We start from the raw sequence: 144,179 nt of genomic DNA on the forward strand, positions 1-144,179 counted from the left end.
ATTCCAGATTTGGCTGGTAACAGCCTTTTCAAATGGTTTCTGAGTCTGTTTAATGAGTCTCTATCATTTTTGGGACATGTTCTAGGATCATCTTGTTCTTTCCCTGTTCAAGTCTAAGAATTAGCCACTTTTCCCAAGCACTTTGGTTCTACTTAGTGGAGAGTGATATTTAGAAGTCCAAAATCTGGCTGATAGGTGTGCTTATTGCTCCCCAAATATTGTTGTTCTCACATCCTTTCCGTGGACAGCATTAGAAAAAATATATATATACACACACATCTCTATCTTATTTATTTCTATCTATATTGCAAAACATGAGTTCACACTCATGTCTCCCATTCCAGATCAACACCACAAGGTATATTCCTTCTTTCTGTATTTATACCTTTCTTCTCTGGCACTGAGAAATATTGCTACCATTATCCTCATCATACTTACTTACTTTTTCAATCTCTCTGAGTACCGCTTTCTTGACCTCACTAGGCTGCAGCCCCATTTGGCCACCCTCTTTGTGTGGGCCCTGAGACACCCTCCTCACTCAGACATCCTTCTTGTATGACTCTTATTTCTGGTGGGCTGCTTTCTTGTCCTCTGGGACCCTCATGTGGGCTCTGGCCACATCTTGGCTGCCATCAGGGAGAGAAGGAAAAAAGAAAAAAGAAAAGAAGAAAGAAAGGGAGAAATCTGAAGAAATATCCAGTGTTAATGATATAAAGGAAAGCCATTTATATAGTCCTTGTCTTTTTGGAAACTCAAGTTATAGATTGTGTTGTTTTATAGCCATTATGGAAATGTTGCATTGAGGCCTAAAAGAAAAGTTAAAGAGTTTCTAATCAAATTCTCTCATTTAATACATATGAAATAGATATCCTGAGAGCATAAATTACTTGGAAAGGTCACATAACTAATTAGAGGCCTTAGTCTAAACAAGAAGTCAAGATATCTGAGTCCCTGGAAGGTTTTGTCTTTGCTAGATTATCCCAAGGCATTAGAAAATGGTTTTTTTTTTTTTAAGTATCAAAGACGGTTTCCTTATTACAATGGATATTTGTTGTTTTTGCTTTCTTGGTATACCATTTTTTCCTTTGGGAGATGTCTCATTGCCACTGTTAGTTCGCTCTCAGCCATCACCAAGTGTGGGGCTAACTCCACTCTCTGGCTCCAGGAGTGGGCATGGCCTCAGGCCTGTCTAATGAGAGTCACGAGGGGCCTTTGTGGAGCCCTCATGAGGGAGGTCTTCTCTACTGGGATTGTTAAATTGGTAGGAGGTAAATCTGGCACTGTGTGGAAAAATAGAGCCCAAAGATGGACTTGATTACAATTTAGGAAAAGGTTGACTATTAATGTAGCCAAGTGATGAAGAAAGCTTCCGATGACATCCTTAATCTCTGGAGCAGTTTGTACTTACAGTTGTGTAATCCAGTAAATTCTTTTGTTTGCTTAAGGCGATCTGAATTGGGCTTCTGTTACTTGAAATGTAAAGAGTAATATGCTCCCAGTTAACATCTCTGTCTCTAAAAGTGGGAAGTAGTAAAACAGAGCTGAGTTTATCTTCTGTTAACTTGATGTCAAAGAGTTCTTCCTTAATATTTTGATACAGGATAGGAGGAGGCAATGAGAAGTATTTGTTGAGTGCCTGGTCTATCAGGAAGAAAGCCAGATGCTTTTGCTTAATTATATAACCGCAGTTTCACCCATGTGAAGTTTCTAAGTGGTGAAGATTATTACTTCACAAAATAAATCTTTAGTGGTAAACCACATCATCTTTCAGCAAACAGAGGACTTTATCTTTGTTTTTAGTAATTAGCCTCCCTTAAGAGATGATTCCTACTGTGGAGCAATGGCGGTTTACTTACCTCAGCTTAAAAATAGAAACGTATATACATCAGATTGGTTTTGTTTTCTCTGAAGAACACTAATATAATAGCACACACTTTTCTTCTCATAAAACTCTTACGAGACTTCCTAAAATTAAGTGATTAATGTTTCTGCTTCTTTGTGTCCTCCTGAACCTCAGGAAAGACTTGCCCAATATACAGAGGAAGAGAAGTCGAGTCAAAGGTGCTCAAGAAATCCAGCTATTTAAAAGTCAGCTGCTAAATAATTGAGATGTTAGTAGTCGTACATTTCTGAATATCTGAGCAAAATGAAATCACAGTACCTACGTCGTCCACCTCACTTCATCTCATCATGTAGGCATTTTATCTTCTCACATTTTCACAAGAAAAAGATGGGTGAGTACCGTACACTAAGATATTTTGAGAGAGAGAGACCACAATCGCATAACTTTTATTACAGTGTACTGTTATAATGGCTCTATTTTATTACTAGTTATTGTTAATCTGTTACTGTGTCTAATTTTTTTTTAAAGATTTTATTTATTTATTTGACAGCGAGAGACACAGTGAAAGAGGGAACACAAGAGGGGGGAGTGGGAGAGGGAGAAGCAGGCTTCCTGCAGAGCAAGGAGTCCGATGCGGGGCTCGATCCCAGGACCCTGGGATCATGACCTGAGCCGAAGGCAGATGCTTAACAACTGAGTCACCCAGGCGCCCCAGTTACTGTGTCTCATTTATAAATAAACGTTGTCATAGGTAGGTATGAATAGGAAAAAACAGTATGTATAGGGTTGGTAGAATCCGTAGTTTCAGATATCCACTGGCGGCCTTGGAACATATCCCATGTGAGTAAGGGGGGAGACTACTGTACCAGCACTTAAATATTTCTACAAAAATGATGAGACTTAGGCCATGCTGCCTGATCAAATGTAAAGGATCTAATACAGTGATCTCTTGGAATTTTGTTGGAAAAATGCTGCCAAAACACACCCAAATTCAAATAGTACTTTGGCTCATATTTTTTACTTGTTTTTCCTCCTCTTTTGTTTGATTGCAAGTGGAAAAGATTAACTTAATAATACTTTTTTGGCTAATACATTGTATGTTAAAAAAAAAGAAGATAGTACAAAGGGAAAAATGAAGGGGTGGAAATCGGAGGGGGAGATGAACCATGAAAGACTATGGACTCTGACAAACTGAGGGTTTTAGAGGGGAGGGGGGTGGGGGTTAGCCTGGTGATGGGTATTAAGGAGGGCACATATTTCATGGAGCATTGGATGTTATATGCAAACAATGAATCATGGAACACTACATCAAAAACTAATGATGTAATGTATGGTGACTAACATAACATAATAAAATAAAATTAATAAAAAAATAATACTTTTTTGGCTCATGACATACCATTATTATTATTCTATTAAGTCCCTCTCTTGTTCTGTCAGTTATCTATCTATCTATCTATCTATCTATCTATCTATCTATCATCACCTATCCATCTCTCATCTATCTCATCTATTCTGTTTTTACCCCATTTCCTAATTCTGTTCAGCAGCCTCCCATATGAACTCTAACATATTTATTGTGTATCCAAGTAATGTCATCCTTTGACACTTGGCTCTTGGCTTTTAGACTTCACTTTAGAAGGACATGAATATCACAAAAACAAATTTATTTAGGAGCACCCAGGAGCCTCTATCACTCAGAGTCCGGTGTCCAGAGATACAGAATAACCTGTCTCTCTCAGCATTCACACTCCTGACTAACACCACTTACTACTCTGGGGAGAACTTCTGTGTCTTTTGCCTGTATCCTTTGTGGGCAAATACACAGAAAGTTTGTGCATTGTGCTTTTGCCAGCATCAGGACAGACAATGTCTGCAGGGCGGGAAGGGTTTGAGCAGTGCAAACACTTAGGTCAGAGAAAAGACAAATTACTTTGTCAAATCCTTGCTCTCAGATAGTATGAATGTCACAGATTATGGATCAATGAAATATCATTTTAAGTGTTAAGTATTTTCTTGACTTCTCTTTGGGTCCATTTCTTGCTTCTCCTTGTTTCAAGTTGTGTGGTTGAAGAAGGATTTGTGAATTAGTGTGTTATTTGCAACAGTTACACATGGCAGCCAAGGAATAGTCTGTAATTCAATAATTACTCAGCCAAACATTGTTGTACCATAACAGAACACCCAGCCATGTGCAATGAGTTCAATCTCATCGCTGATATTTTGTCAAATTTTATATATATATATCTTTTTCATATATGTGTACATATATATATATATATATATTTGTAAAGGTATCTTTACATATGCTTTTAAATTTTATCATTAGGAAGGTGTATTTGCTAAAGTAAAAGGATCAAACATTTTAACAATACATCAGCTTGATTTATAACTCTTAAATCTTTACATATATGCAGGCATTTATTTGCATTCTTGTTCCAGGCCCTGCAAATTTTATATGTGGACTTGATCCATTTGTTTGTTAGTTTTTGCTAAACCTGTATGGCTGTTTTATGTGTATTTTTAAAGAAACACTATAGAAATGCTCTTGTCTTGTAGACTTCATCTCATTCTTTCTTTCTTTCTTTTTTTTTGAACTTGGCTTCTTGAGGTAAGATCTATCTGTGTAACTGTGTAAATAGCACAGTCTTTCAAATATTGTGTAATATTCTTAGTAGTATCCATCTTATTTATCCAATTTATTGTGTTTTAGTTCAATTATAATATTTCTTCAACCTCTATGACTTCTTTTCTGGGTTCTTATTACTATTATGCTCTTGTGTGTCATTAAGGGTAATTATTATGCTTACTTTAAATTCTTCTTTAAGTGGTAGATTCTTTTCATTTTGATTTCTTTCTTTTATATTGGTAGTAATCCTTACATGATTAGTTATGTAGGCAGTTCCTAGTATTTCCATGGAGATACCGGCTACCTGTCTGGAAACACATATTTAGAAGAACTCTGACCTTAGGCAATTCCAAATGAATAAACCATTTCAGTGAAGGTAAGTGGTATGTGAACAATAAATCAGGCCAGTGTGATGGAATGGATGTGGGAATGTTAGGTATGTTAGCATTGACTGTTTGGTAAGGGAAGGTCTTTTTGAGGTTATAGCTGAGCTGGGAGTGGCCTGGGAAAGAACAGCAATGAGCAGGTCTGGGACATGAGCATTCCAGGTAGACACATATGTACACTTTGAGGACAAATAAACTTGGTATATACTTGAAGAACAGACAGGAGATCAAAGTCATTGGAGCAGAATGACACCATGATTGAGTGATATTGGATGAAAACAGAGAGCTCTCTTTGGCCTAGATTATACAGGGCAGTGCAGGCCATGCATCAGGAGTTGTGTTTTATTCCAAATGAGATGAGGAGCTTCCTTAGGTTCTAAATAAGGAATGAAATGATCTCATTTGCTCCCCTTGCCCAACATCTTATTATGATAATTTTAAACATATAGCAAAGTTGAAAGAATTTTACATTGAATACCTGGATGTCCATAGATTCTACTACTAACATTTTTCCAAACTTGTTTTATCACATACGCATTTACTTGTCCATCCATTAATCTATCAGATTTTTAAATGTATTTTATAATAATTTACAGACCCCAGTATATTACCTCTAATTAATTTGGTGCGTTTATCATTACTTAGAATATTGGTTCTTTTTATTTTAATGAAAAATTTACATAAAATGAAATGCACAAATTGCTGACTTCTTAAAAAATTTAAATTCAAGTTAGTTAACATTTAGTGTATTCTTAGTTCCAGGGTAGAATTTAGGGATTCATCAGTTGCATATAACACTCAGTGTTCATTACATCAAGTGCCCTCATTAATGTGTATCGCCCAGTTACCTCATCCCCCACCCACCTCTCCTCCAACAACCCTGATTTTGTTCCCTATAGTTAAGAGTCTCTTATGGTTTGCCTCCCTCTCTGTTTTTATCTTATTTTATTTTTCCTTCCCTTCCCCTATGTTCATCTGTTTTGTTTCTTAAATTCCACATCTGAGTGAAATCATGGTATTTGTCTTTCTCTGATTGATTTATTTGATTCAGCATAATACCCTCTAGTTCTATCCACATTGTTGCAAGTGGCAAGATTTCATTCTTTTTGATGACTGAGTAATATTCCATCATATATATATTCCATATATATATATATGTATTCCATATGTGTATAATGAATTCCATCATTATATATGTATATGTATATACATTATATACATGTATATATATCCCCACATCTTCATTATCCCCTTTCTCCACATCCTCCCCAACTTCTGTTATTTCCTGAGTTGTTAATTTTAGCCATTCTGACTGGTGTGAGGTGGTATGTCATTGAGGTTTAATTTGTATTTCTCTGATGCTGAGTGATATTGAGCATCTTTTCATGTGTCTGTGGGACATTTGTATGTCTTCTTTGAAGAAATGTCTGTTCCAGTCTTCTGCCCATTTCTTTTTTTTTTTTTTAAGATTTTATTTATTTATTTGACAGAGAGAGACACAGTGAGAGAGGGAACACAAGCAGGGGGAGTGAGAGAGGGAGAAGCAGGCTTCCCGCCGAGCAGGGAGCCCGATGTGGGGCTCGATCCCAGGACCCTGGGATCATGACCTGAGCTGAAGGCAGACGCTTAATGACTGAGCCACCCAGGTGCCCCTTCTGCCCATTTCTTGACTAGATTTTTTGTTTTTTGGGTGTTGAGTTTGATAAGTTTTTTATAGATTTTGGATACTAGCCCTTTACCTGATATGTCATTGCAAATATCTTTACCCATTCTGTAGGTTGGCTTTTGGTTTTGTTCATTGTTTCCTTTGCTGTACATAAACTTTTTATCCTGATGAAGTCCCAATAGTTCATTTTTGCGACAAATTGCTGACTTTTGACAAATACTACCACCAGTGCAACTCAAACCCTTATTGAGATACAGACCATTATCATCATACCAAAAACCTTGTGCTGTTTTCCAGTTAATGTTCATACCCTCTGCTCCAGAGGCAGCTACTGTGCTCATTTTTCCCCACCATAGATTAATGAAGCCCGTTGTAGAACTTCCTATAAATATATTCATAGAGTATGTGCTCTTTTGTGTAAAATGTCTTTCAGTCAACATGTTTTCTTTGAAATTCATCCATGTTGTTGTATGTATGAGTAACTTGTTTCTTTTTATTGTGGAGTAGTAGTCCATCATATAAATATTCAGCATTTGGGCTGTCTCTGGTGCTTGGCAATTATGGACATTTGGGCTGTCTCTGGTGCTTGGCAATTATGAATAAAGCTGTGAAAAGATTCTTGTACAAAATCTTTCTATAAACATGTATTTTCATTTCTCTTGAGCAAATCCCTGGGAGTGCAATTGATGGGTCATAGAATAGGTCTGTTTCATTTTACAAGAAATGAGCAGACCTTTTTTGAATTGCTCATGTCTTTCTCATTGAGTTTTAAAAATGATCATTTGATTACGGTGTGGGGAGGATCGGAAGGAAATGGAATAGAAACTGGGAAGCCAGTATTTGTCCTAGCCTAAAGCCAAAATGTATGTGTAGGTTTCCACCCAGAATTTTTGTAAAATATTTGTATGATTTTTAATTGCTAGTAAAGCTGGTATTTAACTCAGAAAATGATAACTAACCATTTGGCCAGTTTCAACTGTGTACTTTGGAGATATGAAAGGAATTTAAAACTCCATTTCTACCTAGAGGAAAGAACTCTTCATTTGAGAGAAGGCAATACTTGTAAATCACAAGGGAAAATATTTCCATGAGCCTGTTTGGTGTTGTCCATGTGAGTGATGAGGTGTCAAATAAAGCTGTATTAGTTTTTTTTTTTTAATCACAAGGCTTTTTTTTTCCTTTTTTTTTTTTTTTTTTTTTTTTAAAGATTTTATTTATTTATTTGAGAGAGAGAGAATGAGAGAGAGCACATGAGAGGGGGGAGGGCCAGAGGGAGAAGCAGACTCCCCGCCGAGCAGGGAGCCCGATGCGGGACTCGATCCAGGGACTCCAGGATCATGACCTGAGCCGAAGGCAGTCGCTTAACCAACTGAGCCACCCAGGCGCCCTTTCCTTTTTTATTGTAAAATAAAATACAAATCCAGAAAAACCACACGAAAGAATTGTATGGCTTCAAATTATTATAAGCTGAACACTCTTTTAACTACCACTATGCCAAAATGTAAAACTTTGCCAACCATTCCAGAAGCCCATCCAGGTGATCTGTTCCAAATACACCCACCCCTTTCTCCAAAGGTGATCACTATCTTGGCTTTTACAGTAATCACTTCCTTCCTTAGAATTTATCACGTGAGTATGCTTTTTTAGATACTATAGTTGATTTTGCCTATCTAAAAAAATCTGGCATGTAAAAGACATACCAAATATTTCTTTTATTCTACAGGCTTAGCCTCCATCACATTCTTTGCCTTACAGCTTATCTGTTGAAGAGTGTAGGCCATCTAACATAAAGCATCTTACACCCTGGACTTTTCTTATTGCATCCTGATGGTGAAGTTCAGCATCTTTTATCTTTTGTGTTTCCTAAACATTGGCAGCTGGATCCAGGAGCTAGATCAGTCTCAGATTTTATTCCATTGACCCATATGTCTGGCTCCTTTATTTTATCTGATGTGAGCCGACATTAACACTCATTGTCTCAAATTTTTCATTCTTTGAGGGTTGTAAAGGGTAATACTCTAATTCTATCATGGTTTGCATTTATTAGCTAAAATGCTTTTATGAAGAGATGCTTCCTTCACTTACTACTGGGTTATCTCCTAGTACAATGTATATAGGAAAGGCAGGATAAACTTTTGATCCATGCCCTGTTTTTAAGTAAAGAATTGGAATTGGTTCCATATCATCCTCTGTAGGTGAATAATTAGTTTTATATATGTATAGGAAGAAGGAATTTGAAAAAGGTTTTGAAAAAATCTCTTACCTACAATGCTAGCGATTGTGCTAGTATTAAAAAAAAATTGGCTGTTTTGGGCGCCTGGGTGGCTCAGTTAGTTAAGCGACTGCCTTCGGCTCAGGTCATGATCCTGGAGTCCCGGGATGGAGTCCCACATCGGGCTCCTTGCTTGGCAGGGAGTCTGCTTCTCCCTCTGACCCTCCTCCCTCTCATGCTCTCTGTCTCTCATTCTCTCTCTCGCAAATAAATACAATCTAAAAAAAAAAAAATTGGCTGTTTTGCCAAGATATACATCATGACTGTGTGTGTCACAGGAGAAACAAACTAGCACAATAAGAATGTTGATGAATTATGGTACTTTGGCTAATATAACTAGCGCCCCTCACTTTCCACATAGTAATTTTTCTGTAAAGCAAGACAAATTACCACTGTTTGTCTGCTCTATGGCATACTACATTGTATTAAATCACTATCCTTATGGATGTTTCTGTCCTTAGGTTTATATAAGAAATTTTAAGGAACCATTTTCCTTACTTCATAAATTCCTTGGCAGTAAAATATTGCAAGAGAAAGGAAAGTTAGAAATTATAGCTACCTCATTAAGAGTTAATATGTGAGGATCTCAAGTTGACCAGACTCTCATAATCTCACTTTATTTCTTTCATCCAGGAAGTAGAATAACTTCATCTCCAAAAAATTAAAAAGAGGAGATGTACTTCCATGGAAGGCTGTGCTGGCGGCCAGACATTTTGGGGCATGCGATCATAGCCATAACCTGGACACAGTGGTTGTGGATCCCACTCAGGCTGGGTAACTGCTCTGCACCAGCACGTCCTTGCACCACTTCATTAAAGAGGAGCAGCCATAAGAAAGTTTTGTTCACTCTCCTGTGGTGAAAAGGGGATCAAGTAAGCACTGCGTATTTTTTCAAGCCCTAGACAGAATTGGGAACATTCCTAAGTCTAAAAAATCTTGGCTTCAGGAGTCTTTCAGCTAATATCTTCTCCTTAGGTGGGGTTTGTTGAAATTTAAAAATTTATAATTTCTATGCAATAATAAAGGGGTACAGATATCCATCACTTTCCAAAAGTTTGCATTACCCCACCTTGCTTTTTTTAATTTAATTTATTTATTTGGGAGACAGCGTGCACAGGAAGAGGGGCAGAGGGAGAGGAAGGGAGAGAATCCTTAAAAGCAGACTCCCTGCTGAGTGTGGAGCCCCACTTGAGGCTTGACCTCACGTCCCTGAAATCATGACCTGAGCCGAGATCAAGAATTGGTCACTTAAAAGACTGAGCCATCCAGGCACCGCATACCCCACTTTACTTTTATGAGAGATCTGCCTCAGTTCCTGATTTTGCTAAAAGAAATCCAAAGAGGATTTTCATTTTTAGAAAAAACTCCATTACTGTGCTAGTGTAGATCTTTCATAAAAGGGAAATAGACTAACATGAATTTTTTGGAAATTTTGGAAATTGGGTGATACTCTTCATTTTTGGCCACTTTGGCTTACAAACGTTTTCACAGGAACCCTCTGTTTTCAGATAGCGGGGGATACCTGTATTATGAAATCTGCTTGGCACTCTAGCCCAGTCCCAGATTCCATTTCTCAAACACCTCTCATTCTCTTGATTATGAAGACTTCTAGGAGCCACTTCCATAATTGCTAGCATTTCAAGTTCTCCTCCCCCTTAAAAAAAAAAACAACTAAGGCTATTCTCAGCAATGTTAGGAATCACTTTCTGTAAATAATATATGAATTGTGTATGAAAGTTCAATGCTGATGTTCTTTGTCACTTGAGAGCTAAAATGGTTCTGTCTCTATTTTCGGCTTTGTTTTGATTATGTAACTTATCTCCTAAAGATGTCACCCTACTTAATGAAATTAAGGTATAAACTTATGAAATGAGAAAAAAATAATTACCATTTAATGCAGAATAATTAGTGCTGCCATTGTGAACCATGACTTTGTAGCTACTGATTCTTGTTGGGCTGATTTTAGCCAGTTTCTATTGCCTGAGTTTGAATCTAAGTCTTTTCACTGGTTGTTTGAATTATTTATCACCGAAGCTGCTATCTCTAGCAGTTTGATTGATCCAATTTAACTAGCAATCAATCTGTGCTACCTGAGGAGATACAAAGGTGGATAAAACATGCCCCCATCCTCGAGGAATATACATCCTAAAGCAGCACTATCCAAAGTGTGGGTCATGGACCAGTGCCAGTCCGCCCAGTTTTTTGCCCTGTATGAAATAATTACAGGGATTGAAAGTAATGTCTAAGAAATACTATAGCAATTTAACAGAGTCATTTATGTGTGTTGATTTTATCCTGCTAGCCATTTACTTTTATTGTATTTTTTAAAAGCATTGGTCTGAGACAGACTGAAAAAAAAAAATTTATCCTACTCTGCTGATGGTTTGAGAGGCACCTGTTAAAAGTATGTGAGTCAGGGGCACCTGAGTGGCTCAGTCAGTTAAGCGTCTGCCTTTGGGTCAGGTCATGATCTCGGGGTCCTCCTCCTGCTTCTCCCTCTCCCTCTGTTCCTCCCCACTGTTCATGCTCTCTCTCTTTCAAATAAGTAAATAAAATCTTAAAAAAAAAGTATGTCAGACATGTAAACAAATAGCTATAGGTAATCAAGAGGTAATCAAGAACTACAAATAACCGATAACTAGGTTTCCTGTCATCAAATTAATCTCTGATTTCAGTATTTTCTTCATATCATAATAAGCCTTGGCAAACACTAATCTACTCTCTGTATGTATGGATTTGCCTATTCTGGGCATTTCCTATAAATAGCATCCTATAATACATGACCTTTGTGTCTTGCTTCTTTCACTTAATGTAATGCTTTCAAGGTTCATCCATATTTTGGTAGATATCAGTAATTCATTCCTCTTTATGGCTGAACAATATTCTAATGTACAGATATGTCACATATTGTTTATCCATTCATCCATTGATGAATGTTTGAGTTGTTTCCACTTTTTGGCTGTTTTAAATAATGCTATTATGAACATTCATGTGCAAGTTTTTCTGAAAAATATGTTTTCAGTTCTCTTGGGTACATATGTAGGAATTGCTGGATCATACAGTAGCTATGTTTAATTTTTTGAGGAGCTGTCAAACAGTTTTCCGAAGTGTCTGCAGTATTTTACACTCCCACCAGCAACATATGAAGGTTCCAATTTCTTCACATTCTTGCCAACATTTGTTATTATTCATCTTTTTATTATAGCCATCCTAGTGGGTATGAAGTATCTCATTTTAGTTTTGGTTCACATTTCCCTAATGACTAATGATGTTGAACACCTTTTCATGTACTTGTTGGCCATTTGTATGTCTTCTTGGATAAATGTATATTCAAATTCATTGCCATTTTTTAATTGAATTCTTTGTCTTTTTATTATTGAATCATAAGAGTTCTTTATATAGTCTGGATTCTAGACTCTTATCAGATACATGATTTGCAACTATATTTTCTCATTCTATGGGTCGTCTTTTCATTTTCTGGACAGTGTTTTTAAAACACAAATTTTTTAATTTTGAAATTCAAATTTGTCTATTTTTCTTTTCATTACCTGTGCTTCAGTAGTCAAATCTGAAAGAACAATTGTCTAATCCATTGTCACAAAGATTTGCACTTATGTTTTTCTAAGCATTTTATAATCTTAGCTCTAGCATTTAGGCCTTTGATCCATTTAGAGTTAATTTTTGTATATGGTGTGAGTTAGGGGTCCAACTCCATTCTCTTGCATGTGGCTAACCAGTTGTCATGGCATCATTTGTTGAAAAGTCTATTCATTCCTAATTGAGTTGCCATGTACCTTCGTAGAAAATCAATTGCCCATGTTTGTATGGGTTTATTTTTGGACTTTTAAGCTATTCCATTGATCCATATGTTTATCTTAATGCCAGTACCACACAGTTTGATTACTGTAACTTTGTAGTAAGTATTGAAGTTGGGAAGTGTGAGTCATGCAAGCTTGTTCTTCATTTTCATGACTGTTTTGGCTAGTTTGTGTTTCTTGGATTCCATATGAATTATGGGATCAGCTTGTCAATTAAAAAAAATAAGTCTGCTGAGATTTTGGTAGAGCTTCAGTGAATCTATAGGTCATTTTGGAGAGTACTGTCACTTTAATAATATTAAATTTTCTGACCAATAGATATGGATGTCTTTCTGTTTATTTAGTTCTTTATTTCAATGATGTTTTGTAGTTTTTAGTGCACAAGTCTTGCACCTCTTTTAATTTATTCCTAAGTATTTTATTCATTTTGATGCTATTTTAAGTGAAATGGTTTTCTTAGGGGCACCTGACTGGCTCAGTTGGAAGAGCATGTGACTCTTGATCTCAGGGTCATGAGTTTGAGCCCCATGTTGGATGTAGAGATTACTTAAATAAATAAAACTTAAAAAAAAAGAAATGGTTTTCTTAATTTTGTTATCAGATTTTTCATTGCTAGTTACAGGAAAGCAACTGAGTTTTGCATATTGATTTTGAATCCTATAACTATGTTGAACTCATTTATTTGTTCTATTATTTGTATGTGTGTATTTCTCAAAGTTTTCTATATACAAGATCGTGCCATCTATGAGTGGTTTTACTTCTTCCTTTTCAATCTGGATATTTTAAATTCTTTTTCATGTTTAATTGCATTAGCAGAACCTCCAAAGCAATGTTGAATAGAACTTGTGTGAGCAGACATCCCTGTCTTGTTACTAATCTTATTGGTGACCCTTCTATTTCAATCAGAGATATATAAAATGTGGGCTGTATTTTCACTGTGTTTTCAGCCCAATCCCTCCTGTGAGCGTTCACTTTATCATTTTTTTAAGCTATTCATAATCTTAACACTTGAAGATTTTAAAGATTAATCCTTCATTTTGTGTAAAGTATAAATAAATCTAGACTAGGATATTAAAAATTATAGTATACACAATAATCTTTTAAAAATCCAGAAGATAATATATAGAATGCTAGACTAAAGAGCTAGTTCTCTTATAATTTATCATTCACTCTAAGTTTTATTATTGTTACTGTAATGAACCACTGTGATCTGAATAAATTTCAGGACATATTTCAGAGGTGAAGTGGGAGGGAGGGAAAAGGTAGTTCTTGGTTGTTCAGGACTTGCTTATTGAGAAAGTAGAATTTAGAATCATGGGATTTCAAGGTTTGAATTGCAAGTCCACAAAGTTCAACCATCTTCCAATGCTTTCTTTCTTTCTTTCTTTTTTTTTTTTTTAAAGATTTTATTTATTTATTTGACAGAGAGAGACACAGGGAGAGAGGGAACACAAGCAGGGGAAGTGGGAGAGGGAGAAGCAGGCTTCCTATGGAGCAGGGAGCCCAATGCAGGGCTCCATCCCAGGACCCTGGGATCATGCCCTGAGCCGAAGGCAGAGGCTTAACCTACTGAGCCACCAGGCGCCCCTACCCTTAGTTTTTTTAAGTATGTATGTAACCTGTGGTTCAAACCCTCTGGTGAGAAGAAACTATCACCCATTCCACCTTGAGCACTTCAGAACATTTATTGTTTCAATGACCTAAATTTTTTTCTCATTAAAACCTTCTGCAGGGGCGCCTGCAGTCATTAAGCATCTGCCTTCGGCTCAGGTCATGATCCCAGGGTACTGGGATCGAGCCCTGCATCGGACTCCCTGCTCCGCGGAAAGCCTGCTTCTCCCTCTCCCACTCCCCTTGCTTGTGTTCCCTCTCTCGCTGTGTCTCTCTCTGTCAAATAAATAAATAAAATGAAAAAAAAAAAACTTTCTGCAGAGAGTGGTAAAGCAAGCTAAATGAGACAAGATTATTATTATCAGTAATAGTACAGTTAGCTAGAAAGTTAAAATGAATTTCTCCCATGTAATTTAAGAATAATAAATATTAATTTCTTTTTACTTAGAAAATGAAATTCGATGGAGAGTCAAATATCAAAAATAAACCGAATAGTATTTCTTTAAATTTATAGACAAATTTTCGACTATTAGGTCATAGTGATCGTCATGTGTATAATAGGAGAAATCCATCAATTGAACATGTTTATTGAGGACCTCTGTTGTAGGTTCTGTGGATGATGAACAAAACCTTGAGATTCTGCCTTTTAATGGGCTTATAATCTCTTTGAACAAGTAAGATAAAAATAGAAAAAATAACTGAAAATATGAGGACAATGACAATACGGCCAATGAATGGTTAAAAATAATACAATGTAGGGCTTCCCAGGAAGGTGAGGTACTGAGAGGTCAGTGGGAAGCACTATGGAGGTTGGAGGGTCTGGGGACTGATGGAGGACAGGACTTACCTATGGAGGATAGGGGGCGGGGGACTGAGGTATACCTCCAAAGCTGCTGTGATTCATAGGACTGAGGATGAGGATGAGGATGAGGATGAGGAGGCCATTTCAGGCTGAAGGGTGTGAGCACAGCCACAGAGACAGGACAGAAGAATGCCTGCAGGGAAGTCTGAGAGCTGCTGAAGAAAAGGTTGACAAGGTGAAAATGGGGCAGGTGGTGGAGGGCCAGGCTAAGGAATGCAGGCTTTTGTCTTGCAAATGTTTGAGAATTAAAAAATGAGTTTGGTTAGGGCCGTGCTCTGCTTCCGAAACTCCAAAAACCCAGAAGAACAAAGGAGACTGCAGTTATGTAGACTTTGTGATTATTTCAGAACTGAAAGTCCAGACTGCACTGATACTGGTGGGAATAGGAGAGCAGGGCTGGATGTTAGTGAAGTGATACAAGAAAAATCAGAAGAATTTAGCAATTTCAAGTCAAGGGGCAAATAACTCTCAAACTTTTTGATAATGATTATTCTAAGGCAGGCATTTATATTTTTCACATATAAATACGTATACGAATAATACATTATATGTAAGACAGAAACAGAAATGCAAATTCTAAGAGACAGTATTTACCTTTACTTTAAAGTGATTCTTGCCTTGACATTTCTATTTCGTTAATAAATAACTTAGTGTTAACCCACTCAATCGGTTGTTATCCCCAATTTGGATACTATGTCCCAAGGGGTAAGATTTAAAGGATACCACAAAGGTATCTTCCCCTAAGACCTTTTACTGATGTTGCATTTCTTTTTTTTTTTTAAAGATTTTATTTATTTATTTGAGAGTGAGAATGAGAGAGCATGAGAGGGAGGAGGGTCAGAGGGAGAAGCAGACTCCCCGCCGAGCAGGGAGCCCGATGCGGGACTCGATCCCGGGACTCCAGGATCATGACCTGAGCTGAAGGCAGTCGCTTAACCAACTGAGCCACCCAGGCGCCCCTGATGTTGCATTTCTAACATTAGAAATGAGATTTTGGTTCTCTGTTAAAGGAAACATCTTTTGAAAGGGGCTAATTTTTGCCAATCTTGTACTCGAGAGTGAATGATTTATTAATTTTTCTGGAAAGCAAGTTGTGTGAGAGGTAAGAGTAGAGAAAAACTGGAAGCTTGAAATGTGTGCCTGAAAGGGACAAAAGGTGAGAGATTCTGAGAAAAATGTCACCTTTACCATTTTACCTAGAGGTTACTGCAATATGTACAAAATAAAAGTAATATTTCTTGCTAAGTCGGAACCTTAATAGTTCATTCCCTGAATGAGGAAGAAAGAATCTGGGAAGAAGGTTAAACCAGGATTGGCAAACAGGACAGTAACACGTCATTTCTTAACTGTGCAGATAAAGTATTAACCAGTACAGCTGGAAGATGCAAGACAGGAAAGGGAGTGGTCTGGAATTACCAGAAGAGGAAAGGAGAGAAAATGTAGGGTTTACCTTATTTATTTATTTATTTGAGAGAGCGAGACAGAGAGAGAGCAAGTGTGTGCCAGGGGGAGGGGGAAGGGAGGGGTGGGGCAGAGGGGGAGAGGAAAGGTGGGGGAGGGGGAGGGGAGGGAGAGAGAAGCAGCTTCCTGCTGAGCAGGGAATGGAATGTGGGGCTAGATCCCAGGACCCTGAGATCATGACCTGAGCCAAAGGGAGATGACCCAGGGCTTACCTCTTTTAAGCAAGATGTGTCAATGGGCCCTAATAAAAGTGACTCTGGTTTTCAGGTTTAGGCAAGTTGCCCAATCTCTTTTGTTACCAAGACTCAACCCCAGCAGAGTAATCTGTCCAAACAAATCAACAGCTGGAGAATTAGGAAAATTGGTTCAGAGGTCATCAATCGTTTTGTCAGGAGGACAGAAGAGTCAGGCTGCTTGTATTCTCCTAGTGGTTCTACAGATTGAAAAAAAAAAACCATACTGGAAAAGGGGCTTCGAGCATATGTCTAAATTTGTGTGTCTAGGGAAGGACTCTTGCTTCCAAGCTTGAATTTTGCCATGTTGGTATGTTCTGCACTTCCATGATTTTGTCTGGGCTGAGGGGTCACTTATTAACAATGCAGGGTTATTTTTTCAGGCCACTTTGTCAGTATGTAGAACTTGGCAGTTTCACCCTCAAAACTGAGGTGTTAATTTGTTACAAATAGCAGTCAGTGAGTGAAGCCAGATAATTTAAATGGAGCACAATGGATGCGTTAAATATTATCACAGTCTCTGTGATCAGTTGCGTGAGACTACTTTTCTCTGGAAGGACCAATACCTGCAGAAGAAGGATCAATTTTCTCTTATTTAATAAATAGAGGCATTATATATTATGTTGCAATTCAATCCTCAAGATTTCTAGCTAAAAGTTTCTCTTTAAATTGGGAGTCATTTCTGTGGAACTGGAATAACCGGATGAGTTCATCTGTTTTCTCTTTATCAATTTACAGAGGAATCAGATAAAAGGATATGGCCACATTACTTTCATCCCAGAATAACAATCACTCAAGTGCCTGAGAAGCCCAGCACAGAGTTCAAAGTCTTTATTTCTAGTCTCTGGTGAGAGTGTGAGAGGAAGAATGTGGGCCTGTTCTTACCTGCCTGAGATTGAAGAGGAAGGGAAGGGTGTGTGTGACCACCCCCGCCCCCCTTCAGTGACTTTGCCCTTAAAGCCTTGCAGTCTGCACTGAGTCCCCACTTGCCCTAGACTGGTAGCGAGAGAATTTAGCTGGATGGTGAGATCCGGAATCCCCCTGAATGTTGTGGCCTGAACAAGCTTTGCAATTTCTAGTAATTGTGTAAAACAACATACAACTAACAATTGGCTGTGACTCCAGCTCCTCAACTCAAGTGCCCCCCACCCTCTAGTCCCTCTTGGAGAGGTAAATCCCATCTGAGCCACACTTGGGATGCTGCCAGCCTGGGCCAGAGACGAGAGTCTACAGAAGAACCAGTGGACCACGGCACTGGGTCTGGAAGTTCTGAGTCTCTCGTTGAGAAGCAGGGAGTACCTGTTTGAGATCTTCAGTGAGGCACAGCACCTGTGTCCCCTGGCAGTCCTCCTTCATCACTTCATTGAGTCTGCAGTGGACCATACTCTAAAGGGTTTGCCAGGGGATCCGGTCTGTGAACATTCACTCCTAGTTCTGTTTCACAAGAACAGGTGTGAGAACTTCAAGGTCATAAACAAATCCAATGACCAGCCTGGAAGACCAATTCACTGTCTACAGGAGGATAGCATTTGCACATTTGATATGACTTCACAACCATGATAAATGACTAAGAACAGCATGAAACATGCAATGAGCCAACTGCTCAAGAATGGCTTGGGGAGATTGCCTCTCCATCCTCTGAAAGACAAGGCTGAAGAGTCCTGATTTTTGTAACACATCCCTCTCCTCTTCTGAGTTGCAGTTGGATAAAACACTGGGCTGTATACCAGTGATTCCCAACCCATGTGGTACAGTTATTCACAAAGGCAGGGTGAAATGAGAAAAGTCACAAAATGGAGTGGGTTGTTCATAAGGCCAAGTTTATTGCATTGACAGAATTTCTCTCACTTTAAGATTATGCTTTTACATTTAGGTGATAAAATATCCTTCCTTCTAAAGGAATATTATGTAGAGTGAGTGTGGATATACTGGTATGTGTATGTGTGCATGCATGTGTGTATTTAATGTACTTACTTGGCAAAGGAAAGTGAAAAAAATCTGTCTCTTTCTGAGAAATTTTACTGGTCTCCGAACTTCCAAGAGCTGGGAGCTGTTGTTTTGTACAGTGTTTTATAGACTGGAAGGTAAAAGAGAGAGTTCATCTTAGCCTATTTCTTTAAAAAAATTAATTGATTTATTTTAGAGCAGTTTTAAGTGTACAGAAAAATGAGTGAAAAGTACAGAGTTTTCATAAGCCCCCTTCCGTTCCCTCAGTTTTCTCTTAAAAATACATAATGTGCTGGCGCCTGGGTGGCTCAGTCGTTAAGCGTCTGCCTTCGGCTCAGGTCATGGTCCCGGGGTCCTGGGATCGAGCCCCGCATTGGGCTCCCTGCTCCGCAGGAAGCCTGCTTCTCCCTCTCCCACTTCCCCTGCTTGTGTTCCCTCTCTTGCTGTCTCTCTCTCTGTCAAATAAATAAAATCCTTAGAAAAATACATAATTTAGTATTCATTTGCTATTAATAAAAGGATATTCATCATGAAATTTCAAAAAATACAAGAAATATAAAAAAGAAAATAAATGTAAAAAAAATGTTATTGGTCATCTCACTCCAAAGATAGCACTAGTAACTCTTAGTGTATATCTATACTCTCTTTTTTCCTTAAATCTATATCTAGCTATATTTGGAAGCTATATCTATGTCTACATTTGCCTCAATTAATTTTTTTATAAGCTTGGGACTCATATATAGAGAGAGCTATACCCACTTAACATGGAAACATTATGTGTACATATTTTCAAATCTTTAAATTTCATTCTTTGGGAGACGATATTTAAAACTACACAGTGACTCATTGTATGATAAGTGATTTTTAAAATGAACTGTATGTTATTTCACTCTACTCCTACTAAAATATGAACTCTAAGAAAGCAAGGATTTTGGTCTGCTTTGTTCATCAAAGATCCTTTAGTACCTAGAAGAGTGCCTGGCAGACCCATAACAGGCACTCCGAAAACATTTGTTGAATAAATGGAAGAATCGTATTTTGGAAATTTGTATGGATTCATTAGCTAACACCTTAGAGTCACCCAAGAACTGATAGTAAAAGTTATTGCCTGCTAAATTGGGAGTCAAAATAATTGTGCAGTCTCCAATCGAGCATTTTTAAAGAACTGAGTATTGTAGTGGCTCTCTCATATGGTTAGTGATGACAATATGTCTACAATTTGGGGTACTTCAGTAAAGGGGTAGTATGGTTCCTGCCCCACCCCTTCTCTTGAGAACAATGGCACCGTGTTGCTAAGAGGCTGAGCAACACTGTCTGGATTATGCTGGAAACAACTCCTACATGGTAGCAGCGATGCCCTGATGACAGAGTCTCAGCTAGGAAGTGCTTCTCAGGTCTTCCTGGGATGGGAATCATTTACCTAGGGTGATTGGTAAGATGCCACAGATTCCTCGTAGAATGCCCAGAAAACCAACCTCCCCATCTTAGCTCACCCCGAATTCCCACTCATGCACTCAAGTGCTGTCATTTGTTTGTATCCAACAAAGTGGAGAGGCAGGGAATGGCAGTGACGACACATTATTTAGATGGTGGATAGCTGGGAAGGGCGGTTTACCAGGACATCCCGTAAATCTCGGATTCACCAAGGGGAAGGGAGGGTGGTGGGCAGACAAAGGAGGCTTCTGATTTTAGAGCACGGAGCTGAGGTGGAAGCAGTGAGAGGATAAAGAGCACTATCAGAGGGAGAAATCATAGAGTCAAGGCCTAGAAGTAGTTTTACTTACTTGTCAGTCTTACTGAGAGGGTAGTCCTGGTTAGCACTGTACTGTTCCATTGAGTGAGGTCATAAATTAGAACCATCTCATTAAAAAGTCATTTCAAAATTCATTAGGGTATGCGACTGACTTAATTTTCCACTGGAAATGCTGGTTTTGTATTACAAGCTTTTAAAATTGCTTGCTAAGTAATAGATTTAAAAAGTTTGAGTAGGCATGTATCCATGGTTACAGCAGTAATGGTATCAAAGAATTCTGAAGATAGCATTTTTGTCCTAGATTTTTATAGAGTTTCTATTTATTAATTTTCCTTCTGTTTTGCTTTATCCTTTCTATATGATTTGAAAACTTGTTTGCCAGGTTTTCTGTTGTAAAAATGTTGGGTAACATTATTCAACAATTTGTCTTTCATTTATTAATTCATTTATTTTACCAATATTTGTTGAATATCTGTGCAGTACTTGAGAAATGATAGGAAATAGAAACCCTCAAAAATTATAATCAAATGTATGATATAAACAAATAAACAGGCAATTAAGACATAGCATAATATGTCTTGAGAGGAAATAGAAGAGGCACCTAATAAGTCAAAATCAGAGGTTTTTAAGAGTAAGTGCCAACTAAACTAGGAATGGCAAAGCTGAGTGGTAGTGGTGATGAAGAGTGGAAAAAAGCATTTCAAGAGGAGGAAGCAGCAGGTACAAAGGCCCTGAGGCGAGATATTGCATGGCTGGTCAGAGACCTAAAAATAGCTTAATAGATCCAGTCTACCAGGTGATAAATGAAGGATGAAACTGGGGAGGAAAACTAAAAGACCTTGCAAATTATGTAAAGGACATCATGCTAAAGACAATTGGGAATATTTAAAAGTTTTTATGAGTGAGTTAGTAGGATCAGACAGTCTATTTAGAAAGCACACACTGACTTCCCTCGGTAGAACAATTTGGTGAGGGGCAATTCACAAGGCAAAGAAAATTAGTGAGAAGATTGTAGTATTATCCAATTAAGAGTAGATGGTGGCCTGAACCCAGGGTAAAGGCAGTGGGCTTGGAGAGAGTAAACTAATTTGAAATCCATGGTAGAATCACCAGAATTTAATAATAGATGGCCAGATAAAATGGGTAAAGGAGAAAGCTAAGAGAATGACATTGACTGTCTTCATGTGGGTTTCCCCTCAAAACAAGTCTGAGATTAGGACAGGGGTTCAGGAGGTTTATTTTAGAGGTGATCTCAGGAAGTAAGAGTGGGGGAATGGAGAGAGTGAGTCAGAAAAGGAGAAAAGCCAATTTAGGAAGGAGGAAAACCAAGAAAGTGTACATTACTGAGCTGTTTATTGCTGCAAAAGCTGGAGCACAATCTTGAAGGGAATCTTCTGTGTAACTGTGTTGAATGCTCCTCAGAAGTGTCCCTCTGGACCACTGGAGATGGCCTTTATACTGGACTCTCCTCCCTTTGGTTTGTGAGTACCTCCAGGGATAACTCCTTTGCTCTTGAGAACTGCTGAGCAAGTTCTTAGAATTTTGGAGAAAACCCCAAGGCAGAAAATCTGAGAGAATTTTTTGAGGTGAAACTGGAGTTTGAGGTGGGCGAAGGGGTTTGACATGGGGCACAAGTAACATCTACTACAGTGACCATGTTTCTGGCTCAGGCAACCAGACGCCCCAACATACGGTGAATTCTTGAAATATTTTTGAGACATCCATGTGGTGAGGTTCAGCAGAATTGGGATATGACCTGGTGATGAGAGATGGCACCACAGTAAGGAGTTTAGGAGCCACAGCCTAATCAAGGGTCACATATGAATTTGCTGGGGTTGCCAAGCAAATTCCACACACTGAGTGGCCAAAACAACAGAAATGTACTTTCTCACAGTCTTGGAGACCAGTATGTCTAGAGGGATGATTGCTTGTGAGGACTCTCTCTTTGGTCATCTCCTGTGTCTTCAGATCATCTTTTGTCTGGGTCTACTTGTGCCTAAATCTCTTCTTCTTATAAGAGCATCATTTATATTGGATGAAGGTCACTCACATGATCTCATTTTAATTCAATTACTTCTTTAAAGACCATTTGTAGTCACATTCTGAGGTACTGGGCTTTAGGACTTCAACATACGAATTTTGAGGGGACATAATTCAGCCCTAACAGGTATAACTGATAGAAAGGGAATAAACAAGCTTGTTCAAGAAAAGAGGATCTAGAACAAGGTTTATTTTTTAAAAATTATTATTATTTTTTAAAGCTTTTCTTTTCTTTTAAAGCTTTTTATTTATTTAAGCAATCTCCACATCTAACATGGGGCTCGAACTCACGACCCTGAGATCAAGAGGTGGCATGCTCTTCCAACTGAGTCAGCCATGTGTCCCAGAACAGGCTTTAGAGGGACACCAGCATTGAATAGGAGTAACACGAACGCTAGCAGGACTCATATTTAGCATTAACAAAACAGACTGATAAGGAGTATAGAAAAGTTGAAGAAAAACAAGGTGAGTGTGGCTTCAGGAAAGACAAGGCAGGGTTGTTTCAAGGAGAGAGTGGTCAGCCAATGCCAAAAGCTGCTGAGAGACCTAGCAAAGGAGGGATACCCTGAGATTGTTGAGCCTGTGGGTTGATAATTGAAAAGAAGGTACAAACTTTGCTGGGAGAAGAAGAGTGAAATAGTGTATTGGCTCCGGCGGAGCATGGAGTAGGTAGACAGGTATGAGTGCTACTGGGAAGAAACCAAGGGCCAGGAAAAGGATGAAGGTATGGGAGAGAGAGGAGACAATTGGTGAGCAGGGCTTCAGGTGCAGGGAGAGAAGAGGTTTTGTAGTTCAGGTACGGGACTGTCTTCAGAGAAGTGTAGAGATTCCTCTTCCATTTGTCTAGGTTGGAAGGAGAAAATGATGGGAAATCTGATTGGAAAGTAAGGAAGGGTGGTTAAGAGGCAGGGTTTTGGGGGAGAGAGAAGATAGTTGAGTTAAACCAAGGGTTGAAGTAAGATTTCATAAAATAGAATGCAAATGTATTTTTAGAAATAGTTTTTGTCTTGTTAAATCCAATATCACTTGTCCTTAAAATTTCTGGAATTAACTTTCTTCATGAAATTAGTGAGTTAACGTAATTTTTAAAAAGGTGAGTTTAGTGGAAATATGAAACACAGTATTCATAAAAGTATTGTTATTGTATATATACATGGGTGATTGAAATACTATTGTTATATTACTCTCATTTCCAAAAAATAGCTTGAAAAAAATTCATAGTATTCTTTTTCTATGGAGGCCTCCATAGGCAGTGTAACAATGTATCCCTGATATCTTCTTTAGCAAAGATTCCGTATCTTTAATTTGCTGCCTTATCTTGCTGTTACTGATAGAGAGGGCAATGAGAAAATGGGAAGACAAGTTTATGTGGATATAGATGGTTGATCACTGTGAACTATCACAGCATAGACTAATGTGACCAGAGTCTTATTCACATTGCAGATAATGCGCTTTATGAATATGTTTAACAGTGCTTCTCAATTTTCTCTTTTTACTCAGTTCATTGTGCTAAATGTCTGCCGCTCCTCAGAGCCCTGACCTGAGCAAGAAATCTTCATTTATGCATTTGTTTGCATAATATATCTGATTTCATATTTCTCATCTATAAATTGCCATAATATCGAGGAAGAAGTTATTTTTTCTCATTTAGTATAATCAAGATAATAATCTTAAATGTCAACAAAATTATAAGGTAGGGTTGATGGTGGGTGATTTTAGTGGAAATTAAACTGATTTGATCAGTTTCTATTTTCTCATTTATGCACTTAGATGTTACAAGAAGGCCCCTTTGCTCGTAAGTCCCGTAGTTTCCAAATCTGTAAGATACAAGTTAAAAAAAAGACTGCCTTTCCCCAATACATAGGAGAATGTGAAGATTAATATCTGCTCATAGCTTGGGAAGGTGTATTATAAAATAAAGACGTCACAGTTTACCTTAGGGTGAAAAATGAGTGATAATATATGCTTGCAATGCATAAATCACTTTTTTTTTAAGATTTTATTTATTTATTTGAGACACAGAGAATGAGATACAGAGAGCATGAGAGGGAGGAGGGTCAGAGGGAGAAGCAGACTCCCTGCTGAGCAGGGAGCCCGATGCGGGACTCGATCCCAGGACTCCAGGATCATGACCTGAGCCGAAGGCAGTCGCTTAACCAACTGAGCCACCCAGGCGCCCCATAAATCACTTTTTATTAGTAGTCTTCAAACTCCTGAAAACTGCAACAAATTCCTTCCAAATTTCTAGTATCCATAATTAAAGAATATTTAAATCCCAGTGGAAGCTTTATGTATCACATGTAATTAATACTCTAAAAGTAAATGCATTGCCTCATTCAACAAAATTTCACTAAGGACCTACTGAGCGCCAGGACCTGGAGGGGGCCAGTGAAAACATACACCAATTCCCTGTCATTGTGGAGCTTAGATTCTGGTGAGAGAGATAGACGATAGCTAAATTAAGAAATAAACATATAATGTTATTTGTTTTGAAGAAAAACAAAGTACAGTAAGTTATCTTGACAAAAATGGCAGCTGAGGAGTGGAGAGAAGAGTGAGTTTCTTGACCAGAATGAGTGCATCAGAGGATGGGAGGAGAGTAAGTAATGGCACTACTTAGAAGGGACTCTCTAAAGACATTTCCTATAAAAAGGAAGCACAGGATTAGGATGCTAGCTTAAGGAAGATTTAGGGTCAAGGGAATTTTTCAGTGATAAAAGATAATGTTTTCTGCTCATGGGAATAATGTAATACAGAGTGGAAATGGTCTATTTGTTTCCCAGGGCTGCTGTAACAAAGTACCACACATTGGGTGGCTTAGAACAGCAGAAATTTATTGCCTCACGCGGTTCTGGAAGCTAGAAGTCTGAAATCAGATTGTTGGCATAAGCATACTCCCTCTGAAACCTCTAGGGGAAACTCTCCTTGCTTCTTCCTAGCTGCTGGTGGTTTACCAGCAATCTTTGGCATTCCTTGACTTGCAGCTGCACAACTCCAATCTCTGTCTTCATCGTCACATGGTGTTCCCCCCCACCATGTGTGTCTCCCTGTTTCCACATGCCCATTTTCTTACAAGACACCAGTTCTATTCGATCAGGACCCACCCTACTCCAGGATGACCTCCTCCTAACCAACTCCATCTGCAATGACCTTATTTCCAAACAAGGTCATGTTTTGAGTTACTGAGGGTTAGGACTTCACTCTGTCTTCTTTTGAGGGAAACAATTCAACTTATAACAAATAGAGTGATAGCTTGAGACATTTATGAGGTGAAAGGAACTTGTAAGAGGTAAGAGATAATGTTTTCTCTTGGGAATGATCGAGTACTGAGGGGAAAACCGATGATATGGTTGGGGAAAGAAGGTATAATGTGGGGACAAAGACCTTGAGTAAGCAAGAGAGAATATGATCTGTTGTTCCAGTGGAGGGCTGGGCTTGGAAAAAAGCTTGGAAAGTTCATATGCTCTACCAGGGAAGAAGGTAGTTTAAGAATTCAGATAAGGGTGGGCTACAGAGTTGATGTAGGAAAATAATGTTCTCTTCTGAGGGTTTATATTTTCTCAGTGAAAACAGATATTTCTGATTTGGAATTCAGATCAATGTCATAATCACAATTAGTATTATTTTAGGGAACTGGGGCACATAAGAAAGTATAGCACAGTGCTTGAGGCACATACACACATCCCTATGCCTTTATGCTAGATCCTCTACATATATGGCCTACTCTAATTCTCACAATATTTGAAAAAGGCATCTCCTGGCTAAAGATCCTCTTTTTCTATATACCACAAAGGTTTGGGCTAAGTGTTAAATATGTTCACATAGTAGTCTAGAGGTTTACTAATAGCACGTTGTCTTATCAATAGGTTCTGTGAAGGTTGTAATGGAATCAGTGCAAAGCTGAGAAGAACAGGGTTTAACATTTTTTAAAAGAAGTATTTAGGATATAGATTAAAGATCAATTAGTGAATATTTACCAAAGAAAACTACTTTATGAAAACTGGTGTTTATCAATAATCAACCATGTGCTATAAGTGACAGGATCAAGTGGTCCCAAACCAACCAAAGCAAAAAGTCCTTCTTTTGTCTTTTAAAATGTTTAAGGAACTCCATATTATTATTATTTTTTGTCATATATTTTAGATAATAATTAGCTGTCAGAAGAATCTAGGCCAAGAAAAGAAATGAAACAAAACAAAACACCAAAAAAAAAATAAAAATAAAACCAAAAAACCAAAATGAAACAAAAGGGAATCCTTTCTAACAGTTATAAAAGACTTGCAGGGAGAAAAATACCATGAATGAGCACACTTGGGTTCGTTGTAACCCACTTCACCAACTGATCAAACACTGCAGCCTCTATGTACTTTGACCCGACTTCTTGGCAAGAAGCCTAGTGACGAGACATTGTCTCTTTTTGTTTTTGTTTCTCAAATGCAGATCAGTTAGTTAGCAGGTAGTGCTCTTTACCACCCTTATCAATATTTATATCAAAAGAAGACTACAAATTTGAAATATATACTGCATATGATGTTAATGCTGGTCTTTGCTTTAAATGAGTCAACATTTAAAAAACCAGTTTACCTTTCTGTATCTGGCCTATCTTTGATTTATTTTTATTTTTATTTTTTTTAAGATTTTATTTATTCATCTGAGAGAGAGAGAGAAAGAGAAAGAGAGAGAGAGATATCACAAGCAGGGGGAGGGACAGAGGAAGAAGCAGGTTCCCTGCTGAGCACGGAGCCTGATGCGGAGCTCTGTCCCAGGACCCTGGGACCAAAGACCTGAGTTGAGGGTAGACACTTAAGAACTGAGCCACCCAGGCGCCCCCTATCTTTGATTTAAATGGACTCCTAAAATAGTTAAGAATGTAAACTATATGTGAAGAGTTCTGGTGAAGGCAATGAATTAACTTCCCAAATATTGACACACTAGAATTGAAATGCCAGGTAGTCGTTCAAGCACAGATTATATGACCAGAATAACATCCATAAGGAAAAGATGGCATTTGGCCAACTACACACGAATGGGGATGATGCAGTGAAAATGCTGTTATCTTCATTGTAGGCTTCCATCAGACGGGCCCCCCAGACCAGCCTGCCTCAGAGAGATTATGTCTTCGTAGTAACTTTGGATTCGAGAGAGCAGATTACAGATACGATTTTTGGCGATGGCGCTGGATCTGCGGCCATCAGTGTTGAGTTCTATAGTGTCAGTGGGGAGATAGCTGAGTAAAACATGACAGTGATACAAATGTTCTCTAATTATCTTAAATCCCAGGCATCTCTGAACCTGCTTTAGAAATGGTTTTTGATATGATCTGGTCTGTGATGGTACCCAACCCCGTTCTTTGGTTCTGTATCTACAGATCCCAGGGGCAGTGTATGCAGATGGGGAAGCTCTGGCATACCTCTTCCTTTTCTAATCCCAGCCATTTTGCTAGTCTTGTTCTCCAGAGTTGGCCAAATGGAGCATTACAAATCTCTTTTGATATAAAAGAGCAGAAAAGACACTGAGTTTTATCAGCTTCACTTCCTGTCTGAGCTCTCTAGATGACACCTTTATTTTGGCTCCAAGTTTGTTCCAAGATTTTTCTGAGTCTTCTTTGAAAATTCAAAACCTAGAATCACACAATGATGAAGAATAAGGTAGGCAGAGACCTAATAGAAATAATTTTGCATTATTAAGATTAAAGACTTGAACATAATATTGGTAAAATCCTTTTTATATTAACCTTCAGTGGAATAAGTAGGAAGAAACAACTTGGACTTTGATTTATTCAAAGTAACTTCTCCAAGTAGAGGATTCTACTAGCCCAGACACTAGCCCACAACCCCTTCTTAATAAAGAACAGAATTTTAGATATTTTGGATGAAATGCTTTAGATTATTTTAAGTTGTTAGTTTTATTTAGATTTTAGTTAGATTTATTAGTTTTATTTAGTTTTTAGATATTTGATATTTTAGATTAAAACTCTCTAAAGTAATTATTTTTCCTATGTAATATTTTATTTTATTATTATTTTTTAAGAATTTAGTGATTCATCACTTCCATATAACACCCAGTGCTCATCACAAGTGCCTTATGTATTCCTATGTAATATTTTAGATAAAAACTTGCAAAATGGTAACTGCTTAGAATTTTGGGGGCCATTTATTATATCTTAATCATTTAGAATTTATGCTTTTAGTCTACCTTTTTCCTTTGCATGTAGGAGGGAACGATTACAGTTGGAAAGTCTTATGAAGCATAAAAATTCTGGCCTTTGGGGATTTTCCCCTGCTACATATTGAGTTTGCTAACTCAGTTTTTATTCTTAATGTGAGTCTATTATTAGCCCTATAAATAAGGAGAAAGAAGAGTTCTTTCCTCAAATTAAGGGAAATCCCACAGACATGAAATCCACAATGGGAAAACTTCACCCCACCTTAACATTGGCTTTTCTTTTTTTTTTAAATAAAGATTTTATTCATTTGTCAGCGAGAGAGAGATAGTGAGAGAGAGAACAGAAGCAAGGGGAGTGGGAGAGGGAGAAGCAGGCTTCCTGCTTAGCAGGGAGCCTGATGTGGGACTCAATCCCAGGACCCTAGTATCATGACCTGAGCCGAAGGCTGTCGCTTAACCGACTGAGCCACCGAGGCACCCAACATTGGCTTTTCAATAAAAAGCTGTGCATATCCTCATTCTACTTAACTCTCTAACTTTTCATTTTGTTGTTGCTGTCTTAAAATTAATATTAAACGTTTAATTGTGAAATAGTTTTTTCAGAAGATTTAGAAAATATAAAAAATCATGAAGAAAGAACTTCACATTCCTACCATCTAGAGATGATCAGGGTTGATAAATTTATGCATGCAAGTCTTTTCTCTGTGCACATTTATCAACTTATTTTTTTACGAAAATGAATTCAAGCTCATTTAAAAAAATTAAGGCGATCTCAGCAACAATTTTCCATGACATTTAAAATAATGAAAACTGCAATTAAAGAGCAATAGTAGCAGGGTGAGAGCTCAAATACATAATAAACCCTCAGGCTATTTTTAAAATATAAAAGAGTTTAGAAATCACTGTTTGGGGATTAGACTCCATTTTTAATAATAAAACTAATTGGGAAGTGTCAGAGGAAATAAGAACTTAATTCAGTATATGCAACTCATTTTATCAAACTTATATCATTATAGAATATCTCCCTCTACTGTCCTTCTTTTCTCCTCCCCTCAAATTCGCAAGTGAAGATAATCAATGATGGAGAAGAAATCCATCTAAACTCTCTGTTTTCCTGGAATGAACACCATGATAGCAATTCTTTCTTCTTCTTTAAGAGAAAAACCTAGGCAGTAGTTATAGGACTTTGGAATAAAGTACCTACTTATTCCTGCTTGTAATAAGCTTAAGGACTCATGGTGCTTTTGTGTGAGTAAATATTTAGGCTTCTTTCAACGTGAGTTTTTCTCATATCTAATTGAGCTACCAAACTTCAATGGAAAATATATTTTTCTGTTACGAAAAAGAGCAAACATGGTTTGGATAGCTTGAATTAAGAAATAAGCTGCGGAGATCCTAGAAGACACCCAAGGGCCATCAGTCGTCCATCGGTTGTCTGTCCGTGCCTTCCTCCAGACAAGGCAGTCTAGAGACTGTGCCTGCAACATAAAAAAACCTTGGACATTAGTAAACCCATAAGTCTCTCAGTGGCACCAGATTTTATGTCTGGAGAATATTTCTTCTATCGCAAATATAAGTTGAAAACTACTCTACAGTCCTTCAGCCATTAGGATATGTTATTTTTGGACAGGACGTTTTCTGTGTATTGTAACTGTTATCTTTCCCTGTAATAGCTATCCTGCTTTTATTCTATTTTTGTGTAAATCATACTTTATTCCGAGTACATTTATCTACATTAAGACTTTCACCTAAGAATGGATCATATTTAAGTGTAAAGCCACAGGTATCAAAGCTTGGTTTTTCATTTGTGTGTGCCAAGAATAATGTTCCTCCTTCTGAAGCGTACCAAACAAAGGCATCAAAACAAGAAATAGAACTAGAAAACATTAAAGTTTCTTTGATAAAGTGACAAACTCCATCCAAGTTATATAAAAAAAAAAGCAAACTGGGTATTCTAGAGTGAGCTCTCTGGACCATGCTCTGGTCCTACAGAGAAGTACTTTTCTCTCTGGAGAAGGTGAGCTACCTGGCTTGTTTGAGGTTGTTGTGTGCCTCAGAGAGACATTGTGTCACAATGCTGTAAACTGTGCTGAAAATGACATCTCAATCTGGTTTGGCTCGTTTGGAATTTTTTAGTTTTCCTTGGCTTTGTGGTTTATGAAATGCTTTAATTTGTATTCTCTCAAGGAACTCTTGTAAAGACCCCTGGGATACCTGGAAGAACTAAGGAATGCCAACTACAGAGATGACAAAACTGTTCACATGTTTCAGTTAGAAGGAGAACTCAAGTCTTCTGATTCTTATTTCACTTTTTCTTCCTCAATACCTTGCTGCCAGGAGACCTGGGGTGGGAGTAGTCCCCGTGCACGTTGCTTGGAAATCACGGAACTCTCTCAAACAGGGTTTTACCGCCTTATCAGGAGTCCTAGATGAACGTGCAGTAACAGTGAGAGCACTTCTGTTCAGCAAAATGTGTGAATGAGTTCCTGGAAAAGACTAGAAGTGAAACTGGTCAAGAGGATTCTACTAGCCCAGACACTGAGCAGACGACACATAGTATTTTGTTTTCTTACTTCCAGTAGTCTCACTTAAATTCTTTTTTAAAAAGATTTTATTTATTTATTTGACAGAGAGGACACAGCGAGAGAGGGAACACAAGCAGGGGAAGTGGGGGAGGGAGAAGCAGGCTTCCCGTGGAGGGAAGGACCCTGGGATCATGACCTGAGCCGAAGGCAGACGCTCAAGGACTGAGCCCCCCAGGCGCCCCTCTCATTTAAATTCTTAAGTTGAAAATGTTTTGTGAACTAGAAAAACCAGTGATACCATTGGCACACACACACACACACACACAAAAAGCAAATAGTCAATTATCATTTTTTAATTTGTAATTTTTTATATTTTAAAGGGAACAGGAGATCCTGGGATTAGAACTTGTGGAGGAAGGGAAGGCAAAGCAGAGGGTGTGGGTCCCAGTATTAAGGGGTTGAGAACCCAGAGGAGAAAGAGCTCCTTGTTATAGTTTCATTCTATAATTTTGCCTACGGCTAAGCTTTGTACTAAGTTTTTATCTTGAAAACAAAATTCTTTATTGTTCTTACATGATTATATCTCCCAGCAGCTCAATTTCAGTCAAGCTTTGGGATTCTGAGCCTCAAATTTTGGGAGGGTTGAGATAGGGGTAGAACCTCTCCTGTGGAGACTTATTCATGCCCGCTGTTGAGCTTACTCCATTCCCCATCAAAGACCTGGGGCTATTCTGGGTTCATAGAGTAAGGGGTTGGGTGCCTTTTGGGGCTCTTTTTTTTTTTATAAATCTGTGCTCTTTTTGCAAGCTTTCTGTGATAAAAAGAAGCATGCCAGCCACACAGCATGGGATCTTTGCATCTGCTGCTCAAGATGGTCCCCATTGGGCACCTGGAGACGCATTGACGGATTCTAACTCCCCATTTTAGAGGCCACCCAGACTTCTGCCACTATCTATAGTTTGATAATTTTTTGCTCCTTTAATTATAAAAGATATACCTTTTAAAAAATTCTAACACCATAAAAGTATATGAAGAAAAAGGTATGTTTTCCTTATTCTTCTTTCTAGAGAAAGATACTATTCTTCCCTTTGAATCCCCTGCTCACCAAACCTGCTCCTTAGGTGGAAAACATTGTAAACAGCTTGGTGCATATTCCCCCAGACTTTTGTTAACTTAAGTGCAAACACACACACACACACACTGCTGTTTATATTGTTTTACAACATATTCTGTTCTTGCTGTTTTCATTATTTTTTTCAACACCTTTCCATGTTAGTACATATACATTTTCCCAGAATTTTAAGAATATGATAAAAATTGTATAGAATTACGAAACACAAAAGCCACGATGAGGTCCTGCTGGGTGAGCTGAGCTGAATGGGAGCAAAAGGCTTTGGGCTATTGGTCCATTAGAAAAGAACTCAAGAAAAAGAAGGAAGAAGAGCTAAGTAAAACAAAGGCTAATATAATTTTGTTTAATTAACTCAAAGTCACACAAATATTATTTTTAAAACATTGGTAGTTTTTTATTTTTTAAGATTTTATTTATTTGTCAGAGAGAGAGAGAGAAAGCATAGCAGGGGAAGTGGCAGGCAGAGAGAGAAGCAAGCTCCCCACTGAGCAGGGAGCCCGATGTGGACTTGATCCCAGGACCCTGGGATCATGACCTGAGTCGAAGGCAGACAAGTAACCGAGTGAGCCACCCAGGCGCTCCAGTCTAACTGTCTAAATGTGTTACTTTACTATTTCATTTGACTCTCTTGACCTTTCTTTTCCTTACTCAAAAAACCACCAGATTAGACTTGCTGGTGTCCATGGTTCTTTCTATTTTTGATTAGTGCTTTAATTTCCTGGAGAGAAAAAAAAACACCTCAAGAATTTTGTTAGCTATAAAGCAGTCTTTTGTTCCAGGGTATTCTTGGTTGTTCTTGTCCATTTCTCAATGGCACCTCACTGGGCTGATTACAAAGGTCACATTAGCCTACCATGTTGGCTTATAATAATACTGACATTCTGTTTTATAGTTTATAAAGAGTTTTCACACACCTTATCACATCTGATTTTCCCAGTTATTCAGTGACATAGATTGCGCAGATATTATTTTAACCCCCATTTTATAGATTACGAATAATTCACAGAGGACTTGCAGAAATCGGATTCCTACCTACATTATCTGTAGCATTGATGGCTGGAGAGATATATAGACACATATGATATGGACAGAGTCATTACCTTGCCCTTACTTGAGAATTTTATGTGTGGCATGTTTGTAGTAATGAGGAATGGATATTATTTGGTGCTTATAATATAGGAAAAAGGAGGCTTAAATTCACTGAGGAGATTTTTTACCACAGATGACCACAAAGAATCTTTTGGAGCATCAGCAGATGAAGACATCTTTGACCCAGTGGAACTTGGAGAGTTTTTTGGGTTCTGTTAGATGCTGCTTTATGCTCCAGACTCTCCAGTTCCAAAGTCCTCCTTGTGGTTCTCCTTGCTCTTTCAGGTCTCTCAGCGTTTTTTAATTTTCTTTTTATTTTTTATTTTCAGGTCTCTCAGCATTTCTTCATCTTGCAATGTGCTTCTACTCCTTGTTTTTCTCTCAAACTTTACTTATCCTTCAAGCTCAAGGGTTACCTGCTCTGTCAATTATTTGCTCAGCATCTTCTGCAAATATAGGTGCTTTTAACTTTCTCTACTGCAACCTTTATAATCTCCACTATAGCAATCATCTTACTACTGTCTAAACTGAACTACAAGCTTCTTAAAGGTAAGATAAAATGCATCCTTTCATTCTTGTATTCCCAGACAGTACGGACTGTGATACAGATGTTAAAAATATGTAAGAAATGAGTAAATCAATTTCACTGAATACTATAAGGTTGGAATTTTAGCAAAACTTTCAGATTTGATTTCTATGTAATTTGTTGTGGGAACTTTCTTCTTATCTTCAATACTCAATGTTTTATTTTTTAAATTTTGAAGCAATTACAAACTTACAGAAAAGATGTAAGCAAAGACCTTATCTCACTGAACCATTTGAGTGTAAGTTGCTGATCTAATGCTCCACTATTTTGGAATACTTTAATATGTATTTTCTACATTCGTTGACCACTTCCTTGTTTTCAGGCACAATGAGAGATTTGAGGGTTAGCTTGTGCTTTGTCTGCCTTGTCCTGGAATCAAACTTTTCTCTAAGGAGCCCTCCTATTAGTGGAGAATAGTTTCTATTTTGTTTTTAATTTTTTTAAAGTTTTATTTTTACTTAAATAATCTCTACCCCCAACATGGGTCTCAAACTCCCGACCCCGAGATCAGGAGTCCCATGCTCTTTCCAACTGAGCCAGCCAGCCAGCCACCCCCTGAGAATGGTTTTTAGAAGCCAAGCTGAGGGCCATAGGTATGCTCATTGATTGTTGTTGGGGCATCACTGTTTCTAGGACCTGCCAGTGGCCAGAGCTAGGATATTTTTTACAACTATATCTATTTTTTTAAATCTGTTTATGTAGTGAAAACCATGAATTTGCAATGATAGCTCCAATTCTAACCCAACAGCATGGGTTCATTCTAAGTTTTCTCCCTCTCCAAGTTTGCAAATTCCTTCCTTGACAGTGAGAAAACTGGTTGCGATTATTATCTTTAATATAGTCATGTGTTTAATGAATCCCTTTATGTATAATTAATTTTTTACTTCTGCTGCCATTTGCTTCCCCCTCATTCCCTCCCTCTCTTGCTTGGGTTGTGACACTCTATGATTCTGCACCCCAAATTCAATATGAGGGGTTTTCTACACACATCTGAGCAATTTTCAGACACCAGCTGAGGGTCCCACAATTCAACTCAGTTATGATATTAGCTACTGGGAGATAGCATCAGAACCCATAGTTTAAGGGCTCTGTCCTACAAGACTGCCCCTTACCCCCAGCAGTTACAAAGTCCAGGCTCTAGACACAGTTAGGCCTGTGCTCTAACTGACTGACTATAGATTGGAGTTTCCAATGACTCACAGAACTCAGAGAAATACTTTACTTACTAGATCCCCAGTTTGTTATAGAAGGATATAACTCAGGGACAGCCTGATGGAAGAGATGCACAGGACAAGGTGTGGAAAAGGGGCTTGGGGCTTCTACCCTTCTCCAGGGGCACCACTCTTCATGAATCTCCATGTGTTCACCAACCTGGAAGCTGTCCAAACTTAGTCTTTTTGGGTTTTTATGCTTCATGACATAGGTATGATTGATTAAATCATTGGCCATTGGCGATTGAGTCAACCTCCAGGCCATCTCCCCTCTGCAGAAGTCAGGCGAGTGGGACTGAAAGTTACAGCCTTATAATCATATGGTTGATTCTCCTGGCAAGCAGCCCCCAACTTCAGGTGCGGTCCAAAAGTCACCTCAGACACGTTTGTCGTTCTCATAACTTGGGAAATCCAAGGGTTTTAGGAGCTGTGTGCCAGAAACTGGGATGAAGACCAAATACATATTTCTTTTTATAAATCCCACCATCACACACTGGGTATCGGGCAGCTCTCTGCTCACTGCACAGAGTCTGGTACCTCATGCTATTGCTCAGCAGGGTCTCTCTCCTCACCCTTCTCCATCTCTGACTTCCTATGCAGGTCATCATCAAGCACAGACGCCTCTCTCACCCATTCAGGCTCTGACTCTCCACACTCAGCTACCTCTCTCTCCCTCGACCCATAGATGCCCTCCTATCTTCGCTCTGGCTCTGAGACCCTACACCAAGCCACTGTGGATGCACTCTCCCTCCAGCCTGGGCTCTGACAAACTATACTGGGAAGGATGCTCCCCTCATCATACCTGGGTGCTGACATTCTGTGCTGGGCTGCGTGCACACACTCCTGTTGTCCAGAAATAAATGCATCTTCTGATCTTCCATGTTCCCTCTACCATCTGGACACCTTTGCCACCCTGCATGGGCTATGACTGCCCACACTAAATTTCCCTCCTCCTTGGATACCCTTCTTCTCTCGTTCAGGTTCCAAACGCACCCCTCTTTGGGTCACTGTGACTGCCCTCAACACAGATACTATTTATCATGCTATGCTCCACCTCATGGCTTTAAGACTGGAGGAAGGAGAAGAGAAGGGAAGGGGAAGAAGGGAAAGGGCTGTCTCTTCGATTTGCTTGTTAGTCCTTCCACAGTGAAATGAATGCATGAGAAAGTTTAAAAGAAAATCTGAAGCTATTAGAAAAAGTAAGGCTTGACTTTAAATGTCCTTTCCATTGGAGAATTGTTATTTTTTTAGAGAAGAAGGGAGGGGCCGAAGAAGAGAGAGAATCATTTTTTTCCTTAAAAGATTTATTTATTTATTTATCTGAAAGAGAGAGAGAGCATGAATGGGAGGCAGAGGGAGTGGGGGGGGGCAGAGAGAGAGGGATAAGCAGACTCCCCATTGAGCAGGGAGCCCAGTGCAAGGACAAAGAGGGAGGGGCTCAATCTCAGGACCCTGGGATCCTGACCTGAGCCCAAATCAAGAGTCAGAGGCTTAACTGACTGAGCTACCCAGGGGCCTCTGGAGAATTGAACTTTTATTTCTCTTCTAGGAGTTTCATGTTTTGTTCTCAAAGATGACTCCTAAATTAGACATTTATTTTTTTATTATTTTTTTAAGATTTTATTTATTTATTTATTAGAGAGAGAGAGAGAGAGAAACAGCATGAGAGGGGTGAGGGTCAGAGGGAGAAGCAGGCTCCCCGCTGAGCCGGGAGCCCGATGTGGGACTCGATCCCAGGACTCTGGGATCATGACCTGAGCCAAAGGCAGTTGCTTAACCAATTGAGCCATGAAGGCGCCCTAAATTAGACATTTAGAAATAAGGCTGGAGTAGATACTTGTTCTTCTATCCCAGTTTTCCTGTTTCATAGATGAGGGAATTGAACCTGTCACCAAGTTTCCCAGGTGACATTGTCAGAAAGAGAAAGCATCTTTCAATATCCTGGCTGGTGTTCCTGGCATGCTCCGTTAAATATTACCATTTAAAATTACTTAAACTTTAAGGCAAATTTCTGAGAGAAATTATAGTTATTAACATTACACTTTATATTTTAAACTGGAGGTCCTTTTTTTCAGTAATGATATTGCTGATAGAATGCCATATTTTGAGCCCTAAAACATTATCTGAGTAGTACTTTGGTGATTATATTTCATTAGAGTGGAAGATCTAGAAATTAGCCTTGCCAATTTGGTAGTTAGTACCTTGTAATTTTCTGAATACTCTCTCTTAATTGCATGCTTAAATCATATTAACCGTATTTGGTAAAGTTGCCAAGCAAGTTGATTATTACTTATTTTACTGTTTATTGTCTTTTGGGGTTGATGGGCAGACAAAATGTATGTATTTAGACATGAATGACTAATACAAAAATTTTATTTAAAAAAATCTGCAATACAAATTTGTATTATTTAAAACCCATTTATATTTGTGGAAAATCCAACATCTTAGCAATGTTGCAGTTCAAGATGGGAATAAACAACTTGCTGGATGTGGATGAACTACCTGAAGCATTCATGAATTTCAAAGAATCACCTTGAGTCACTGAGGTCAAAAGGAAAAATAAACAACAAACTACATTTAAGAATCCAATAAAAATCTCGAAGAGTCCCATCATTTGTATAGTTTAAGAGCTTAACTGTGACATGAACTTACTTCTGGCCCTTGGGTGAAATACTTGCCCTTTTTGTACCATTATAAATTCATAAATTATTCCCAACAAATATACAGATTTTATCATTGGAAGGGACACACCATCAAGATCACCATTTTGCTGATCTCCCTCCAAGACAGGAATCCTTCTACCACTTACCTGTGGGTTTGAAACACTCTCAATCACGGAGAAATCACTACCTCCCAAAGCACTTGTGCTTTATATTCTGCAGAAACCTTCTTCTTGGTGACTCTGCCCTGTTACTGGTTAGAATACAGTTAAACATTTTCCATATGATAGCCCTCAGTTATGTCCACCTAGATCCTTATCCCTCTGGAATTTTCTCTCTCTGTCTCTATTTTTCACATTTACATTTAAGTCCCTCTTCCACATCTCCTTGCCTTTTTCTGCACTTAGTGTCTCTTAAATTTGGCTGTTTTTGGAGGCTGTGCACTCCCCGAGTGAAAGGCAAGAACACCACTTTGAATTCTTATTGTACTTAGCCATGGAGCAGCGAACCAAGATTTACTTTATTTCTGGGCAATTATATCCACTAGACACAACCTTTGTCCCCAAACACCGCATTCACTTTGCACAAGCTTGTTGATCTCACACCTAAGTCAGCTTTTCTTGAACCCTCATTTGAACAAACAAACACTCATTCTGATCTGCGGATATCCTGTGCGGCGTCAGGAAGGGCCGACTTGGGAAGTGCAGGCTCAGTCAGCCCGCCACCACGCTGGAGATTTGGTTTCCTTTTTTTCCTCGGAGTTTACGAAGTACTACAAAAAAGCCAATTCCTGCTAATCTCTTAGACAATGCATGGGGCTCCAGACTCTATTCCAGGAAGTTGGTTTCAGCAAGGTAACAAAGAGACCACCGAGACCAGAAAGGAGGCTGGGGACACCGACACAGATGTGGCATTCAGGTAACCCCCCAGGGTGAGGGTGGAGAGCCAGGTCGGGGGAGGAATGCGCAACGCCGGCGGCTCTGCGCCCCGGCGTGGACGAGAGCGGGAGTTCAGGCTGGGGGAGTGCGTGTGACCACGTGCCAGAGAGGCGGGGACAGGGCCCGCCTCTTATCTGTAAAGGGGATAGGGCCCAAGCTCGGAGTTTCCGAGCGGACTTGCCAGATAGTGTTGAGAGAGAGACAGAGAGAGACAGAGAGAAAGAGAGAGACTGAGACTCACGTGGACACACACAGAGACGCAGAAGCAGAAAGAGACAGGCGAGGTGAGAGGTTAGCAGGCTAGTTTGCCAAGCCCAGCAAAGAGATCTGGGAGAGGGAGGTCCCGTTTAGACGCAAAGTCCAGGACTCCGAAAGAGCTATTTCCTGCAGCTCCTTGGGGACTGCCTTGTCTCACCCCGTCTGAGTTTGCTCTGAGGGAATTTAGCAGCAAGACAGGAAGAAGAGGTGGGGTTCTATAGTGAGAGTGGTTTTAGTTCTTCCTAAAGAAATTGTTTGGTTTGGGGCTTTATATCCGGGAGGAGCGTGTGTCACCACACTATGCAAATCCTGGGACATTTGCAAACCCGGCTCCAGGGCAGTTGGCCCCCGGTCCGGCCGGGCGTTCGAGGGCTCGGGCAAGGCAGTGCTCCCGGGGCTGGCCGGCGGGTGGCCCGCTGGCCTTTATCTCTGTCCCCCTTTGTCCTCTTTATCTTAGGCTCTCCAGGAGGCCCGGGGGCCCACTCTGCTTATCGCTCCCCACCCCCCCGCTGCACCTCCACTTCAATGCCCCGCAGGTCGCGGGCTGCTGCTCTTCCGAAGGCGGCGGAGGACCACGGGCGCCCCAGTCACGGCTGACTCGGACCCGCGCCGGTGACGCCTGATCCGCGCGCCCTTGGGCACCGACGCCCGTGCGCCCAGAGCGTCCCGGGGCGCTCCAGCCCGTTTCAGGCCCTCGAGAAGCAGCCCCGGCCGGGATGGCCCCGGGCCGGGCGGTGGCTGGGCTCCTATTGCTGGCGGCCGCGGGCATCGGAGGCACGGCGGTGGGGCCCGGGCTCGCCTTTAGCGAGGATGTGCTGAGCGTGTTCGGCGCGAATCGGAGCCTGTCGGCGGCGCAGCTCGCGCGCCTGCTGGAGCAGCTGGGAGCCGCCCCCGAGGAGGGTGTCGCCGAGCCTGGGCAGCTGCACTTCAATCAGGTACGGCCGGGCCCCCGCGGCCCTTCCAGCCTCTCGGGGCCGTGGACTTTCATTTGTATAAGAACGCTATTTATTTGGGAAAAGTGAGGGAGGAAGACTATCGGGGCATTTTTCAAGTGTGAGGCGGTAACTGATCGGTGGCCCTTGATTCGCACCGCCCTGGACTTTCTTTTACCAGGGTTTTACAAAGGGCTGGTGTTGTTGAGGGAGCCAGATGTTGCAGTTTTACTCCTGATGAGCGGAGAGGGCAGACGCCTGTGGTTATAAAATTTTACAGAACAGTTTATGAAGTAGTTGAGGGCTGGAAGCACCTTATGAGATGCTTTTTAGATTGGAACGGTGTACTTAAATCTTCCCAGCAAAGATAGTGGCTCACATGCCACCCTCATCAACTGTTGCTTGAGGGGTAAGAACTGCTGTAGGTGTCTTTCCTAGGTGGGTTTCATGAGGCTTACAGAGCTGAAGGGTCTATTGTACAGACATCGGGAAACCAAGGAGGCCTTGACCAAGATCACATACCCAGCTGATGCCCAGACTGGGTTTAGAGTCTTAGTTTTTAGTCATTTGTCAGGTCAAGTGTTTGATTCTAATTTTCATTCAAAATAAAAATATATTTCTCAGTATGTATACACAGTATTAGCCAGACATTTGGTAATGCCTAGGATTTAAAGACAGCCATGAGCTACCTGGGAGAATTTTAAGATCATACCTGTTAGTAAGTTTCAAAAAAAAAAAAAAAAAGATGCCGTTATAGATTCCTAGTCACCTCCATAATAAATGTTCTGTGATTGAGTATTTCTTAAAACTGTGAGGTAGGCAAAGTGTGCTTTTAGCATCCTCCCCAGAACTCCTCCCCACTTCTAAAAATTCAGTTAACTCAACGCTTTGATTTTTTTTTTTTTCCTTCTGCTCTTGTTCCAGTGACAACTGATGATGAGCAGCAGTATGCAGTATTTTGCATAGTGTTTGCCACTTCTGGGCAATGTTAGTTTGTGTTAGAAAAAGTGTTTGTGTTCTGAGATGTTTGGGAAATACTGCATACTATGTATTCTCCACTCAGGAATTTAGCATTTCCCAACGTATCTAATCTTAGATGCCAGATAAGGAAACTTTAATCAGGTAAAATCCTTGCTAATAAAATTACAGATAGGTTGGCATTTTTTTTTTTTATTACAAATAGCTTACCTCAATTAAAACATACAATACTCGGGAAGAAGTAGGGCTTTCTGATGCCATGGGGGTTTCAGAAAGTGAACTGCCTTTGATCTGGAAGTGTTTTGTGGTCTGCTTATATATGTTCTTTGGTAAATTATGTATAGTGACCGTTCTGGCATGATATTACCTTTGGTTTAAAGTCTGAGAACTTCTATGTTGGGTAACTGAAATGCCCCCATAGTATATAGCTATTTTAGAAAATAAAGCAAACACCTTCCTAAGTACTTTCTGTCTAGTTGCAGTCTCTTTTCAATTAGGGGAGATAGCTGACTAAAGTGTTCTAGGTAGGAGTAGGGGCGGTCATATGCTTGGAAAGAAGTGTGGGGATTTTGCTTGCAGCTGCATATCTGTGGCCCACACATTGTTTTCACTTACATTATCTCCTTATCTTGTCATGTCTGGAGAGGTGTAGATGAATTATAAAGTGGCAAAAGACCCCTGAACCATCTGTTGGCGAAGACACTGGAAAATATGTCCAAATTTTTTTGGAAAATCGGATAATTTTATTAGCAATATGATCCCTAGTTTATGAGTAAGTCGGATGCCTCAAAAGTAAATTATATGCATGTTGACACCTTGTTTCTTATTCTCATTTTGCATATTTAACTGCCTTCATTATGGCGTCTGTGGGCATCAAAAAGAGAGAGGAAGAAGCCTATAATTACTTTGGAAACAAAGGGAAGCTGAGGAAATTTTATCATGTAATCAGGCCTAACAAACATCAACTAAAAAGTGCTAAAGAAAACAATAGTCATCAGTTAAACAGTGACAAATGAAATGCCATTGCAGAGAATCTGCTAATTAGCTGGCATTCATATCTGTTATAGCAAGACACCATCCAGTTTGGAACAAAATTTAGAGCCATTAATATCCCTATTGTTTTTTTTTAAAGATTTACTTATTTATTTGAGAGAGAGAGAGAGCGAGGGCAGCATACATGAGTGGGAGGGATAGAGGGAGAGAAAGAATCCCAAGCAGAGCCATTGCTGAGTGCCGAGCCTGCCAAGGAGCTTGATCTCACCATCCTGAGATCAGGATCTGAGCCGAAACCAAGAGTCAGACGCTTGGCCAACTGAGCCACCCAGGCGCCCCTTAATATCTCTATCTTAAAGAATGCAACTTCAGTTTCCCCACCTGCCGTAAAGTAGAATAAATAATACATGGGCCTCTTGTGAGAAGCCTGACTTTCTGACTTTGAAAAAGGCTGAGAAAATAGAATTTATTTTGATGAGCCAGGGATTTATTGACTCTTCTAAGAGATCTGTTTGTAAATGACATTGTTCCTTTGGATGAGGGCTGTGATGTTTCTTAGGTCAGCTTTTCTTAAGTAATAGACTACTGTACCCTGGAAGTTTGTTAGACAATTTTTGAAGGGGGTTTCTAATATTTTTTTTCAGTATCCGTAAGTACTATTAAATTAAGTTGTCGCTTTGGGAGACCAGAGTGACCCGAGTTCAAACAGGAGACAACAGAACAATTGAGTTTATCCTTCTGCTTCTTGTGGTTACTGAGGTTACAAAGAGTGGGTAGAGGAGGTGACCCCAACAATGAGAGGAGGGAACTCTTTGAGCTAATTCAGTCTCTGGGGTCCCAGGACTGGGTGTAAGTCTGATCTATCTCAGGGGGTTCCTGCAATAAACAGTGGTGCCCCAACTGAATGAATACCATGGGTGACTGATTTAGGGGACTTAAGAATGGCCTCAGTGTTACCTTTTGTTTGTTCCGATCGTCTTCTCTCATTCTCCAAATATTCTTTTCTCTTCATTTTCTTTTCAAAAAAACCTTACCTCCTAGTTCTTAGGTGTAGACACTGGTTAAACAGCTTCATAAAAGAGAAGACTCTCATCATCCAGATGATAACACAAAGCTGCAGGAGATTCGTCTGTTCAGATAAATCAGCCTACCAGGGAAATTAGTAGGGGTGCTGGAGATGTAGGAGGTTGGCATGTGAGGTGACCTTTGTTTCACCCATCACCCAACCCTATGCTTTTACTTCTAACTCTTTTTTTTTTTTTGATATGTATCTTGCAGCACATTGTTTTTCCTTTTACATTCCTACATCTCGTTACCTGGACCTTGTGTTTAAACCTCTTCCAATTCATATTCAATCTTCCTAACACAACACTTGGAGTATGCCTCTCTCCTTTCAAAACTCAGCCAGGAGCTGGCAGTCTCTTTGCTGGTGAAGTTTAAATCCTGAGATCGGCATTCAAGGCCCCCCATCCCTCAAGGCTGACCCTGAGATGCCAACCTATCTCTCCAGACCTAGCACTCACTAAACTAAACTATTTGCTCTTCTGTGAATTCACCTGAAACTTTGGCACAGACACTTCCTAGCTCATTATCTTCCTTGTACCTTTCCTGTTTCCAACTAGAAAGTGCTTTTCCTTGAATTACCCTATCAAAATCGTACTTTTTTGAAAGACGAGTTAAACTCCTCCATAAAACTTTTTTGGGGTATCACAGCCAGCACCGATTCACTGATTTCTCTTTCTTTTGAATTCCTGAAGTATTTTTTTATTACGCTACTTACACTTAACTAGTCGTGTGTTCAACAAATACTTTGAATGACTACTATACTCTAATTAAAGTGGTCATTTTTAAAGTAGAAATCTGATCATATCACTCCTCTTACTAAAACAATTCAACTCCTTCAGGATAAACTTCAAACTCTTTAATGTGGCTTAAGCCCTTTTATGATCTGGTTCCTGTATATTTCTCAAGCCTTCTTCTTTGCCACTACTATGTCTTAATGGACTGCCCATAGTTCCTGGTTCTCCCTGTGTATCTGCTGATGCTTCAGCTATCAGTTTAGATGTTATTTCTTCTGAGAAGCCTTTCTTGATCTGCCCAAGGGTTTAGTAGGAGCCTCTTCTTTTTTTCTTTTTTTAAAGATTTAATTATTTATTTGACAGAGAGAGACGCAGTGAGAGAGGGAACACAAGCAGGGGGAGTGGAAGAGGGAGAAGCAGGCTTCCCGCGGAGCAGGGAGCCCGATGCGGGGCTCCATCCCAGGACCCTGGGATCATGACCTGAGCCAAAGGCAGATAGATGTTTAATGACTGAGCCACCAGGCGTCCCTAGTAGGAGCCCCTTCTATGTGATCTTATGTTAATTGGTGCCTATGCGATAGTAATATATTATATATTGCAATTATATCATAATATTATACAATGTAAATAATTCCATGCATTACAATCTTCTGTTTATATGGCTCTCCCCACCCGGCCCCCACAACCGACATATACACATATGATTTTTTTTTTTAAAGATTTTATTTATTCATTTGAGACACAGAGATACAGAGAGAGAGCATGAGCAGGGGAGAGGCAGAGGGAGAGGGAGAAGCAGGCTCCCCGCTGAGCCAGGAGCCCGATGTGGGGCTCGATCCCAGGACCCTGGGATCATGACCTGAGCTGAAGGCAGATGCTTAACCATCTGAGCCACCCAGGCGCCCCTACACATATGATTTTAAACACATTGAAGGGAATGACCTGACTCATCTCTAGGGGCTAGTATAGTGCCTGGTACATAACACATATTTTATGCATGTTTTGAATGAATGAGTGAAGATTGTTTAATACGAGTAATATAGTTTGGGTTCTCCCATGGCATTACAGTTTATTGAGGGAGGTATGACATATGCACACATAACTATAATAATGCACAATAACATGATATGTCTAATTAAAGAATTGCAAATGAAAGTGGAATAGGGATCCGCCTTGTGTTTTCAGAAAATTCATCTGCATGAGAGTGTGGAATGTGTTGGGCTGGGTCTAGATGGAACGAAGGAGGAGACTGCAGTGGTTTGCTGATGTAATGATTGCTTGAGCCTGGAGACAGTCAGGAGGTAGCATAAAGGCGCTGCTTCTTGTAGAAGAGCAGGCAAAAAAGCTCCCCTCCCCCAATAAATACCTTCTACTTCTATCTTTTGCCTATAGTGTCATTTGACTCTTGTTAAATCTTTTCCTTCATTGCTTCCAGCCTAATGATGCCAGAGGGAGAGGCAGTGAGGTAACTCTTGGCTTTTTACTTCACCGGATGGCCAGGTTAGCAGTGTGTAGCCAACAGAAGGGGTGTGTGTGTGTGCGTGTGTGTTCATTACATATGTGTTGTGTGCATAGTTTGTTGTTCTCTATTGTACTTTTTCCTGGGGTGGGGGTAGTGGTGGGTTAGATGAGGGAGGCTGTGGGAACCCCTGACGTGGACGGAGGGGGGTTTTCTTTTGACCTTTATGTTCTGAGAAATGGTGGGGGTAAATCTTCTAGGAATGCCTTCCAGCCTGCTTGTTCAGGTGAGAGATGAAGGGAGAGACAGAAGGGCAGGACAGAGGGCGAGGCTGCATTTAGGTCTCTGGTTGCTTTTCCTTCAAGACAATGTATCTATTCTCATCTATTATATCATTCTCATTTTAGTTGATGGTGTACAGTTAGATCATTGTTTCCAAGAGGTTTTGGGAAAATGAAGGACGCTCATAATTCATTTGACTATGATGTCAGAGCTTAGTTTGCCTCCATGCCAGGTATTGTTGACCTCAGAGAGTCGGGGACCTGGGGCAGCGAAGGAACTGAGAAAAAGAGGCGACAGTAGAACGAGGCACAGGGGACCCCGAGCGAGCGGCCCGAGGTGCCGAGGTTTATTCTCCATACTCTTATATACCTTCTACAGCGATATGGATCTATAATGGTTTACAGCAGGGGCGTAGTAAGGCACATTCCTCCCTGTATACAGGATTAGTCAAGCACGTAAGAATCTTTAAAACAGAATAAAGGAACAGAGGGGAGTGCCCAGTGTGCTGTTTACAGCTGGCTTCCTATCTACAAGACATCTTCTGCTGCGTACTTCAGAACTGACCACACACGTCCCAAGGGCATTTCACTCTGATCCTTTCGGGTTATTTATTTTTTTATTTTTTTATTTTTAAAGATTTTATTCATTTATTTGAGAGAGAGAAAGAGAGCACATGAGAGGGGGGAAGGTCAGAGGGAGAAGCAGACTCCCCGCTGAGCAGGGAGCCCGATGCGGGACTCCAGGATCATGACCTGAGCCGAAGGCAGTCGCTTAACCAACTGAGCCACCCAGGCGCCCCTCTTTCGGGTTATTTTTAACCCTGCAATCTCGAGTTTTCTCAGAGATCTCGGAGGCGGAGCGAACATGCACCACTGTTGTTGCGGCTTTCTGTTTCCCACAAGGTGTGACTGGGATGCGTATGGGAAAATGCGCTTAATTCTTTCCATGTCTAACTACCCGAAGAGTCTCATGCACCCATTTGTACATATCATAAATAACGGTATCTCAGAATTTATTGGTCTTTTACTATGTGCCATATCTTTTAACCGATTTATTTGTATTATCACATTTCATCCTCACAACAATCCTATGATAATGGCACCATTATTATCTTCATTTTACACATGAGAAAAATGTGGTACAGAAAGGTTAATTAACTTAACCAGTGTAACACAGTAAGTGGTAGGGCCTCAGGCAATCCTAAACACAATGCCGTAGTGGATGTTTTAAATTATAGTCTTGAAAATCATGCTCTCTTTAGCTTGGGCAACTGTTCCTTCAGATTTTGAACTATGAATAGAAGTCACTCACCATTGATCACAATCAGCTTATCCATTGCTTGGTCACAGGAAGGGAACTGTGGCAAGACTATAGAAACCACAGTGGTGATAATGGGTCCTTTTCCTCAGAGAGCTTCGAATCGAAATAAGAAATAAGATGGAGACTTGTGAGAGGCGTGCAAGGCAAAACTGTGTAGCTAAGTAATCCCTGGGGCAAATATGGTGAGAGATAGCATTAGGCTGGCTGTGACTCACCAACATATGAACACTAGTGATAGCATGAAGGAAGCAATGAGGGAAGAGGCGGTGAGCGGAATTCCTAGCTCTGACCAGGGGCAGGTCTATGCTGTGAGGGAGCTTGAGCTCTCACACACATGAACAGGAAAGGGCAGAGGTAAAAACGTTCTTCCTTAACGGGGATAGATCTTATTCCTCACGAGGGATGTGCAGAGTAGAGTAGCTGGGTGGGAGCCTTGCAGGTTTTATGCTTTCCAGGAGTCATGCCATATTCCTGTTTCCCGATGAGACCCATCCTGGGAGATGCTGAGAGGCGGGGACTTCATTTACCCATCATAAAAACCCATTGCTTTTCAACTATGACTGTAGTTTAAGGTTTTTTTTTTTTCTTTTAAATTTAATGTACATTTGAATCCTCTAAGTTATCCATTTCTTTTGGTGGTAGTAGGGGTTGGGGGAGAAAAATAGGACTATAAATAGGAATGGAAAATGAGGCCTGAAGTTGAGAGGGATTGATATTCCTCAGGGAAAAGAAAAGCAACCCCTTTATGAAGGCAGCTTAATGTGGTTGGTAATAAGAGTCTGCAAGTTACTTACATTCAGAGTGGCATTTCCTCAAGGGATTGTCCATATTGCTAGGTGTAAACAGTTAATATTAGGATCATTTACCATGCAATTTATTAAAAAAAAAAAAAAAAGAATGTTACTGAACTCTAGACCACCTAAGAAACTGTAGTTTTCAGAGAGTTTTCCCATCCCCAACTCCAGATAACAGTAGGTTCCTGCTTGTAATTGAAACTGATTAGTTTATTCTCAAACTATTCCCAGTTGTCTATTTCAGGAGCCAAATGGGTTCACCAGGTCTTGAGATTTATTTTATAAAGAAATGAAACTATCATTGAGTTACCTTTGTGATGATGGGATTTGGGAGCATAGAAAATCTCCAGAATGGAGCCTTGTTTCAGTTGGTTTCTGTCTCCTTCCAAAGATCCTCTGTTGTTTTTCTTGGCCTGGAGTTTAAGGAGAGCAAAAACAAAAATTTGTGAATCTAGATCAAAGGTGTTAACCTGAAAAGTAGTAGTATGCTTTCCAAGTCCAAATATTTAATACCTTGACAGTTTCATAACTAACTGAATGGCTAGAGAACAAAAACAAGTGTGCATTGATAAGGCCTCTAAGGCTTTAGTTCCATGAACCTAGCTCAAAAATAATCCAGAGTTGTCATCGATTTATTTGGTGAGCTCCTTAGATCTCTAACTATAGTAGAGAATACAACATAATGGTTAACAATTTGGCCTCTGGAATCAAACAGACCCGGGCTGAAATTCTAATTCTGTCACTTATTAGCTGGGGAATCACAGGCAAGCCACTTAACTTCCTTAATCCTTAGTTTTTAAATCTGTGAACTGAAAAAAATGAACCTTACTCATAGCATGGTTGTTTGAACTAAAAAATAAGAACAATAATAACATTTACTGAGCAACCACTATATTTCAGGCACTTATATATTTACTGCCTTACATGTAGTAATTCAAATAAGATTTTTCTTCATTGCCTATATTACTTCAAATAATAAATAACAAGTAAGACAATATATGTAAAACACATATTGCCTGGCTCAAATATATGCTCAATGCATAGTTATTATAATACTGTGTTACTTGATATAGATATACTGTTCTTAACAAAATTCTCTTTCACTGGAGGCCTGAGTACCCCAGGGTCAGTCAACTTACAGAGGAAAACACTGCTATAAAAGGACAGCAAGGATTAAAGAAATGAAAAGTTCAGTGAGAAACACGTCAGTCCATTGACTTTGGTTTCAGTGTTAGTTTCCATGACAGCTCTCACCTCTAGAGTCTTTTACCTTTTGCCTCGGCTTCCCTTTGATCAAACACTCCCGATAAATTCCTAAAAATGTAAAACTTAGGTGTATAGGCTAATGAGATGATATTGAGTATTTCAGCATGCATTGAAATTATGGACATTTCCTCTCCTCCAGATTACTTCTGAGGTTACATTTAGGAGTTGGCTATATTTTATTACCCTTGTCCAAAATTTACATCACTCCTGAAATGTGAATGGTTGGGAGTCGATGTTCTATTTCTAGAAATTCATGCACTTGTGGTTTGAAGTTTAGATTTACTTCAGGGTCTCTGTATGGGTTTTATAAGCTGACAGAATCCAGGGCCCTTCACGTCTAGCTGGCCTTTTTAGTTGAAAGCAGGTAAGAGAACAGGGGCTGCTTTGGTCTCACTGGAATAAGTGAGAGATGAAAGGTAGCCCAGACTTCAGATGAAAGGGAATGCGAGTGGTAAAATCAGTAGGCCAATTCTGAGTTGGGTCACAGATTGATCCTGCTTTATATACATATTGAGCACGTGTGCAAGAAAACACAGTCTCTTTTATTAAGGAATGCATGCTATTGATGATACCAGCTGATTGAGTTTGTATATCAAGTCATCATGCTCTATGGTTCTCTTTAGGATCAGGGATCTCAGAATTTAGGGATATTCTTTGCTTACTTCACCTACACACCTTGATAAGAAAAGCTAGACATTGGCTCTATTCCTAATCTTGGGATGAATGCCAGTTAAGGAAATATTATTTTTTTAATTAATTATTATTATTTTTTTTTAGAGAGAGGGAAGAGGAGGGGGAGGGGCAGAGGGAGAGGGAGAGAGAGAATCTTAAGTTGGGCTCCATCTCACGACCCTGAGATCACGACCTGAGCTGGTGAGAGTCGGGCACTTAACCGACTGAGCCACCCAGGCGCCCTCCTCCTTTTTTTTCAGTTAAGGAAATATTCTGAGTAGGACCTTCCCCTTTTGTTCCTCAGGCTGAAGAATATCATCCCAAGGAGGGGCTGGTTGATTTTCCAAAAATCCAAGTGCCCCCTACTGTCATCCATGTGCCTGGATGTCAGGGTAGACCTGATGGGAGCTTCTTGTAGCCACTTGGACCTGTATAATCATTTGAAGTAGGAAGGTATTCTCTGCTGATATTACTCTTGTTTCAGTAAAACGAGAAAAAAGGTATTATTTTTTTCCCCTGCTGAAGTTGTCTCTGCAGGAGCCAGAGTTAGCTCTAAAACCTGATGTTAGTTCCTTCGCAGCCATTTTCCAACCTTACAATGTTATTTCTTGATTACTGGCATTTGATACCCAAAACGGTACTGTGAGAGAATGAAGACATATCAGTTTCCCCAGAAACTGAGACACAAATAAGTCATTTGGCAGAAGTCACCAAGTGTCCAAATTGGTCTGGGAGAACAGACGTTCCAAGTTCGAATGCCCATTTCTTCTCATGGTTTGGGGCAGAGGCTCTGTTAGTGGGGCCCCTGTGCTGTGAAATCCCCTGAACATGCTGTGGTCTTTGTGCCCCGCTTTCTGTATAATATAACTGGACAGTGGAAATATATGACTTTCCATTCCATTTCCGCACCTTTCCGTCCCTCCACAGCACATTGTGGCCTGGCTTGGTCTGGCTCTGACCATCATGACCATAATTTCATGAAATTATCCCACAGAACCTTACCCAGAACCTTCTTATTGCTAAACACAATGGACGCTTCTCAGGCCTTACCTCTCTCTATTGGTGGTGTGGAGCACATCCTACTGGAAACACTCTTTCTTTGCCAGCAACTGCGTGTGCCTTGATTTTCTTACCTCTCTGCTTCTTTTCCATTTCAGTGTCCTTTGCTCATTCTTTACCTACTGATGTTCCTCAGGGTTCTGTCTCAAGTCCTCTTCCCTGTGATTTTACACACTCTCTCTGCACAACCTCAGTCTGTCCTGTCACTGGAACGTCAACATATTTCTGACTCAATCTCTCTAAACTCCAGGGTTCTCTCTTGTCTAATGGGGGTAATTTTACCTGCTTGATGGGATTGTTGTGGAGATTAAATGAGTGATTGTATCTTGCCATTTTGTCATGTGCCTGGCATGCACTAAGTGCTCAATAAATGTCTGCCATGTGGCTGCTGCCGCCCCCAGTCTTGCCCCGTGCCTTTCTCTGTGCCCCGTTCTGTGCCCCACTCTGTGCCCCTCTCTGTGACCCTCTCTGTGCCCCACTCTGTGCTCTGCGTTGCCACCAGACTTAATCTTTCATATGCAGATCTGATCATTGCACCATCCTCAAATGGCTTCTCATTACTGTTAGAATAAAATCTAAACACCTTGTCTGATACTTAAGGCCCTGCAGTAGTATTCCTACCCCCATATTTCTCCAACCTTGTTTTTCCTTTTTCCTTTACATCTCAGCTTAGATACTGTTTTCTCCTGGTAACCTCTGACAGTCCCATAACTTTAGGGTGGGTTAATTATCCTTTCTTCTCATTAAGGGATCCCACCCTAGCCCTTATCAGCCCATCCTGTAGTTACTTATATTTCTATCCAAACCTGTAATAGTCTCTAAGATTTGGGAGCTTAGGGGCTGGGTGCATTTCAATCACTTTCTCTATTTGTGTAACTAGCATAGTATCCGGCATTTAGTAGGTATTCAGGAAATATCTGTCGAATGAATGAAAACTTCCACCTTTCAACACTAAATTTTATACTAATGTAACTTTCTAAGTCAGCCTAGATGTCTCACTTAATTCAAGGTAAACCAGCTATTCCTTTATTTGTTGCAGACAAATTTTTAAAATAGTATAAAGGAAATAGTATGTTAAAATACAACCTGTATATCATTGAAGTAGAAGGAAATAATAGTTTTTATTCCTTCTAATTTGTGAATTTTGTCAGATTTTTTTTTTTCTCATTTAGACTTGGATTTTCTCCATAGCTTATAATTCTAATTTCTAAGGCAAGTGGAAATGTTGCTGTCAGTATAGCTTATTTGTAGTATTAGGGCCACATCGAGCTGGTTCTGGGCAAGTTTCCTGGCATGAGCAGAGAAACAAGTGTTTGGAAAATTTGGTTCTTCAGAGGTAAATGACTCTCAGGTTATCCAGTTGTATTTCTCAGAATTATACTCAGGTACTGTGTGCTAGTTTCTTTCTTTCTTTTTTTTTTTAAGATTTTATTTATTTGAGAGAGAGAGAGATATTGAGAGAATGAGTGGGAGGAGGGGCAGAGGGAGAAACAAGCCCCCCAGTGAGTAGGGAGCCTGACGTGGGGCTCAATCCCAGGACCCTGGGATCATGACCTGAACCGAAGGCGGAAGCTCAACCGACTGAGCCACCCAGGCACCCTGTGTGCTAGTTTCTAATTTTTTTCATCCACCCTTACTTTCCTTAATCTGGCAAATTAATGATTGTTATACATTGAGCATCTTACATGTCCAAAGCCTTGGTAGGGGTTGAAGAAGATATAAAAAGAACACACACATCCTTTCTAGATCTTCATGTGATCTTATTAAAGAGATACCCATTTTCACGAATGGATGATAATACAAGGAAGCACACAGTTGAATGCCAAAAATACTGTGGGCATAGTAGTCTAGTGAGCATAGCAGTATTAAGCAGAGGAGGCGGGGCCCAAATGTTAGCACACATCGGAGTTGGGTACTTTGAGAGGAGATACATCAGCATTCTAGGTGGGGGGCATGGGGTGTGCAAAGTCACAGTGAAGGTAAAATACAAGACTTATTAAAACTTTTTATTAGAATAGAGAGTTCAAATATGCTTTTGGATGATGGTAAAGAGAGTAAGGAAGATTGGAGACAGATAATTGAAGTTCTTCAGTGTTTGGACTTTAGATTCTTGGCGGAAGAAAAGTTTTTTGTTTTTGTGTGGGGAGCCATTTTGAGTAGAAGAGTGACAATGGCAGTTTTCAGCAGAAACCATCTTATGGGGATGTAGGATAAGCAGGGTGAAAAGTATATTAGGTAAGATCAAATAGAAGCTCCCAACTTGTCAGTTAAGTGGTATATAGGGGTCTGTGTGTCATTCTTACGTGCCAGACCAAAGTTTGTGCCCCTTTGTACTCTTAACAATTATTGAGAACACCAAAGACCTTTAGTGTATGTGGTTTATATCTATTGATATTTACTATTAGAGAAATTAATGTTGACAAAAATTTTAAATACTTATTTCATAGATTAAAAATAGCATTAATAAGCCCATACTATGTTAACATTTTTGATGAAAACATAACAGTATTCTCCATGACAAAAAATTAGTGAGAAGAATGACATTGTTTTACATTTTTGCAAATCTCTTTACTATCTGGCCTAGTAGAAGACAGCTGTATTCTCATACATGCTTCTGCATTTAGTCTGTTATGACGTATGTCACATAGCCTCTGGAACACCCATTGTTCATTCATAAAAGAATGAAAGTGGAAAAGAAAATGCTGTCTTAGTATTATTATAAAAATAAGTTTGACCTAATATATTCTCTGGAAGGGTTTTGGTAACCCCTAGGGGTCCCTGGATCACACTTTGAGAACCACTGTGCTAAAGGCTTGTCATAAAATTGGGGCTGTGATGGATAAAGTCATTCCTTGTATGCAGAGGTAAGATGACTTTGAAGGATGAGCTCACTCCTGGTGGCATTTGCCCCAGCCTTGCCTGGAGAACAGTCATACCTTCTACAACTTAATCCTGGAGGGACTGAGTGGGAGGCCTTTGGTGAGCAGCAAGGCCCAAAGACTTTTTGAGCCTGGCAGCAAATACAAGAAGGTCATCCTCACAGGTGTTGGAAAATAGGGTAGCTTCTGCCATCTGGAGGCAGGTCCGGGTCAGAAAGTCAAGAATCCAGACTCAGTGTCTAGGCTCTGATACAATGCCAAGCTTTTAGAGGTGAGAGGGCCTTAAGAAACTGAATGTGGATGGGATAGAGCTGAGAAATGTGTCAATAGCTATGGTAAAATCAGAAAACTTTGTAAACCTCTTTTAAAAAGTGTATCATGGCTTTAAAATCCCTTTTTCTTTAGTAAAATTAAAAAAAAAAATTCCAACTTGTCTTAATTGTGTTTGGAGGAACCTAGAAAAAGAGACTTAAGAAACTCCCCATGATTTAACTTTATTTTTCTAATTGAGATAGGAATACATATATATTGTCTAAAACTTTGGCAAATATTGCAAAACAGAAAGGAAAAAATAAAAGTCACGCATAATTTCATCACCCCGAGATAAACGCTGTTAATACTTTGAAGCACACGTGTCCAGATTTTATTTAACCTTATTCATAGCAATGATGTCACTCTGTGCATATTATTTCATAATAATCTTATTTTCCTGAACAATGTGTCATAAAACAAGGTATCTTCTTTAAATAGCATATCTAGGAAAGGCCCTTTCTATCTTCTTCTTTTTTTTTTTAATATATTTTTTTAAGATTTTATTTATTTATTTGAGAGAGAGAGAATGAGAGAGAGAGAGCACACGAGAGGGGGGAGGGTCAGAGGGAGAAGCAGACTCCCCACTGAGCAGGGAGCCCGATGCGGGACTCGATCCCAGGACTCCAGGATCATGACCTGAGCCGAAGGCAGTCGCTTAACCAACTGAGCCACCCAGGCGCCCCTCTATCTTCTTTTAAGGAGTAGTTTGGAGAGTGAATGTGAACATGTGCACGTATGTGTATATGAGTGTGCATGTGTGTGTCTGTGTGTGCATTCTGGGTGGGAATGCATCAGCACTCTAGTGCCTTCGGTGAGAAGTGTAAGAAAACTTGAGGGGAGAAATGGAAAAACGAATTGGGAAAACCGAGTCGGGAATCACTTGATTAGCCATTTCTTAAACTTAGAGATCACGTGTCTAGAATGTTTTTTGCTCAAACCTTAGAAAAGTCTGTCTTAGCTCGGTAAAATAGTTTTGAGAAAACTTTGGAGAGGAAATTAAGGGGGGAAAAGTTCAAGAGAACATTGGTAAGTGTGACTCAGTGCACATGTGCACTGAGCAATATCAAGGAGGTTCGGAAATGGTAAGTACTCAGTTCCTGGTGACTAAGCTTTGGTCATTCCATTATTGCCTCAGTAACAAATCTGGAAGTGTGTTTTCAGTCACTCTGACTTTGAACACCCTACTTCCAGTGTGCTTCTATGAGCCACTGCTTATGAGCTTGTACAATCACCCTGGAAAGGATAAAGGCATGGGACTCCTCCCTTGTTCCAGGGCCAGAAGTGCCCCCCACCCCCGGTTGTTAAACTCCAACTACCCTTCTAACATTTAAGTATTTAAGTTGTTCCTTTGGGAACTTTGGCTAGTTGCCGTATTTGAAACATTCTTATGTATACTTCACTTTCTGCACTTGTTTACTTTTTCGTAATTTTGTTCAGGTTACTACTATGAACTTAAAATGTTTTGGCAATTGGCTTTTAAAAATACCATGAAGACGAGTGAGGAGGTCATTCATGCATTTACTCATTCACTCATTCAACAAGTATTTACTGAATCCTACTGTGTGCCAGGCACACAGTATTATATTATTAGTATTAGTGTTCGTGAATACTGAGGTAAACATGATCTCAAGGATTCCAGAGGTTTCTCTCCCATCACATAATTATTTTGGATCTTCACTTTTTCCTCCTCTTAATATGTTCCTAACAATCTATGGCCACTTGTACTGGTCTCATGGTCCAGTATGGTTATGTGATGGTAGCTCGGGTGGATGAATTAACCAGTTGCCTTCTCTGCTTGAGTTGCAAAAACACTGACTTTAAAATAGTAACAGGGAAGCAAAGCATTCAAAATGGCACACATCCAGGTATTCTAGGTTTGATGAACCTGTTACAGGAGGACTTCAGGGTAGTGTCAGCAGCCGGGCATAGGTGGCAGAGAGGGTTGTGCCAGATTCTGGGCTGTGTGCTGCTCGAGTGTGGTCCTTGTGCCTGCCCAGCATTCCTGTTTGGCTGATGGGTAGGAGGGCTATTTGAAAGGCAAAGAATCACAACCATCATGCATTTCCTTCTTAATTCTCACCACGGTGAGAAAACCTGGCTCATGTTTGATTGTTTTTTGAGATCTCTCTTTGGGTATAAGGCTAAATATGATCTAAGAGTAATTTAACTCTATGACTCAAGTCACTTTAGGGACAACAAATATACTCCTCACCAGGGTCTTAATGGTTCTCTCTTTTATTATTTGTGTTCTTCTCCGTGTTCAACCAGCAAAACATAGGGGCATAGCTGCAAGAGGATGGGCTTAGAAGTCAGAAAACGCTCAAAGTCGTTGGTCTGAATTCTGTCGTTAACAGTTATAAGTTGTTTCATCCTGGACAATTTACTTTTTTCTAAGACATGATGTCTTCATCCCAGATTTCTCCTTAAATCTACTTTAGTCATTGATGTGGGGATTAGACGAATGTGCTTCTCAGTACTGTGCTTCTCAGTACTCCTATAATAACTATGGTTTATAAAATTCATTTGTCAACTAATCACATACTTATGTACATTACTGATTTCTGCCTAATGTAAGTTTTTGTGGCTCCTGTCTTATCTCTCCAGCCAGCAAAAGCACTGAACGAACACTTTGGACTCAGCGCATGTATCTCGTTCTTCAGGAAGCCTTCCCAGACCTCTTCCCTCACAATAGCTCGGACATATCTTTACTATTCCCTTTCCTACATTGTACTATAGCTGTAGTATTTGTATATATATGTTCTATCTACTGAATGGTGAGCGTATTGAAGATGGAACCATGTATTATTCTCAACACCTATCAGAGTACCTGGCCCAGAGAAGATGTGGATTGTCCTGTGTTTGGTGAATGAATGAATACATGAATGACAGTGAGGGAGGAGTGGAACTGGCTTTGACGAGAGTAGCACAGATGAAGATTTTGGGTGGATTCTTGTTCAAACTCTTACCTGTCGCATCTCTTCAAAGAACAGGAGATGAGTCATTCACTTGGAGTCTGGGGAAGGGTGAGTTGTTTGGCTTTCATCTCAGCTCCATACATGGAAAGTTCCAGAAGGTAGCTGTAGTTCTTGCTGTCAAACAACAGGTGTGCAGGGCAAGGCAGGGTAGAGGAGTCACTAAACGAAAAGGGGTTAGACAGGGTTTTTTCAGATTCGGATTCTAGTTCCAATTTTACTCCTGGCTCCCCTGGGGCTTGGTAATGAAATTTAAGGTTTGTGTGGCTCAGTTATTTGACATCCTAAACAACAGCCTGGACTAGGTGTTTCATTCTAATTTTGATTGTCCCTGAGTCTAAGTGCATTACAAGGTGCTCTGTCTTCCTACATTTACCCTCATAAGAGAGAACACAGCCACACCCAGCAGTGTTAGTTCTTACTGGGTTTGTGAATTGCTCAGCTTCCACCGAAGCACAATTCATGGAGAAACAAAATCTGAAACCATCTTTGGGGTGACTTTTGAATGGGATGATATTTCACTTCTGGTGTGGTGGTGAAGGCCTTGGCACAGTGGATGTGGGATCAGGTGGTCGTAGCGTTCTGTATTATTTAATCTGTGCCATTTGACTAGAGAAAATAGCCTATGTGTTGAGAAAAAGAGGATGGAGAAGATTTAAAGAGTGGAAAAACTTATCTTTTTGTTTTCCCATAGGTTCTGGATGTAGCATTCATTTCCTAGCTTTGAAAATGTCTTTTGAATGATTATATATCAATCAAGACTCTTTCATTTGTAAGTGAAAAAACTTAATCTTAATTAGCTTAAGTCACAAAGGCAGTTCATTGTCTCAGTTCACTGGAGTCAAGCTTTAGGCACAGCTGTATCTGGGGGATGAGCGATGGTATTGGAAACCTGTCTGTCTCTATGCATTAGTTCACCCTTTTCATGCTAGAAAAGTGGCCTCAGGAAATCCCAGACTCATAGCAATCCTAGTCAAAAAAGATTTTTTCCAGTTGCTCTACCGGACAGTGGGCAGGTGTGGGATGTTCCCTGGTCAGCCCCAGCTACATCACATGGAAGGAGGCTCCCGTGGCAGGAAGGTGGTCTGTTGCTGGATGATGGGGATCTCGTGTATGATATGAATCTCAACCCCCTTACCTCTACTACTTCCTTACTTTGGCACTTCATCTACAGAAGACCCATTTGAGATCCCCTTAATGTGGCAAGAGACTCAAGGAGTTTAACTCAGACACTGAGAAAATGTCTTTAAGAAAGACGTCAACCCACTGAATACTAGGGTATCTGCTGGTTGGAGTTTGCCTCCTGTAACACAAAGCTCAAAGGGCCGCAGCAAGCAGCAGGGTGGTACCCTCGAGAATAGCGGTGTTGTAAAAACAAATAGATGTAAAGAAAAAAGCTCAGTACGTAAATGTAAAGCAAATGGTAGAAAAGCTCAGGAAATTTTATTAAGTCACATATTATTCAGGCACATCATCCTGGATCCTTTCATAAAGAGACCTTGTGGCTCCTACTGGTTTCATAATTTCTTCCTTGTTTGTTTTGGAGGCGAAGGGGTATGTTTGAGAGGATGTTTGACCTTCCTCAACCGTTCCAGCTGTTTTGTTGTCACCTCACTGTTCAGGCACTGGGCTCTCATCCTGTTTGCCCTGCCCTGAGAAACACCGCCCTTTCTTAGACAACTGCTTCCTTTGTTGCAGGTTCAACTTTGTTAAATCAAAGCATTATGGAAATTGAGATTGTAAAGCCAAATAGGTGGCTGCATAAAGCTATTGGCATCCCACTTGCTGGTCGATGGCTATTTTATTTTATTTTAAAATTTATTTATTTATTTATTTATTTTTATTGTTATGTTAATCACCATACATTACATCATTAGTTTTTTTTAAAGATTTTATTTTATTTATTTGAGAGAGAGAGAGAGTGAGAGAGAGAGCACAAGAGGGGGTAGGGTCAGAGGGAGAAGCAGACTCCCTGCCGAGCAAGGAGCCCGATGTGGGACTCGATCCCGGGACTCCAGGATCATAACCTGAGCCGAAGGCAGTCGCTTAATCAACTGAGCCACCCAGGTGCCCTACATCATTAGTTTTTGATGTAGTGTTCCATGATTCATTGTTTGCGTATAACACCCAGTGCTCCATGCAGAACGTGCCCTCTTTAATACCCATCACCAGGCTAACCCATCCTCCCACCCCCCTCCCCTCTAGAACCCTCAGTTTGTTTCTCAGACTCCATCATCTCTCATGGTTCATCTCTCCCTCCGATTTCCCCCCCCTTCATTCTTCCCCTCCTGCTATCTTCTTCTTTTTTTTTTTCTTAACATATATTGCATTATTTGTTTCAGAGGTACAGATCTGAGATTCAACAGTCTTGCACAATTCACAGCGCTTACCAGAGCACATACCCTCCCCAGTGTCTATCACCCAGTCACCCCATCCCTCCCACCCCCTACCACTCCAGCAACCCTCAGTTTGTTTCCTGAGATTAAGAATTCCTCATATCAGTGGGGTCATATGATACATGTCTTTCTCTGATTGACTTATTTTGCTCACCATAATACCCTCCAGTTCCATCCACGTCGTTGCAAATGGCAAGATTTCATTCCTTTTGATGGCTGCATCATATTCCATTATATATATATATACACCACATCTTCTTTATCCATTCATCTGTCAATGGACATCTTGGGATCTGAAGGGGTACGTGCACCCTGATGTTCATAGCAGCAATGTCCACAATAGCCAAACTGTGGAAAGAGCCTTGATGGTTATTTTAAATAAATCACGCCTACCATTAATTGAGTTTTGCCATACTGCTAGGATTCTGTAATTATTCTGTCCTTATTCTCATAAAGCAAGGCCTAGAGTTTTTTTTTTAAGTTTTTATTTAAATTCCAGTTAGTTAACATACAGCGTTATATTAGTTTCAGGTGTAGAATGACAGGTGCACCCCTTAATCCCCATCCCCTATTTTCCCCACACCCCACCCACCTCCTCTCTGGTAACCATCAGTTTGTTCTCTAGAGTTAAGAGTCCGTCTCTCCGTTAGGCAAAGCCTAGAGTCTTGTTGTCTCTCCACCTCCTTGTTCTTTCTGGAGACTGAGCAGTTGCCACTGTCAAAGTATTATTATCCATGACCACCTGTCCAGCCAAAATTTCTACACAGATGCTTCACAGATCATCAAGACTCCAAGCTGTTTTAAAGTACTGATTATATGTTCCTTTGGCTACACGGGTTTTACCCCAACTGTATGGAGGAGAGTGTCTTTAATGACGTATGCAGCGCAATTAAAGCATTTTTGAGGGCAGTGACTTTCAAACTCTTCACTGCCATTTACGGTAAAAAAAAATGCATTTTACATTGCGCTCCAGTATCTCTGTGCATGCTATGTAACTGGAGCAAAAGTTTCACTAAATAATACTTACTCTTGTGATGTGTGGTATGCTCTGTAGTTTCTCTTATATTTTTTAGCTCCTTACAAAATGCTGACTGTGACATTGTAAGTGGATTTCCTGACCCACTAACGAGTCACCATCTGAGTCTGAAGAGAACTGCTTAACAGCCATCAAGTTTTAGGAAGTCTTAGTATGTTAATTCTGAGAAGACTTTGGAAATTATCTATGGGCAGCTTCCCCTTTTTATCCTGGGTTAGAGTTGGAGGAACTTGAAGTCCAACTAGGTTAAGACTTTCTTGTAGGGAAACAGGGCCGTTTTATGTTTATGCTGCTGTAGTCATTTACTCCTGGAACCATGCCATGCTGTGTGGGCAGTTTGACCACATGGACTCTAATTTTTGAGTCTAGCCATTACGCTCCTGGGTGGCTTCATGGTAACGAATAAATTATTCCCACTTTCCTTCGCCCAGTCGAGCTATTTTCCCCCTCCTTTAGCTTATTATCCCCCTAGTCAGCCAAAGGGAAGAATGGAGCATTCTTCCCTTTGAAGGGAATGGAGCATTGAGAGTGGTGAGTCTCCTCTTCTAGGGATGGTACACATCTATCATTGTCATGAATCCAAACCCATTGTCATGGCTTGAACGTAATAGCTTTAAGCACATACTTAGGCATTAAAAAAACAAAGAAAGAAGTCTAAATGTGAACTTTCTTTAAGGCATTTGCAATTTTAGTTTTGACACGTGCACACATCTTGGTGTATTTGATGTTTTTTCTTCTTAATAATCAGTAGTGATCTTTTTTTACCCACATCTTAAGTTTTTAGTTTCATTGTTTCTGTTGTAAAGGGAATCACAGAGCTTCAAGGTCAAACAGTTAACATCAACTTTTGAGTTCTCAAATGCCATTCATAGAGTGTTTGTCAGCTTGCGCTGCCGTAACAGAATACCGTCAACTGGATAGCTTAAACAATGGAAATTAGTTTTCTCGCAGTTCTGGAGACTGGAAGTTCAAATCGAGAGGTCAGAGGGGTCGATGTCTGGTAAGGGCTCTGTCTTTGGATTGCAAATGGCTGCTTTCTAGCTGTCTACTCCCATGGTGGAGAGAGAAAGGGCAGGCAAGCTCTCCGGTGTCTTGTCTTAGAAGACCACTAATCTAGTTGGACTAGGACACCACCCTCATTAGCTCATCTAACCCTAATTATTTTCCAAAGGCCCCAACTTTAAATATCATTATAATAGGAGGTAGGGCTTCAATATATGAATTTTGGGAGAACACAGTCCAGTCTGTGGTGCAAAGCCAAGTAAAACCTTAGTGGGGTTTAAATATTGGCTGAAGCATGCAAAGGACTTTTCTGAATTGTACTTATTAAAAATAGACTCTTCTGTTTGAGTGAATGGATATTTTTCACAGTCTGTAATTCTTACGATGATTATTAACCACAGTAACACATTTAATTTCTTTTATATTCTCAATAATGCAAGTATGTGGATGATAGTTTACAGTTAAAATATGCCCAAGAATAAAATGATACCCTTAAAAAGTGATTTTCACAAAGAATTTTTTCCTGAAAAATTTTATTAATAGTTAATGAATTTCTAAACAGCCTAGCACTATTTTCAAAACCTTATATAGTAGAGAAAAGCTACCCACCATCACTGAGAACAATACATATTTTAGCAAATAACCATATTTGCTAAAGACATACTTTAAAACAACTATTATATGTTGGAATTCTTATTGCTGTCTAGAAGCATGGATGGGTTTCTTAATTAAGAAACTGTAAAGGAGCCAGGTGTTTGTCTACAAGAAATCTCACAGAGAGTTACTCCAATAGCCTACACAAAATATCCAATCTAAAGACAGAGAGGAGAGATTGAGAATATAGAATCCTCTTAAAACTTTTGATTTGAAAGCTATTGGTCTACTTTTAATGTTTGTAAAGTCCTTGGAAACCCCCAAACCAGTTCTTACCTTTTTTGCTGCCATAGGTAGACTATTGATCAAGAAGGATTTTTTTGTTTTGCTTTGTTTTTTGTTTTTTGGGTTTTTTTTTTGCTATTTTTTTCTTGTTTCTAGGTTTAAAGAGGTATAGACTGTTTTAAAATTTTAGGGCTTTTGTGCAGAGTTAGTGCTGGGTGTCTAGATGAAATATTCTCTGTCTCTTTAAAGTATCTTTGCTGGCATGCTTTTACTATGTTAACACATACATGTTTATTTTGTTTATCCTGTTTCAGTGTCTATCAGCTGAAGAGATCTTTTCCCTTCATGGCTTTTCGAATGCTACTCAGATAAGCAGCTCCAACTTCTCTGTCATCTGTCCAGCAGTCTTACAGCAACTGAACTTCCATCCATGTGGGGATCGGCCCAAACACAAAACAAAACCAAGTATTTCCGAAGGTATGTTGGAAGTTTTTTCTTCTGTTTGTTTGAAAAGTCTATAGGCTGGTCCGAAATTAAATTAACATGCTTCTTTCTTTGCTTTATTGCTTTTAGTTAATGTACAAAAGTACTTATATTCTGAAAGTATTTAGAGCAAGAATAATTAAAACTCATTTAAACTTCATGAATTGTGCTCTTCTATTTGTGGAGTCAAAATTACACTTGGTACTGCTTAAAAACTTTGTAAAACTCAATACTTGACTTTATTTTATTATTTTATTTATTTATTTACCTATTATTGGTTTTTTTTAGAGAGAAAAGGAGAGAGAGAGTGAGTGTGGGGTGGGAGAGGGGCCAAGGGGAAGGGAGAGACTCTTAAGCAGGCTCCATGCTCAGCACGGAGCCCGATGTGGGGCTTGATCTCATAATCCTGAGATCATGACCTGAACCAAAGTCAAGAGTTGGACGCTTAACCAACTGAGCCATCCAGATGCCCCTCTCAATTCCTGATTTTAAAAAATATATGCTTTATACTGTTCATGTTGGATTGTACATTCACTATTTGGCTCATAAGTGATCAATTTCCATTACCTCGTGCTTATCATATTATTTTAAAAACTTGTCAATTTATCCATAATTTTCAGTAAAGGGATAGCGAATAGCATGGTTTTAGATTAAATACTAAAGTGCTGAGTTATTACTGCTTTAATTTTTGTAAATGAAAGAAAACACCAGTGACTGTTTTAAATGCCTCTAATCGTATTGCCATAGATGTTGGATTTCAAAGGGATAACCTGCTGCAAAAAAATTTTAAAATATAAGAAAACAAGTGCATGCTTACTATATAGTTCACATATTTAAACATGTAGAAGAATTCTTTTGCAAATGAAATAAACCACTTGTTCAGGGGGTCTGTTTGCCATCTTTGTGCAATTTCTTGGTATCCTCAAATTGTTAACCTGACCCACATGGATATTTTAATTCTCATCTGTTGGTACATTGTTCATTCAATAAATGTTTATTGAATGACATGCCAAGCACTGTTCTGGGCATTGGGGATTGAGTGGTCAACAAGAAAACTCCCTGCCCTTTTAGGACTTACAGTGTAATGGAGAAGAGAAAGAATAAACATTTATACAAATAAGCAAATAAATAATAGAATTTCAGGGTGATAAATACTATGAAGAAAATAAAGTAGGTAAGGGATAGAAGGAGACAGTGGGTGAGTGTGATTGTTGATAGGTCAGAGGAGGCCTTTCTGATGACATTACATTTGAGCAGAGTCCTGACTTAGGGTAGGGAGAGGACCGTGGCAAGATCTTTTCTGGGAAAAGAACATTCTTGGTCAGGGGAACAGTCAGCATAAGCTTGGCAATGAGCTTGGCGTATGTAAGGAACAGTAAGAAAGCGTGTGTGTGTGGAGCATAGTAAGCAGGAGGAAGAATAGAAGGAAATGATGCCCGGGGCCTTGTAGGATACAGTAAGTTGACTGGATTTTATTCTGAATATGGTATGAAGACACTGTAGGGTTCTAAACAGGGCGGGGGCACACGATTTTGTTTGGATTCGTAAAGGATTATTCTACCTGCAGTTTGAAGAACAGATTGTAATGGGGTAAGAGTAGAAGCAAGGAGATTAGTCAGGAGGCAGTTGCCAGGGATTGGTGCTCAGGATGATGGGACATGGACTAAGGTGGGAGAGGTAGAAGGGAGGGGAAGTGATCAGATCCAGGATGGATTTTGGAAACTGTGTTAGAATGGTTTGCCTCTGGTTGGATGTGGGGGTTGGGAAGAATGAATCAAGGTTTGAGCCACTGAAACTGGAGAGATGGATTTGCCATTTCCCAGGATGGAGAAGACCGGAGGAGCAGTTTCTTATGGGGGAAGCAAGTGGTGAGGATAGGGTGTAATTTTTCACATGGTCAGTTTGAGACATTGACACAGACCCACAAGGAGGGATGTCCAGTAGGCAGTGGCATACACACATTTAGTGCTCAGACCACAGGTCAAGGCTAGAGATTTGTCGGCTTAGAGATGGCATGTGAAGCCAGGTCTGAGTGAGCACATCTATACTGAGTATAAAAGACTATAAAGAAAGAAGAGATAGGGGCGCCTGGGTGGCTTAGTCGGTTAAGCATCTGCCTTCGGCTCAGGTCATGATCCAGGATCCTGGGATCGAGCCCCGCGTCAGGCTCCCTGCCTCCCTCCGTGGGAAGCCTGCTTCTCCCTCTCCCACTCCCCCTGCTTGTGATCCTGCTCTCGCTGTCTCTCTCTCTGTCAAATAAATATATAAAATCTTTAAAAAAAAAAAAAGAAAGAAAGAAAGAAAGAAAAGATAGAGAAGAAAAGGGACACCTCAACAAAGGGAGTGCTTATTCTACTGACTTTTGGATTCCTTTTTGTATATATGAATACTTTGATCTCTCTCTGAGTAACAGGAATTACCACAGTGACAAAGATATTGATAATAGCCAACTCTTATGTAGTACTTACTGCGTGGCGGGTACTGTTCCAAATACTTGACCTGTGTTAACTCATTTAATCTTCCTACAACTATATGTAGGTGTGGGAACTGCTCTTCCTATTTTACAGCCAAGGAAACGTAGGTCCAGAGAAGTTTCAAGTCTTTTGCTCAAAAGTACACAACTTGTACATGATAAAGCCTGGTTCAAAACCCAAGCTGTCTCAACTTCAGGATCCACGTTCTCTTTTATATTCTATATTTACATACATGAAGAACAGAAGGCCCCAAACATACTTTATTAATATAGTTAGCAATTTTGTGAATTACAATAATTTTACAACTAATTGTTTAAGCAAATATTTTTCTAGATTGTATACTAAATAGGAATATGTTTGTATTTCTACAAGTTTAATATGGTTTGCATTTTATATTTAAAAGTAAATTCAGAAAATTCTTTACATATCAACACTTAATAGTATAACGTATGAAAAGCATAGGTTCTGAAGCCGGCCCACCTGGGCCCAAATCCCAGCTCTATAATTTTCCAGTTGGGCACATGACTATGTCTTTCTGCCTCGGTTTTCTTATCTAAAACAGTACCTTTATCATAAGGTTGCTATAAGGATTAAATAACTTAATATTTGTAAAGCATGTAGAATATAATATGGAATGTATTTAGGCCCTATATATACATCTGTTAAATAAAATATATCTACCATGTACATGATTCTGGGCATAGGAGATGAAGCTTCAGAAAAAGCAAGTCCTCTACTCCGTGCAGGTTAGTGACTGACCTTCAAAAGTATTTTTAACCTTAATTCCTAGGTTTCCTCTATCTCAGGAGCCAGGAGGTAGGATCCGGGAATTGGGAAACAGGAAGTGAGAGCATTTCAGGGTCAAGACTGCAAAGTCATAAAATGGAAAATCAATAGTTCTGAATTACAAGATTAGACAGGCACCAAATATTTGGACAGAGGCCCAATAAAGACAGAAATGCCGCTTAGGGTACACATTATCTTAGGAATTGAAATGGGGCTGGAGTGGGTGGGACAGGGTAGGAGAAGAGAGAGAAAAATTTCTGGAGAATTAGGGAAACTGGTAAAGTACTCATTCTTACTAATCTGTTTAATTTGATACTACATTGCCTTTATTTGGCGCACTCTGTTGTATTTTAAAATGTGCAGTTGTGTGTGCAGCTGTGTTGAGCAATTTATTTAATATCTCTGTGCCCCAGTTCTCTCATCTGTAAAATGGAGATAATTATAGTACGTTCCTTGTAGAATTATAGTATGTTCCTTCTAGAATTATAGTACATTCCTTCTAGAATTGTAGTACGTTCCTTCTAGAATTGTATCAAATGAGTTAATATTGCAAGTGCCTGGAATAGTGCCTGACACAGGGAAGGAAGACTGTGCGTTCACTCCTCTTATCCATGTGTTCATAGGTTCACTCCATTCCCTGCTCCCTGTGTAAGCCTATTCTTTTCCCACAAATGAATTATTTTTTAAGTAATGAAAAGCCCTGGATTCTTGATGTAATGTTCACCTAATAAAGAGTCAGTCTTGAGTTCATTCAAAGAAGTGAAAAACCAAAGTAAAACTATTCAAAGGAGTCATGATATAAGGATTTTATAAACATGGTACGTGGTCCAGTTACTTTTTAATTTATTTATTCTTTTTATTATGTTATGTTAATCACCATACATTACATCATTGGTTTTTGATGTAGCGTTCCATGATTCATTGTTTTGATCAAAGAGCCATGGAAGCCTGAGGAGCAAGGGACAGCTGCCTGGAAGAGCTAGGAAAGCTTTAGAGAAGATGTCTTGGAGTCGGCTTAGAGAAACACGTGTGAGTTTCTCAGGCAATGAAGATAGAAAGATGTTTTCAGATGAAGAACCACAAGTAAAGGTCATTCTGTACTTGGAAAGCATTGTGTTAGCATAAAGGCCGTGTTGAGAAGTGTGCAAATAACCCTGGAAAAGTCGTGTGGGAGTCAGTTTATGAACAGTAGTCTCGAATAGGGGCATGAGATGATCCAAGCTGTGTTTTAGGGTTATAAGTCTGGTGGCCACGTCACGTAGAGGGAGGAAGACTGTCATAATGCATCCAAAGAGGAGGTGAGAGATGATGAGGGCCTGAACTCAAGGCATTGGCGATGAGGACGGAGAAGCTGGAGTGAGAGATGTCTCAAGCAAAATTGATAGGTTTTGGTCGTCAATCGTCTATGAAATTGAGAAATTGAAATTGATTCTAACGTTTCTGCTCTCTACGGAGATCACAGATTTCTCAAGGGAAGGTGATGTGTTTCTTATGTGTATGTGATTTTGCCTCAGTTTGGTACTCAGAAACTTCTTTGCATCTTTATGTTAGGTTCAACATGTACATATCCTGTCTACTTGATGAGATTATAAATATTTGTTGAATGAATGAATGCGTGTAGGCTACTGAAGGGATAGAAGGCTATTCGTGTTCAAGGAAACTACCACATCACTACACTGTGGAGGGAGAGGTGGGATTGCGAGCTTTCTCTAAGTGGAGAGTCTGAGGGGAGTAGGTAGTATTGTTTTAGGTGATAAGGTAGTAAACAGGAATGAGGTGGACCTTCATGGTTCCAGTGAAATGACTTTGCAGGGCCTGGTCAGGGATCTGGAACCGATAGGAAAGCATCTGGAGAAGATAAAGTCACGGTCAGTGCTGTGATGATTCTTGTGGTGACAGTAACATTTACTTTCTGTTCGTTTTATTTGGTTTGCAGCATAGACGACCTGTACTGCTTTGTGTGTACATGTGCCTACTCCTTTGCCCGTTCCCCAAGCAAAAGATCCAGGCTCCTTGTTGGCAGGAACCATGGTTCGGTCTATATGCGAGGCTCCATAAACATTTGCTAAGGTTGTTTATTTGTAGACAGAATCGCTTGAACTAGAATAGTAGTGAGCAACCTTGTATTCGTGAAGCACAATATAAAATATCTACAGTTTTGCTGAGTCCCTTGGTCTTTTTAAAAATTAGAATACCTCTACACGAGTAATGAAGCATATTGCTAACATTTGTCAGCTTTGGAGCCAGACTGCCTGGGTTCAAAATCCAGCTTTCCCTCTGCATGACTTGGGCAGCTCACTTGAACTCCGTATGCTTTGGTTTCCTCAACTGTATGAAGGAGGTTATAGTAGTCCTTACCTCACAGGGTTTTGTGAGGATCAAATTCATGAATACATGTCAGTTTCCTTCTTTCTTTCTCTTTTTTAAATTTTATTTATTTATTTGACAGAGAGAGAGAAAGACAGAGAGAGCACAAGCAGGGGGAGCAGGCAGAGGGAGAAGCAGGCTCCCCACTGAGCAAGGAGCCTGAATCGGGGCTCGATCCCAGGACCCCGGGATCATGACCTGAGCCGAAGGCAGATGCTTTATGAACAGAGCCAGCCAGGTGCCCCGCCCCTACCTGTCAGTTTCTTAGCACAGTAGCTGGCAACGGCAAACACTCAGAACCCTTAGGTGTTGCTACGGTACTCCATTGAGAGTGTCAATGAGAAAAGGGGCCTAACATTTAAAAATGTTTTCTGGGCATTTTAAAGAAGCGACAGTGCAGAGGCAGCTTCCTCATCTTTCACACTGTCCTTCGTGTGCTGTGTGTGGGGTGCAGGCAAAGCCAGGTTGCGTGGTTCCGGGGCCCAATGTGTGTCAGCCTGCACTGCCATCCGAGGCTGTCCTGGGTTCACCGGCATGCTTCACTTGCACTCCCACGGTGTCCTTAAACCAACCCCTCGATAGAGGATAATCAGGAGGAAACTGAGGTCACACATGCCACTAGCTGTAAAGCTTAGGATAACATTCGTTCATTTCACCGTAAGCAATATTTATTAAGCACCTATTGGGTACCAGGCCTTAGGGATAGAGAGTCGAAAGACTCGCCACCTCCGTCTGCCACCAGAGTCCTCATTACATAGGATATTTTCGCCCTAATCTGGGCTCAACGGGGCGAATTGTGTAACACGGCTGCTCTCTGGTTCCCACGTGCTCCCCTCCTGAGTGCTCACTGCACTGGGCTGAGTCCAGGTCCTGGAGGCCCCAGCTGGAGGGCCAAGGTGCTGCCTTCCACGGAGGTGCACTCCACAGGCGCCTGCAGACCAGTGATTATGACAAATGCAGTGTCTGCAACTCTGGTCACCTTGGAGCTAACCCATACCCACCCATCTCCACCCCTACCCTCCACCCATCACTTTGTACCTTTTCCCTGAACTCAGGCTGCCTCTGTATTCCTCTGAAAGGCTGAGTTTTAAACCAGGCTTTGAGCTACAGATGAAAGTAGGTGACTTGGAGCCTATGGGCCTCAGATGGTTTGTCACTATTCCAGATGTTCTCCGAATTCCTTGCAAGCTATAAAATTCTCTGAACCTTTGAGTGGTTTAGGGCTGATGACAGTGTAAGCAGTGTTACTATTTATATTTATTATTCTGTATTTGTGTTCACAGTTTTCTGCATAATTTTCATTGAGAAGATCTTGTTATTTTAAAGAAGTATCTGTTTCAAGCTTTTAAAGAAAAAAATTGTCTCAAGCTTCATGTACAGTAAGACTTCATTTGGCTTCGTTGCTCTGATTAATTTCTACTTTTTCCTTCTGATCTACAGTTTGGGGATATGGACTCCTGTCAGTGACAATTATTAATCTGGCATCTCTCCTCGGATTAATTTTGACTCCATTGATAAAGAAATCTTATTTCCCTAAGATTTTGACCTTTTTCGTGGGTCTGGCTATTGGGACTCTATTTTCAAATGCCATTTTCCAGCTTATTCCAGAGGTAAGGATGTTGGCTCTTTGTTTCTGTGAATAATTGTTTCTTTTAAATGTTTTAGCACTTTGTACATTTTAAGGCTCCATAATTCTCACAGCATTTTATGGTCTGGTTGATAGTGTTGGATAAGAGAAAGCTGAATCACAGCAGATGAAAAAGCTTGTCTCAAGCTACAGGGGATATCAGTGTCAGAGATAAAATTAATATTCTAGGAGGCCAGCCACCAGGACGTGCTCAGACAGCTCTGGGACACCTCTGAGGGCCTTAAAAATTTATTTTGTCTTGCATTTGGCAAGTTTAATTTTTCTATGTACTTTTATTATTTATTTATTTTCTAAAGAGCCTACAGTGTCAGATTTACTGAAGATATACCACAAAATGTCCTTAGACATTTACTGCAGCTTTTATTTAAGTTTGTATGTCTTGTCTGTTAGGAAAACCTTGACTCTTTATAATTTCAAACTCTAGCTCTTGCCCTATGTCCTTTAAACAGTAGATTATTTCATTCTCACGTGTGTGTGTGTGTGTGTGTGTATGTGTGTGTGTGAAAGAAATCTTTTCTACTTCATTCTTGGGCCCAGCCCTTGAGTTCTTTATCTCTTTAGGGCCTACTAGGATCCTCGAAGTTTAAAAGGATCTCTCTTGGGAAAACAGTAATCCAAATGGCTTATCATATTTGCTTTTAAAAATTTGAATCTGGGTATGATGGACAAATATATTACTTTTAGAGAAAATGGATTATCAATGTCTTATTTTTCTTCATTACCTAGATCTAATATTATCTATAAAGGGAATCAGTGCTTCACTTTTACTATGAAAAGCTTTCTCTTTCAAGGCAAATATTGCTGAAGGTAGGAAACTATAAGATATGAAACTATCTTATAGCTAGGAAACTATAAGATACTCTGAGGGTTTTATTAATAGAAGTTCCTCTGGTATAAGACTCCTCTGTGATCTCTTACAGTTTAGTTACTTAAGTTTCAGAGTTTTTGTTTTGTGATTTGGGTGGTTAAATTCCCAATATTACCTGATCTGAAGATGGACTTAGAACTTTGGTGAAAATTGTATAGTGAAAGATTTCTTATTATTTTTCAGAAATCAGGCTAAATTACTTGGTTTTACTTGAATTTTTTTTTTTTCTCTCTCAGGCATTTGGATTCAATCCCAAAAGTGACAACTATGTTGAGAAGGCAATTGCTGTGTTTGGTGGATTTTACATGCTTTTCTTTTTTGAAAGAGTGCTTAAGATGTTATTAAAGACATATGGTCAGGTAAATAGATTTTATTGAAAATGTTTGATGTTTGACCCCTTAAAGCTACTTTATATAGCTTTATAGGCAAATAAAGGCAGAAATTTTATTTTATTTTATTTTTTTTTTGAGAGAGAGAGAGAGAGAGAGGGCGCAAGCAGAGGGGAGGAGCAGGAGAGAGAGAGAGGATCTTAAGCAGACTCCACGCCCAGTGCAGGGTCTGCCACAGGGCTTGATCTCACAACCCTGAGATCATGACTTGAGCTGAAATCAAGAGGCAGATGCTTAACTGACTGAGCCACCCTGGTGCCCCAGGAATTTATTCTTATGATTACGTGAAGCTCAGTTATTAGACTTGTGAATGTGAGGAGAAAGAAAAGTCAATATATTGATAAATATAAGAGAAACGATTGACAGTGTATAATTTGGAGTAAGTACCAACAATTTAATGTCAAGAAAAATGTGCACAATTTGTATTCATTCATGTTCATCAAAATAAGAAGGCATATGTACCCTAACATGAAAAAACAATCTAATAAATGAAGATACATTTGTAAATCTAAAAAGATTATATATTGAATAGACATACAAATTTTCTCTTACAAATAAAAAGCACTAAACTCTCTACTTTCTTGTATGTGTGAGCCATCATTTTTTATTCTTATAACCTCCTCTTGCTTTTTAAATTTTTTCATGTAGAATGATCATACCCACTTTAGAAATGATGACTTTGGTCCTTCTCATGAGAAAACTCATCAACCTAAAACGTTACCTGCCATCAATGGTGTGACGTGTTATGCAAATCCGGCTGTCACAGAGCCTAATGGACACATCCATTTTGATAATGTCAGTGTGGTATCTCTACAGGTATGATGATTCCATTTTCTCTTTACTATATTGCATCTTTTATATAATGTGAAGGCTTCTGTGAATGCAGCCAAATCAGTATTTTACACACTTGAATGTGTCTGACTTATTCTTGTGTCTGTGAGATATGTGGAATGTAAGTCTATATTCTTTTTCTAATTTTCCTCCGTATATTTACCTGAACAAGTGAGTTAAGCAAGAAATTGAGGATTACTGGATCTGAGACTTTATTATTCTCTAAGATTATTTAACTATATGTATGAGTTACTTAGATTTATACAGTGATATGTAGCAAAGTAATCAGAGCATTTCTCTTATTTTGCAATTCTTTCAAGATCCAAAACCAAAGAATCCCTTTGAGTAATTTTGAAACTGTAAGAAAAAAAGATTTGTAAGCTGTTAAAATTGTGTTCATTAATTAATTGATTTAGAATTTGTATCCCCATCTTCTAAATAATGTTAATAGGTATCATTTCTTGAGTGACTATTATATGCCAGGTAGTATGCTAGGCACTTAATTGTTTTATCTCATTTACTTTTATTTTTAATTTTTAAAAAAGATTTTATTTATTTATTTGACACAGAGAGAGAACACAAAAGTAGGGGGAGCAGCTGAGGGAGAAGCAGGCTCCCCACTGAGCAGGGAGCCTGATACAGGACTCGATCCCAGGACCCCGGGATCATGACCTAAGCCGAACGCAGACGCTTAACTGACTGAGCCACCTAGGTGCCCCTCTCGTTTATTTTTTTATAACAATTATTCAAAGTAGAGTTTATTTTCTACACATTAGAACTATTTTTGTTTCAAGTGATGGGTATCAAACCCAAATTATGTATGCAGAAAGGAGACTTTATTGGAAAGATAGTGGGCTGTCTAATGGAAGAGCCAGGCTATAGGAAAAGCGAGAACCTAGGAACCATTAGAACCATAAGAAGTCCTTGTCTTCCTCCTCCCCATAGCTTAGAGTCATTCTTTCTTTCACTGTGCACTGGCTTCTTCCATAAGTGGGAAACAGCCACTAGCAACTCCTGAGGTTTATGTCTTACATAAAGTTTCAGTCACTAGAAGGAAATTGACCTGACTCTCAGTCCTAATCCAAAATTCCTGGCAAGTGTCTTCTTGGTCTGGCTTGAATTAGATGTCCCCTTCTAGACTAATCTAGAGGGTTGGGCCCTTGTATGGCTTGCAAGAGCATATGGATGGAGTAGAGGAGTGGTTACGAAAAAAGGGTGCTAGGTGACAGTATCATTAGTGTTCACAACAGTTCTCATTTGACAAATGAGGAAAGTGGAACTTCAGATGTTAAATAACTTCCCCAGAGTCACTCAGTTGGTAAATAGTAGAGCCATAAGCTACAAAGTTAAACACACTATAAAGAAGAAAAATTGAAAATAAAATCAAGGAAAGCCAGTTAAGAAAAAACAAAAAGTAGAAAAAAAGATATCTGGAAGAGGTTATTATGGCAAGTAACCTGAATTTCCTTCTGGAAAGAAAACATGATCAGTCATACACTTCGCCCCACGTGATTAAGGAACATCTCAAGTGTGTTTGAAGAGGCATTTTTGTGTTAGCACTGAGCTAAGAGAGGAAATTATTTCATGCAATGTAATGAATGATACTTTCAGCCAAGATTTTGCAAAGAATATGAAAATGTTCAAATAGATAATTTCTTACAATAATTATAGCTAACATTTATTAATGCTCAGGGACTCTGCCTAAAATTTTAAACGAATGACCTCCTTGGACCCTCATCATAGCCTAGGAGACAAGTACTGTCATAATTCAGAGACTAGCTTAGAGAGGTTAAATAACAAACCCAAGGAGCTATGTAGCTCCTACATGGCAGAGCTTGGGATCAGCACCAAGGCCATCTGATGCTGAAGCCTGCACGCTTGTGTACCTTGCTGGATTGTCTTCTCCAGGTCATTGTTCTACTAGAATCAAGATGATGACATTAACTCTTAACCTAATAATTATTAATTTTTGTAAGGAAAGAAGATAATTTGGCCCGAGGCCGTTGCTTTCTGAAGACAAATAAATTGAACTGCTCAAAAGTTTGATTTTAGTTTTAAAGGTTTTGGGCTCCTGATTTATGATTTACTATGGCCAGAAGACCATGTTTGTAGTAAATATAAACACCATGACAAAAATGGGATCCTGCACATGATCCTGTTTATGTAATTTAGAAATATCAATTGAAAAGCTATTCTTACTCTACTTCTGGAAGTAATGCTAGTACACAGGCTTTCATTCATTTACCCAATAACCATTTATTGAGTACCTGCTCACTGTCCTAGGCACTGGGGATTCAGAAGCAAATGAATTCTTATAAAGCTTATAGTTTATTTAATGGACAATATAGAAAAGAGTAAAACTGGAAAATACCACATAACAATAAATACTTTGATGAAAATAAAATATGGTGATGTGGGGGGGGCGCCTGGGTGGCTCAGTCAGTTAAGTGTCTGCCTTTGGCTTGGGTCATGATCCCAGGGTCCTGGGATCGAGCCCCACGTTGGGCTCCCTGCTCCACAGGGAGTCTGCTTCTCCCTTTCCCTCTGCCCCTCCCCCTGCTCAGGCTCGCTCTCTCTCTCTCTTTCTCTCTCTCTCAAATAAATAAATGGAATCTTTAAAAAAAAATGGTGATGTGGGAGTGACATGTGAGGGCTTCTTTCACCAAGAAAGATCCCTACAGAGATCAGCAGAGAATTGGATAATGAGAAAGAATAGCCAATCACTGCAAATATCTGAGAAAAGAATGTTCGAAAACCTTCGAGAATAATCAGATGGGTTATATACAAGGGAACTAGAAGCTAAATGGCTTTGGACTTCCTGACATCAATGCTGGGGACTAATGGCACAATTCTGTTAATATTCTGAATAGAAATGACTGTGGAGGGCACCTGGGTGGCTCAGTCAGTTAAGCGTTCGACTCTTGATTTCGGCTCAGGTCATGATCTCAGGGTCCTGAGATTGAGCCCTGTGTTAGGCTCTATGCTCAACGTGGAGTCTGCTTGAGATTCTCCCTTTCCCTCTGCCCCTCCCCCACCCTGCTTATGCTCTCTGTCCCTCTAAATAAATGAATAAATAAATAAAATCTTAAAAAAAAAGAAATGACTGTGGAATTGTAAACAGTGGTAAACTATCAATCTAGTGAGAGGGTGTAATGAAGCTAGGATTCTGGAAATATACTTCTAGGAATGAGAAGTCCAACTGAAGGCAGAGAAGGTGTGTTCTAGGATGACAGCCATGCACCAGGCCTTGAAATGAGCCGTACAAATAGTCCTGACACTAATTTCTTATCGGGACTATTTTCTGGCTCTTTTGGGTGAAGGCATAGTCTTAAATGAAGAGAGACTTAAACTGAGTAATGTACTGTTATTTTCAGTTTTCTCTTTATATCACATTAAAAAAATTGAAAGAGGTAGAATTTAAGAAATACCATAAAGGTTTAGATATTGCTTTAAGAGGCAGTAGGTAGTGTAATATAAGTGATAGTGATTTTAATAATAAAATTAAAATATTTTCTAATATTTTATATGATAAAAATGACTTAACCTAGATGCCCCCATTATGAGAATTGAACAGGATATGGAAAACTCATGGTTCATTTCTAAGTCCAAGTATGCCTTAAGAATTTTATTGACGATTCTTGTTGCTATTGCTTCAACACAGTCAAGTTTTTCCAAACTGAAGATAATAAGAAACTATCAAAGAGCAAGTTAAGAAAAGTAGTCTAATTTGACATTCTATCAATAGAATGCAAATTATATGACAATCTAGACGATAACAGCATGATTCTTGATTTTGCTGGAATTTAGGAAGAACAAAAGAATTGTTAAAGAATAATGAAAATCCACGACTTAGGGATGTCTTTATTGATATTCATCCAAACAATTCTGGTCCATCACAGAATACTCAGATATGCAACCATATTTAAATTTAGTTGCCTTGGTATTTTGTGTGTGTTCAGTCATATAAAAACCATAGCTTTACGCATTTTAAAAAAATGTATTGCCATGTGAGTGTATTTATGGCCGTAAGAGGATAGAAGATATTTTATTTAACTGTTCTTTAGTTTGATTATATCTTTTAAGTATTTAGATGAATTGGTGAGACTTCCTTAGTAGCCTTGCTCCAGACCCAGTAGATGTTAGGCATCACAATCCATGGGACTCGCAGGAGTGTGTGTGCGTGTGCGTGTGCGCGTGGGTGCGTGGGCACGCGCGCACACGGGCACACAGGTGCTTGTATTCAGGAGCATGCATATTTCCAGGACAAGCTGGGAGTAACGGGGCAATAGTAAGAAGTCAGTTATGAGGGAAGAAGGGGAAGCCGGTTACTTAGTTAATGCCGTGAGGTAATGTTTCACAGCTCACCCACCCTGTGACACTTGTTGCTTTGTTTTTTCTCTCTCTGATGACCACATAACCCTGTGGAGAAGTCATTGCAAAAACTAATGATGTATTGTATGGTGACTAACATAACATAATAAAATAAAAAAAAAATAAAAAATAAAAAAAAATAAATAAAAATAAACAAAAAAATAAATGTGGGTGATGGTTCCAAAAAAAAAAAAAAAAAAGAGAAGTCATTGCAATACCTGTGCAACCAGATGGGTCTTTCCTGCGTGAATCTACAGCTTCAGAAGGACTGTATTTTTATTTTTTTAGTTTTCTTTTTTTTTTTATTATGTTATGTTAATCACCATACATTACATCATTATAGAAGGACTGTATTTTTATTAGGTGTTGATTCCTTAGGCATGTTAGGTACTTGGGAGAGTGGTAGCTTCTCTAGGCCACCAGAGGGACCATCGGGCTTACTTCTCCTGTAGTCTGTAATCAGTCTTTTTCTAAAGGAAACCTCTTGTGCTTTTCTTTAGGAATCAACATCAATAAATATCAAGTGATAGGCATCACCTTTTTTCCTAATAGAAAAAATATTAATATCGGCCATTTTTACAAGTTAACTGTTGTGACTTTTATGTTTAAAACTGAGGTGCAGGGGTAGTGGAATTTAGCTGCAAAATGTGGTGATGTTAGGGACACTTTCTTTGTCAACAACTGACAGGAAGTGATATTCTTTAAATACAGAGAGAACATTTTTGAGATGCTCGGGTCTCCATGAGAGTCCGGTAGATGTTAAATACATTTAATTCATTCATCAAGTATTTACTAAGCACCTAATATGTTCTTGGCACTATTCTAAGTACTAGGTACACATCAGTGGGATAGAACAGACAGGCTTTACGTCCTTTCATAACATAAGTAAAATATTGTACTGAAATGTGGAAAGCATTCTTTTTTTTTTTTTTTTATTAAGTATGAGATAGAAAAAACTGATAAGGAAAGGAAGCCCATATGTGTGGGGCTTGTCTACCGGTCTTTGTTCTCTGGTGGTTGGTCTTTCTCCACTCTCGCCCAGAGGTGACAAGGGTGGTGTGTATTCCTGCCTGCCCATGTTGGGAGTGAGGTGGGAGCAGAAAGGGACGGGGCACTGTGCAGTTTTGACCTACTACCCCTGTCTTCAGCTCCGCATGTCATTCCAGCCTTCAGTTTGCCTTGTGTCCTTGAAGTGAAAGTCTCTCTGATTCAGTATTCTCAAAGGGTGACTCTCTAGTCATTTGGGGTGGTTGCCTTGCTGCATTGTCTTGGGAGCAAAGATCTGGGGTTCTGATTGCTCCTCAATAAACTTACAATGAATTCTCTTAGTTTTAGTTTCATGCTTCACTTGTCACCTTCAGGGGTACTTGGTGCCTCCTTTCCCTAAACTTCTCTGAAGTTCTTGGCCCCGCATCACTTTGTTTCTTGTTGACTTTTTTCTCATAGGAAGTCAGTTTGGCTGCATCCTCCACTTTTTTATTTTCCAGAATAAATATCTCCATGTTATCATATCATCTCCCATTCTTTCTGTCCCATGGCATGATGACCCCTTTCTTTCTTTATTTTAAGGAGTTTCAGGAGAGGCTACAGATAAATATATATGTCCAGTCTACTGTATTTCACCAAAAAGCTATTTACTGTTTAAAATCACAGTAGTGGGGCGCCTGGGTGGCTCAGTTGGTTAAGCGACTGCCTTCGGCTCAGGTCATGATCCTGGAGTCCCGGGATCGAGTCCCGCATCGGGCTCCCTGCTCGGCGGGGTGTCTGCTTCTCCCTCTGACCCTCCCCCCTCTCATGTGCTTTCTCTCTCTCATTCTCTCTTTCTCAAATACATAAATAAAATCTTTAAAAAAAAAAAAATAAAATCACAGTAGTTATAAAACACCAATCAGTTGCTTCCCTATATGTGGTTATATTAGCTATTAGTTAAAACTGAAAACTACGTAAGTAATAAAATGATATAAGAAATGATTTTCATTGATTTTGATCAATTGGTGTTTACGGAAAAGCTGGTTTAGTGGCAGGGAGACAACGCCCCTAGATTGTGGTGAAGGAGAGTTCTGGGGAGGGCTGGGCTGTCCGTGGAATTTGCTCTCACTGGATCCATATCAATGCTCCTTGCCCCATGGGCCATTTTACCTGGCTCTAGTCTTTGTGTTGGAAATGCCACAAAAATTAATGCCTGAATCCTTTCTGAATTTAGCCCACACTTCACTGGTATTAACTCTACTTTTATGCATCTCTAGCAAATGTTTTCAAGTTTTCAAGAATATCTCTTCTAAAATCTTTTCATTACTCTGCAAAATTCCCACTCTTACCTTTGCTTCCTTTAATGAGGCGGAGATCTTTCTTTGGAATCTGAGAACTTTGTTGTCTCACCTCCTCTGTTACATCCTGAAAACTGCTCTGTTTCCTCATCTTCTCTCCACCTTTTCATTTGTGTCAGGACTTGTATCCTTTCTCTCTTTTTAAGGCCAGTTCCTCCAAATGTGCTCATCTTTCCCACAGCTTCTTCCTGTTTCCGTTTACCTTTCCTGAATCTCTCCTTCTCCCAATGTCTACAAACGTGCTTGAGTCTTTTCTACCTTAATGTATTCTTTTTTTCCTGACTGTGCTTCTCCCCGACATTTTCTACCCTAGTCCTTCCCCACACTGTCCAACTTCTTGAAAGACTAGTTAATACTGAAGACGGTGTCAGACATTTTCTTACATATATTAACTCATTTACTCCTTACAGTAACAACCCTATGACACAAGTTCAGTTATTATCTCCATGGTAATGGTGTGGAAACTGATGTACAGGGAAGTTAAGTAACTTGGCCAAGGTCACACAGGTACCAAGTTAGAATTTAAACCCAGACATCCTGATCCATAGGCCCATCTGGTTAACACTTACCCTGTGCTACTCCGCCTATTATTTCCATCTGCTGACTAGTCTTTATGTGCACCTTCCTCTTTTTCATCAGTTCCTCAAGTATTTAATCATGTATAAAAAAATCAGTACTATGCTCTGAAATTTCCCTTTGGGGTGATACAAGTGATTTTTCTAGACAGTGCACTATATTCTTAACACTCATTCTCATTCTTTTTAAGATGTTCCTGTAGTTTAGGGGCACCTGGGTAGCTCAGATGGTTAAGCGTCTGCCTTCGGCTCAGGTCATGATCCCAGGGTCCTGGGATCGAGTCCCGCATCAGGCTCCCTGCTCCTTGGGAGCCTGCTTCTCCCTGTTTCTCTCTCTCTCTCTCTCTATCATGAATAAATAAATAAAATCTTAAAAAAAAAAAAAAGATGTTCCTGTAGTTTAGCACATATTTGAGTACTTCTTGTTGGCTGAATGCTATAAAGGCAGATTTTTCACCGGGAGCCATTCCCTCCCTCTTGGAATTGCTCATTAGGTAGCTTCTGTGACGCTGTATTAACCTTCTTCTCCTGCCATTTTAGCTACTACTTTTCTGGTGCTTTCTCTGAATCTCCTTTTCCTTGAAGGGCAACTGGATGTGGAGGAGGAAGCAAGGGTTTTGAAGTTACATGGGCCAGTGTTCACATCTCAGCAATAAAATGTTTATTGTATGGTTTAGGGAAAATCAATTAATGTCTCTGAGCCTTTGTTTGCTCTTCTGTTAAATGATGAATAAAACTCCTTAAGCTAATGAATTTTTGTGAAAATTAAATAATTTATTATGAATTTACTGTGTAACAATGTCTGGCACACTGTATGCATGTGATAAATACATATTTCTCTTCTCCCATTCGCCAGTTTTTATCCTTCTCTTTCCTTAGTTTTTACTCATAGTGATCTTATCAAATCCTATCACTTGAACTTTCATTCCTCTAACTTCTAAATCTATATGCTTAATTATTTACACATCATCCTTTGCAAGAAGGCTTCTTGTACGAAACCATAAAGGCTTTTCAATCTATTTGCATTTTTCCGTTGGGAAGCATAGAGTAACATATGGAGAGGCTAAAACATACAGAATTTCATGCCGTCTCATCTCCATTATTTACCTTTTTAACAATTTGAGTACTTTTTCTAAAAACTAAAGTTTGATTTTTAAAACTTGAAGGCCATCTGATAATAAAGACAAGCTTCTGAATGTAAATGCTTGCAAGTCAGACATTGACTTTCTGTTAAATGGACTAAGAACTTGAAACATTTATTCTTAATGGAGTAAAACTTTAAAGTCTAATTTAATTTGCCATTTGAATGATATTATCAGTTTTTGCACCCCAGATTCTCTATCAGAGTTGTTCAGCTATGCACTTTAAGTCCAGTTGTATCTGTCACACTATGACACATTCAGTTCATTTGAAAGGACATTCCTAAGGATGTTCCTAAAGGATATCCCTCAGGAGGAACTTAGGGTTATCTGCTGTGACTCCTTAAGTGAGCCAGTCATTTGGACGGTGAGGACACCCCTGATTTCACATAGGGAGGCTGGTATCACCACTGACACATTAAATCATAATGAAAGAATGTTGGTACTACCAACTACTTACTAGACCAGCCGAGAGGATCAGATAAGTTAATGTATATAAAAGTGCTTTGAAAGGTAGCCAAACCTGTACTATTTAATCTATTTGAAAGACAGACAGTTGCTTAAGGGTTTCAGTCAGGGACTACTATGATATCCAGTTGAAAAGGGAAGATATTAGTGTCCTGATAAACATTTAAATAGTTACTATTTTTGTAGAGCTTATAATTTTAATCAATTGATATGTGCGATCAGGTCCATGCAAACATAATTAAAATGTTATGAAATTTGACCTCTGGGTATAACTTGTAGACATTTAGGGCTTTCTTTTCCCTTTGTATATAGATACAAACACAATTTAATTTCTGTTGAATGAATGAATATCTTGAAGTAAAAAGGACAAGAAAGAAAAGAAGTTCAAAGACAAGACTTTCCAAGAGAAGCCTTCTCCGTCTCCCTAGAAATCTTGACTAGTTCCTATCCCACATATTGTTTGCCAAAGAATCCTTTAAAATACTCTCAAAAGGTCCTACTCACAGTGGACAGAAGCCTTTTATGAGTTATCAAGATAAGATGCCAAAAAAGTCTTGGTTTTGAATTTGATTTATAAAATGCAGAGTGATACAGAAAACAGAAGATACGTTTGATGTTGGTGGGAAAGAAGGAAAGGCAAATTTGATAAAAGTTCCAGTTAGTGTTGGCAAGAGTTTTCTGGGGTTGAAAGACCGAAAATGTGGGCATGGACCTGGGGTATAGAAAAAATTATGGTGTAATTGACAGAAATGAGGCAGTTAGGAAGAGATCCCTGGAAAGGGGGGGGCAGGCAGAAAGGAGGATAGATGATTAAATTTTCTCTAAGTAAACATTTTTATCAAGACAAACATACAGAAAAGTGAACAGGTCATCATTGTACAGCTCTATAAATTTTTACAAAGTAAATTCGTTCCCAGAACCACCACCTGTACCATGAAAGGACATCACCAGCAATTCAGAAGCCTCCTTTGTCCCCTTTCCAGTGATTATACCCTTTCCTCCCAAAGGGAACTGCTATGCATTCTAACATTATACAGCAGTTTTTCATAAAGTATGTAATCTTTTGTATCTGCCTTCTTTTGCTCAATATTACATTTGTGAAGTTCATTTATGTTGTTGCTCATAGTAGTCATTCGTTCATTTTCATTGCTTTATAGTATTCCACTGTAGGCATAGATCGATCACATCAGTATCATTATCGTGAATTTAACCTTACCATATCTATTCATGCTCTTATATTTTTCATATATATCGATATATCCATACAGTATATTGAATTTCACATTTTAAAAACTGAGTGAAAATAGTATTTTGGATGTTTCATTGTGCAACTTGCTTTTTTTGCCCATTATTTTAGTACTTCTATTTCCAGTTCATTCCTTTTAAGTGCATGATGTTACTACTACTTGTTTATCCATTTCCTCTGACATTGATAATTTTTTCCCCCTTTTAGCTTTTTGCTGTAACAACAATGCTGCAATGCACATTCTTTTTTTTTTAAGAGAGGGGGGAGAGAGAGGTGGGGGAGGGGCAGAGGGAGAGAGAGAGAGAGAGAGAGAATCTTAACTAGGCTCCACATCCAGCGTGGAGCCCATTGCCAGGCTCGATCTCACGACCCTGAGACCATGACCTGAGCCAAATCAAGTGTCGGATATTTAACTGACTGAACCACCCACCTGCTGTTTGCAATGTACCCCTGCAATGTACATTCTTATCCATGTCTCATCATGTCTGCGTGTAGAGTTTGTCTAGGGCCGAGGTGGGTGCTAGTGGCATTTTGGGTACAATTCTTTGTGTTAAAGTGTCCAGTGCATTGAAGGATATTAAACATTTAAGACTCCCGGGGTGCTATTTGTCAGATGTAGCACTCCAGTCACTAATGACAACGGAAAAATAGCCGCCATTACCCTCACATTTCTAAATGCCCTTGGGTGATATTAGGTAGTTTCTGATTCAGAATCATTGATCTAGAGCTTTTCTCAACTGGAGTTTTGTGAGACAAGTTTTGTGAGACAAAAAATGATTTAAAGTGATTGTTTTCTCTCATCTTTGAGGATGGTACATAGTATCATTTTACATGCACAGAAGAGAAAATAATTTATTATGCATGATGGATGCCTTAAGGCATTAAGAATTGTCTTGCAGAACATCTGTGAGAAAGATTGGGCTATATAACTAGACTTGTAAGAAATAGGTCATAGGGTTTGCACAGAGATAATTTTATTGAGTAACAACAAACTGTTCTCCAAACTGCTATGCTTTTTTTTTACATTCTTATCAACAGCAGAAGAGAGTTCACATTTTCTTCACATCTTTAGCAGTACTTGGAAATCTCAGACTAAAAAAAAATTCGTTGCCAATTTTCATGAGTTTGAAATGTTACCTTTTTGTGATTTGTCTTTGTATAATTCTGATTACTGGTGAAGTCAAACGTCTCTTAATCTGCTTATTGGTCATAAGTTTATTTTTGTGTTTCCTGTTCAACTATTTCACATATTTTTAGTTGAAGGTTTTTTTATTGATTCACATTTTAAAGAAAAAATTATTCTGATGCTTGTTAAAATGGTGAAGAGGACTTGAGGACTTGATAGCAATACCGGTCCACTCTATAGAGGACGGAGATTGGACTCAACTTGGAATACAGCAAGGGCAGCTGAGGATTTGTAGCTAACGAGCAGAGTGAAGGGCTCAGTGGATAGGAAATCACTAAGAGGCGACTAAAGGGTAGGGGGACTCACAAAACTGACTCTGCAGGATTCTTGCTACAACTGGACCCTGCAAGAAGCCCAGGATTGAGGCTTGGTGAGAAGAGGACTCAGAGGAACCTGACTGAGGGTTGGTCAAGGAGTCTTTGTCATTTGCAGGCATTTTACATATGTTCCGGATCCTAATCTTCATTGAGTAAATGGGTTACACATATATTCTCAAAGTCTGTGACTTTCTGTTCACTTAGTTTGGATTTTATTTTTAAAAAGCTTTAATTTTAATATAGTCAATATATTAATACTTTCTTCAGGTTTTCTATGCTCTGGTTTTGTTTAAGAAATCTTCCTTTGCCAAAGTAAAGAAGATACGTTTCCATACTTTCTTCTAAAAATTTAATTTCCCATGTGGAATTTATTTTTGTATATGATAAAAGAAAAAAGATCTAGTTGTTTTTTTTTTTCCCCTGTATAAATAAGCAGCTGTCTTAGCTTCTTTATTGGATAGATCATTTTATCTCTGCCATATATCAAGTTTCTGTATATCAATGTGTCTGTATCTGGGCTTTCTATTCTCTTTTGTTTATCTATATAAAAAAAATTGGGGGCCCAATACCACACTACCTTAATTATTATAGTTTTTAATAAACATTTACTCCTTTTCCTTTTTTTTTTTTTTTTTTTTTTTTTACTGAAACTTATCTTTGTTTTTCCATATCAATATGATTTTTGGGATTTTTATTGATTTTGCATTGAACTTAGAGATCAATTGAGGGACAGCTGACATCTTTATAATATTTCAGATTTTCCTTATTTTGTAATTTTCCCTATGAATCTCTTTAAACTTAAATAAATGAAAAGATTTATTCCCAATTATTTTGTAGCATTGCAGGTATTCTAAGTGGTATCCTTTTTCTACTGTATTTTTCTTTTTCTTTTTTTTTTTAAAGATTTTTATTTTTAAGTAATCTCTACACCTAGTGTGGGGCACAGGCTTACGACCCTGAGATCCAGAGTCGCATACCAACTGAACCCTTCAGATCCTCCCCTCCTATATTTTCTAATTGGTTATTACTGGTATGCAGAAGTGACAAATTTCATATAGTAACTGTATTCTGTAGCATTGCTGACTTCTCTTACTATATTTCTTGTGTTTTATTTGCTTATTCTTTTGGATTTTCTATGTAGACATCGAAGAGCAAATAAACACATTTTTTTCTTCTTTTCCAATTGTCCAAAAGACTCTTATTTTTCTTGTCTGATTACATTGGTGAGAATTCCTGAGATGATGCTGAGTAGAAGTTGTGATGGTCAGCATTTTGTCTTGTTTTTTACTTTGATGGGAATGCTTCCAAAATCAGTAGATTGCTTGCTTTAGTGTTTTTTTTTAAATATATATCCTTCATTAGATTAAGAAAATTCCTTCCTTTCAGAAATTTACTAAGTGTTGTTCTCCGTGTTAGATTTTATTGGATTTTTTTCATTTTCTGTACTATAACCAAATATGGATAATCTATAACAGCTAATTTTTCTGCCATTAGAATTGAGGAGTCTTTAATCACGGTGAAAGACTAAATGAATAAATAAGTTATTTTCTCACAAAGATTGTGTCATTTCTGAACTACAGTATTATTCATTAGATGTAATCGATTAGTAACTTTTAAAACTTTGAGTCAGATGGATTTGAGTTTAAATCTGATTCTGACAACTAATCAGGTTACTTTACTTTTCTAAAACTTCATTTGCAAATTGGAAAGATCTCTACCCAGTCAGGATTATTACTAGGATTAAATGAAATATTTTAAAAGTAATGAATAAGTATAGGTCGTATTACAGTAAATATTAAATTGTATTACTACTACTACCACAGTATCAAATATCACCATGCTCCAGAGGAGCAATGGGGATTAAATGAGAGTAACAGTGGACAGCATTGTGTGTGAACTCAAAGCCACAAAGTCCTTTAGTTCAATGGCCGAGTATTGAGCAGCTCTTAAAAAGGAGACTTGGTACAAAGTTGTGGGATCATATCCCAGGTTTATAAGCACATGTCAACTGGAAAGAGGAGAGCATTTTATACATTTTATCTTCTGTGAAGATATGGTCAGAAAACATTTTAAAGATTCAAAAATAGATGGCTTACTTCAATGCAGGAGCAATTTATATCTAAGAGTTATATTAATGAAGGTTTCTAGAATAGAGGAGGAGAGCAGAGTTTTCATGACAGTTTGCAGAGAACAAAACCAGGTAGCAAGTTTGAATAAAGGATCTGGAGGCAGTTGACTTGAATTTTCATGTTGATTGGCTTACCTTTCAGAAAAAAATTTCCCAAAGTCAAGTTCATTAGAAGAGACTTTGGTGGACAAAGTCCTGTATACTAGGCAATGCTATATTCAGGAACATTAGAGAGAAAAAGTGGAAGAAAATGGCCAGGGGCTGAGGTGGATGGGGTGGTGCCATGTTTCCATCTGTGAATGAAGAAACCTTGTGGGTCCCCAGTATCTAGTAGATCCTCCTTGATAAGGTGTGTCTTTGTTTACATTAACCCAGCACAGGCTAAATACTGAAGGAGAATAATAGATCAGTGTCCACAGTAGCGAGTTTATCTGAAGACAGAGAACTGATGTGGGGTGGGGAGAGAAAATTTTGGGAAAAGATTCAAGAAAGAGGAGATTGGGAGGATCTGCCCTGATGGCTGGAACAATGGGCAACGAGACAGTTCTGAGGGATATTTAGAAGTGGCGCCAAATGTGTGCTGAATAACTTCTTCCTCAGTGTTTTTGAAAGGCTTTGGAAAAGAATACATACATTTTCAATGCTTCTGAAGCCAGAGATAGCTACTTTTGGAGGCATTAATATGCTTCAGTTTGCTGTAAGGAGAGGAAAGGCCAGATTTAATAAGTACAGAAAAAGACTAGAAAAGTGAACTATTTCAAGGAGTTTGTCATTGAAGGGAAGAACAAGATTTGGGAAATCCAAGGGAGATTTCATACAGGAAGGAAAGCTGAGTGGACAGAAGAGAATGGAAGTCATAGGAAGAATATCTGTTGGAGCAAATTCCTAGAAAAGAAGTGAAGAGGGAATAAGAACACAGGTGGAGCTGTTGATCCTGAAAAGGAGAAGGGGTCCTATTCTAAGATGGAGGGGAAGGTGGAGAAAGTGTCTGTGGATAGAGGAGAAGGAGTGTGTGTCAGATGGCTTCCATCTCGGGCAAGTGGGAAGTAGCGGTGAAAGAGTGTGGGGTTGGGGAAAAATGCAAAAGGTTTGGACTGGACTCTGTTAATGTGGTGATTGTAACAGATTGCTGAGCAGAAAGGCAGAATTTTCAGGCTTGAGCCTGTGTCCTTACTTTCAGGGATGGACATGATGGCCTTTACAGCCTTGTGTGGAGCCCACAAGCTTGGGCGCCGCTCTGTAGAGATGTGAAACAGAGAGAGCAATAATCCATCTGGGTAGAGTCCCTCACTATTGCAGACAGGGAGAATGGCATGCCTGTTACCTTCGGAGGGCTGGAGGGTTCAGGGAGACAGGCGATCACATATGAAAGTAGCTTGCTCCTATGTTGAAGTTCCAGAAACCTTATTTTGCACTCCATCTCCTGGAAGGCTGTTTCTGCATAGATTTTTCTTTTCTCTTGTCTCTGAAACATAGTCAGTGTCAGGGAGAGCAACCCATTAATACGCATGTCAGATTTCTATTACTTGTCACTCCTGAATTATTCACAGCAAGGACAGTGATGGTGGTAGTTGGTGTTGTGATGGTGGGGGTACCTCTCATGTGCAGGGAGTATACTCAGTACTTAGCAAATATTATTCATGTACGACCTTGATTGGTAGGTGTGATGATCTCCATTTTCACAGATGAGGAAATTGAGTTTCAGAGAGGTCAGAATTTACTTGAACTTAGATCAGTCATGCTCAAAGTTCTTTGAACAGAGCTAAGTAGCTTCCTGATTCACATGCTTCTCATCAACTAAAATGACTACTTTTAATGAAATCCAAATGTAAATACATTTTTGTGAGAAAAAAAATTCTTATCTGCTTGACAGGCATCTACCATGTACTTGGTACTCCTTAAAGGTACTTATAGACACGTGAAAAATAGTTAGAATACCATGTGATGAGTTCTGTAGCAGAGGTGTAACAGGTGCCGGGAAAGATGTGCCACATGTCAGGGCGGGAAGTGATGCAAGTGATGTGAGCATGGATGTTTTCCTGAGAAGAGGATGCTTGTATATCTTGAAGGACGGGCGGGAGTTTACTAGGTAAATAAGATTTGATGAGATGGTAACCAAGTTGCAGAGGATACTTCCTATTATTTTTAAACATTTGGCCATTTAAATTTTTGAAAAATTGAGGGAAGTGTGCCTATAGGGCATTCTTAATCATTTCACTTAGGAATCTGTTTGATGAAGCGCATTAACTTTTTTTTTTTAAAGATTTTTATTTATTTATTTGATAGAGAGAGACACAGGGAGAGAGGGAACACAAGCAGGGGGAGTGGGAGAGAGAGAAGCAGGCTTCCCGCGGAGCAGGGAGCCCGATGCAGGGCTCGATCCTAGGACCCCGGGACCATGACCTGAGCAGAAGGCAGACGCTTAGTGACTGAGCCACCCAGGCGCCCCAAGCGCATTAACTTTTGCAACAGAAGAATATACATACTCACCAATTATTACATACAATTTAAAGGGGTTCATGAACCCACTGAAGTGCTTCTGTAAACTCTCAGCTAGTCCTCTGTGATGTAGAGAGATACATCAGAGAGAAAAAAGAAAAGAGATGTCTAGGGGTAAGAGTAGGTAGCACTTATAGTAGGTGCTTTACAGCTATTATTATGTTTGATTCTTACAACAGCCCTGTAAAATAGGTATTAAATTAATTTATGCATGAGTAACTTAAGACTCTTAAGTCACTCATTCAGGTTCATCCATATGATAAATGGCAAAGCTATGATGAAATCCCCTCCCGGGATCCTGAGTCTCAAGTCCATGTTCCTTCCACACACGTGAGACTAACTTCCTAATGGGAACATTGCTGTAATCAGTTTCGATTCCTAACAACTAATTTACATGGACATAGGGTATGTGCTATGGTGAGCGCTGTGAATCGTGTAAGACTGATGAATCACAGACTTGTACCCCTGAAACAAATAATACATTATATGTTAATAATAATAAAAAAAACCAATTAACTTACAGGTGAACTTCTGTATAACCTGTAGTGAGTTGAGGATTGCCTGCATAGTGAAATCTCCTTAATTTTGACTCTATTAATCTAGTCATAGCTAATGAATTATGATTTGCCATATTTTGTTTATATGCTGGGCTGCAGAGTATCTTGGCAGCATCTATAAAAATTGCTTTTGAACAATTTGTAGGCAAGATGCATCTAAGGTTTTTAAGTTATCTAAAGAAATAATAATCAAGTTGTTATTATGTAATTGATATGCTACATTAGTCTTATCCATGCAATGTGGTCAGTTTGCTTAAGGACCTCTACCCACCCCCCACCATGCTTGCTGTGGGAGCCATTTGTTGGTGTGAGTTCTAGAAAGCAATAATAGTGTATTTATCTAAACATGCTCTATACTAAATGGCTTTCACTAATCAAGCAGGACTTACCCCTATTTAGAAAAATTAGTGAGGTTTTACTCAATTAGGCTTGATGTCAAGTTAATTTTCCCCATTAGTATAATGAAGAATTGCTATGTTGCTCTGTCATACACTCTGATTGATAAAAAAATTGAGAATGAATGCCAACACATTTTTCTTTTGATAAATGAGGAAAAAATATAAGAGGTTCAAGTAAATTATTCTGGACATCAGAAAGTTGTTTAATTCTATTGTGTGGGAAGCCCAGTTGCAAAGGAGCATAAGCAATGGAAGAGTTTAAATACATATTCTATTGCTGGTGTGTCATTAACATCAGCTTTTTCAAAAATTTTTTAAGGTTGCATTATAAAAGATGTTCATGTCATAAATACTGGACTTGCCAACATTGGCCTCTGTCTTTTCTTTGACTTCTGCTATTTGCTCATTTGAAAATATTTATAAAATACTATATTCTTTACATGCTACATCATGACGTTTGGGAATGATGGATCAAGACCTGGTAAGTAATTTTTACTTACATGGATTGCATGCTGGAAAATTTGCCAAAGCTTGAGTTGTTTTATTATAATAAATAGAATTTACATCCCAGAGAGAAGCACTTGGGGAGGTAGAATTTATTCTATATTCAGTTATTCCAGGTTATATTTATTCCATATACTTCAAAATAAATATCTTAAATTAGATTACAAAGTGAAAGCATCTTGCAAATGAAGTGTGGTCTTGCCAAAATGTTTTTTGAGTTTGACGGTACTACACTATAGAGTATTAGGTTGTTACACACACACACACACACATACACACACACTCATCTGTAGATATTTGTCTGTTTGTCTCTCTGTTCATATCTATTCAGTTTTATGTCTGAGGCACATGTCCAGATCAAAAACATCACTTTTAGATAGTAGGAAGGGAAAAATGAAGGGGGGGAATCGGAGGGGGAGACGAACCATGAGAGACTATGGACTCTGAGAAACAAACTGAGGGTTCTAGAGGGGAGGGGGGTGGGGGGATGGGTTAGCCTGGTGAAGGGTATTAAAGAGGGCATGTATTGAATGGAGCACTGGGTGTTATATGCAAACAATGAATCATGGAACACTACATCAAAAACTAATGATGTAATGTATGGTGATTAACATAACATAAAAAATCACTTTTGTAACTATTAATACTTCACTGATAATCTTAGTGAATAAAAAAATAATTGGAGGTAGTTTGGAGACTGAATTAGGTGCTCACTTTTAATAAATGTACCAAGTTAGAGTCAGATCATTGGTTGGGTGGTGAAATTTGATTTTACTATGTGCCTGCTTTTTAGATAGGGGATTTCAGTCTCTTTCTGAGGGTCTCATTCCAGTTAAGTTAATAACTCATTTATTTTAGTTAAGTGGTGACTTTCTCCTGTCTAACTTTGCTCGCCATGTTAATTAGTGGACCAATTGATTCAGATGTATTCTAAGTTTTGAGTTCTTATCAGTAGAAAGGAGACAGCCCAATGTGTGAGCCCAGTTATTTTTAAAAATGTTGGGAAATTATTTCTTTTTATTTCTGTTATCAGGTATCAGAGTATTAAAAGTAAAGAACAAAATTTATTTTATTGAATGTTCTTCATAGGAATACCAAATTGCTTAATGAAAATGACTTTATTTAACCTTTATAGCAACTTAGTGAAAGCTCACTAAAGTTCAGAAAAGTTCTATAGCTGAGAAAACACTAATAAAGATTATCTTTGCAGGTTCAGTAAACCTTGCAGGTCTCTGGTCTGATGCTTTCTAGTTCATCTGCTTTAATTACTAGGTTATAAAGTATGTATCAGAAAAACCAAAGTGAGGGGTCATCATTAATAGTTTTCTAGGCTGCTAAACAAATACTTAAATCTAGAGATAGTTTTACTTTTACGGAAGTAAAATTGCAAAAATCCTTTCCTGGGAAGAAATAGTCCCCATTTTCTCTGGATTCTTTATATTTTTTCTGACTTTGACCAGAATTTCAGAGTCCTGCAACTTTCATGTTAATATAATAATGGCAGTCTTTTTTTTAAAAAAGATTTATTTATTTACTTGAGAGAGAGAGAGGGGCAGAGGGAGAGAGAATCTCAAGCATTCTCTGTACTGGGCGCGGAGCCCACTGCGGGGCTCTATCCCAGGTGTCTTGAGATCACGACCTGAGCTGAAATCAAGACTTGGAAGCTTAACCAACTGAGCCATCAAGGCGCCCCAAGAATGGCAATTTTAAATCGGGACTTTTGTGGTAATATTTCATGTTCTGAATGACATTCTAGTCTATAGGTCAAATCAGTGAAGCTGTATTAAAGGGCAGGAGATGGTATTCATTTATTCATCCTGTCATTCACTCACTTGTCATGTATGCTGTGATCACCTGCCCAGTGCCAGGCTCTGTTCTATGTTCTGTTAACACTGTGGCAAGTTAGAAAATGTTCCTGCTTTCCGGCACTCTTTTTTATTCCAGGGGTCTCACAGTTCAATGTCCTAGGGTTGCACATGATGTTGAGGAAATTAAAATGTGGTGGTGTGATGATGTCTGCGTGGCTACTTTAGTAGTTTGGGTGGCCAGGGACACATTTAGGCTAAAATCTGAACCAGAAGAAGCAGCTATCCATGCAAAGATGAGGGAGAAGAAGGTCATGGCTGAGGGAAATGGGGACTTGTTTTGCTAAAACAAAACAGGTCTCTAGGGTGGGAAAGCTTTTGGTGGGTTTTAGGAATAGAGAGAAGGTCAGAGTAGCTACAGCACAGTGGATGCTGGTAAAAAAGACACTGGAGAAAATTCAAGATGTGATTCTTTCTTCAAGTTTTACTGTATTCTAACATTTAAATATATCAATCATCTCAAATACTGGAAGGGCAGTAAAAAATTTCCATCCATAATGCTGTCTGTAACAACAGACGGTGGATTTGAAAGTCCAAGGATGGTGTCTTTTCCCCTCAATGACTGGAAGTATTTTCAGTGCGTATGAAGTGTTAGCAAACCTCAGAACATCAGCTTAGTGTATTCTACTCAAAACCAGAGGTACTTGAATCACTGGTATCTAACAAGTTGGAGGCTGGCGACAGCAATAAAATAATCCATTATTGTAGTAACAAACTACTGAACTCAGAAATTCTTACCTGAAAAACTCAGTTCTTTTGAGCAGTCTCTGGTTTTTATTGCATGAGCTTAGGAGCCAAATCATGTGGGTTCGAGTCCTGGCTTTTTCCATTGTTAGTGTTGTGGTTTTGGTCAAGTCCTTTCCTGTAGTATTCTCATTACTTCATCTGTGATTAGGGTATTAGAAGTACTCATCTCATGTCATTCAGGAGAGTGCCTTGCAAACAGTAAGCACTCCACAGTGTTCATTGCCTTTGTTGCTACTACTCTTATTTTTATGCCCCCTTCTCCAACAATCTTCTGAAAAATGTGTCAGTCTCCCAAAGTGAGATGCAAGATGGCTGCTGATAAAAATCTTCTGCCTTTTAATGGTCCCTGGGATGGAGGTGGGAGCACTCTGAGATCTGTTGGCGAGAATGTCATTCCCACATTCCACTTCTCCACTCGGTTTAGCAAAACAAGTCCCCATTCCCCATCATTTATTTAAAGAACACACTTACTGAACACCTACTAATGTTAAACTCTGGGCTGAAATGAAAACAAATCCTTGTCCTCCAGGAGCTTTTGATCTGCCTCCACAACTTTTAGTCACAAAGAATTGGCAAAGAAACAGAAGACAACAGAAACACTTCTGCACTTGTAGAGTTTTCTAATGTAGCTGAACCAATTTAGAATTGATGAACGAACACTCATCAGTGCACACCCTTTTCAACGTTGTGTGTAAGTGTCCATGTGTTTGCTCTTTGGCGAGATTGGAATGGATGCTTCACATGACAACGATTTGTGAGCCTGTTGTGAGAGAAAATGTACTTTTACTATTATTACACCTTAACTTCTTCAGACAACAAGTATTCAGAATGCCTGCAACAGTGCTAGATACCGGACAAGAAAGAAGATAAAATTCCTCATCTGCTAGAGATGACGGCCATGCCTGTTTGGCATAAGTGTTAAAACCTGTCTCTACTCTTTTTTAGAGGTATAACTTTGGGTGTATTATTTAACCTCTTCATACCTCAGTTTTCTCATCTGTAAAATGGGCATAATAACCACGTTGGGAAGAGTAAATAACTTGTACTACTAATGTTGTCATTATTACTGTTCTGGGCCAGTGAGTATGTCCTGTATCTTCCATGCTCAATTCCCCACTATAAAACTTCTTAAACTGGTGAGCAAATCTTCAGAGTGTCATAGTGACATCTTTAAGAGGGAACGAGGTCCTGCTACCCTTATCCCCTGTGCATTCCCACTCCTCACTTTCCAAATATGAAGTAGAGATACTCCCTGTTTTCCTGAACTACTGAGATATAGACCGGTTGCTGGCTGCCCCCTCACAGAGAGCAGCTTTTGATTTCTGACTCTGGTGCTCATTTTCCTTTTGACCCCCGACCAATGGCCTATTTCCTAACACCTCCTCTAGGGTCCTAGTTACCTGCTTGGTCACAGTGACCGCAGTTAGCCCTTGCTCTCATCCCTCCTGCCATCTTTACTTCTTTGTCTCTTTTCACTTTTCTCAAGCTTCTCGCCCTAAGGGGCTTGCATTTCTAGATCTTCTCTGCCAATCAGAGAGCACTGCTTCATCTTTTGAAGGCTGGTTAATCAATCATTTGTATTACATTAGGTGGAATCTTCTACATTTCAGTTCTTTTGACATAACTTGTGTCTAACGTAATTACACAACGGGCAGCTCCCACATGGGGCTGGTTCCTCTACCACACCCCATCCTACCCCTCTTTCTTTGTCTGAACTATTCTGGAAGTTCTGATGCTGAGCAATGTAGATATTCCTGGATTTTGGGAACACTACTTTTTAAGAGCCCAGTAACGTTCTCCAGCTTACTTTAAAACTTAACCAGTTTCCTGGTGCCTCCTGACTCTCTTTAAGACTTCTCAGTAACAACGAGAGTTGTGTGGGCTGGGGCACACATTATACAGGCTTTTTATAAGAAATGATATCCTGCTTCCCGAACGTATCAGAGAGCATTAACGCTATCCCTATCTGTCGTAGCAGTAGGCAACCTTTTAGAGTGGTGTAAATGGTCCATTAGGATAACTGCAAATACTTATTAGTGTATACTTTAAATTCCATTGGCAAAATAGTAGCATATTTCTTGAAAACCTGTCAGATTTCTCCTAAGTAATTTTTGTCAAGACGATAAAATGATATGGTCCCAAGCTGAAAATGAAAGGCAATTATTTCAACTCCTAAAGACCAAAACAACTTTACTCACATTCCACTGAAGGGATGGAGGGAAAGGAAACAATTTTCAAGGTTTCTGGAAATTGTTATTTTCCTGTTAATGGTTATTTTCATTAGTGAGGGGAGTTTTGGAAATAGGTATGAGATTTTCCTAAAACAAAATGACTAGAGACTAAGCACATTTGAATTATGTTTGGTTGCATACATTAAAGATAAAATTGATTTCTTCTTTCTTATATGAAGTTTCCTTTTGGTTATAGTGATCTGAGACTGACTTTTCTGGGCCAGAGGAAGGACAAAGGAACCACCAGCTATAAAGTACATCAAGATTACTACAAAATACAGTCATAAAAGCAAAGCCCACTAAATTTTTACATTTGCTATTTTTAAAATTTATTTTTATTTTTTATTTTTAGAGAGGGAGGGAGAGAGTGAGGCAGAGGGAAAGGGAGAGAGAGAGAGAGAGAGAATCTTAAGCAGGCTCCACCCCAGTATGGAGCCCGATGTGGGGCTGGATCTCACGACCCTGAGATCGTGACCTGAGTTGAAATCAAGAGTGGGTGAGCCACCCCGGCACACCTAAAATTTTACATTTGTATGGCACCTTTAACTCATTATGATATCTTTATATCTATTTAATCCTTTTTTGTAATTTTCCCATTAAGATATATTTGATGGTATATGTAGAGTCTGTGAGCATTCTGTGTGGAAAGAGCATTAGACTTTAAATCAGTCATGTTCTTTCCAGAAAGAGGTGGCACATTCAACTAAGGATAAATAATAAATAGGAAAGGGAAAATTTACAAAACTTTGAGCAAGGTGTAAGTGAGCTACAAGGGAGAGTGCAGTAAAACTGGGACTTGGAATAGTGGAGCTATGAGTAATCTTATCAAGCTAAGAATAATCAAAGGGAAAAGGGAAGGAAGAAGTTACTAGAACCTAGAAGATAGTTTTGTACAGATAAGCACTGTACGTGGAACAGTGATCTTTAATTAGGGACATAGCTAGCTCAAGTTACCCCTCAAGTAAGGAGCCCAGGAATAAGTACCTTGGTCTCCCTCTCATCTTTCTCTCCAATTTTATGTTAGAGTTCTTTGTTTGGAACCAACTAGAAGCCAGGAACATGGGAGCCCTTTGACACAGTTGATACTGGTCTCCTAGAGCAAAGAACTGGAAAAAGAAGGGTGGAAAGTGGATCTGGAAGGGGAAATGAAAGATACCTGGTATACTCCACTCCTTTTTTTCTGTCAGCCTCCACTCTTTCCCTTCATCTGGGTGAAAAATGCATGTCCCCAACACAGAGACTGCATGAATCCCCATCAACTACTGTGTGGTATATCATCCCTGTGTGACAGCAATTCAGTAATATGCAATCTAGAACTAAAATGTTGGCCACCACCAGTATTCTTCATATAAATACCAAGGGACGGAGATAGGGAGAAGAGATGCAATTAAGGAATATAAATTTAAATAATAGCTGGTCCTAGCTTCTGTAGATGGTTATAAGGCCTATGCTGGTAATTATAGCTGCCTCCTTCCACTAAACCTTCTGTATTTAACTCACTGTCTGGTATCACCTTGACTGGTAAGGTCCTTTTCCAATTGTGGTGACCCAGACCTTCATTCCTGCCAGATCTGAGTCCTTGGTGGTCTGGTCTTCACTGGGTTGTTGCTCTTCTTCCTTGACGAGGATCACTAGAAGGGGAGTATAAGAAGTGCCCCACTAAATTTCCTGAGTTCCAACATTGTTTTTATCTTTATTCTGTAGCAAAAACTCAGGTTTTCCTGATCATTGGGTGCCATTATCCTAGACAATATAGTGACTTCCTCATCTACCTATGGCTTATGGATATAAAGAAACTTAAATTTCCTGGGGTTAATCTCCACTTCTAATGAATCGGAAAATGACCATGTTTTCTGGTGGATGAATTATTCCTTTGGACATTAGGACCTTCAGACTCACCAAGTCTAAGGTTTTGGGGACAGAAAGCAAGAATCCTTCAGGTGAGTTATTAGGTGTAAACATGAAATGGGCCACCCTAACCTCCACTGGACCTGTGCATCCCTATAGCACTGATATCCCATATATTTGGTATAAGGCATATATCTTCATTCTATGGGCAGAGCTCCAATCTTTCAGGATTTTATCTCTTGGCTTACACTTTAGCTGAGCCTTCACTAGGGCATTCCATAATTCTATCAGGCTATTTCTTCTATGAAGGGGAAAGTGATATGACATGTGAATTCTAAGGATTGAGCCAATTGTCTCACTTGCTTTGCTGCAAAATGGTTTGGAGACAATTTATATAGGTTATCTTGGCTATATATCAGGCATACTATAAATCCATGAATGATGATGCTAGCAGAAACACTGAAAGCAGGGAAGGCATATTACATATGTCTATCTTTCTGAGTCCAAAGAGTACCTCCTTATGATGGGAGGGGTCATCCTGCCTCTGCGTATAGCCAGCTGGGCCTTCACATCCCATTGGGTGATGATGCCTCTTTGGAGGTTCAGCATCAATCCTGGTTTTTGACAGGTTGGACCTTCTTCGGTGCAAGCCAGATCAACCCTGGCTAGAAGAAGAGAATGCTGAGCTGTGAATAGTCACCATCCCCACTATTCTGACCCCTTGTTTATGGGTCCATTAAACCAACATTAGGATGGTAATGAAAGATACCAAGTGATGTTTACAGTTAGATCTTCTTGTTCACTTTATTATTGAGACTACCCTCTGTGATGATCTCTCATGAGAACATCTTCACACTCTATGCCTTTTATAAGAGGTCCATCTGTATATTTCTGTCCAGATCTTCTTGCCACCAATGTCCAACTGTGGTTTTTGGAAGTTTCTGACAACCTAGCCAACTTCCTAGCACCCAGCCACCAGTTAGTATAGATCTATATCTCAGTCATTTCTTTTACATGAATTTTAACACTACACCTAAAAGTTCTGCCCATGCGCTATATATATTTCCTTTGGTAAGGTGTCTGTTAAGGTGTTTGGGCCGTTTTAAAATCAGGTTGTTTTCTTATTGTTTAGTTTTAAGAGTTCTTTATATATTTTAATAGTTCTCTATCGGATGTATCTTTTGCAAGTATTTTCTCTGTCTGTGGCTTGTCATTCCATTCTGTTGCCATTGTCTTTGGCAGAGCAGAAGTTTTTAATTTTAATGAAGTTCAGGTTGTCAATTATTTCTTTCATGTGTTGTGCTTTTGATGTATCTAAAAATTCATTGTCCTACTCAAGGTTATCTAGGTTTTCTCCTATGTTATTTTCAAGGAGTTTTATAGTTTTGCATTTGCATTTAGGTTTGTGATCCATTTTGAGTTAATTTTTGTGAAGGATGTAAGGTATCTAGATTTTTTGTTTGTTTGTGGATGTCCACTGGTTCCAGCACCATTTGTTGAAAGACTATTTTTTCTCCATTGCTCGGCCTTTGTTCCTTTGTTAAAGATGAGTTGACCATATTTATGAGTCTATTTCTGGACTCTCTATTTTCTTGATCTATTTGTCTGTTCTTTCACCATTATCACACTGTCTTGATTATTATAGCTTTATTAGTAAGTCTAAGTCATGTAATGTGAGTCCTCCAACTTTGTTCCATTCCTTCAATGTTGTGTTGGCTATTCTAGGTATTTGCCTTTCCATATAAACTTTAGAAAGACAAATACCCACAAAATAACTTGCCAGGATTTTGATGGGGATTGCATTGAATCTATAGGTCACATTGGGAAGAACTAACATCTTGACAGTATTGATTCTTCCAATCCATAAACATAAAATATCTCTCCATCTATTTAGTTCTTTTTTGATTTCTTTTATTATAGTTTTGTGCTTTTCCTCATACAGACCTTGTACATATTTTGTTAGATTTATATCTATTCATTTTTAGGGGGGTGCCAATGTAAATGGTATTGTGATTTTAAATTCAAGTTCCACTTATTCATTGCTGGTATATAGGAAAGTAATTGACTTTTGTATATTAACCTTGTTGTACATCCTTGCTATACTTGCTTATTAGTTCTAGGAGCTTTTTTTGTCAATTCTTTTGGATTTTCTATGTAAACAGTCATGCTGTTTACCAACAAAGACAGTTTTATTTCTTTCTTCCCAACATGTATATGCTTTTTATTTCCTTTTCTTGTCTTATTGGATTAGCTAGGACCCAAGTAACTTTCTATAGGCACAAAGAGATTCAGGAGCCATTACTCAAACTCATGCCAATTTGATGCCAAGGCACATATCCTTCAGTCATTAAGCTAGCTTGCCCTCAGTGCTCCTCTCCTTAAATCTCACCCCTTCCCCTTATCTGCAGCCTCTTAAAATGTCATTTTATTATTTTTATTTATATTACATTAATTTCTCTTTTATGGCATAGAATTTATATATTTCTTTGCATATAATTTTCATCTTTTGTTGTTATTTATACTTCCTTTTACCATCTCCATTATGCTTTTTGGTGGGTTGCTCCTTTCTTTTTTGGTTTGGTTTTATTTTTATCAGAGTTCTTCCTCTCCAAAATTCTTTTACCATGGGATTTAGAATTTGGAATTTAACTTTTACCTGGAATGGTTGTTGACATATAACAGACAATAAACCATAAGAACATTTTCATTAATCATGGTTCATTTTGCCTCCCCAAATGCCAAATGACATCTGACTATGCTCATGCTGGTCTTTGCAACCATTAACGCAACAAAAAAAGTTTAATTTTCACAGGACAATACATGCTCTTTTCAGTGCAGACAAAATCTGGCTGGCAGCCTGATTCTCCAGCTTTACCTTGTTTGCTGATGATAACTCCTGAATCATGACAGGTTCACTTTTCCCTCTTGCTATTTCTCATCCCATGGCTTGAATGTTTTGTTTTCTGAGTATTAAAATGATATATAATAAAAGCAAAAAAAATCCAGAACACCCATAAGAGAAAAAAAGCCCTCAAGGATTATCCACAATACTGTCTCCCAAGGAGAACTGTGATTACCGATTTTGTAACTATCATTCCAAATATATTTGCACTTAGATGATCATGGAATTATGTAATAATATTTATTTTAACAAAATATTGTCCATGCTGAGATATACACACACACACACATATACACACACACATATTTTACCCAACACTATGTTTTGGACACCTTTACATGTGGAAATATATAGGCATTCATTGTCTCTACTACTCTGTAATATTTCACTGCACATGTAAGCCATATTTATATGATTCATACCTTACTAAAGGATAGCTAAGTCCTTTTTTCTTTCCTTATCTTCCTCTTCCTCCTCACCCTTCTTTTTGTTCTCTTCCACTTCTTCCTTTTTACTCTTTTTTTCCATCCTTCGTATCTTACTCTTCTATTTCTCTTCCTCCTTTCCCCCGTCATACCATACCTCCTTCTCCTTATGTTCTTCCTTTTCTGCTCCTTATGCCCTCCTTCTCTTTTTGATCTTCCTCCTCTTTGCTTAAACATAACGATTCTGCATTAAGTCTACTGGATTTCTTAATTTTGATTTTTTTAGTACTTTGTTTTCCTTTTCCTTTTTACTTCTTCCCCTCTATACTTACATTGGGATTCTAGTCTCCCCTCTACTCTTATAACTTTGGTCCATGATATTCTTCCCCATCCCCCCATTCTGAGTAGTCTGGACCTTCGCTTTGACTTTTATTTCCATTAATAACTAAGATGAGAGATGTTAATAGTCTTGCTGATGATTACATGGTAATTCCTGTCAGAGCCAAGGTAGAACTCGGTTTTCCTGGGTTTCAGAACTAAGGTATTTTCACTAGATTGAATTGCCTCATCATGGCTGAGGTTAGAAACAGCCTAAAAAAATAGCCAAAGGAAAAAAAAAAAGAAAAAGAAACAGCCTCAAATGTACTATGCAAGTCACAGAAGCAAGCAAACAATGATAACAACAGTAAACAAAAATAAAGAAAAGGAGAGAGACGAATACTCACTAACTTAACTAGAGGGACTTAAATTTAGTGTTTTCTTTGCTCAGTGACTTAGTATCAGGTGAATTAAAAACAAGCTCTTCGTGGGGTACGTGCACCCTGATGTTTATAGCAGCAATGTCCACAATAGCCAAACTGTGGAAAGAGCCAAGATGTCCATCGACAGATGAAGGATAAAGAACATGTGGTGTATATATATATATATATATATATATATATATATATGTATACAATGGAATATTATGCAGCCATCAAAAGGAATGAGATCTTGCCATTTGCAACGACATGGATGGAACTGGACGGTGTTGTGCTGAGTGAAATAAGTCAATCAGAGAAAGACATGTATCATATGACCTCACTGATATGAGGAATTCTTTTTTTTTTTAATTTTTTTTTAAAGATTTTATTTATTTATTTGAGAGAAAGAGAATGAGAGAGAACACACGAGAGGGGGGAGGGTCAGAGGGAGAAGCAGACTCCCTGCCGAGCAGGGAGCCCGATGTGGGACTCGATCCAGGGACTCCAGGATCATGACCTGAGCCGAAGGCAGTCGCTTAACCAACTGAGCCACCCAGGCGCCCCCTGATATGAGGAATTCTTAATCTCAGGAAATAAACTGAGGGCTGCTGGAGTGGTGGGGGGTGGGAGGGATGGGTTGGCTCGGTGATAGACATTGGGGAGGGTATGTGCTATGGTGAGCACTGTGAATTGTGTAAGACTGTTGAATCACAGACCTGTACCTCTGAAACAAATAATACATTATATGTTAAAAAAAAAAAAGAAGATAGTAGGAAGGGAAAAATGAAGGGGGGGAAATCGGAGGGGGAGACAAACCATGAGAGACTATGGACTCTGAGAAACGGACTGAGGGTTCTGGAGGGGAGGGGTGTCGGGGGATGGGTTAGCCTGGTGATGGGTATTAAAGAGGGCACGTTCTGCATGGAGCACTGGGTGTTATACGCAAACAATGAATCATGGAACACTACATCAAAAACTAATGATGTAATGTATGGTGATTAACATAACAATAAAAAAAGTAAAAAGAAAAAGTGATATAGCCAGTAAGCAACAGAGGCAGGACTTGACCACAGATCCGAGTCCAAAAACATACTCATTCACTTATGTTATAAGGCAGTACTAAAAGTTGAAATCTAGTTCTGTTCTATCTTAGGTAAGAAACCTATCACCCCAGAACTGATTGGAACAAGAATATATAGCTCTAATTTGTGGAATTTTAAAGAAAAAAAAAAATGATACAAGCAGCTTTATAATGTATGAACTCTACGGAAATACCTTCCCTAGCCCTCCTTTTACTCCTAAAGACAAAAACAGAAAAAAGAAATAAAACTTCATGATGGTTAAATTTCCAGGAAAAAAAAAAAAACAAGCTCTTCGTGAATATTTGCCTACTTATGTTTGTTCCAAAAGTATTAAAAATGCATGGCTGTTAACCAACCCAACAGTGTCATTTGACACATAAGCTTATAGAGCATAAGAAATACAGTCAATAATATCTGTACTTAGAGGTAAGAGAATCATGCCTGATATATTAATTTAATTTCTTTTTCAGAATTAAAGGAGTTTGTATACAGATTCTGTACATAATATTAGGTAGTCAAGATTTGGTCTTTTAATCTTTTCCCTAAATCCTCACAAGTAAATAAAGACATTATAAATATTTGATTAGGTAAACCAAATTGGAAGATGAAAACAATTGGTCTTATTAAGTGTCTCTTGGCAGTAAGTTTTTGCAAAGCCAAGGTCTCTTCCTCTGTGGCTTTTCTCATGACCACTTTTATTTCTTCTTTGGCAGTTATTGCTTCCTGCTCTGGGGCATTTCTTACCCAAGTCACCCATATGACCTGTACTAAATCATGATTGTTTATTATGTTGTCCATTTATGATGTATAATTGTTAAATTAATTAAATAAGGAGGCCATTAAACTGGGGTGGCTCTAATCCTTGGCAGCCTGTATAAACAAATCATAATCTAAGCCTGTAAATGTCTCAAGGTTATGAAATTGAAACCTAAAGACAATTGGTCACAAAAAGCCAACTGGGTGTTAAGTTATAGCCAATCAATAATTTTCTTGCTTTGCTTCTGCCTTGTCTCTGTAAAAGTCTCTCCCTGAGCTCCTGTTGATGGAGTGCCCCTACCCACATCCGGTTTGACACTGCCCAATTTGAATCACTTTTTTTCAAATAAACTCTTAAAGTTTTAAATTTACCTCAGTCTATCTTTTAACACTGTAAAGTAAAAAGACCACACTTGAAGAGCAGATGGAATTCTTTTTATGCTGCTGAGATTTACCTTTAAAATGAAAGGAGATTGAACACTTACTCCGGCATTGCTTCAAGTGTTTAGAAGAGTTTTTTTTTTTTTTTGAGAGAAAGGGGGTATTCTCCTTGTGAATTGCCTTCAGAGCCAATTTCGAACAAGAAGTGTCCACCCACCCCCATAAATCTGGAGTAGTAAAACAGTTACTAAAAATAGTCCACTTATTGCTTTTGCATCCCTCGGTAAGCTCACCAACATTTCTGTGTTTCAGTTTCTTCAACTCTAGAATGATGATAATAGTAGACCTTAATTCACAGAATTGTTCGAAAGGAATTAAATATCTTAAGTACTTAGAGCAGTGCCTGGCACATGATACATGCTATTTGCCTTGCGGTGTCTCCTCCTCCTCCTATTACAGCTCCTGCTACTTCTACAACCACGGCTACCACGAGTAACAGTCCTCCCTCCTTCCGTGTTAATTTAAGAATTTAGTGGCTCCAAGTGACTTTTGGCTGTGTCTACACACAAAAACATCCCCCAAAGATGAAGATTTGCTGCTAATGACACAATGAAAAGGTGTATTGCAAGACCTAGTCAATTCTGAAAGAGCAGTCCCCAAAGTGTTTGAGCAATGAAGCGACATTGGAATAAACCTAAAACCTCTCAGATGATGGCTTGGAAGGCAGCCCTTCTCATCCGGATATATACTGAACAATTTTTAAATAGTCAGTCATATTCTTTACATCTTGTTTCTCCAATATAAATACACTTCTTGAAGACACAAGTTGTATTTTCCACTTCTGGGCACTCCCCATAGCATTCAGCACACTGTTTTACAAATTGCAGATGCTCAATAAATATGTTGATTAACTGTTGAGGTAGAGTTGAGGGGAGGAGAATTAGGAATAAAATGTTCTCCAGTTAATTGCAAATTGCTTCCCTACTTAAAAATAAATTTGCATTTTATTATCTTTTTCTCCAGTTTCTGGAAAATGCTTTAGGTGGCATTTGGTATTTGATTTTATACAATTTTGTAAATTTCGTGGAAATCTAAATTCTTACAAAGGTTTTGTTGTAGGATTTTCTGTTTTTATTATTGTTGCAAAATGGAAAGAGGTGTTAGTGCAAAGGCAAGCCTGTTCCATCACATTTCATGAAATGTGTTAAGAGAATCATTGAAATTTAGAGCTGATAGGAAACATGTTACAGCTTAATCACCCAACACGCTACTTTGGAACACAATGGAAACTTAATAAGTCATTGAAAAATGTATCATTTAGTACATTATCTTCATTTCACAATTGAAGAAACTGAGGCCCAGATTACCTGCTCAGATAACATAGGAGGGATTACAGTAAATGTTCTTTGATGTTATTGTGCTTTAAATATGGATTTCACATGTACATTGTAACATGGAAAAAGACTTTAAATTTAGTGTTTGAAAAACTTCCTTTATTTTAAAGTATGCAAATGAATCGAATTCTTAGGTTAGTATCTGTTACATTTTAGGAAGGCAATAGTAAGAATTGTTTATACAAACCAAAGGATTTTTTTTAAGGGGAACCCAGAGTAAAATGTCTTTTAAGTGGCTTGTTCAAGGCCTGTCAACCTATTCATTTCCTTTTTCCCTACCATAAGTTTTGTTGTCATTCTGTTGTTATTGTAAGTGATTAGGAGTTCTTAACCACTATGAAAGACTCTCTGTTGGCACCATGTGTCTTTCTGAATACATAACACATCTCTTAGTTCTGTGTATCTCTGAGACTTTCAAGAAATGTTGGTTATTGGGGCACCTGGGTGGCTCAGTGGGTTGGGTGTGGACTCTTGATTTCTGCTCAGGTAGTGATTTCGTGGTAGTGAGATCAAGCCCCCACGTCAGGCTCGGGCTTGGAGGCTCTTTGGGATTCTCGCTCTCTGCCCCTTCCCCCCAGCTCCTGCAAATGTACTCTTTCTCAGTCTCTCTCTAAGAAAAAAAATATATTGGTTATTTTGTTGGTTGATTTTCTGTTATTTTACAGGATGGCAAAACGGAGTCAAGTTCGTGTACCTGTTTGAAGGGACCCAAACTGTCAAAAATAGGAACAATCGCCTGGATGATAACGCTCAGTGACGCCCTCCACAATTTCATAGATGGCCTGGCGATTGGGGCTTCCTGCACCTTGTCCCTTCTTCAGGGCCTCAGTACTTCTATAGCAATTCTGTGTGAAGAGTTTCCTCATGAGTTAGGTAAGAGGCTCTGTTCATACTGTGAAAGTCAGTCACTTCTTGGTTTCGGTGGGTGAGACCTTTTAGGCGACACACTCTTAAAAATCCCACTGATACATCAAAATGAGGGAACCCTGGTTGGACATCGATGCGTATCTTTTCTCATCCCAAAAGAGCCCAAACTATTCACTTGATGTTTTCTTCTTCTTCTTCTTCTAGGAGACTTCGTGATCCTACTCAGCGCAGGAATGAGCACTCGGCAAGCCTTGTTATTCAATTTCCTTTCGGCGTGTTCCTGCTATGTCGGGCTAGCTTTTGGCATTTTGGTGGGCAATAATTTTGCTCCAAATATTATATTTGCCCTTGCTGGAGGCATGTTCCTCTATATTTCTCTGGCAGATATGGTAAGAAATTTTAAAATTTTGTTTTAATTTAAAATTTAGAATTAAACATCTGGGTTATGAGTTGACTAAGGGTAACCTTCCGCTTTCCACAGTGTGGAAGTTCTGTTGTAATTTAAAACATTCTGGCTCAACAGATAACTCTTTTATATTAATAGGATTTTGAAAGTGATTCTCACTGATCTTTCGATCTATGATCTTATTGGTAGAAAAAGAAATGATTTTCTTCTGGTGAAGTAGAGATATTTCCCCAGGTTTTTTGCCTTGTGGGAGGTAAACCTTGTTCTCTATTGTAGTATGTCCCCACAGGACCTCTCCCCCCTCTTTTGTGAGGATGTCACATTTAGAAGGGAATAACTTGTTAGAGTAAACAGCATTTTGTTATTTCAAAGTTATAAACAGTGGCAGCCTTTTGGGTTGAACTAAAGCTGGTAAATTGAAATAGGACAACATTGACTTGGGTCAGTATATATTTTTATCTGTTTATGTCCGGGCTGTGTCTACGTCTTTATGTCTTTTATGTGTGTGTGTGAGAGAGAGAATATCAATGGTCCTGTGCCCTGTGCATTTTCAAATGAATCATAGACAGCTTTCTAGAAAATGAAAATATGTTCCATATATGCAAATCAAGGAACATTTCCTTTGCATTTGGAACTGAATATGTATTACATACATAATTTAATAATTTAGCTTCCTTCATCTGCATTCTTAGCTCCAAATGATAACTGTCTAGCTCTGTTCCTTGCTCTTTGCAGGCCCTTATTAGAGCAAGCATTTCATCTCTTGGAACTGTCACTGCATTTATATTTTTCTTCACAGAATTAATGTCTCATACTGTATCTATGCTAGGGCATCACTTCTTTCTTGGTTATAAGAATGGAATCTATTAGAATTGTTCAGTTTAAGGAAATAGTCCTAATAAATGATGCCATATGCCTTTATAGCAGTTTTGCTTTTTTCAGAATAGTTTCACAACTTTCACTCACTTGATCCTGGTAACAACTTTCTTAAATCAAGCACATGGATTGATGGGATTCTGGAGACCTCTTGGATGCTTTGGTACAATGTGCCATTGTATATATAGCAAATGGTTTTGGAATATGTTTTTAAAAGCCGGCATTTACAGATCTTATGGAGCCTTTTCAGTAGAGTTTATTTGCTGAGTGAGGGTAGATTTTAAGTACAGAACTTAGAGTTTTATTTGCTTTTACTGTAATGTGATTGTTATAGCCTTCAATCCTAAAAGAGCACATGATTTATTTAAAAACCTTAAGATTTTGGGGCGCCTGGGTGGCTCAGTCATTGGGCGTGTGCCTTCGGCTCAGGTTATGATCCCAGGTCAAGCCCCGCATCGGGCTCCCTGCTCGGCTGGAAGCCTGCTTCTCCCTCTCCCACTCCCCCTGCTTGTGTTCCTTCTCTCGCTGTGTCTCTCTCTGTCAAATGAATAAATAAAATCTTAAAAAAAAATAAAATAAAAACCTTAAGATTTTGTGAGGGGTAGAGCAAGCAGAAGGAATTAAATGCGTAGTGATTTCTAAAAATTTACTTGATCAGCTACTATTGATTGATATTTCTGTGCCTGGCCTGGAATTTGTAAGGCACTGGGGACACCGGGGTGAGGAAAGGAAGCACAGGCCCTGCATCTGTGGGGCATTCTGTCTTTAAAGAGAGGAAACTGGAAATTCAATGAACAAAATCACACTCCATGACTAAATAATTAAAAGTAAAAAAGTCTGTGAGCTAAGAGGAAAAGCAATCTCTGCGGTGAGAGATGATGTTAGGGGAATCTAATATAGGTTAGGAGGGGCTAAGGGAAGCCTTGCTAGAAAGTATGATTTAAGCTGAAACCTCAAGGGTATAACTCATTGAAAAATTGGAGGGGGAAGAGTTCAGATAGCAGTTTGGCTGGGTGTGAAGATTTTGATGGGGGAAAGGGTGGATCTAGTTGAGGTCCTGAAAGAATGGTGTGGATGGAGCATAGAGAGTGAGGGGGAGAGAGAGAGACAGAGAGACAAATAGGAGGCATAAAATGAGGTAAATCCCATTCCACTGATTCACTCACTTGGGGAACACTATTTCCATACTTTTATTCCTGTTGGTGTCTGATAGGGCTAGATCTCCCTTTAATGCTATCTATACTAAAACATTTACACATCCAAATTAAATCCTCACCCCCACACCCCACAGAAATCTCTAGGCGACTGTTTTACATTTTACCACCAGATGGCAATAGTTATCTAACAATGTCTCTCTCTTAGTTTCCAGAGATGAACGATATGCTGAGAGAAAAGATAACTGGAAGAAAAACCGATTTTACTTACTTCATGATTCAGAATGCTGGAATGTTAACTGGATTCACAGCCATTCTGCTCATTACTTTGTATGCGGGAGAAATCGAATTGGAGTAATGGGAAATGAAAGATGGTGTTATTAATGAAGGCATTTAATAAATAAAAACATCTCCAAAGGGATATTTAAGCTGATCCTATTTAGTTCAAAGATAATCTTGTTTTCAACTGTAGGTCAAGAAAACTGATTATTGGTTTCAGATCTGTTAAATAGGCCATTATCTGTTGTGAAAAATGCTTCAAAGTGTTTTCAGTTCCCGTCCAAAAAGGCTGGGACACGCGATCTTTGGTCAATACCCACTTCTTCCTCTTTCATGCATTCTGTGACCACTTAGACACCCAGACCCAGAGAAAAATACGAGCTAGGTTGTATAAGCCTTTAAACCTCCATGGCAGGCTCAAAAGCTCACGCGGTTTCAGAGTGGTTTTCTTTCAGTTAATTTGTTCCAGTGATTTCACGACAAGTACATTAAAATGTGGAAGAGGATTGACATGTATACAACACAGATAGAATGATTGCAAGGCCTTAATGAGCCAGGAAAGAAAGATTGCTTACAGCTTCTGTTCTGTTTTATGTACCCGTTAGGGACTCGTAGGATTGTTTTAAAAACCATCCTAAAAAAATGTGAATTATGATACCAGTAAAGTTTTGTCAGCCCTACTAAGTTCAGACTTTATCTCACATCTTATCGCTAAGTGAAAGCTCTGCCAGATCCCACACAAATCCAGAATTAATTTTTTTAAATGACTTAGGTTGCAATCGCACCAAGGCACACGGCAGAAAGTGTGAGGCTGGGGCTGCTCGGCTTCAGGATACCGTGCATTTTTGCTTTGTGAAGGGAAAGACTATGTTGGTTTATAGAAAGAAACTGAATGTAATTTTAAGCAATTTACTTTTAAAAATAAACACAATTATTTAGCAGAGGATATTTTAAATAAATGCAAAATAACAGGCAGACCACTGTATGGCAAGGACTGATTAACTAGAAAACACATTCCTTAATGGATAATTGAGAGCGATCGGTAAAGACTTCTGTGTTCAGTCTACATTTTTTCTATATGGCATACCTTGAGGAAAACTTCCACACACCATGGTTATTTTTGTACCTCTTTTAGGTGATAGGGCCTATTTGCTCCCTTAGCAGCTATAGAAAGCTGGTCTGCAGTTGAACATCCTGACCCCAATTCACACTCCCACGGCACTTCAGGGGAGATGATTGACAGTGAGGAAAGTGATGGATAAAAGCCAACAATGACCTCAGGAATCACATTTTCCCACAGGCCATACAGTGATGTCACACAGCAACAATGCAGATTAGATCAACGTTTAACACGTCTGTTAATGTAGAATTCACTTTATGACTGACAATTTAAAAAATTCTTGTTTGACCAAATAGTAAACACGTTTGAAGCCATGCACTGTGTCCTTCGTTATTCATTTTAATATGTATCCTTTTGAGTGACTTCCATGTACCTGGCATTATGGGGAGAGAGAGAAATAGGAAATTGGTGATGTGTTTATTGCAGATATAACAAATATTATTTGTTGTTCAGCAAATAAATACTGTAAAGATTAATCAGTAAACATAGAATCGATTTTTATCATTTAATCTGTTTACATTCAGTCTTAAGAAATAATCTTTACCTTTTTAAGGCACAGATTGTATGTCTGGGTTAAGAAGCTATTTACAACATGATATTAAAACAAGATAGTTTAATGAACTGTCATTTGGTGTAGATCATTGTGTATGTGGGCTACCAGGGTGCTTTATATGACTTTCTCCACCTGTTGGTCTTTTGACCGTTTTCCTCAACTATGAGGAGAGCAGAGGCAACAGGACACGGAGGCCCAAAAAGCAAAAAGAAAATTACTACGTATTGGAGGTTATGGTTGCAGGTAGAAAGCAGGATATGGAAAGCCATGATTGCACTTAAATTACCCTAGATAACAATTCAGAAAACTGGTTAACATATCTTATACTGAGGCATTCGTTATGCCAGTTGAAGGTTCTATAATTTGCAAACTTTAAAGATGCTACTATGACACATCAAAAATCATTTCAACGCATTATATTTGGGGTTATGTCCTTCTACTTTTGCATTCCTGAACTTTAAAAAAACGCCTACTACTAGCTGACATTTTTTTTTTTTTTTTGAGTACTGAATCAGACCCTGTCTGACCCAGGCTACCACAGACTGGGGGGCTTGTAAACAACCGGGATTTATTTCTCACAGTTCTGGAGGTTGGAAGTCCAAGATCAAGGCACTGGCTGATCTGGTGTCTGGTTCATAGATATCACCTTTCTTGCTGTGTCATCATGCAGGGGAAGGGAAAGGGAGCTCTCTGGAGCCTCTTTTAAGAGCATTAATCCCATTCATGTGGGCTCCACCCTAAGGACTTAAGCCCCTCTCAGAGCCCTCCCCCCCAATATCATCATCTTTGGGGGGTTAGGATTTCAATATATAAATATTTGGGGGATGTAGCTGACCCCTATTACCATGCTGACATAGAGAAACAACCCACCCGAAGAACCTGAGGCTCACAGCATGTTATTCTCATGCTCACAGGTCTGCAGACGAGGTTCAGCTGATCCAGCCTGGGCTTGGCTGGGTGGCCCCACTTCCGGCTGGGGGTCATCTAGGTTGGGCCACTGTAGTAGGAAGTGACGCCGTCATGTGGCAAAGGGCAGAGGCGTGCAGTTCCAGTATAGGAGGAGAGTGGAGAAGTTCAAATGGTTTCAATTTACCTTTAGTCAACAGAGACTATTATTTTTACCTAGTAGAAAAATAGCTCATATCAATAATAATTCACCCACAGCTTCCAGAATTAACTTCGTTTCAACTCTAACATTTATCCTTATTCCTTTCCTAAGAATATGATTTTCTGTCCTTTACCAGCATGTTAGTGTGTGTAAATGTGTGGGTGCAACATTGCTCTACCCTACGTCAGGATAATTTGTTGTTCTTCAGTCTGTGAGTCTAACCCTGCCACGTCCATTTCTGCGGCAGTTACCTAGCATGGCCAACACGGGAGTCCAGGTGTCTAGCAGTTTCTGACTGGCATTTTGTAATGATCTTGAGATGCTAGGTAAACTCTGCCATGTCTACAAGGCTTTCACCGGAGCTCAAATTTTTTAAAAAAAATGAACTAATTGAGAAGAACCCAAACAGCACTAGGAGTTTAGCAGATACTTAGTGTAGGTGTCTTCCCAGAGCTAATGGCTGATGGCCTGTGCCGGGGACGAACCACCCGTCTGCTGTCCCTGCTCTGACTGCCACTGACTTCCTTTGGGGCTCGCTTTGGTTTTTATCCGGGGGCTACCATGATTTCCAGACTCTCTCTCTGTTTCCTTAAGGTCCATTAGAGGACAAGAGGTTCTTAACCCTGCAATAAATAAATTCCCTCACCCCGATGTTGTTACAGCTGCTTTTTCACTGACACTTTGCCTTCTCCCCGCTGTGGGTTGCAATAGCTGAGCGAGATTGCATTTCCCTTAGCTGCCTTTCTGTGCTGACAGTGCACAAGGCATTCCCCTGTGGCCATTTAACTTCCTGTGTTGGAGGCTCCCAACTTCCGTAGGTCTCATAAGCAGGGACTTTATTAGGAAGAATTCAGGTAGGCTAGGGCAGCAGGATGGACTAAAAACTCTGAAGACCTGTTCCATTAATTCTTAAGATGGGCATTTCCCCCGTTTTAACATTTCCAAATGACATGCTGCTATTGTTGGTAACCAGGTGGCATTGTTGAGATACTTAAAGTTAAGTGAAAACGAAAGTCATCTGCTGGGATCTGGTAAGGCCAAGAAAATGCCAGTATCACTGTGTTTAGCATTTGATGGTATATAATAATAGGCACCTAAACATGTTAGGTTTACTTTCCTTCCTACAAAAGAATGTGGAAGAAGCAATACAGGGCTGACATGGCAGTTCCTGGTCATTGGGGATCCAATCTGTTTTCTGTGGCTTCTGACTTTAAGAAGACTTCATGTTGTAGGATATTTGCTAGAGAAATCCAGTCTTGAAGTCTAATTCCACATAGAAGGGGGGGGGATGGGTAGAAAACAAAAAATTCACATCCAGCTCTTCATCCCCCATAAAGGAGCCTCCTCAGAAAGAACATACAACAACCTCTACTTATATTCGCTGGTCAGAATGAGTCATATGGCCACACTGACTTGAAGGAGAAGCTGAGAAATGTAGCTTCTAGTTGGATACACTGCCATCAATAAGATCAGGGTTCTGTTACTAAGAAGAAGCGAAGAATGGGTATTGGGTAGACTAGTGGCCTTCTCAGGTATAGACAGGTTTGTGTCTGGTTCACTCGGGGAACTTATTATTCTAGATGGTTCTGACACAGCCAGTTCAGGAAACTGCTTCTTTTAGGGATTCTCATGATTTCTTTCAGATTAATTCCTTGTCACCTTGACCATTTTAACTATACTGGCCCACCTGACAAGTCTTACCTCCAAAAAGTATTGTTCATACACATTGGTACTTCCCTTTATAGTTCCTCTGTCTTGGTCTGCTGTGAGTACCACTTATTTGATGTAAAGATGTAAAATTATGAATTGCAGGCAAAGTCTCTTAGGAAGGATTCAAGTCAGAAGTGCCTCCCTCCCTCAAAAAAGCTGAAGTAGTGTATAAAACCTGTCTCGTTCTGTATTTTGGGGCAGGCTCCACAGCGGGCCCTGCAGAATCCTTAGTAGGAGCTTGCTGCGGTCGGGATGGACAGGGTGGCCTGGTGTCTGACTGCCCCCCCCACAGGAAACAGAGAGGCTGAGAGTTTGCTGGTGAGCGGCTTTGGAGGTCAAGCGGGAGAGATACGCTGCGTTCGGCTAGACCTTCAGTCCTAGAGTTTTTGGACAAAGGATACATGAATATTTCCTTGGCCTGGTATGAGCCATGCAGTAGACAAGAGATCTATCTGGTCTGGAACCATTTCAAGTCATGTGTAAGAGGGATATCATCCTGAGGACAGAGAAGGTGAGTACTGGGTGGATTTCCAGCAAACCACGCACTTAGTCAGGTGGGACAAGTGGAGAACTCCGATACATCTTTGGGGGGGGAGCCCCTCTGAAGAATCCTAAAAGTGCCAGTAAGGGAATGGGTTAGCCTTAAGTACCTATCAATCCGGATGGCATGAAACCACACTTTGCACCCATCAAATAAGAACTTTCTATGCCTCTTTTTCTCTTCTCCATCCAAGCACTTAACTCTGGAGGGGCCGGAAGAAACAGTTAGCAAACACGGGGAGTAAGAGAGACAAAAGACAAGGATTTCTTCCCATGTGTCTTGTTTTTGAATAAAGATGGAAGTACTGATTGGTATATTGGGCTGGGTACTTTCCATAATTGACCTGAGACTATGTGATTGTAGGACCTGATAACCTCCCAAGTCCTGTGTCAGAACAGTCATTTTGCTAGCCCCAGTTTTGCCTCAGGCAGGTGGGCAATAAAATCAAAGGTGTTTTTGGTTCGCCCTGTGAGAACTGCTTGTCAGTATGACTGTATATGCACTCTAAAAATTAGTACTCACAGCAACCCTGGGAAATGGGTTCTATTTTTAATAGCAGGCCAGGCTGGAGCTGAGAGCTGGCAGAGGGACGTGATGCATGGTTGGGTGTATGGTTGGGGCAGAGCATGACTGAAGTCCTCCCATCCGCCCTGCTGACCCCATGCAGTAGCTGCCAACAGCAGGAGAATCCCTTCCTCCTGCAGTATCCCCCAGGGCCTTCTCCTGAGAAAGCTCAGCATGGTGCTCACGCTATGGGAGAGGTGTGTAAAGGAATTCTATCCGTCAGAGTGGAGCATGTACTGAAGGGTGAATCTGGAGCTGAGGGGTCATAAGTTGGTAAGTGGCACAAGGGTTATGACCAAGACGCCATTATTCTGTGATGATGGAACTTTGTGCACTTGCTATGTTGGGAACACAAACTTTTCAGTCGTACAGAGAGGAGATCCACTCTCCACACTTCCATATCCTGCTGTTCGTCCCAGATGACTGACTTGTATGGCCATCAAAGGGCTTAGTCCATGGGCAACTTAAATAGGAGATTGGAGGGAGAGGGGAGCATGAGGATAGGACACCAATTTCCTTGACTATCTTCCCACTGGGTTCCCTTGGGTTGTTTGTGTTGCGTAACAGAGGGGCAGCTCCTCTCTAGAAAGCCTTCTCCAGAGCAGAGCTTTTTACATTATCCAAATTCCAGTTTGTCACAGGTTGGTACTTTTGTGAATAGAATGCAAAGGAATTGCCAGAAAAATGAAGTAAAATTTAATATAAAGACATAGATAATCCACACCATTTTTATTTTTAGATACAAGAGACACACAATCATTCTATCAAATTGCTATCGAAATTTGTAAATGCTTAACCCTCAGTTTCTGTACCTACCTCATCTAACAGCTACCGGGCCAGCACCAGTCTGTGGATTTCTCTCCTTTGCTTCTGGCAAGCACTCTCCCGGTCCCCTTGGCCTAGGGGTGGTAACAGTGGGGATAGGGTTGCTGGAAGCCCCAGGTTCACAGAGCAGGCTGCTGGGTCCCTAAGTCCCACTTGGATGTTTGCAATGAAACCCTTTGTAAATAAATGAACCCTCCCTCACCTTAGCCTAGGTTCAGTGGGCTCTTTGTTTCTTTCTTTTTTTTTTTTTAAAGATTTTATTTATTTATTCATGAGAGACAGAGAGAGAGAGGCAGAGGCAGAGGGAGAAGCAGGGTCCCCGCAGAGCAGGGAGCCCGATGAGGGACTCGATCCCAGGACCCCGAGATCATGACCTGAGCCGAAGGCAGACGCTCAACGGACTGAGCCACCCAGGCGTCCCTGAGCTCTTTGTTTCTTGTGATTAGGAATGATCAGCAGGAAATGTCTTAGCCTGGAAGAGGAGGCGTCTCTGTGAATTAGAGGGGAGAGAGTAAGACACTAAAGTGGGTAAAATAGTAGTAGAGTTAGTACAATTGGAAAGCAAACTGAAAATTTGTAGGGGCTAAAGATGATTAGAAGGCATGCATTAAGTGTTCTTAGGTTAACAGGGTGGGATTGGCTTAGATTAATTTGTCTGACTGACTATTCAAACAGAGAATCTCTAGGATGTTTTGAGAGATAAGCTATGGAGTGGACTTATCACACTTTTGGCAGATAAATATCTTTTGAATAGATAAGAAATCCCAGCACCTGTGTGGCAACGCTTCTTAAATGTAAGCATCACTTCTTTTTAAACAAAGACTGATTTCTAGGTAGGGAAGAGTGAGTATGTTTCTGTAAATACTTATCGAGTAAGCAGTTTGTGCCTTATGAGAATCTTTCCCACGTATTATATTCTTTCAAATGCACTATGAATTATTATGAGGCAAATCTGAGTGAGATAACCAGACAATCCAGCATATAACCAGAGAGCTGAGAGGCTCCTCCTATTTGCTGCAGACACCTATAAATAGATAATGGGATTCATTATGTTTGTTAGCCTTGTAATTGTTGTTGATAATTTAATAATAAATAAATAAATAAATTTAATAATAAGTAAATTTAATAATTTAATAACTGTTGTTAATAATGTTGTTATTCTTGTAATTAAGCGAGGGATTATCAATGAACTTGGAAACACTGATTTTAGAAATCTTAGAAACTGTTGGGAAGGTACTTCCTCTGCATCTTTCACCTTTCTCCACCTTTGCCTTTTGTCTTCCAATAGGGAAATCTTTTAATTTGCCAAGACAAAACCTCAGAATTCTGTGTGCGCACTTTATAGATGCACGTGAGAATAATCAACCGTGGTAGCCATCTCTTGCTGTTTTAAGGTGAAGGAAGTTTTAAGACATTCTAGAATAGTGAACATTCGGGGTAATATTGTGTAAGGTAGGGTTTGGGTTGCCCCAGAGTCTTGCAGTGGCAAAACTGGTGAAAGTGATATTAAGGTCACTGCCGACACTGTTGGAGCGATGGACTTCTGTTGATCTTGACTTCAGCTCTTGTTCTTGTCACAGCTTCCGTCTTCCTCTTGGAAATCGTTGCTGCCATCCCCAGGGGCTCTGGAGGGCCCGTCAACCACCGCACCTACCCCGCCCCTGTGCCACGAGCTGGATAGCCTGCCCAGGCGGGGCCAGGCATAACCTCTCCATACAACTTGGTCTATTTCTAATTTTTCAGCAAGTCCTTCAGTTTTGTGAAGGACTTACTCTAATGTCTCCATATGTTCTTTTTTTCATTCGCTTCAGGTAATTTGATTTGCGTTCCTCTTACTTGCAATAAAAACTTTCAAAGAAATACAGCGGTTAATATTGAGTTATTCATTTCAAGCACAATTTCTAGCTTTTCTAGCTCTTGAATTCAGCACACACAGAGCACTTTCTGGACCTTCCATTGTCGAGGTGCGAGGTGGACTTCCTATTTGGGGCAGCTGGTAGCAAAATCTTCATTATATTCCACTGGCAGTGAACCCAAGTCCTTCAAAACGTGCAGATAATATCGAATTTATTTTTATTTCACTTTGGAATACAGAAACATTGTGGGTATTTTAATTTTTGTGTTTAGCTCTGTTAATGTATCAAAAGTTCCTCAGTAGTGACTGAAACTCTTTGGGACCAAGGGGGCCTCCATCTGTAATCTAAAGATGCTGAGGTTCAGAACAGATAATGGTGCTGAAATCACATTCTATGTATAGAACTGTGATTTTTAATAGCAGGAGCAGCATAGCAGAGGGAGTAACTTACGTGCCTTGATAAGCCATGCAAAATCAGACTTTTTAGGTAACTCCAAGCAAGATGTTTTATGTAGGATATGAATCTAGGCCATACTTCATACACCATGTGTTCACAGGAAAATGCAGTTTCTTAGCAACCATCACCTGGTTGACAAGTTATCACTTGATTTTTAGAGACACTTGGCTTTTTTAAGCACATACCTCGCAATACTTACACCTAATATCCAGGTTAGTATTGGAATAATTACATTTCACTTTCTTCCAAATGCTACTTTAGAAGCTAACCATTCCAACTTTTTTTTTTTTTTTTTAAAAAGGTAAACTACTGCAGGGAGTGAGAAAAAAAATCTGAGCATGTTCTCCTGTGAATGAATGAATTCATTCAATTTGTTCAATAAAGCATATATTTGATGTCTACTGATGCCAGGCCCAGAGGATACAAGATGAATCAGATCAGAGCTCATGTCTGCTCTCAGGAGGATCGTGGGGATATAGTCATGTTAAAAACCACTGGTACCACTATTCAAGGTATTATGAGAGAAGACACAGGCAGTCAGATCGGCAGACACAGACAAATAATAATTGAGCACAAGTGGGGAATTCTTAGGCTGCAGTGAGAGTCAGATAAGCAATAATTGACAGAGGAGGTAGTGTTTGATGATTTGACTTTGGCCTTACTGAATAATTTGTAATTCCTTTCTGAACAGACTTTCTCTCCCAACCGGTGGCTGGAACCAAGAACTTCACTCTGTGACTTAACTTGAGATGGAAGGCTTTTGCAATTAATGATATCGAATGATACATTTGGTATCACTAGTATGATGCATTTGGCATCATCACACTGGTATCATTTGTACTATATCTATCTGATGGATATCCATTGGTACCAAATGTATATATCTTGGTTTATTTGCACTGAAAAGTATAAATATGTTGGAGGTAAGTTGTTCCAGATAACATGATGGTATCCACTGATACCAAATGTATACCTTTTAATATAATTTACACTGTAGATTGTAAGTACTTTTGAGGTAAGGAGCTCCAGATAATATGATTACTATGAACAGTACAACAAAAAAAGAAATGTAAACAATATTAACTAAAAAAAACAGTCTACCCAGTATACACTACAATCCCAATTTTTGTTTATATATGTATATATGTATAAATATATACAGATAAGAAATATATTTTCTAATGCATCGGTAAGGGGGATCTCTGTGGGATTATGAACGGTTTTAAATGGGTTCTTTGTAAGATATTAACATTTTTTCCAACTTTCTTCAATAAACATATATATACCAGTGTTTTAGAAGAAGAAATCTCAGTGGTTGGAATTTGAATCATTCAAAATTTTTCATTTTTAATACTTTCTTAGTTTTCTTCAGTGAATATTCTAAAAAAAAACTAATCAATGCAATCAGCAAAAATAGAGAATTGCTCACAACTTAGATGACTGGTAAATGTAAGTGTGCATACATATTACATATGTAATATTTCGCTATGCTTTTTCTTCTTGTCTATCAGTCGAGACATTAATTGCATTCTCTGGAACATTTCACCTCCAGATCTCTGCAGTTCCATCCCCTTCACCAGAGATTGGTTAGGGGTAGGCATATGAAACTGTTCTGGCCACTGAGACAAGACAGTATATGTTCTGAGAATTTTCTTAAAAGGAGTGAGGAAGAAATAGCTCTATTTCCTTGGGACATTGTATCTTGATGTGGTGTCTGGACCAGCTGTTTTTCTACTGTTATAGGTCCAATTGTGTGTCCTCCTCCCCATCCCCCCAAAAAAGATATGTTGGAATCCTAACCCTCATTACTTCAGAGTGTGATCTTATTTAGAAATAGGATAATTGTAGATGTAATTAATTAAAATGAGGTCGTATTGGATTGAAGTATGTTCCTAATCCAGTATGCCTGGTGTTCTTCTACAAAGGGCAAGTTTGGGTACAGATGTGCATGCAGGAGGAATGCCATGACAAACGGAAGGCAGAGATTGGAGTGATGCTTCGACAAGCCAAGGAATGCCAGAGATCCTCAGCAAACTGCCAGAAGCTAGGAGAGGGGCATGGAGCCGATTTTCCCTCACAGCCCTTAGAAGGAACTAACTTCACACACGGCTTGATCTTGGACTTCTAGCCTCGAGAGCTGTCAGAGAATACATCTGTGTCGTTTAAGCCACCCAGTCAGTGGTACCTGGTTAGGGCAGCCTTGGTGAACTCATCCAGGGACCCTGAGAGGAAATAACCTGAGAGCCTAGGTGAGTGCTGAAGAGGCAAAGTAGAAAGTGGAAATGTGGTCCGAGGTGACATCCTTAGCGGCTGGATTAACAAACTGCCATGCAGTCCACCTTCCTTGGGACTTCTTGATGTGTGTAATGTCAGTTTTCCTAGTCATGCAAACGCTTTTGAGTTGCTTTCAATTACTAGCAATTAAAGCAAACTAACTGATTCATCTCTCCTTAGTGTTCTCCTTTGCAGTGCAAATTCTGATGTCGCAGGCTGCGCTCTGGCCAGCCTCCTCCACTCATCCCCCAGACGTTTCTCTATATGTCCATACTCAAGAGGAATCATGAGGTATTTTTTGTTCTTCTGTGACTGGATTATTTCACTTCACGTAATGTCCTCCAGGTTCATTTATGTTGTCACATATTGCAGAATTTCCTTCATTTTTTAAGGCTGAATGATATTCCATTGTATCTATGTAGCACATTTTCTTTATTTGTTCACCCACCAATGGACTTTTAGGTTACTTCCGTGTCTTGGCTATTGTGAATAATCCTGCTATGTACATGTGAATGCTAATATCTCTTCAAGATCCTGATTCAATTATTTTGAAAAAATACCCAGAAGTGGGACTACCAAATCACATAGTAGCTCTATTTTTAATTTTTTGAAGAACCTCCATGCTCTTTTCCGTAGTGGCTGCACCACTTTGCATTCCCACCAACAGTGCACATAGATCACAATTTCTCTACACCCTTGTCAACACGTATGTTTTGTTTCTGCATGATTCCATCTACCTAAAGACATTTTATCTAAGGGTATCTAAAATAGTTATAATCATAGAATTGAAGAATAGAACCATGAATGTCAGGTGCAAGGGGAAAGGGGTAATAGGGAGTTGCTAATCAATGGAAATCAAGTTTCAGTCAAGCAAGAGGAATAAGTTTTTTTTTTTTTAAACTTTATTTACTTGAGAGAGAGAGAGCTAGCGGAGGGGTGGGGAGGAGCAGAGGGAGAGGGAGAAGGACAAGTGGACTCCTCATGGAGCACAGACCCCAATGCGGGGCTCCATCCTAGGACCCTGAGATCATGACCTGAGCCGAAATCAAGAGTCAGATGCTTAACCAACTGAGCTGCCCAGGTGCCCCAAGAGAAATAAGTTCTAGAGATTTATGGTACAACATTGTGCCAATAGTTAACAATATTATATTGTACACTGCAAATGTTGTTATGAGGATAGATCTCATGTTTAGTATTCTTACAATCAAATAAAATAAAAATCCAAGAAGAAAGAGGGGTAGATCATTTTTTTTCTCCCCCAAGATTGCCCTGCTTCTGAAAAACCCAGAAGGAAGGGTAGTATCTTGCTCTTCTCATCAGTAGGAGTCAAGCCCAGTCATGACCACTGCTCTGCTATTTAGAGAGCAGCATTTAATGAGGAGAGGCTAAACAGACCTGCCTGTTAGGTCTTTCATCATTATGCATTCTTTACTTAGTGCTTTAGGGAGTGCCTGATTGTTACCGGGTAGAAACAAAAGAAGCAATTTCAAGCCTATGCTCCAGCTCCCCACTTCTTGGAGTTGGCTTTTGGGCCTGGACTCTCTAGGACTGAGGAAAGGTAGCTATCTGCATACCCTGCTTTGGTGGAGAGAAGCTTTGGAAAGTTGTGTGGTTGGACATAATCTCCAAGAGGAAAAGCTGCCTAAGGTCACAAGACCTGGTAAATCAAACAAGGCTTTGAGGTGGGCTGTTGCCCCTGAAAGCTGGCCTGTTGGAACTCCCCTTCCTGTACAACCCAGTTAGGTGCCAGTTGCTAACCCTCCCCACACAGGTACAGGACCAGCAGCCCCTCTGCCTTTTGCTGACAGGATGGGTTCCTATGACTTCTTCATCTTCACATGGCTTCCCTGTGTCTTTAAGCTGCTGAGCTAACTCACAACTCCACAGGGGAATGGGACGTGGGTTTTGAGGGAGAGGATACTCACATAAGCTATCCAGCCCCTGATATCCAGGTGGCACTCCTTATTAGCTGTCCTGCTTCCATCTGTGTTATGGGTCACAGGCTTGAATGATCTCCTGACAAAACTTTGGAGTTTTTACCCTGGGATGTTGGTCTGGGCCTTCATCTTATTTCCTCATCCATTGAAGAAATAGTGGTAGATTGATATTCAGGGAAAGGTATTTTTGAAGGTGGTATTTTCCTGCTGAAGAGTAAACAGTGGGAAGTGTCTTCCTTGACTTCTTTGTTTATCAGAGCTGAAAGGAATGATTTGTGAGGTATTCACACAGAACTTGTGAAGGTAAAAAAACTTTCTTAAAAAGGACTCAGAGGGTGCAAGAAACTAGATCATCCTTCAACCTGGTTTTAAAATACAGAACTTGCTATTGCTATTTCAAGATCAGTATAAAAATAGATAATATTGAGCAGAGAACATTTTTATTATATATAACACTTGTATTTTTTTTAGTGCTGATCTACTGTCAATCAATCAATCAATATTAGCCATTAAGTGCTTCTGCTATTTTAAATGATAAGTTATACTATTTCTTTCATGTATCATTTACACTATTACTTACTAAGTAGTACTTCTGTTAAAAGTAATTTTTCTTTTGAAACTTCTCCTATGTATGCAATTATAAAAATAAGTTTTGGGGATAACAGTAGAAATATTTTTTGTATTACAAATTTACTATGAGCTTATTTTCAGCTACTTACACTTTTAGATTTCATCTTATATCACCAAAAGCATTTGTTTTTAGTTTAATTTTTAAAATTATTTTGTTTCTTTAAAAAATGTAAAAACAGCACACTTACCGAAGGGGAAAAAGATTTTGGAATCAAAGAAACCAGACTTTTTAATCCTACCTCTGATATGTATTTGCTATGTGTACATGGTCATTCCTGTGTGAACCTCAGTTTCCTTATCTGTAAAACAGGGATATTAATTTCAGTCTCCAGGGTTAAATGGACCATGCATGAATATGTCTGGTGAGTGGTGGACACTTAACTCATTATTTTATAAGCCCCTTTATTTTCTAAATAGCACTTAGGGAGAGTGAATGGTTTCTGTTTTATAGTAACGAGGCCACCGAGCTGTTATCATTTATAAAAAATTGTAATTGAAGGTATTTTTAAGGTTCTGCCCTCATGCTAGATTTGCTTTCTTTGAAAGTATATTTGGGTAGCAGGAATATTACTAATATTACTTTAAAGGAGGAATACTTAAATGCTATTTTCACTTAAAATGTTTGTGTTTTGCAACAGGTTCTTAAGATCACTGGAATTCCTGCCTTGGTTCAGATGGATTCATCAAATGACTTAATTGTCATCTTGACCTTACCTGACAGAGAATTTTTTTTTTTTTTTAAAGATTGTATTTATTTGTTTGACAGAGAGAGACACAGCGAGAGTGGGAACACAAGCTGGGGGAGTGGGAGAGGGAGAAGCAGGCTTCCCGCCGAGCAGGGAGCCCGATGCAGGGCTCGATCCCAGAACCCTGGGATCATGAACCGAGCCGAAGGCAGATGCTTGACTGACTGAGCCACCCAGGCTCCCCTTTGCTTTGGTTTTAGTTCTTTGATGATTTCCATTACTTTGTAGTTTGTGGTGGTTTTCAGACACACGTTACTTAAAATGCTACAGATTTTTTCCTTTTCCTATATTGTCTCTGATGGAGGAAATATAATTCTATGTTACAATAATAATAATAATAGTAACAAAGCACATTATACTCTATCATTTTTCTTTATTATATTATTTCATTGTCATATTAACTCTACACAGTACACAGGACAAAGAATATTCAAATGAAGAAACTAAACCCCAAAGAAACTGTGATTTATCTGAAATTATAAGCAGGATATAGAATTCAGCATTCATATCACCTTTGTAAAGATTATTTTGACTGTGTAAAGTACAGTTGGTTCCTAAGCTTTTTTGGATCCTGGAATTATGTGAATCTCTGATGAACAAGATGGAGCCTCTCACCATATGACAGTGGAAATAAACGTAGACACATACGGTGTCTGTAGTTCATGGTCCCTCCCCAACTCAGGTAGCTAATGAACCTCTAGTTTTAGTAGTCCTGCTTATAGATCACATTGCATTGTACATGATAAGGCAGCCTGGGTGTGCTGATTTATGATACTGTGGTACATGGAAGTGAGCAGGGGTGTGAACACAGGAGATGCATAGCACCGATCTTCCCCCAGCAATGCGCTCTCTTAGTTTGTACCATAGAGAATGAATAAAGGCTGGTTAATTCATTCATCCAGTGTTCTATGGAAAATAGGTAATCTACAGAATGTTAACATCTTTTTCTAAGAAAAAAGAATGCTGTGTTCAAAAAAGTTTAGGAAATGCTGCATATTACTGTCATCTCATGGAGATTCACTTTAGTTTATCAAAGACCCTGTCAGCCTTTCAGTGAAGAAACCTGTGTAGGGGCACCTGGGTGGCTCAGTCAGTTATGCGTCTGTCTTCGGCTGGGGTCATGATCCCGGGGTCCTGGGATCGAGCCCTGCATAGGGGTCCCTGCTCAGAGGGAAGCCTGCTTCTTCCTCTCCCACTCCCCCCTGCTTGTGTTCCCTCTCTCGCTGTCTCTCCCTGTCAAATAAATAAATAAAATCTTAAAAAAAAAAAAAGGGAAAGAAACCTGTGTAACTCTTTCACCCAGCTTCTCCCCATATTAGTTTTTTAAAGATTTTATTTATTTATTTTTGAGAGAGAGAGCAAGCATGAGCAAGAGTGAGGGGGAGGGGCAGAGGAAGAAGCAGACTCCCCACTGAGCAGGGACTGGATCCCAGGACCCTGGGATCATGACCTGAGTTGAAGGCAGACGCTTAACCAACTGAGCCATGCGGGCACCCCAGTTTCTCCTCATATTATCAAACCTCCTAGCCTTTTCTATTAAGAGGTTTTATTAGCATCACCTAGAATACACGTTTGGAAACGGTGGCTACTTTCTTTCAATTTTTACAATTCTTCTAACCGCCACTTGATCCGGATACTTACCATGTTGTGGTTGCACCAGCATTTGGGGGGCGCAAAGCTGCTCGGTCCCTGGCTGCTTCCCCTTCCTGTGGTTATCTCCTCACCTCGGCTAGATCTGGGGACGGCTGCTCTCTTCCGTCTAATGGCCCAATGTACTGAGGCTGATATGTCGCTCATTTTCCTGGTTTTTACTCTCAAAGTTTTTGGAGATAATAGACAAGGATCAAGTGCACTCTTGGTAGTAGTTACCTCCTTCTATACTCTCTGCAGTTTCTATTTCATTTGTTTTCAAACTTTCTCTTCACCATTTCAGTGATGGTTGAAGCTAGGGCTTATCTTACTATAATCTTCTGATTTTTCCACATCAGGCAGGTTTCCAAGGCAGAAGAAGGTTGTAGATGAGTGCTCTCACGGGTGGAACCAAGAGGCTAGGCTCACATTCCCAGCCCACTGGGTAGTAGTAACTCTGTGAGCATGGTGATCTGCTAAACCACATCTGTGAAATGGTGATAGTCAGTCATGGTGCCTAACCCCCGGCACCAGTGACTCGAAGCAGTCAATGCATATGCTGGAACTGGAACAGGGCCTGATTATAGTAAGTGAGTGAGGGTTATCACTAGTGAAAGTCAGTTGATGGTCAAAAGGTACAAACTTCCAGTTACAAATGAGTAAGTCACAGGGATATAATGTATAGCATGGTCACCATAATTAGTAATACTGTATTATATTTGAAAGTTGCTACAAGATTAGATCTTAAAAGTTCTCATCATAAGAAAAAGATTTTTTTTAAAAGATTTTTTATTTATTTATCTGACAGAGAGAGACAGAGAGAGAGGAAACACAAGCAGGGGGAGTGGGAGAGGGAGAAGCAGGCTCCCCACTGAGTAGGGAGCCCGATGCGGGGCTCGACCCCAGGGTCCTGGGATCATGACCTGAGCCAAAGGCAGATGCTTCATGACTGAGCCACGCAGGCACCCCAAGAAAAAGATTTTTTAAGGGAAATTATTTATTTATTTATTTTTAAAAACTTTTTTAGAGGACGAGGAAGAGAGAGCTAGAACATGGGCAGTGGGGAGGGGCAGAGGGAGAGGAGAGAGAATCTTAAGCAGGCTCCATGCCCAGCATGGAGTCCCACGCAGGTCTCGATCTCACAACCCTGAGATCCTGACCTCAGCCAAAATCAAGAGTCTGATGCTTAACCAACTGAGCCACCCAGGCGCCCCCCCCCCCCCCAAAAAACAGGTTTGTAACTGTGTGGTGATGGATGTTAACTAGATGTATTGTGGTGATTATTTTACAATATATATAAATACTGAATCACTGACGTACACGTGAAACTAACGTAATGTTATATGTCCATTATATTTTAATAAAAAAAAGTCAGTCGAATCTGGTTCTCATGACCTGCTCATGGCCTGCTACACAGACAACACCCAAACATTAGCTATTATTGTTATTATCACCATTACTCTTTTGATAATTCTATTGATTATATTCTCATTATCTTGACTTATCTGCCTCCAGAATGAAGATAACTTTGATACAAACTGATTAGACCAATTTTAATTCTAGTGCCCGAAGCCCGCATTATGGAATTGATACACTGTTTTGTTGTTGATTTTTAATAGCTTATACCCAGTAAAGAGCAGACAATTTTCTTTCTTGCTTATTTGAAAGAATTTTCCTGCCAAACTGCACCCGAAGGTAGAAGAGCTGTGCGTGTGTGAATGTGTCAGGATGTATCTAAAGCAGCTTCAGGAAGGGGAAGAGGCAATTATGTTAAACCTTCTGGAAACGCACCATCATCAAGAAAGTTACAGTTAATGGAAAAACAACTCGGTCCCTATTCCTGTGTTTATTTTTTTGTTCCTGACCATTTCATTACATTTGCCACAGAGTGAAGGAATAGCTTCAGTATAGCTTACTCTCACAACCTAAATAAATTGCTCAGAAAAAAGAAAATTAGGCTTACATTTTTCTGTTCTTTTTTTATTTTATTTTATTTTATTTTAAGTAGGCTCCACACCCAGCATGGAGCCCAACATTGGGGCTTGAACTCATGACCCTGAGATCAAGACCTGAGCTGAGATCAAGAGTCCGACGCCTAACCAAGGGAGCCACCCAGGTGCCTCTGTTTATTTTTCCTTTTAAATTCTATTTTTTCCTCTCCTCCTGAGGGAATAGTTGCTGAACAGTTTTAAGTGTGAAGTAGTTTTGTGAATCAAGATTTGTTTCCTCCTGAAAAGAGAAAAAATTACCAGTACCAATTTGGATTTATTTGTAATGGTCATTAGCCATTTTCATCAATCAGAAATATAACCTTTTAAAAAGCTGAGCAGTTGGGTTTGAAAGCTGGTTGACTGGGATCTCTTGGGAAGCATCTACTGTCAGTGGTCACTGGAAGAAGATACGGAAAAGAAGCCTCTAACATAAGGGAAGCCCTGTTCCATGTTACAAACCAGTTTTCAGACACTTTTTTTTTTTTTTACAGTGGGACTAATTATTTACATGAAATCTTATTTGGAACCTAGATATGAAAGAAGAGGCAATAAAGATGTTGGAAGTGTGAAGACTTGTTGGCTTCTCCTTGCCCTCATTTTTTCCTCCCAAGATTATCTCTGAGAAACCTGACAACTCCAGGTTTGAGCTTCACTGATACGTGGAAGAAATGAATATCCTTGATAAATTTGTCACTCTCATATATAAGGTGAAATACTTAAAAATATGGTTAAGCTTTCATATTTGTAATTGGGACTCTAGAAAAGGAGTTGGCAGTTTTTTTTTTTCTGTAAACAAGCCAGATAGTAAGTATTTTGTGCTTAGTGTGCCAGGGTGCAAAATTGAGAATATTATGTAGAAAATTATATCACATGAAAGCAAACAAATTTCCTCAGAATTCTTTGAAAAAATTCAAAATAGAAAAAATGATTATTGGGTACAAGTTTTCATAATGTAGTTTGGCTAATGAGAAGAATTGAATTTTTTTCTAAATAACGTTTTACTTAATTGGAGTTCAAGTTAACATTCCCTATCATCAAATTGACTGCAAGTGTTCATCTGTAAAAACATTTCTTAGCTTGTGGGTATGCAAAAATAGACAGCAGGTAAGATTTGGTCTGTGGGCCATTGTTTGTTGATTCCTTCTCTAGAATAAACTTCAACTGAAAAATAACAATTAAGAGATTTCATTTAGCCATTAGAGTGCTTTTATTTTATTGTGACAGCAATGAAACCCTTTCTCACTGCTATCATATTTGCAAAGGTGAAATTATAATACCGAGTGTTGTGGATAGTTTCAGAAAAAAGAGAATTTCACATATTCTCAGTGGGAATCTTTTCTGGAAGAAAATTTGTCAAAATGTGTCAAAAAATCTAAAAAAGTGCACATTCACTTTGACCTGGAGATTTCACTTCTGGGGATTTAACCCAATGAAGATTATATTGAAGTATTTATGTGCAAGGTTATTCATCATGGCATTGCTTATCATAGCGAAAATTTGGGTGCATCCTAAATGCTCAGCAATAAGAGGATCAGTGAAATAAATTATTGGAGAGCTATAAAAGGAAGTATTAGGCAGCCACTGGAAATTATAATTTGGAACTTTATTTATTGACGTGGAAAGATTGTTTTAAAAAAACAAGCTACAGACATTATGCATAGTATGATCCCATTATTGAATAAAAAATATGTGAAGCATACACACAGAAAACAAAATGAAAGCCTACATGCCAAAACATTAATAGTGCTTATTTGTGAGATAAGAATATAGATCATTATTAGTAGTAGCACAATAATCAGGACTGTTTTTTGGGTGCTTAGCAACTGCAGGCACTCGGGAAATGCTTTACATACATAAGCTCATGTAATTTTTACATCAATGGTACAAAATAGGAATGCATATATCCTCTAATATAATGGGGATGCTGAGGCTTGGAGAAGTTAAATTGTTTCCCCAGTTGACATAGGTAGAAATGGGGGGTTTGGATCAGACACATCAGATGTGTATGATCCTGGAACTTACCCTACCATCTCGCATGCCATACGGACTCTTTTATTTTCCTCACGCTAGTTTGTATTTCTCATCTTGCTCTAACATATCAGGGGTGTTTTTAAGAAAGTTGAAGATAAGAACATCGGGTGTAATTACACTAAATCCACTGAACTGCCATGTGGAACATTTAACCATTTCTTGTTCCGTTACTTCTGATTCTGGGGATTTCCTTCTGTCTGTCCTTTCTACTGGCTCACGGGCTTCCATGAAGATTTGGAAGAAGTCATTCCTCTAGCTATTGCAAAGAATGGGTAACCTAACCAAGAAAAATTTGCTTTATCTAAGATGAAGAATAATATTCCATATTTTAAAGGTAAATTTCTTTGCTCCAAGAGACCATCTGACTCTCAGAGCTTTTTAGAATCAGTGCAAGAAGTGGGGGTAGTTGTCAACCGGTGACCAAGAAACTTCCTCTAATTTCCCCACTATTTCCCTCCTCCTCACCACATTCCCTCAAGAGTGGATAGGAACAGCATCAGTCCAGGAGGGGAGTGTTAACTTATTCAAATTAAAACCTTAAGTGCTTACTTAATAATGTGTCTACCAGACATAAATTATCACCTGGATTTAAACTTCATGATTTGTTTTTTTTCTGTGTGCTAGGCCACAGATGCTATAAAAATGATAACTATTAAACTCCGACATTTTCCATTCACTGAACAAGATGAACTGTTCTTTCCTGCTAAATTGCTCTTTAAGATAATGAGTCCTGTCACCAAAGGTCTGTGATCATCTTGCCACTTTGTTTTGTGTGATTATTGGGTTATAGAGCACAGTCAACATGATCAACTTTTTTTCTGACCTGTTTTGTCACATCTTTTGTTCCCAGTTCCTTGAAAACAGAATGATGGGTAAATTTATCTTTCTTAGGAGTTATGAAGAGCCCTAGCTTTATTTATTGAACGCAGGAGTATGGCCTATTGTGAAACAATGCCGGATCACAGATAGACAAGTAGGGTCATGTAAAACTATTACAGGAGACACATGACAGATCTTGAAACACTGGTAATTTAAAAGTGCTTATAAGTACAAATCTGGGTGTTGAAGTGGGCATATAGTGGTCACTATTCACTCCAAATCATTTTGGAGTAGGCAAAAATCAAGTTGTACAGTGGAAGATAATAAATAGTTAAATATAGTAATTAGAGGTGGGGTGGGGGTTAAAAGGAACAAGTATATAATGGCAGCTCTGATTTCTTTTTAGTTCCCATTCATTCAACAATTAGCAGGTCTTTAAAATTAACTTCTTTTAAAAATTAATTTCTGTATTGGGAACAATTAGTCTCTGATTTCAGAGACTTTGCTCTCTTATTTTGTGCATAGCTTCAGAGGGGGGAAAGGAATTAATTCTGGAGGACATGATGGTTGCAGGATCTCCAAGAATCATGGCCTCTTATTACAGTATTTGGAAGAAAGTGGCCTTTTCTTCTATTCCTTTTTCCAGAGCTCTTTGCAGACTTCCCTTCAGGTTCATTGATCTACACTTAGGCCAATCACTATAAAGGGGAGTGGAATTACTGTGTTGGCTATTAGGCCAATCATGATTGACCCTCAGGGTCTGGAGAGTTCAACTTCCCTTGTGGCCAAAGGCTTCTTGAAGAAGGATGGACATAATAGAGTTTCTTGGCACAAAGGAGAGTGAATGACTGTCGGGTAGGCAAGCTAAGGTGTTTGCCAAAGTTGTTTTGGGCAAGTTAATATTATCAATTCTGGTAAAAAAAAAATTTCCTCTTATATCTTTTAAAAATTTTTCTCAGTTAACGGTATTCTAATTCTTCTTCACATAGTTAATTTGCTTATCAAACATTGCTTAGAGATAACAAGTCAAATATTTAAAAATATATGACTCAGTATGTAATATTTTACTGTAATGACATTCTATTAAAGTGGATGTATTTTTAGAATCACTACCTAAGATTTCAAGATTTAAGAAATAAAGCAGGGGAAGGAAAATAAAATTTACAGTTTATTGCAAGAATAAGAAGTTATTATACAGAAACTTCTCTATTTCTTCAGGTTGTGATAACGGGAGCACTTAAACTCCTGTTTCTTTAAGTTTTGTTTGTTTGTTTTGTGATAATTGAATTATCTGAGATGAAGGATAGTGTTATGGGCTGGACTGTATTCCCTCCAAATTTATATATTGAAACTAACTTCCACCCTCCTTTTTTTTGGATTTCCCAATGGTTTAGTGATTATAATACCAAAAACATAGGCAATAAATGAAAAAAAATTCATAAATTGGACATCATCAAATTTAAAAACTTTTATGCAAATGATACTACCAAGAAGGTGAAAAGACAGCCCACAGAATGGGAGAAAATCTCCACAAATCACATATTTGATAAGGGATTAAGATTGAGACTATATAAAGAACAACTACAAATCAACAACAATAAAAAACCCAATTCCAAAATGGACAAAGGACTTGAATAATATTTCTCCAATGAAGACATTCAAATGGACTATAGGACATGAAGAGGTGCTCAACATCATAGTCATCCAGGAAATGCAAATCAAAACCACCATGAGGTACCATTTCACACTCTCAAGAATGACTATAATCTTTAAAGAGGGAAAATAAGTTTGGTGATCTTGTGGAGAAACTGGAGCTCACACATCATTGGTGGGATTGTAAAATGCTACAGCCTCTGTGGAAAAAGAGTTTGCTGTTCTTCAACAAGTTAAATATAGACTCACCATAAGATCCAGCAGTTGGGGGCGCCTGGGTGGTTCAGTTGTTAAGCGTCTGCCTTCGGCTCAGCTCATAATCCCAGGGTCTGGGATTCAGCCCCACATCAGGCTCCCTGCTCCACGGGAAGCCTGCTTCTCCCTCTCCCACTCCCCTTGCTTGTGTTCCCTCTCCCGCTATCTCTCTCTTTGTCAAAAAAATAAATAAAATCTTAAAAAAAAAAAAGATCCAGCAGTTGCACTCCTAGGTATAGAGCCGAAGGAATAGGGAGCAAGGACTCAGATGCTTGTACATCGATGTTCACAGCAGCATTATTCACAACAGCCAAGAGGTGGAAACAACCCAAGCACCTCCGAATGAGACTGTATTTGGAGATAGAGCCTTTAAAGAGGTAATCAAGTTAAAATGAAGCCATTAAGGTGGGCCTTAATTCCATCTGACTGGTGTTCTTATAAGAAGAGATTAGAACACACAGAGAGACACCAGGGATGTTTGCACACAGAGGAAAGACCATGTGAGGGTACAGGGAGAAGGTTGGGCACAGGATGGGGCTTCCATCCTCCAGAACTGTGAGAAAATAAAATTCTGTTGTTTAACCTACCCATTCTGTAGTATTTTGTTATGACAAATTAATACAGATAGGAATTTTAATGAATATTTATAAAGTGCCAAACACTGTAATAGGAGACTTTATGAACCCCTACTTGAGGGAAGAATTATCCCATTTTAACCACTGAGAAACAACTGAGCCTCAGAGAGGTTAAATAACTTGTAAGTAGAAACATTGGGAATCAATCCACTCTAAAAACTTTCTAAATATCATACAGCCTGGATAAGTCCATTTAGTATATTACAAATTTAGTAAAAACTCATCTTAGTGAATTCTTGCTATTTGTCAGGCATAAGGTGCTAAGCATGTTATATGAATTAGTGTGTTTGATCCTCACTATGACATTATGATCTGTGTGCTATTATTATTCCATATTACAGGTAAGGCTCACAGACTTTAAGTCAATTTTCCTGGATCACAAAGCTACCAAAGATTGGAGTGAGGACTGAGCTTGATAATCTGACTCTAGAGCATACTCTTGTTATCCAGCATCCAAACTACTTTCTATCTGAATGGATCATCAGAAGGAAGAATTTAAAATGTAAAGCTTATGTCAAAATGACACAGAGCACCCACAGTGTAGGAGACATGTAAATTAAATGATATGTTAATTGGTAAATGAATCTTGAAGAGAAAGGCAAATATGAAATACTATTTTTTATGAAACTAGTGCATGCTTGGAAATAATTATTTGCCATCATAGCACATAGACCAGCCTTTTAATCAGTTAGTTAATCAAAGGATCAACAAAAGAGACACAGGTAGCCCCTGAAATGGCATCATATTAACAGAATGGTCAAACGAATTCCACTTTTCTATAGGGACATGCTATAATTAGGGCTTTAACAACAAATACCCATTATCAAATAACTCACACAGGTGACCAAAATATGTCATAAACAGGGAGATTCATCTGAATATAAAATTGTAAGATATCTTAAAGTGAAAAAAAATATGTTTGAGTCTTATAAAATGGGCATTGGTATATTATTCCTCCCTTCTCTTACCAACTTGAAGTTTAAAAAAATGATAGGTATCTGATGTATACTAAGAAAAAGAGGCAGAAGAAGCAGTCGTTCCTGGTGATAGCAGGTGGTGTCTATGAAATCACAATGCAGCTATAAATCTAGGATTTTTCCCCCTAAATGCCAGCTATACCTCTCTCTCACAGCTTACTTGAGTCACTGCCCAGAAACCAATGGATGAATGGGAAATGCAGCAAGATGTGAAGCAGAGTGTTAATTAGTAGCAATGAATGAAAACTCATGATTTGTGAAGAATCCCGAAGCAGAACTGACTGCAGGAATTCCTGTGATTCATATAAAACGTCCTGACTTTCTGAGCTATAAAATCCTTTCTTGGTTAATTTGAGTTTTATTTCTCTTGCCATTAGTAAATTGTATGTAATATGCCATATGGTCTGGAACTAAAATTAATTCAGCTTCAAGAAATTTTGTATCATTCTTTGGTATAAATATTTAAGACCTTGAAGGGAAGGAAAAATTCTTCCTCTACCCTTCAAGGTCTTCCAGCTGGACTAAGAATTAAATTGACATAAGACAGATTAACAGGGAAAAAACCCCAAAGTTTTATTAAGTGCACAGGGAGGCCCAATAAAGAAAAAAAATTTTTTTTGAGAGGGAGAGAGAGAGAGAGAAAGAGAAAGAGAAAAAGAGAGAGGGAGAGGACAGAGGGAGAGGGAGAGACAGAATCTTAAGCAGGTTCCACACCCAGTGCAGGGCCCAATGTGGGGCTCAATCTCAGAACCCTGAGCTAAAATTAAGAGTTGGATGCTTAACTGACTGAGCCAGCCAGGCACCCCCAATAATGAAATTGAACAATGAATTGACCAAGGCAGGCAGTTTTTATACTTTTTAGACAAAAATAGACAAAAAGATAATAAATTTGTGAGGAATTGACAGGACAAAGGAAACTTAACTTTGGAAGCTTCAGTTAGTAAGGAATTCTAAACAAAATTTGGGCGGGGGTAGTAAATTCGTAAAAAGTAACGAGAGTTATTTATCTATCCTTCTTGGCTCTAAGTTTCCCATCTCTGGTGATTAGGATGTCTCTTTACCTCCTGGTGGAGGGAGGAGTATCTTCCATATGGGAGATTTCTTTCCTGCTTTCAAGAGGACAGAGGAGAGGCTGAGTGTCTTTCTTGCACAGGCTGTCTTTTAAGTAACTTTTATTTAAAATAATCAATATGCCAAGTGGATCATCTTGGAGCGTCCTGCCCTTGGCCCCTGCAACCTCAAAAGTTCAAGATTGAAAATGATATCCTCTGAGTTGCATTTAGCATCATACTGGTAGGAATAAACTTAGAAAGTATGTCAGCTTAAATCATGCCAAAGAGACTTATGCCTCTCCTCAAACCTCCAAAACTCCCTCTCCTTCTTATAGATGAGCTTGCTATCTGTTTCCCTGAGGAAAAAAAAAGCAAACAGCAGAAACCTTCCATAAGGTGCCACAACCACTTCTACACAGCTATATGCATCTGTTTTCTCTTCTGATGTTAACAGACGAACAATTTGTCACTAAAGAAAAAAAAAATTCTAATGCCTCCACTTGCCTATTAGCTCTCATCCCTTCTTGTCTACTCAGAGACGTTGCTCAGCATTTCTTCCCTCCTGTCCCTTAGGCTGTAAATATGCTTTAAAGTCTCATATTTAAAAAAAAAAAAGGAAGAAGGAAAAGAAAGGAAAAAAAAGTCACTTCTGATGACCTCACATTTCTTTCCATTATCATCCCATTTCTCACCTCCTATTTACAACTAAAGTTTTGAAATGAAATTTTTTTTTTTAAAGATTTTATTTATTTATTTGAGAGAGAATGAGAGAGAGAGAGCACATGAGAGGGGGGAGGGTCAGAGGGAGAAGCAGACCCCCTGCTGAGCAAGGAGCCCGATATGGGACTCGATCCCGGGACTCCAGGATCACGACCTGAGCCGAAGGCAGTCGCTCAACCAACTGAGCCACCCAGGCGCCCCTGAAATGAAATTTTTATACTGGTTCTCTCCAATTCCTCTTCTATTCGCTCTTGAATTCAATCAAATTGGGATTTTGATCCCACCAATACATCTAACTGCCCTTGTGAAAACCATCATTGACCTCCATGTTGCTAAATCCAATTGTCAATTCCCAGTCCTCATGCTACTGACTTTGAAGCATTTGACATCTTGATCACTCCCACTCTTTGAAATGTGCTCATCGCTTGGCTTCAAGGACACTCCACTTTTCTGTCTTTTCCGATTACCTCCCTGGACACTCCTCAGTCCCTTTGATGATTCCTACTCAGATCCCTGATCTTCAAATGTTGAAGTAGTCCACTATTTCGACATGGAGTTTCTATTTTCTATTTATACCCACTCCCTAGGAAACAGCACCCAGACTGGTGATTCACAAATTTCTACCTCCAACCCAGATATCTCTCCTGAATTTCAGAGTCATAGATCCAGCTGTCTACTTGACATTGCTACCTGGGTGTCTCATAGATGATTTAATATTAACATGTCCCCAAACCTGCTTCTCCCAATCTTCCACGTCCAATAAAAGGCAGCTCCAATTTTGGAAATTCTTTCTAACTTCTCAAATAAAAAGCCATGACTCTTCTCTTTCTTGATCCCACATTTGATTCTTCCACAGATTCTTTTGGCTCTGCCTTTAAGTTTTTTCTAGAACCTTACCATTTCTAATGACCACCACAACTGCCAGTCTAGTCTTATCCAACATCATTTCACCATGAAGTACTGGAATATATTCTACCTGGTCTTCCTTTTTCTATCCTTGTGTCTCTGATAGTCTATTCTCAATTCAGATGCCAGAATGATCCTTTTAAGCACAAGTCAGTCAATGTAATTTCTCTGGGCAAAATCTTCTTACAGCTTCTTCCTGTTGAATTTGGAATAAAAGTCAAAGGTCATACTATGTGCCTCCCGTGCTGGAATTATTATGTGTCACCCTATCTTCTACTACTTCCTCCCTCATTCCCTTCCTTCCCTCCCTCACACTAACCTCGGGACGTTCCTCTGACAGGCCAAGTGTATTTCTGCCTCGGGCTTTTTACACTTGATATTTCCTCTGCCTTGAACATTCTTTTCCCTAATATTTGTAAGACTTGCTCCCTCATCATATTCAGATTTTTATTCAAACGTTACCTTCTTTTTAAAGGTCTTCTCATACCAGTTATTAAAAACTGCAACCATCTTATTCCTTGCTTTATATTTTTCCGTAGCACTTTTCACCACCTGACCTGGTTGGTAGCTATTTTACTTCATTTTTTATTGTCTGTCTTCCTTCCTAAAATGTGAACACTAACATGGTAGTGGTTTTGACTTCTTTAACTCCAGCACATGGAGGACTGCCTTGCATTTAATAGGTACTTAGTAAATGTTTGAATATATGAACATATGAATAAAATTGGATGGACATCTAAATGGAACTAAAACAATTTTCCAGGAGATGTGAAATAAGTTAGTGATTTATAGCAGTAGGTTTCTGTCTTTTAACATAAGAATTCTATCTTATAAGAAGTAAAAGGTATTCTTTTACTTCAATGTGAAGAAAATATTGATTAGATAGACATTATTATAACTGGTGAGCCCATATAGGGAATTAAATGAAATTAGTCAAGCCAAAGTTTACACTTTTCATTGTTAACTTACAGCTCTTTTTCCAAAAGAGATTTTTGTTCCTTTTCACTTCAGTGGTTTTGAAGGCCTCCCTATGTTTTTTGTCTCAAAAAATGGATTATCTCTGTAGGTCATCTGTAGAAAAGTGGCATCCATCACATTTATAAATGATCTTTTAAATACCAACACAGATAGCAGAGTGGAGGAAAGTTAGCTATAGTTAGATTTTTGAGTAATTCTCCAGCTCTGAATGGTTTCAGACTGTCGGGTGTCAAGGAAACCCCTGAAGCTGCTGGTTCAATACAACCTCCCTGACTCCACTCCACACTTGCTTTTCTAGAATCTCTGAAAGCGGCCCTGGGAATCTGCACAATGCCCCCAGGGATTCTGATGTAGGAGTTCCTGGACTTGCCTTTGAGATGTGCAGCTCTGATCATTCAAAAGATGTTTAGTATCTTTCCTGGAAATCAAGCAAAGGCTCATGGTAAGAAGACAAGTATCATATATTTCATTCCTGTGGAGACCAATTATCTTGCTATGAATGGTGGCTTGTCTGCAAACTGTCCCCTATCCCCAGGATGCCATCTTACATATGTGCTGTGGCATACAAGGCGGGGGGGGGGGGGGGTAATTTCAACTAGGCTCTGCTTGATCAATACTAACCTATCACCTTTACTGAAGAAATAATTCCGAGGAAATGTCACGTAACTGTAGGTGATTAGAATCACCTCCCAGCCGTGTTTGCTGACCTATCATCATCCACTCCACAGATGACTATTTTTTTTTTTTTTTGTCTTAGGGCTTTTGTCTCCTTGCTTTTTTTATCCTAAGGGAATCAGGTGATGAAAGGGGTCAGATTATGACACACTGTTACCATGGAGACCAGAAGCTTCTCAGGTCTTGTGTGGGTTGGTTTTCCCCCTTTCTAACCAGCTGTTATTCCATCAGAGTAAAGGATTTTTACCAAGTGGAAATATGAGCCTTTGAGATCTTTTTCTTTAGCTCTAGCTTGTGTGAGAGAGAGGAACGCCGCAGAACACTTCATTATTCTGAGACAAAGTGCCAAGAAAATGTTGGGTTTGGGGTGGTGAAATTTCCCGTCCTCATGGTGTTTGGTTTCTGGATTTGTAGTTATTTTGTTTTAAGCCTTTGGTTAGCATATTATAATCCTGAGTGGGAAGACATGGAGTGCTTTTAAGCACTCACCTCCTGCTATGAGAGAAGGAAATGGCTATGTTCATAATTATGAATTATTTGATAAAATTCTATCCACCCCTTAGAGTACTTACTACATCCAGGCACTCTTGTAAGTACTTTACATGTATTATTTCATTTAACCCTACCTTAAACTGTGAGGTGAATTTTATTATGTCCATTTCCTAGGTGAGGAAAATGAAAGACACTGAATTTGAGGAACTTGTGCATGCAGACTTTCTGGTCATGAAACCAGGAGAAGAGCAAGGCACACAGAGCCCACACTCAGGCTGTGATCACTGCTCCGGAGAAACTATGGCTGAATCACTTGTGTGTATTGTGATAGTACAACTTCATAACTGTCATTAAGGTCACATTCATGTTAGTATGAGTGTGTAAGTCACAAGGCTAAATCAACAGTTATTTAAGCAAGTTGTGAAATATCCTGGACTTATGGTACAGTAACACCCTGGTGCTTGGACCACAGCCTCTGGGTCCAGCTTTAATTTCAGTGGTGGCTGTGCAGGCAGGGCTCCTATAGCTCAGTCTCAGCTCAACCCAGCCAACTGCCACCTGGAGCCCAGTTATGGGTCTTTCTGGGCTTTACCCCAGGGTCTTCTTTGACTCTGGGGGCTTCTTATGTTGCACCCAACAGCATCCAGAAATTGCAGGAGAGTTAACATACCCGGGGACAACTCTCAGACAATGGGGGTGGAGGTGGGAGATTAGTGTGTAAATGTTCCAACCTCTCATTGACAGCTGGATAATTCTAGAAGGCATTCTATGTGCTTCTCAGAGGTCCTGGTAGAGACAAGAATCCATCCTAGAGCAACCCATCTCTGACCTCAAAAAAACAATTTATGATAGTTTTCCTCTCTCCTGTCTTACCGTTTCCACTTATTTGCTCCTGCTTCCTGGATTCAGTTCCTAAATAAAGCACCTGCACCAAGTCTTTGTCTCAGGTTCTGATTTCTGGAGGAACCCAAACTAAGAATCAGAGTCATTTTTCAGTGTTCAGAACTGTGATGATTATGCTATGCAGACAGTACAGCCAGCAAAATATGGGCAAGTCCATTGCTCAAGACATACTTGTGTGTGTGTGGGGGGGGGTCCTGGCTCTGTCACTATATACTTTACAACACTGTCAGTCAGATATCCTGAGCCTCAATAACCTCAAATGGAAAACTGAGAAAAACACTACTACCTCGTAGAATTGTGAGCTTGCTCAGAACCCTCATAGACCAGTCTTGGCGTGGCTGTGATCCTTGTCCCACCTCTGGACTCCCGCCTACCATGACCAGGTATTGGGAAAAAGAAAGAGTGTGAGATAGTCATGAAGATGTGCGTGTGGCAAATGAGAACTCAGAACATGCATTTTCTCTTCCGGGAGAATAAGGAGAAGTAAATGCTGGCCAGTGATCTCTGTTTATAAAACATGGCAGAGGTTTTGTGGGGCAATGTTGTTTCAACATTCTTATAAGGAATTTTATAAAAAACATCTGCTTTCCTCCATTCTCTTAGAGAAAGAACTATGAGTCTGCTGTAACATACAGAGAACTCTAGAGATTCCCAAAATGCCAAAAGCTTCTATGTAAATCATACCTCCACTTATTAAAATGCTTCTATTTTATTAAACTTTCTGTCTCTTGCTATTAAAGAGATGTTACAGTGAATGGGAACAGAAAGTGGGTGACTGTGAAATGGATCTAAAGTTGCCATGGAAACAGGTGGTATAACCAATCTATGAAGAGATATGTGTTCATCCAGGAAGTCTTCAAATTGCCCCTGAAGGCCATCTGACTATAAGTGCACTGAATAACCATAGCTGATGCCCGGTGCCCACTGTGCAACCCTAAATCGAGGGAAAGGTGTAAGAGAAAGCTTATCTTTCACAAACAGCTGTATGACTCCGAAGATAACAGAAGTAATCTATACATCAGTTCCCTCCCCTGCCTTTGTAAATAACAGGAGAGGCAGTGAGGATGGCAGTAATAATGACTTACATGTGAATTGCTCTTCCCATATTTCCTAGGGGTTTTATATTCATTGACCCATTTGACCCTGTGAGACAGACAGTCTTGGCCTAACTACACCAGTTTCACAAAGAGCACTGAGGCACAGAGGGATTTGTTCAAGGTCATACAAATAGTAATTAAAATGGAACGAGATTCCTGAACTTTTGTTTGTGCAACTTTTTTCTTCTGCTAAGTCATAGCCCAGAGATATATCAGAAAAGAACAGAAGACTTGGGTGTCAGTTTCTCTGCAGCTGGGAAGAAATCTTGGTGCTGTTGGGAGCTCAGTTGAGGTGCGAAACATGGGTCCCCCTCCTCTCCAGTCTGTCCTCTATTTCTGCCCTTATCCAAACCTTAATTGTTTTTCTGCAGCAGTTTTTCCTCCATGAAACTTTTCTGAAATTAAGTGGTACCCACATATATATCTTTCTCAAAGTAACCCATGGTACTGAGATACTGTGATTTATAAGAAATATATATTAAAAAAAAGAAATACATATTTATCATTCAGATGGCCAAATCATCCAAGATTCCTGGCTCAAAAGCTCCCCAAGCTCTTGGAATTTCTTGAGTTATATGAGTAATAGGAGCATCTTTTCTCATAATACTGGGTCTCTTGTTCTCAGTTTCTGAAATTGCCTAGAGCCATAAAGGTGTTGTTTGAGGAGACACTGGTTTGGGAAATTTCCCTGGTGTTCTCTGTTATGTGTAGCAAATAAAACTTTTCCTTTTCTTATTCTTTGGCTTGGTTGTGTCTTTTGGTTTGACACCTATCAAGAGACGAACCCAGTTTCAGATAACATTGTAAGCCCTTTGTTTCTCCTCAATTTCTGGCAGTGTTGGACACAAATTAAGCGTTTAGATGCACTGATTGATAGTATGATGATTTACAGCACCCCCTCCCCCCAGAGATGTGGTTGTTATCATTTGATCGCTTTTTAGTGTGTCCACAAATGTGATATTACATTTTAAGAGATAATATCCCTTTACTATTCAGCTGAAGTCTTAATAGAAATGAGTAAACAAGTTGTTACCACCACCAGAGCCCCCTCTCAATTGCTGTGGCTTCACTGAGTTTCTGTGCTAACTTAGTAAATCCAGAAACAAGTTTAACTGCTAGAATCTTAAGATATTTTACTGACCTTAGCCTGTGTTCTTACAATGAGTTATGTATTGTAAATCTAACTCAAAGGAGTTAAAACCAAAGCAAACCAACAACCCTTTATACAGGTGAAGCTTATACACATTGCAATATACTTTCCTACTTTAGTCCTTCTCTATACTTAGGGTAAGTGAACTGCTATCACAAATACACTCTCCAATGAGTAATGGCTTAAGCACAATAAAAGAATACTCCTGACTCATGTAATAAACTTCAAAGGTTCAATAAGTCAGAGATGCTGCTCTCCACTTATCCTTAGGCTTGAGGCTGATGTAAGTCCAGCCTTCTTCAAGTAGTGGCTTCCAAGTTCATTCTGAGGGTGCCTCCATTTCAGTGAGATGGAAGAGAAGAGAGAAGAAAGGTTTAGCTGTTTGGTATGGGCCAGGCTTGGATCACAAGCATTCATATTCAGTGGTTTCACCTATTTGGAGAGGAGTGGGGAATTTAGTCTGTGCCAGAAGAAAAGGAGACTATGGATTTTGGAGCATAGTTACCAATCTGGGACACCTCTCCCCTTCATCACCCCAATAACCTATATTCTATAGTAAATACTCAGAGTTTTACCTGGAGATACCAAGAAAAGCAAAGAAAAATTTTTGAATGCCTTCTTTATTCCCAAAAGAGAAGTTTATCTTTGGCGGTATCAACCACTAATCTTGTGTTCTCTTAACCCCTTTCAGCCCAGATTAAAGGGGTTGCAAAATGTCCTTGGAGAAAAAAAATTAACTGTCCCAGAGGCTCTGCCTAAAGGCAAACAAAAGAGGGGAGGGGTACTGGCTAGCCAAGGAGGGTTTGTAATATTCGAGGTTTTCAGACCTGGCCAGTACATCTCATTTGTTTGTGTATTCACTCCCCTGGTGACTGGTTATAAAGGAGAAAGCCTGAGGCTTTCGTGATCGAAGGGGAGGAGGACCAGGGCAGTGATGGAGCTGTGGGAAAGGAGACATACTCAGGGCTTGGTTTTGAGTGGGGGTTGATGAATCACCCCGTAGGGGGTGTGACTTGTCAGGTTTCTATGAAATCGCTGATGTCGCATTGTCCCACACTTCTCCGCACCTCTTCATTAGGTGGAATGGCATCCCTGCATTCTTTGCCCACCGTGTAGGGTTTTGTTTTAATTTTTACTTCTGTCTCACAATGAACTTATTTATTTATTTATTTATTTATTTATTTATTGTTACATAATTTAACCCATTTATTATAGGCTAGCAATGTTTCACACGGCGGAGCTTCTACTGGTCTTTCAATTCCTTTGGCTTCTGATGGCAGATTTTACTGTGATGGCAGAAGTGATGACAGAGGTCCAGGCACCGCCAGCTACACCACAGTGCCAGATCCCTGCAGCTCACCTTTTCATTTGGGTTTGCCACAGAAGGAGCAAGTGTACTCCACAGGCTGGCTTATTTTGATTGTCTTCACCATTTTCCTGAGGAAGGCACCATAGCGCGTCCTGTATTTACCTATAATTCCAACTTTATTTGTGCATTTTAACCATGTAGAGTTATCAACTGTTTTTTTTTTTTCCTTTGGTTATAATAGTAGATTGGACTGGATATTTATTAAAATCTTAACTTCTTGGGGCACCTAGGTGGCTCAGTCGGTTAGGCAGCTGCCTTTGGCTCAGGTCATGATCCCAGGGCCCTGGGATTGAGTCTCGCATTGGGCTCCCTGCTCAGCGGGGAGCCTGCTTCTCCCTCTCCCTCTGCCTGCCTCTGTGCCTACTTGTGCTCTCTCTCTGTCTGTCAAAAAAATAAATAAAATCTTAAAAACACACACACACACACACAAATCTTAACTTCTTTTTTTTTTTTTTTAAGAGAGAGAAAGAGTGCATGAGCAGGGAAGGGCAGAGGGAGAGAGAGAATCTCAAGCAGGCTCCATGCCCAGTGTAGAGCCAGAAGCAGAGTTCGATCTCACTACCCTGAGATCATGACCTAAGTTGAAATCAGGAGTCGGATTCTTAAATGGCTGAGCCACCCAGCGCCGCTAAAATCTCAACTTGTAATGCTTGGGTTTTACTCATGTGGGAGATATACACTGCTATGTAGACATTGCATCTAGTGTTATTAAAAGCAGTGTATTATCACATTATAAAAATTGAACTGTGTTTTGTGAAAAATAAATAGACTCCCAAGCCCAGAAGAGATTGTGTTAATTCATTGGGTTTGTTTATTTACTTCTTTAAAACTATTTTAGAAAGAAGATGATCTAATTCCATTTCAAAGAACTTGAGGATTAAAGATTTTACATGTTGTAAACAATGACAAAAATATTGATCTTCATAATATTAGTGTGCTAAAAATTAAGAGAGACTTCTTTTCCTTTGCCCTAGAATTAGGATTAATATTTCTTTGTTCACTCATTTATTAACATTTTTTATTTATTCTCTGCCTTTTCGCTTCAAGAGATCTTTGAATTTCTATGGTAGTTGCTCTTCCAAATTGGTTAGAATCTATTTAATGCTCTAAGAAATAATTGGTCTCTATAACATGGATCTTTTGATTATTTCCTTGAAGTCTTTCTTTTGAAGGGGGAACTAGAATGACTTTCCTTCTACTCAAAGAAATCATACTCATTGGTGTGCAGTTACATTGGTGAGGAACTGCAATGACTTATGTTATCCATAACTACATGTCTCACTCAAGTTATCACATTGTAAATAGGACAACTGTAAATTTGGACAACTTATAAAAATACTAATATTTATTATTTTGCAGTTAAAATGGATAATAATGTGGTATGTTTTCTAAGAAAAAGTGTTTGTGTTTATCTTCTAGGACTCTTGAGTCCTCCAAATTTGCATGTTTCTTTTTTTTTTTAAGGTTTATTTATTTGAGAGAGAGAGAGAGAACATGTGCACATGAGTGGGGGGAAGGGCAGAGGGAGAGAATCTTCAAGCAGACTCTCCACTGAGCATGGCACCCATTGTGGGGCTTAAGGCAGGCTCCAGTGGGGCTCTGTCTCACAACCCATGAGATCATGACCTGAGCCGAAACCAAGAGTCGGATGCTTACCCGACTGAGCCACCCAGGTGCCCCCAAGTTTCCACATTTCTAAGGTGTCTTTTACATTTCAAATACAAGGCTCTATTTCATTGACTCATCAATTGGTCATCCTCATTACTGGATAAGTTGGCAGAGTTAGAAGTTTTCTGCACCGTGATGATGCACTGTATTGTTTGCTGCCCTCTGGTGAACACCAAAGAAGGAGGAAGCATAAAGTAGATCAAAGTAACAGAAGCCTCTAGTGGGGTTAATGGGAATGAGACAGTATATCAATTTTCTGAGTATGTACAACTTCAAGTGATTTATTGAAAATTACATACGTATACATAAGTTCTTTTAAGAGAGTGTGGGCACAGGTTTTTATCTGTAGGTCAAGGAGAGAAAGAAAGGATTTTATGGGTCCCTGAGAGAACTGGTCAGGAATAAGAAATCATTTAATTAACATTTAATCCATGTGTATTCTGAAACCTGAAAACAGTGTTCTGTTTTAGAATGAAAGGTCTTCCCATTTACCTTCCAGAAGTTTGAAAAGATAAAGCATTACATTTTCAGAGAGTGGGTTGATTGATTTCTTGTTGGCTTCCCCTACCTCCTCTTCCATGTCCCTGGGGTGACCCTCTCTTCAGGGTGATGGGAAAGCCAGGACAGAGAGAGTAGGTCCAGCCCCTGCTCAAAGTGCTTCCAGGCTTCCTGAGCATCTGGGAATTCCTTCCAAGCAGTCTGGATTAGACCAGACATGACACTGAGGATGGGAATTGATATGACTTACCCCACTGATTCTGATGGTAGCATGAGAAGCTAGAGGGCCAAAGAGCTCTCTCTAGATGACAGGCTCAAGTTGTCACATGTAAGTAGAGTGAGCGCATATTTGGTCCTAATGACTTATTGTGCAAACTGAAATATATTTGGGAGTGAAGAGAGGAACTATTAATGATTAAGCCAAGACAAGAGGCTTAAATTATCCCTGGCAAACCAGGATACATGAGCACTTTACAAATGAATCACATTCTTTTTCTTTGTAATGGCATTCAATGCCTTGGGCAGAAATCCTTTCACTTCATCCCCCAGATTTTCCATGAAGGAGAAGCTACCCAGACCTAATAGTACTTAGTGCTTATTTACCGCCTTCTATACTTGTTTGTGGTTTTTCTCATAAAGCCATTGTAAGGTTGGGGGTTTCTTATTGTTAAGCAACTAGAAATAGAGTCTGTACAATGCAGTCTTACCTGAGATCATTAGTTGCACTTGCTT

At 39.3% G+C, this 144,179-nt stretch overlaps 1 protein-coding gene across 3 annotated transcripts; it reads left to right on the forward strand.

Annotated features, from left to right (window-relative positions):
- The first annotated feature begins 39,047 nt into the window (after window positions 1–39,047).
- SLC39A8 (solute carrier family 39 member 8) lies at window positions 39,048–109,063 on the forward strand. Of its 3 annotated transcripts, none has more exons than XM_021680423.1 (9): window positions 39,048–39,111; window positions 39,543–40,020; window positions 62,430–62,592; window positions 69,666–69,835; window positions 70,978–71,100; window positions 71,779–71,946; window positions 104,713–104,920; window positions 105,119–105,303; window positions 107,559–109,063. In XM_021680423.1, exons 2-9 carry the CDS (start codon window positions 39,802–39,804, stop codon window positions 107,706–107,708), a joined length of 1,386 nt encoding a protein of 461 aa, XP_021536098.1. In that variant the 5' UTR covers window positions 39,048–39,111; window positions 39,543–39,801; the 3' UTR covers window positions 107,709–109,063. The 3 variants fall into 3 exon arrangements, with proteins under 3 accessions (XP_021536098.1, XP_021536099.1, XP_044768837.1); XM_021680424.1 differs by lacking the exon at window positions 39,048–39,111 and adding an exon at window positions 39,132–39,292; XM_044912902.1 differs by lacking the exons at window positions 39,048–39,111; window positions 39,543–40,020 and adding an exon at window positions 54,617–54,634.
- Window positions 109,064–144,179: the final 35,116 nt, after the last annotated feature.

This window comes from Neomonachus schauinslandi, chromosome 2 (assembly GCF_002201575.2).
Source record: "Neomonachus schauinslandi chromosome 2, ASM220157v2, whole genome shotgun sequence".
NCBI classification, from domain to species: Eukaryota; Metazoa; Chordata; class Mammalia; order Carnivora; family Phocidae; genus Neomonachus; species Neomonachus schauinslandi.

What these genes read in the sequence shown, in the direction of transcription:
- SLC39A8 (XM_021680423.1), top strand. Translation starts at nt 39,802, where the DNA reads ATGGCCCCGGGCCGGGCGGTGGCTGGGCTCCTATTGCTGGCGGCCGCG. An exon ending in GGCAGCTGCACTTCAATCAG is followed by an intron (nt 40,021 to 62,429) that starts GTACGGCCGGGC and finishes ATCCTGTTTCAG; the next exon opens with TGTCTATCAGCTGAAGAGAT. An exon ending in AGAGTTTCCTCATGAGTTAG is followed by an intron (nt 104,921 to 105,118) that starts GTAAGAGGCTCT and finishes TTCTTCTTCTAG; the next exon opens with GAGACTTCGTGATCCTACTC.